The sequence below is a fragment of the Chelonus insularis genome, unplaced genomic scaffold (genome assembly GCF_013357705.1).
Source record: "Chelonus insularis isolate UGA/USDA-ARS -01 unplaced genomic scaffold, ASM1335770v1 contig_60_pilon, whole genome shotgun sequence".
Lineage (NCBI taxonomy): Eukaryota > Metazoa > Arthropoda > Insecta > Hymenoptera > Braconidae > Chelonus > Chelonus insularis.
In genome coordinates, this window is record NW_023276666.1 from 36,165 (window position 1) to 180,343 (window position 144,179).

General features: G+C 32.0%; 5 protein-coding genes across 5 annotated transcripts; 2 read left to right on the forward strand and 3 right to left on the reverse strand.

The window, feature by feature from the left end:
- Nucleotides 1-15,791: 15,791 nt before the first annotated feature.
- LOC118070468 (putative nuclease HARBI1) lies at nt 15,792-16,918 on the forward strand. Its single transcript, XM_035089069.1, has 3 exons — nt 15,792-15,838; nt 15,952-16,205; nt 16,527-16,918. The coding sequence occupies exons 1-3, from the start codon at nt 15,792-15,794 to the stop codon at nt 16,916-16,918; spliced, it is 693 nt and encodes a 230-aa protein (XP_034944960.1).
- Nucleotides 16,466-101,731, forward strand: LOC118070465 (uncharacterized). The gene is made up of 4 exons (XM_035089066.1): nt 16,466-16,914; nt 20,453-20,585; nt 33,611-33,864; nt 100,998-101,731. The coding sequence occupies exons 2-4, from the start codon at nt 20,492-20,494 to the stop codon at nt 101,307-101,309; spliced, it is 660 nt and encodes a 219-aa protein (XP_034944957.1). The 5' UTR covers nt 16,466-16,914; nt 20,453-20,491; the 3' UTR covers nt 101,310-101,731.
- A 189-nt stretch (nt 101,732-101,920) lies between these two features.
- Nucleotides 101,921-106,527, reverse strand: LOC118070464 (uncharacterized). The gene is made up of 3 exons (XM_035089065.1): nt 106,414-106,527; nt 106,155-106,334; nt 101,921-104,257 (listed from the first exon to the last, which is right to left on the reverse strand). The coding sequence occupies exons 1-3, from the start codon at nt 106,432-106,434 to the stop codon at nt 102,074-102,076; spliced, it is 2,385 nt and encodes a 794-aa protein (XP_034944956.1). The 5' UTR covers nt 106,435-106,527; the 3' UTR covers nt 101,921-102,073.
- Nucleotides 106,528-108,912: 2,385 nt separating this feature from the next.
- LOC118070466 (uncharacterized) lies at nt 108,913-112,376 on the reverse strand. Its single transcript, XM_035089067.1, has 2 exons — nt 112,053-112,376; nt 108,913-110,795 (listed from the first exon to the last, which is right to left on the reverse strand). Exons 1-2 carry the CDS (start codon nt 112,068-112,070, stop codon nt 109,080-109,082), a joined length of 1,734 nt encoding a protein of 577 aa, XP_034944958.1. The 5' UTR covers nt 112,071-112,376; the 3' UTR covers nt 108,913-109,079.
- An 883-nt stretch (nt 112,377-113,259) lies between these two features.
- On the reverse strand, nt 113,260-116,377 carry LOC118070467 (uncharacterized). Its single transcript, XM_035089068.1, has 2 exons — nt 116,205-116,377; nt 113,260-114,074 (listed from the first exon to the last, which is right to left on the reverse strand). The coding sequence occupies exons 1-2, from the start codon at nt 116,223-116,225 to the stop codon at nt 113,304-113,306; spliced, it is 792 nt and encodes a 263-aa protein (XP_034944959.1). The 5' UTR covers nt 116,226-116,377; the 3' UTR covers nt 113,260-113,303.
- Nucleotides 116,378-144,179: the final 27,802 nt, after the last annotated feature.

Genomic DNA, 144,179 nt, shown 5'->3' on the forward strand with positions numbered 1-144,179 from the left:
ATATATCTTGGTAGTAAAAAGGATCAAAATTTTGTGTAAAGATAGTAGAGTTAGGTAAAAAGGGAGAGAATAGGAGATAAGAGATGTTTTATGTTAAGTAGTACAGGAGAGCAAGCGGATTGCCCGCGAAAACCAACTCTGAAGTTAACATTATCTCATTTTTTATTCTCTTTTTATTTCAGTCAACGCATGGAAAATCACAATTGCATCAATTTTGGTGGGATAAGTACCCTAATAAATCTAATACATCTCAAGGAGACAATCAATCTTCGACGTTCCATGCCGTACATACTCCTCATAAAAATTATTCGAGTCCACCAACACCTCTATCCGCGTCTAGCAATGTAGTTATTTCCAGCCCTAATGATTGCGTAGAACCTACTCAACTTTTTCTTTCACCAATACTGAAATTTCGATGCTGTCTTGTTGGGTGAAGAGCTTTTATACTATCGATGGAGTGCAATTCATGAATCTGACTTATACGAAATACATTAAAAACGATAATCTTCTTTTAGATCCAAGAGAAGATCATTTTAAGCAAATTATGGTCATTGATAATAATAGCGTATCATATAAAGTGAATAACTTATCACTTACAAACGTTACTAACTATAATCTTGATGAAAAAATTACCACTGTGGAAGATATTGTCATGTGTGTTACTCTCTTTGATAAATTAAAAATTTGCCCTGGCGCTAATTTGTCTGAAGACTCAGCATCTATTAGTACTAAACGTACATTTGATGACATTTATAAAACTTCAATACAATGTATTTGTCAGTGAAGACGACAAAAATGTTGTGATAGAAATTAAAAAAAAAAAAAATATGCAACTGCTATCGAGGATTGGTGGACTGAAAATTTAATATGTGCCTATGACTACAGTTTGCCGGACAGAATAGATTGTATGATTTATCACTGTACAGAGGCTGTATCAAAAATAGTTTTGAAGAACAATAAATGTTCCATATGTATCGATGCAATAATAAATTCCAAAACGACATCGTTAGTTCCAGCAGCATTTGTTGCGCTAAATGATCCAGAAGATAATTTTCAACATCCAAATATAGGTTTTTACGAATTAATGAAAAAAAAAAAAAAACACCTTTAATGGAATAAATTTTTTGTGGGAAGATATAGTGGAAAAACTATTAACAAAAAACATTTTACAATTTCCATAAAAAACATACTCAGAATATGTTAACATCAATATTATACAATTTCCTGAAAAAGAAAATGAATAACAAAGCTATAACATTTAATAGGTCCATTGTAAAAGAAAATCAAGCTAAAAAAAAATTATCAAAATTTTGTATAACCTAAAAGGGCCTTATTAGTTATATACACCAATTTTATTATAAAATTCTTATAATACCAATGTAATAAAAAACTTATGTATAAATAAATTAATTACTATCACTTGGAGTAAAAATGTTCCAGTAAAGTAAACAAAAGTAAAAAACCAATAGGTTTGAATAGAAATGTTTGAACAATATAATTCACGGAAAATGACTGTACTGTAAATCATAATCACTGATTGCTATCTGTAATAAACCAACCATCAATTGGAACAGTTTTATTATAATGATTGTGTGCTATAATTTTATCGATATTACTTTGTATTCTAGCTCTATACTACACATATACTTTACTTTCTTACAAAAACTAAACTTACAGAAAATTAACAGAAATATTTTTTGCATTTCGTAGAACATGGATGCAGATTTCTGTCATTCCAGATTGACCGGGAGCAGCCCTCTGAAATTTTTATCTGATTAAAAATGGACTTTTTTTATTTTTAGTCATATAAAAATTCAAAATAATGATGAGATTAGAATAATAATTTTTTTTATTTTACAACTTCTTCTCTTTTGATTGTCAGATAATTATTTATTTTGAGCGGTGTTTTTTACCTTTTTTTTTTTTCGCGTTTCGTTTACGACATTTACACATTGTCCATACTAATTGTCTAATTACCGAATTTTTTTTTCGTTCATATTGTAACGAATAGAATTTCCCTGCGGTGAATCCTCAAGAAAATTTCCGCCTTAATTTTAAATTACTGAATTTTATGGATCAGGATTCTATGGCGGATATGTTTCAAAGTGATTTCTTTAAACACAAATTAAAATCCAATTCCAACTTTATTATGTAATCAATTTACAACACATATTTATTCTATTCGAGGTTTCCAATTGTCCAGTTTACAAATGAACTTTATCTTGAAGTACCTTTTTTCACGATATTCAAAGAAAAAAGATATTTTTTTATAAACATAATTTTTAGAGCTTTTTGTGAGAATAATAATGAAGTCAGTCTGAACTCTCTACAACTGATGGGTTTTCTACTATAAAATATAAGTTTCGCAGTAATGTAAATCATCGAATATGTGTTTGTTTTCGATAACGAAAATGAATTGAATTCCAGTGGTGAAATTAATTTTGGAGTTCGTCGATAAGTTTATGTGTATCTGCATACTCTATTGACTGGCAGATACCGATGCTTTGAGTCATACCAATTTTCAAATTCATAAAATTATTTCACGTTTAGTACTTTTGACATAAGTTCGCCACTTAAAAAGTAGCTTCGAACTCGTGCAGCAGTAGGAGTCAGATGTCTCTGAAAAATGTCCATTCTTCAACTTTTATTAAAGATAATGAAGCCACTGATAAACTGATATGGAAATATACGAGCTCGCCTTAATAAACATGTGACATGGATGTTTCTAGAAAATTCTATGTGATCTTAGTAAGTATCAGAATAGATGGCAGATTCATACTTTGACAACCTAATATCATTGAGTGAATTAATAGATGAAACTTCATCTTTTTTAATAATATTTGTATTTTCCTCTAAAAAGTTTTTAAGTTAAAAGTGCTGTAGAACTACACATAAGAATGAAAAGCCTTTAAATATTGCGCATAATCAGAACTAACCGAAGATTGTTTAACAGTGCCTGAACCAGATGTTTCAGTTTCAATAAGACTATTCTCAATAACAGTACCTTCTGAATATTTACCAACACAATTTGATCTAATATTTGATATATGAAACGATATAATAGTGAAGAATGCTGTCACACGAGCATGTAATATTGGAAAATGACCAGATCTTTGTGTTGGACGTGGATGATAAGTTAATAAACTCTTGAATACCAGTAGAATCTCTGAAAATGAGGCAACCTTAAGTGGAACTGGAACGATCCTTAAGGTTGATACCAAGGCCATCAATTCCAAACAGTCAGGAATCTTTATTACTGCTACAGGCAATCCCAAAAGGCAGAGGTCAGAATAGGGTCTCTACTGATGCCACGATCAAGCTCGTTTTCATGCGACATCTAGAGCAGACGAAAGATGACCACCCTGGTAAAAAGAAATGCAACTGTAGGAGAGACCTCTTCCCACGAGCAAGCGGAAACGGATAAGGCAAGCCTAGAGGACCTGATGCGAGAATCTGGAAACACTAGATGTGGCTGAGATCTGCAAGCTGCTTGCTCCGATCAGAAATGTGGCTTGGAGGCTTGGAATCCTTAACGATAAAAAAGAGCTATTGTATTAGTCAATATAATTTATCAAACGTGGCTCCTCCTTGCTCTGCACTATCCCTTATCTAGCCTCAATAAATTTATTCGGTATTGAAATGTATCCTAGCACAAATAATTTATTTCTGAAGATGTCTACTAATTTAGTTCCGGCTTAAGTGGTAACAACAAGTAAGACAGAGTGCCCACCTAGGCTCATAAGAGCTAATTAGGAGATCGAAAGGCGAGTAGTTCCATACGACCTGGTCAAACGGGAAGTTGGCACGTTTGATCGCTATGATAGTCTAAGTATAGACAGGATTCATCCGGTCTTGTTGCAGATTAGTGGTGAGCGACTATAGTACAGACGACATGATAGGTCTAGAGCCTATTCGCTAATAGAATTTAGCGCTCACGGTCTCAGAAGATAATGTGGGAAGGCTTTCTTTCAGGATGCAAATAATCAATTCAAATCAAAACGATTTAAGAATTATTTTTATTGTATATCAAACCTCAAGAGAATCTCGCATTACTTTATGGGTTTAACTCTTCTATCAGCTAGTAGGAAATAAATAAATCTCAATAAGAAAATACGACTAAGAAATTATTTTTATTGTCTATCAAGTTTTAATGGGATACTTCATCATCTAATTGGTTGAACTCCTCTAACATCCAGTAGCTAATACTCTTTGTTTTGTTCTAAGCATGTTGTCAATTGAATAGCAAAATTCTAATGAGGAGTATCGCGATAAAAAAATATTCATTTAGCCACATTTCTCTTTTTAATTTATTTATTTTTCTGTAGAAACTTGGAGCAAACATCCGTGTCAAAAAATATTAAGTTCTATTGAGGAATATTGTCACTAGAAAATACAAATTTTTTTTTTTCTAATTTATCCACAACAAATTGACGGTTAACATATAACAAGCAATTTTTATGAAATTAATAATACTCTACTTGATATATTAAGTAAATACAGTTAGATTCTTCTAGTTTTTGAAGCTTGGGGAACAAAATTCTCGAAACTGAAAATTTAGTCACAGTATCGCTTTGTGCTAAGCAATGCAAGTGGGCGGTAAAGTCTGCCCATTGACGATGGAGGGTCAGGAAATTAGAAGAAACTGACTGTACCCTTCTCTTTGTTTTCATTGTATTAATTGGAGAATAATATCCTAATAGGGAATACTGTAATAAGAAAATATCTTCGAAGATGCATTTTTATTTCCAATTAGTTTATCTCTCTTAGAAGCTTATACCACATTATGAACTTCTAAACAACTCTCAAATTCTGCAAGGTATGCAAAAAATCGACGTTAATTTTGACATCATCGTAATCTAGGAAGGAACCAAAGTTCTTTTACAAAAAGTTTGCCTAATAATAAGGTGTAAGTTACCGGCAACAAAAAGCCAAGTGCGTTACGAATGATAACGATGATCTCCTTCCAATCATTCATTTACCCAAATAAATGCACTCGATTGAATAAAAATAAACACAGCTGTTGTCAAAATGAAAGAGTGAAGAAATTATTCATTTTTAAAATCATTAAAGCTGATTTGAAAGTGGAAAGATCAGGGTATTCCCTCATATTCTCATACTTTCTCTCTGATGCTACTCTCATCGATTCTCTTAGTGGCACGAATTGTTGTCCGTGGACAAAATATCCGCAAAAAAATATCCTGATGACAAAATATCCTATTGATGAAATATCTGGCTACAAAAAATAATGAATGTTGTTAGTTTGAAATCAATATCTTGTACTTGCACGGGGTGGGGGCGGTGGGATCTAAGGCAAAGCTCGAGAATGTACTTGCATGGTTTTTATGAATTGATAATTACCTTCTTGCAGGATTGGTTTTTCTTCCGGGGGCGAGGGGCAAAGCCCTCGCTGTAGAGGGGAGCACCCCCAGTATGTATGCAAGTAAATATATGTGTTACGTGGTACAATGGTACAATATGTATTCATCATTATAATTTGAAATAAAGTATTTTTATGACTTGGTTGAAAATCTGAAGGTTGCAAATCTAAAAGTTTATTCCATTATTAGATATTTTGTCTGCGTATATTTTTACTTTAGGTCCCATAGACTAAGTTGTGACCAGTGTTACCGACAAACTCAACTGAAAATCCGATCTTCTCCTTTATAACTTCTTTACGTTCTAAATTTGCTGTGTTTTGGCTATGGTTATGGAAGCTATGAATAGAGTAAACGTGTCCATTTTTAAGTTGGGGGCGACACAGGCTGACCATGGTGCAGTTATTAGCAAGCTGCCTGATTTTATGACCAAAATGGACACTAGCTGTAAGGATGTAAAGGATCTTGAGCTCGAAAATACTGAACTAAGGTTTCAATATTAATTTGTTGTGTGCGCGATATTATATAGGCTTTTCATTCGTATGTGCAGTTCTACAGCGCTTTTAACTTAAAACCTTTTTAGGGGAAAACACGAATAATATTAAAAAAGATGAAGTTTCATCTATTAATTCACTCAATGGTATTAGGTTGTCAAAGTATGAATCCGCCATCTATTCTGATAATAGCTAATAAAAAAATTTTTTTCGATAAAAACAGAGTTTGGAAGCTGTGTTCTAACAGTGATGATAACGTATTATTGGCGTAGATTCAAGACGTTGAGTTTATAAGTCAGTAAAGCAAATTTTATATTTTATCCATTCAATTGGTTTATGTAAATCTAGAGTAGTGGTAAAGACTCGGCGCCACGCACACTAGCGCACTATGTCTTTCACGTTTGCCGAGACTACTGACCACTCTATATATGAAAAATATTGTGTGACGTCATTACCGAATCTTTATCAAATATTTCTGTCCTAACTGTATATAATGTTTATCTGTATGTGTCGTTTATCACTTTCTTTTACGTTAGGTCCCGAGCAAAACGAGTTCAGATCTGATTGGTTCTGGATTTCTTTTAAATTTTCAGATATAAACAGTCTCATCACACTAATCTGATCGGGCTTGGAATCAGAATTTATTTTTCTGATTACTACACACCACTATGCTAATACAGAAAACTTGAGGTGCTGTTTTGAAATTATTTGTATAATCATAAATCTATCAATCATCTATCATTTATATAGCTGTGGCTATTTGATCTTATTATATTCTTTACAAAAATGATTAATTTTTTTCAGATCTGATTGAATCTGATTTTTTTTTTAAGAAAATTATGTATTTTTTTCCAAATCTAAAACTAATTATAGCATAATAAAATTGTCGTCAATAATAAGAAATTTGTTACCTGCATGTTTCTTATCAATTTTTATAGATTTCACCCAGCATTATTGATAAAATATTGTTCTCGATGACAGAAAGATTAATTGTTGACTAATTTTAGTGATATAAATGTTTATGAATAATATCACAATAGTTTCTGATATTATTAATGAAGCAATGTTTTTGATGACCAAAATGGATAAATCATCATTAAAAACATGTATGTTTCTAATGTGGCCCCGATTTTTCGAAGCATATATTGTTCACAACAATTTTCTGCATGACACCTCGTGGTTTCTATGAACTGAAAAAACCAGTTAAATTCCGGTTAAATAATCGAATCAAAATTCAACCGTTTTTGAAAAATTATTGACGTTTTTCCATTTTTTATAACAATTACAGGCTGTTATGAACAAATTATAGTGACGAGAGTAGATATAAAATCAATTATTTACTGAAAAATATTTTTTTTATTAAACTAATATTTAACTTGTTTTTACAAATAGTTTTTCGCAGTTAAGTACGCGAGATCTATTTTTATTATTAACTTCCCAGTGGGAAGTTATAGTAATGGGTCCGATTTTGCGAATCGCTAATTTTGACATATCTCCACGTTTTAAGGTCCCGCGAATCCAATACGACCGTTTTCCAGTGGACGTCTGTGTGTGTATGTACGTATGTGCGTATGTGCATATGTGCGTACGTACGTTCGGAATTATTTTTCGCCTCGATTATCTTGAGAACAAAAAATGATATCGATGTGGGACCAATTGCATTCGACGCGTAATTACGTATCGACGTGGATACAATCGTGACAACATACTAGTATATTAGTATTTACATCCATTCTACATGGTTAGTAACTTTTTTGTTATAGGTTCGTAGCTGCCTGTTGCCAGAACACGATAGAAAATGTAATAGTATCTTTATATTTTTTTATGCTTCTATCAACCTTAAACTTCGAATTGAAGTATATCTATTTGCTTTTGCAAAAATTTGATTACTTTAAGCAGAAAACACCACCATGAAGTAATATTATAAAGGACAATACACGAATGTGTGAGCATATTTATATACTTCATAGCGTGCATGAATAACAAGTGGGAAATATAAAAAAAAATTTTTTACGAACAAATCCAGACTATTCAATGATGATTAATAATGAATATTTTACAAGTGATTTTAGAAATGCAAATCTAATAGCAACCCTGCTTAAACAATTCTATTAGAAGAAGGAATTTCAATAGGAAAATTGCATCGGAACTTTTATATTGAATCTGTTGAGAAAATCTCAACTTGTGAATTAACCTAATCGTTTAAGGATAGGGATGATTGTGCCGGAACAGAGCAAACGGAAGTCAGGTTTTATAAAAAATAAAGTATCTTTATTTTAAGCACTAACAGGTACACTAAGTATACTGACAAACTTGTGTTGTTAACTAGGAAGACTGAATGTCGCTCAAATATCACTGAATGTCTATTTTTAATTATTGAATCTGAATTGAATGTCCAAAAAACTACTCAACTTGGTGTGTTCGGTATTATTGACCTCCCACACGAGCTCAGCACGCTTCTCAAGTTGAGCAAGAATGTGATTGTACACGTGGCGTTAGCCTATCAATGCAATGCAAAATGAATCTTAATGAAATGTCTCGAATTACAATCAAAGGCTTGAAATATTACTTGATTCTAGTTTTAGAATGAAGCTCGAATGGCTCTGATAATTTACAATAGCACTAGTACTGATGATTGACTCAAACTTGTAAGATTTGTTAAGAATGAATAAGAATGGCGTGTACACGTGAACGAGAACAGTGAAAGAATGGCGACAGGAACTTCATTAGTCAAAAGGGAGAATTAATTAATTCTCAACAGAATCCTATTAAAGGGTTTTTTTCCTATAGAAATTGCTTGAATCCTATTCAGTTATCCTATTGAAGAATGCTAAATTCTATTTAGTCATTACATTGAGGTATGCTGAATTCTATTCAGTTTCCCAATAGGATTTGATAGAATTCAATAGGAATATTGCTGTCTCAGAATTTCCTATAAAATCCTCAAGAATCCTATTCGATTCTTCAATATCTATCAATAGCAGCTACTAACTTGTTAATTAACTTTAAATCAATCTCACTAGACATATTTGATGAAATGTATACTTCTGCCGTGTATACCGACGGAAGAAAGGATGTTTTTATTCACATTATCGTTAACCCTGATGGCAAAAATAGACTCCAATCCTCACCATCCACACAGCCAGAACGGCTTTAGGAAAGGGAAGTCGTGCTATGACATCCTAGCCAACCTGATACTCACAATTGATCTTGCTTCCTGGGATGAAGAAGATGTGCGAACTGTTTATCTTAATGTTCGCAGAAACCTTTGTTAATGTAGAAAAAATATGCATTATGGCAATTCTATCGAATTTGCATGTTTTTTTTTTTTTTATCTTAAAAAGTAATGACAGTTAATCAATGCAAAATTCGTTTACATATTTGGCATGAATGTAGCTTTCGGTTAGAGAAAAAACTTTGAAAAGTTTATTTGTTGATGAGCTATGATCAATTGTGTAAAAATAGTGGTACTTTTGACATTAGCAATTTAATATCTTAAGAACCATTAGTCGTAGAGAGTTGAGACTGGTCTCATTATTTTTCTCGTCGAAATCTCGAAGAATTAGACGCATTATGTGTTGATCTTCGATGAGTTTTTTTAAGATATTTAATATAAAAAAAGCTATTTTTTTATAAACAAAAAAGTACATTCTGTCATATGATCACAAATTCATATCGATATATGTCGTTACTAAAAAACAACCTAATGAACAAAATCCGTTAATGTTCAACGGACTTTCATTTTAAAAAGCAGATTGACCGGACTATATTAACGAAATTGTTAGTAAAAGTAGCAGAGCTCTCAATGTTATAAAATGTCTTTATGGTACTTGGTCAGATTATTGATTAATTATGGCAGCTTGATTTACTTGCTGACGCAATAAGTTATGAGCTAGAAAAAAATTAGTTTTCTACAATTAGAAGTGTCACGGGATACAAAATTTCTACTCCGAAACATCTACTACTTGCTGAGTCTAAGCTCGTGTTCGTGCAGAAAAAAGTTAGACTCCTCTGTAATATGTTTCTTAATAAAGTGTAATCAAACTCGTCTTCTCCCTTCACCACTATAATTCTTGAATTCAAAAAAATAAGAACAAAAAAATGTTGATCCTTAGACAACGCATAGGAGCATTTTTTGACGCTGAATCCAGCTTAACACACATTCATCTAATATTTACTCATTTAAATACAGAATTACTTCTACTTTGATTCCTTTCAATAAGAGCCTTGGACATGTAATTTATGATTCAAATGGCATATTCTCCTGATCGATAGTGTTAATACTCAGAGTGAAGCTCTCTTAATCTACACTGATGGTAGTAAAATACCTGGCAATTCTTTTATAGGATCTGCTTGCTTTTACCCAGAGCTTAACATTACTAGAACAAGGTCACTTAATTCACAAGCCTCAATATTTATAGCCAAGTACATCGCCGTGCTTGACGATATTGATTATACCTTACAAAAGAAAGTTAAAAAATTCCATATTTTCTTTGACTCATTAATTATATTGCAAAGTCTCTGAAGTACTAAAACAACCATCAAAATCAACTTACCTATCATAGAATTTAAAAACAAATACTCCGAGCCTATTTTACATCATGATGACTTCAACTCTAACCCTTTTAAAATCTACTGAGTGCCAGCTCATGTCAATGTCTTAGGGAATGAGACAGCGGACTCTCTTGCAAAAGAAGCAACGGTGTACTTTCCGGAAGATGATATATAATAGAATTAGAGTCAACCACTACAATTGAGCAGAATCTCTCAAGCGCAAAGAACTAGTTGACAATGTTCGTTGCAAGTGTAATAAAATTACTGAAAGTTTCAACCATATTCTGTGGCACCGCGAATTGAACAAGAGTGAGCAAAATATTTTGTTAAATGTCTTGAAAAAACTGAACCTGGTCAGGCCAATTAATCTCCAGTTATTATTAAAAACTTCCAACACTGCGTGCAGGTATTTAGTTAAGTTTCTTTCTAACTGTAAACTTTCTGTATGGCCGAGTACCACGAGTAAAGTTTAACCCTTCAGACATATCGCCTTCGAGCCACGGTCTTTCCTATCGCGATGAGAAAATCTCTCACAACTTGTGCGCATGCGTCGCCATTACTGCGCATGCGTGTTGGCATACGCGCGATAATTTAGAATAAAATATAAAAACCTAGTATTTAATGTTTTAAACAAATGTAAAATGTATTTTTTATTCATTTTGATTGAAAAGAAAGTAAATCACCATTGTTTATTTTTTTTATTCTGAGAAAATTCTCAACACAAAATTCAGAAATTGCAATAATACAAGTGATTAAACATTTTTTAAATCAACATAACTTAGATTATGAACTTTTCAGTGGGATTTTTTTTTAAAAAAAATATAAACACTTAATGATATTAAGTTTTGGCAACCTAGTTATAGTTCCAGTCATATTATTAATAATTAAATCACATTTTTTTTTAACAAAAATAAAACGCTTTAACATTTTTTTAATTAAGAAACTTAGTTTTTTAAACTCCGTTTAATATAATGATATTTTTATAATTAATATATAAAAATATAATTAATAAATATAATTAACGATAAAGTGATACGTTTATTTATAAAAATATTAATACTTAAACAATTTTTTCATTCAAAAACGTACTTTTTTTTTTAAAACATCAACACAGAAGCATGTTATAATCTATTAACACAGTTTTCCAATTTAAGTTTCATCATTGACATTACATTTATGTTTCGTTTAGTAAAATTTTAACGCTTAGATATGTATTAATCTGATAACACAGCAAATATATTTCCCGTCATTTGAACAACAATATAATAATATTAATAGTAATTGAGCAACTCATATAATTTTTTTTTTCTCAATTATATGGACTAGTTTATCTAAGATATTCATAAATACCTAATACATTTTTTTAACTGAATTTGGTAAAGAATACATCATATTCGAATAATTAGTGTAAATGTTTATTGCCTGGTTGACAATTCGAACAATAAAAAACTGTATATTTCGGACATATACAAACAGAGCACTGGGAACAACTTTTTTTCGTTTTTATGTTTTTTCTTCGTAGACAGTAGTCACATAATCCATCACTTGTTCGTTCATGTGTCACTATAGGTATTCCTCCGACCTTTGAAATGATGCGACGCTAATCCAAGCTTAAGTTTGACATTTGCATCCGTGTTTGTAGATGAGGTTGAAACAATTGTGATGAAAGTTTTTTGATGAAATCTCTTTTAGCCTTCTCTACTTCAGTGTTGGCTTTCCAAATCACGTGGCTATTGATAACAGCAATATTTAAAAAAGAGTATAAAATGACCATGGGCCACCTGTGTGTCTCGCGAGTAACAGTATAGTTTAATTTCATTTCATTCACTGTATCAACAGCTCCTTCGGTTATATTATAAAATGATAAAATTTTAGGTTTCTTTTTATCACTTGTACTTTTATCAATCACAGCATCATTATGTAGAGTTGAAATCAAAAGAACATTTTTTTATTTTTTTGGTACGTATGACATTAACGTACTACAATCTGAAAACAAAAATCTACAGCTACAAATTTCTTGATTTTTAACACATAGAAAATCTTGTGGAATTTCCCTGTTATTTGATGTTATGGTTCCAACAGCTGTTGTCCTATGATTCTTTAATAAATCTAATGTCAGAGGAACTGATGTAACATAATTATCAAATGTTAAATTTCTTCCTCTATTCAGTATTGGTGCAGTAATTCTTTTGACAATATCAAATGCCGAATTAGAGACATCATATTTTCCAGGTGGTTGTTTGCCTGCATAAATTTCCATTTTCACAGTATAAAATGTTCTTGAATCAACAAGAGAATATATTTTAATTCCGTACTTAGTAGGTTTGTTTCGTATATACTGGCGAATTTTGCATCTTCCCCGAAGCTTTCTAACACTTCATCTACAGTTACACACGATCCTGGCACATAATTTTCTCCACATTTAGTATTAAATTTTTCATAAAACTCGCGAACTGCTGCAAGATTATCGATTTTCTTTCTTTCATCCTGATCATTCATGTCGTCTAATTTAAGTGATGATAATAATGTACAAAATCGACCATAACTCATGACTGCTCTATAAAGATCTGGTGCTGTGCCATCAGTTGCCCAGAGTTCTTTTAAGTTCAAGTGTGCAGCTTTTCTCATACCACGAAAAGAAAGCAAGCCGAAGAAAGCACGAATTTCAATGACATTTGTTGGTGTTGAATCTCTTTGACCACGATACAGTGATGCAATTTCTTGCAAATAAATATTTGTATAATTAACTATTTTTTCAATCATGGAATCATCGAAAAACAATTCCCAACACTCTAAAATAGTTTTTGTCTCTTTAGCAACACCTTTCGGTCCAGGTACACGAATAACGAGGTTATGTTTTTTGGCTCTTACTTTGTGGTTAGGTGAGTATTATCCTGAGTATAATTATTTGAGGTATCTTTATTATTGTCTCCAACTCCTTGATCATCTTCGCCTGCTTCACCAGATTCTTCAGACTGCTCAGTGTCAGTATCATGTTCACTATGACGTGATTCAGCATCAGAGAATTGTTCATTGTCCTCGAATTCCATATGAAAATAATCATTTTCCTCTTCTTCTAACCAACTTAGATTCTGCTCCAAATTGTTGTTGATAGGTCTATTATAAAAAATAACTGATAAGTAAACTGTCATCAACTTGAAATTATGTTTTTATAAATAATGATAACTGTTACGCACAGAAAGTACTATAAATAATATTTATCAACTCACCTCATAATAGCAATAACTTTTTACTTCTTATTCGATTAATGAAATATTTAACTTCCCAGTGGGAAGATATAGTAATGGGTCCGATTTTGCGAATCCCGAATTTTGACATATCTCCGCGTTTTAAAGTCGGCAAAGTCGAATACGATCGTTTTCCAGTGGACGTCTGTGTGTGTATGTGCGTTCGGAATTATTTTACGCCTCGATTATCTCGAGAACGAACAATGATATCGATGTGGGACCAATTGCATACGACACGTAATTATGTAACTTAGAACTGATTAGATTTTCAGCAAAATCGGTCCGGCCATTTTCTATGCAGAATCAAAAAACTGGAAAAAAGGAAATTACCTGAATTTGGCGATTTATAAATTATACCATTTTTTAGACAAAATTTCAAGATCATTGCAGAAATATGAATATTAAATGATTGGAATACTTGTATGGATATATAATGACAATATTTTATCGAAAAAAAAAAATTTAAAAAACAATATCAGCAATGAAAGAATTTTAAACTCGTGTCAGGGGATTGAGTAAACAGCATTAAAGACGCTATAATAGTCAATAATATGGAATTGTGTTCATAACAATTGAACATTGTTACTAACAAGTGATTATTGATCATAGTAATATTTAAATAATAAGTTTTAAATTGTTATAAACAATAAAAATAGGGACCCTTTCTATGTATGAGAGTACTTTTAACGCATAATTTTTTCGTTTACTGAAAAAATGTTACCAACCGTATGCCATAAATGAAAACATACTTTTTTCGTGTATAACAATGAAATTCGTTGTAAATAATGAAAAAAAGGATCTATAAGGTACATTCCAATTCTTCTAACGCACAATTTTTTCTTTTACCGAAATAAAGTAACTAATCATATCGAATGAATAAAAACAGACTTATTTCGTTTATAACAATTCCATTTGTTATAAAAAATGGAAACGGGTTCTATTCGATTTGTTTTTTCATTTTTCCCACTGGGAAGTTAGTTGTGTGGACCTTTCGGGTCGCACTCAGACCACTGCAGAGCACTGATATTTTTCTTTCATAATTAAAATAAATTTACATACATTGCACTTTGTTTACTTCTCTAATAAAAAAAAACAATATGGATGATCTCAAACGACATGGACGATCACCAAATGAGCATGAGACGAAGATTACCGACGTATTACGGAAACAGCCGAACAGCTGCAAAACGCCACTATTTTTGTTATCGCATTGAGAAAAAATCTCACACCTTTTGAAAAACTCATTTTTTAAATATTTTAAGAGAGTGAAAAAAAAATTTTTTTAACATTATATGAAAAAAAATCGAATTCTAGGAGGGTACTGAAAATTTCAAACCATCGTGCTATTTGAAAAAATAGAAAAAATTAACTTTCATTCAAGTGTGAGAGGAAATCTCATAGCGATATGTCTGAAGGGTTAACCGGCCGTTTAACCGATAGTGAAACGCGTAGTTTAGACTGACCTTAAACGGAGAATCACTGCCGCCATCTTGTCATTTTCGGAGTAATGAAATAATATTTTCGAATATAGGCTAAATAAGAATACTAGCGTAAAACCACTTATTTTGTTCAGTGAAAATATTATTATAAATAAATTTGTTATGAGTGATTATTATCACAATTGAAAAAGAAAAAAAAAAAACAATTTTTTTTATGTTTATTATTAAAAATAGAGCATAAGTGGGAAAAGGTGTAAAAATTTTGAGCCTAAAGAAAAAGGAGAACTGGTCTACTTTGTTTACCGGTACTTGCACATAATTAAAAATAAAGATTTTAGTGCTAATTTTTTTTAATATCCTCGAAGTGGAAAAATTAATAATCATTTTTTTGTGAAGCTCTGATTCAAAATTATGAACTTTGTTTATTTTTTATAGCTGGTAAATATTAATATCTTCAAGCACTTGTATTAATATAGTTCTGATCCCGTAAACTTTTTACTCTTTTATATTTTTTTGTTGCAATTAGTAGACCACAATGGATAATTCGACGGATTCATAAAGTTATGATGATGACAGTGACAGTGACCAAGATCCAATTTCTCGAGGTCCTGACCAGCGCTGGATGTTTTGTCCAACAAACGATTTTTCAAACGATTCAGGTTGGATAAATTGAATGTTCAAATGTTATTGAATGAAATTAAACATTTGTTAGAACCTCAAACTCAAAGGTAGGCATGCATAATGATAATGGTGATGAAGTTGACTCATGAATTTTCAAAAAATAATAATTTAAGAGCTTGGAATTACTATTATAAGAGTAACAGATTTTCTTTGTTTGCAGGAATACAGCTATTTCCTCAATGATCCAATTGTTATTAGCATTAAGATTTTATGCAACTGGATCGTTTTTAATTACAATGGGCGATTTTGTAGGCGTTAGTCCGATGTCTGCTTTTTGCATGGTTCATCGAGCATCAGAAGCAATTGCCAGCCTTTGTTCGGAATTTATAAAGCTTCCAACAACTCCTCAAATTGAAGCTGAATTGTTTAATATCTCTATACACAGTCTTACGGTGAGGAAAAATTTACTTTACTGTGGCTTTTTTTTTTTATATAAATTGTGCAACTGTAATCGCACTATTCACACTAACTAGTGTATCGAGTACTACTGAATATACTATTACTTAACTGAGTTCTTTATGTTTGTGCTTTACTAATTGTTACGACTACTTTTTTTTTCATTATTTGTGGGTGGAGATGATGCTGAAGTGTACCGGAACAGAAAATCATTCTTCTCAATCAATGTGCAAGCAGTCGTGAATACTAGACTGAAATTTATTGATATTGTTGCTCGCTGACCTGGTTCAGCTCGCGATGTAACAATATTCAATAATTCCAGGATTAAATATTTTTTAGATAATGGTGCCTTTGGGAATGTATTCATATTGGGTGATAGTGCGTATCCTAATGGACCATATTTGATGACACCTCTTACAGCGCCAGTAACACCTGTACAACACTTATTTAATGAAGCGTTTATTAGAACGCGCAATATTGTAGAGCATACATTTGGAGTCTGGTCGCGAAAATTTGCTGTTCTACATATAGGCTCGCGATTTCACAAAGTGGGAAGAACTTTACATATGATAATAGCAACGGCAGTGCTTCACAACATAGCTCGAAAGGTGCAGCCAGCTCCTCAGATTAATCCAAATATTTACAATGCCATTCCACAACTCCAAAACTTTCGACCTCCAGTTGGAGCAGATGTCAGGCAATATCTAATAGATACTTATCTTCAAAGGTAAATAAGTTAAATAAATATGTTTTTTATTATTCATTACTTCTTATAATTATTTCATTTTCATTCAATTTGCAGTCTATTATAATATAATTATCATCTGAACTTCGTAATTTTAACATGTAAACATCGGATTTCTGAGAAGAAATTAAGTTGTCAAGAGAACGTTGTAGACTTTTTTATGAGTATCAAGAAGAGAAGAGATCAAGAAATAGATATCCTGAAGTGCTTTAAGAATCTGTAACAAATCGAATATGTTCAGGATAATGTTAAATTCAAGAAGTTCCTATTTTTATACTCAATCGGTTATTTAAACTTTTATATAGTGAACTGTATGTATGGTGTCAGACTTTTTTGAAGACATGCAAAATTGAAAAGTCCATATATTCATATTTGATCATTTTTGACTGTGTTTTTATATATGTTATTGTCAAATTGAGAATTTAATGTAATACGAATTTATCATAATGGTTACAATAATATACGCTGATATTTATATAGAGCATATACTTACTCTGTTTTGTAATTCAATTAAATTTAGATCATTGAAGAGATGAAACTTTTAATAAAACATTAAAAAATTTGCAGCTGTTTACATTATTTTTTTGCGTATGACTTACAATTGTAAGCCATAAAAATTTGATTGAAATCAAATTTTTATACATAAATAATTCAGTAAGAAACGTTATTATATTAACAAATTCCTGACACATGAAATTACTTAAGTATAGAATGTTTTATTTACTTCTGCTATGAACAATGGAGGGAATTAATAGACAGAAGATCATATTTTCTTTTACTTTTGGGTGAAGCCAATTTTTTTATTGTTAACTTATCACAGAAATAATGATGAAATTATCTGGAAATTTACATTTTTTAATATTTTTAAAAGGAATACAATGTGCAAAATAAGTATGCGTATTTTCATGAAGATTTCCGTCTTAAATGAACCCTTTCAAAGCGAAAATCAGTGTAAGTAATTATTTTAATAAACTTCTCATATCAATTTAAAATATTGAGTAACGTTAACATATTCCAGTACTTGAATAGCTTATCAATCCAATAAATCTATTTATCGATAAAACGAGTAAATAATAATATTGAAGTGATAAACATGAAATTAATATTTACATTGCACTACGTGAACGTTTAAATGGATATACACTTTGAATATTAATTTTACGGAGTTCTTGCTGTAAAAGTTGTATGTGTAATTCTTTTTCAAGAATACTTAACTCCTCCTTTGTCAGTTTCTTTTTCAAAATTTCTATTTCTAAGTTGTATTTTTCATTACCATTTTTTACCTTCGTGTCTGCAGCTTTTCTTGCACTTTTTTTGGATTTTAATTTAATATGTTTTATTACATGATTTCCTTCTTCTCGTAATTCGTTAAAAATTGCGTCAGTATCTTCTTCATCTGATCGGTCAAGATTAATAACACTATCATTCTCTACGCAATAATCGGGCTCGATGTTTCCACAAGACGTCATTGGGGTGTGAGTTCCTTTTATTGCGTTGAACAATGGAGTGCTGACAAGAGACTTTAAGTTTTTTTTTGAGACTTTCATCTAATTGGAGATCATGTCTTTTTCCTGTAAATACTGCAAAATAACGTAATATTTCAGAATAAGCATTAAAAGCACATAAAAATAAAAACACCAATCGAACAATTACACTATATCTTCATTATTGTTAAAGATAATAATTGAAACAATTGTTAGAAACACTAATTTATTACTTTAATTACTACCAATCATGATACTTAATAATTTTATAATAATATCTCATACCGAAGATACTTCATAATTTGGATCTGCATTTTCAGTATCATTGTCAATGACGGTTTCTTTGTCTAAACCTAAAATAGTTTCTATTGTTATCTTTGTAATATAATAAATAATCGAAGTTAACTTTCAATCAAATAGAAATAAAAAAAATTATTACTCTCTTCAGCTACAAAATCGGAGTCGTATTTATTATTTAAACCACTGATGGATGAGTCGGCAATCATGCTGCTGATTCTTTCAAAAAGAGGATCCACCTCTCTCATGATGACTCCACCACCTGTTAATGTAAAATGATCATAAATTACGTTAATTGATAATAAAAAATTAATTTTATTGATAATGAACAAATAAGAGTTATTGGATTATTTTGTGAAATAAATTACCTGTAGCATAGGCTTCTTGACGCCTTTGAGCATTGCACTGCCTAGTCAATTTTTTCAAATTATCCCACTGAGTTTTTAGATTATCAACAGGACGTTGATATTCTAGTTTAGCATTGTACGCTTCACAAATTGTTCGCCATGTAGCATCTTTCAATCGATTATTAACTGTATTTGTTTTAATAATAAACATAAAAAAAATTGTTTTTTTTTTTCTTTTTCAATTGTGATAATAATCACTCATAACAAATTTATTTATAATAATATTTTCACTGAACAAAATAAGTGGTTTTACGCTAGTATTCTTATTTAGCCTATATTCGAAAATATTATTTCATTACTCCGAAAATGACAAGATGGCGGCAGTGATTCTCCGTTTAAGGCCAGTCTAAACTACGCGTTTCACTATGGGTTAAACGGCCGGTGAAACTTTACTCGTGGTACTCGGCCTATGATTCTGAACGTACTAATGTCTTAGCTTACACTTTCATGTGCTAGTTGAGAGAAAAAAAAAGATTGTTTGTAACTTCTAACTATGAAATTATAATTATAATTTATATGCGTTGTTCTAACGTATAATTATATAGTACATTGTTAAAGCTGGTATCAATGTATCAACTCTGTATAGCCAAAATGAATTTTGTCAGGTTCGAGGTGCTTAATGAAAAATAAAAAAAAATATCAGTGCTCTGCAGTGGTCTGGGTGCGACCCGAAAGGTCCACACAACTAACTTCCCAGTGGGAAAAATGAAAAAACAAATCGAATAGAACCCGTTTCCATTCTTCATAACAAATGGAATTGTTATAAACGAAATGAGTCTGTTTTTATTCATTTGATACGGTTAGTTACTTTATTTCAGTAAAAGAAAAAATTGTGCGTTAGAAGAATTCGAATATACCTCATAGATCCTTTTTACACGCACATACGTACATATACACACACAGACGTCCACTGTAAAACGATCGTCTTCGACTCTGGGGACCTTAAAACGTGGAGATATGTCAAAATTCGGGATTCGCAAAATCGGACCCATTACTATATCTTCCCACTGGGAAGTTAAAAAATAAATTTTTTGATTTAGTGTTTAATACATAAAAGTAGAAGAAAAATTGTTCATAACAAATTATCGAACAGTCATAAAAAAAAATTTTTTTTTTTTGAAGTTTAGGATCCTTTCTACTCAATAATGACTTAGTAGTTCACGCTATAGTTTTAGTATATATTTTACTGAGTACAGATTACACGCGGAATCTCAGTTCGATGTGAATATCCCACCGCCTTGCTGTGAATGAAAGATTATTAGAACACATAAACCTACTCTGATCTGTTTTTTTATGTGACAACAATAATTACCGTGCTTTTATCTATTACAGGATGCAGTGCTAACAACATTACCGCATATCGGTCACTTCATGGCAGCATTAACATGCGGATTATTAGTTGATCATGTTCGAGAGTCTGGAATTGTTTCTACTACTACAGCACGAAAACTGGTGGTTTATACAGGTAACAGGACAAGATGATATTCTTTAATGAGAAGAAAATTTAATTAGAGTTTTATTCAAACGGTTGATTCTATTCCTCTGAATTGGTCGTTGTTTTTCAAAGTGACTCAACTGCTCGTAAATGGATACAATGTATTATCAAAGAATTTAGTTTGTTTTTGTTTTTTTTTCATTTAAACATTTTGAGTAAAAAGCTTATAAGATTTTCTTTATCATATCGAAATAAAGATAACTCATTTCATTTACGTAAAAACATGAAAAAAAATTTTTCGTCATACCTGCGCGAGAAGTTTACTTTTCATTAGACAGGAGTTTAACTTCTCACACAGGTATGATAAAAAATCATATTTAGCCCTGAGGAGTACAGTTAGACTAGCTTAAACCACGTATTTACCACCCTTGCTCTCGGCTCGGGTCGTAATTTGACACCTCGTTTAAGCTAGACTACTTTTTCTTCCTAGGTGTGGAATATACTATATTTACAAGTTAGTACAGTGGGTGCTGATACACTGCATGCTTCAGTTCACTGTCTCGCCTCAAGTCCCTATCTGCCCTTCCACGCTAGTAGTGTACAAACGAGCTTGCCATTTGACATTTACATTTAAATGAGTAAATACTTTTAAAAATTAAAAAAGCAAACTGACACGGTGGTCTAGTAAGTACAGCGTCAGTCTGGCACTCAAGGCCTTTTAATCGAAGGTGTAAGCTATCATGCTGATGACTGAATAGTACAAAAAAGTATTGTATACAGTCTTAACTGAGCAAGAGGCTCTGCACACGTGGACCTCAAAATCTCTCACACTCTCTCTCTCTCGTTATTTTAAATTGATGCTGAGGAAACCAGGGACCCCTGAAGTAACCAGTGGAATCTCTAAAGGTAGGACAATTTCTTGTAGAACTGGGACGACAACTAGGGTTGACCCTAATCCTATAGATCTTGCCTACCTAATGCTGAGGAAACTGGAGGGCCACGGAACTGGTGAAATCTCCGGAGGCAAAAAGATAACATTCAATTTGAATCAGCATGAAAAGCAATTTAGAAACGTGGGAACTGAAGCCTAAAATATGAGACGACTGCCTTTACTATGCAAACAGATCCAGCACAATGGCCTCGAGGCTCAGCGCTGGGGAAGGCGGGACATTTTAAAAAGACACCTCCTTCCATAAAAAAAAACTTACATGATTATCAATTATGGATTAGCATGGAGAATAACGATGTAGGAAATTAAATAACCTGTGATACTTTTCTTGCTTTTACTCGTACTTATATACATACGTACGTGTTCAAACCTTCCAATATGCTTTCAAATGTTCCCTATTAAATCTGAATCTAAAGTTCACTTGGACCATTCACCCTTCAAAATCTGAGTAAATGATAAATAAGCGATAAATAAAATACAAGTTTGAAATCTGAAGTGTTAAAAATTCTAAAATCTGTGAAAAATAGTATATATATATTCAAAGTAGAGAACTATTTTCATGGAAAAAAAATTGTGAAATTCCTTTCTCTCCGTTTTGTTTATAAAATCTTCAAACAAAGTTACGTACAATTCATCTTCTATAAATACTTTCTTTCGTTGAACAAATTGAATATCTACTTCACCAGTTATAATAAGGTGCGGAAAAATACAACAACTAAATACTACAACTAAATTATCGTCAAAGAAATACCATTTATCTAACAAACAATAGGTAGGGAAAAAAATCGTTGAAAGACACAGAATAAGCTAATTTTTTAAGAAAAAGTCGATAATATTGAAGGAATTAGATGGTTATATATTTGAATATCTGACATAATTCTTAGAAAAGACGCATCAATAATCAACTATGGCAAGATCCACATTTTAAAGCAAGTAGTGTTTTGAAAATTGGAACGCTCGGAAAGACATTACATCATTAAGGATTACAGTAGAGAAGATGTCAACAACCTTTACAGCTGCAAATGATTATTTTCATCATCTAGCCAATATTGTATCGTCTCCTTATTCACGCTAAAGTGTTGAATTTTGATAAGACGAGTTGAATCATAATATCACTACTTACAATAACATTGAATGGATTTAAACATTTTAATTGAATGGTGTAAAACTATTTGCAATTCAAATACTTATACCAGGTATTATCAGACATACTCTCTTATTATCTTATCTGTTACTGTTAATTTAGTGGTTAATAAATAGTTATTTGTTAAATAGTGTTAGTTGATTCATTTACATCCATTTAACGGTCCTAACTGTTGTAGCATCCTCCTAACAAATGGAGTTTACGTAATTTTAATTACCGTCAGTACAATAACAAATTAATTAGTATGAATTCTTGATGCAGTAACAGTAAAGGTGGATAATTTGGAATATGAAGAAGATTTTATAGTACAGCAAATGATATCAACACTAATACAACTTAAGAACTACGAAAATGCTCACCAAACATGTATCTAGAGCAGCAGTAGATACTCAGCGCTAAGTGACCCGTACATTTTTCCCCTCACCTAACTATTGCTCCATGTCTAACTAGCGCGCTCTTGCAGCGTCATTTACAGTGCCAAGAGACACGCAACCCTATACTGAAAAGTTCGTGCGTGACGTCACAGCGCAATGTTTAATTGTAAATATCTCGATAACTAATCAACAATACAGGATGACTTTCTGTAAAGAAATGGCGCCACACCACTGTTGTTTGAAAATCCGATATTTTTAAATTGTTCTACATGCAAAAAATGTTTGAAATCATAAAATTGCGCCAAGTTCAACTTGCTATAATCGCAAAACCATCAAATTGTTTCTATCAATTGTTTAATAACAAAAACGAAGTGTGCGTAAGAAATTGTAGTTCGAATGATTGGAATATTGATAAGCATTAGCTAGCATAAATCTGATCCAGAGTTTTTTTTAAGAGTTTGTTGTATCCCACCAAAACTGCCATCATCGGATGAAAGTAAAACTTTTCGCCGTGTACACGTCCCAAATGACTCATCATCTATAAAATCATGTCTTCTTTTTCTTTTATTTTGATGAATTGCGTAAGATAATACTTTTTCAAATTTTCTTCAAATAATTTTGTAGATAAAAATTTACGATAAATTTTTTTTGCAATCAATTTTCACTTAATTTGAAAATGCAGCTAGATAAAAAAAATTTTATAAGACGTGGCCTAATTAACAAGAGTTATGTCCGAACAGTTTCTATCAATAAGGAACATAACAAAAATTTAATAAGTCACTGAATCAGCAACCGGGGCTACGGGATATATTTTAAATATTTACTTTTTTCCAATAACTCTCTATATCAGATTTAATAATATTGATTAAAAACAAATAATAAAAACCTATGATATCGTGAAATTGCCGTGGTAACTTTATACGAAAGATCAATAAATAACAAAAAAAGTTTCTTTTAAATTTATTTTCTTCCGTCAGTATCCTTCATTTAATCAAAGCTCGCATTTACGATAAAACAACTTAAATTTTTTGTTATTATCTCGAGTTCGATTATTTATTTTGAATTCTATTAGTATTAAGTATAGAAGTTTTTCCATTCTATTAAAACTTATGAAATTTTCCCGGGGAATCGTAGGACTATGGAAATGGTTCCCTATGGCACATAACAACAACAAAATCATCAATTAAGTTGGAGATTCTATAAGAATGTCCAATAAATAAATTAGACGAAAAAAAATCGTTTTTTCTAAAAGAAAACTTACTTTTTTTTTACAAAAAAATTTAAATTGACCAATTAGAACAGTGTCATCATTTTATTTTACAGAGGGAATGATTTTTGAGGACTTTTTTTCAACAGTATTCAATAAACTTCTATTTGGTATAGTTTCTTGCCAGATTCATAATTTTGTGGTTTTTAAGACGTTTTTAGGACTGTTTTTGGATAATATGATGATTATCTACAAGTCGTTAACCATCATTTTATTACACGCAGAGAAATGTATAGTAAAAATTACCCGGAATTTTATAGTAATTTGGTGACACTGCAGGGTGAGGGTAAAAATTACTATACACATTATAAAAATGACTGTGCACATTGTAAAAATTACTAAACTGCATAAAAAAGCCAAATATGATATGCTAAAACTGAACTGTAACCGAAACAAATAAGTTGTTGTAACTGTAACAAATGAGTTGTTAAATTTTTAACTTGGAACACGAACAAAACTGATTTAAATTCTGAAAAAATGATCAATAAGAGTATCAGCTCTAAATTATTATTATTAATACTTTAACAGTATCTACGATTGTATTTTTTTTTAATTAGTTATGAGCTAGGAGATTCCCGCGACTTTGTTTACGCAATGTGTAGAATTGCGTTTGATAGTGATAAATTGATCGAATTTTTTCTGCATAGTAATCTCCTAAATAAAATGAAACGATTAAGATGCACATTGCAACGTGATATATAGCATAGATTTCGTTTTTCTTTATTTATAACAAATTAAATCGTTATAAACGGAAGAAGTAGGTTTCTATGCATTTTTCTGGTTTGTAACGTTATTTTAGTAAAAGAAAAAATTACGCGTTAGATGAACTTCAATGTATAGCATGGATTTCGTTTCATGAATGAAAATATATTTTTTTTATTTATAACAATTGAATTTGTTGCAACCATTAATTAAAAAACGTTATCTATGCAACAAATTCAAGCTCATTTAACGAGAAATTTCTTGTATTATTGTTGATAGGAAATTACAACTTATATAGAATAAATGTAATCGAATATTTTATTTATTACAATTGCTTTTCTTCTAAATGAGCGTATATTGAATTTAATATAGAATTCGACTTAATACTGGTTTTGATTAATACACACAAATTTATTCTTTCTCTTTTTTGTTTTATATCAGAGTATTATGTATTTGAAACTGGCTCATTTAAATGATGAAATTATTATTTAAAACTTCACTCAATCAATTGATTTTTACATTACGTAATTTTAGCAAAATTATAACAGTTAGGACTGTTAAACGGATGTAAATTAATCAACTAACACTATTCAACAAATAACTATTTATTAACTATTAAATTAACAGTAACAGATAAGATAATGAGAGAGTATGTCTAATAATGCCTGGTATGAGTCTTTAAATTGTCTGTGTATAGTCTTGAGTTCACTGGGGTTTCATGTATAGAGTTACTAAAATTTCTGAAGATGAGTTTACTGATAAGTTAGAAGATCATTAGAAAGTTGTAAGTTTTCCAGAACTTGTCTCTGAACCAGGAATAGTCTGATTTGTTCTGTGTTGGCGTCAGTCACAGAGCCACAAGGGAGTTCTTTGTGTGTGGATCTTGTGTGTATGTCTGTCCATGAGGCCGTGAAGCGTCTTAGCAAACATCATTCACGCATATGTTGCATTGATCTCGTCTTTAATTGATTGTAACATATTCAATTATTGTAACTTATTTACATAAGAAAAAAGTAGCCTATAACCTTCTCTAGAATTCCCTCTCTATGTATGGCAAGTTTGGCTGCAATTGGATTTTTACTTAAGATCAATTTAAGCTATCAATAAGACTACTACAATTAAAATTTAAACTTGTTGTTACGAATGCATTTTATTCTTCCCTTTTTATTCTAATTTTTGGAATATTTTCTATATTTTGAGTCGATGGAACGGAAGGTGGTGGAACAACCCTGGTTAAACATTCAGATAAAATCTTTTAAAAAAAAATTTATAAGAATAAATCAGAAAATTGCATCAAAAATATTACACTCTTTATCAGTGTTATGTAATTTTGCTCTTTAAAGGTGTCAATATGTAAACCATATGCTTAACCTTAGAGACTTTAAGTTCCTCTTTTTAGTCCTAGCCTTTCGACCAATAGACAGGGATGAGGGGATCTTCGATAGAGAAAGTAAAAATGTGTGATTTATATAAAAAACAATAACAAAATTTTATTAAATGAAAATTATTGAAAAATTATAACAACAATTTAAACGTTACCAACAGATGATTTCTTTTACTCTGGTCGAGATGAATTACAATTAATTGGTCCTCAGTCGATGTTCCAGTCAGCGCAATTATTCACTTTTTCTCGCGAATTAATTTAAATATCAATTTCAAAATAATTTGACAATCAAATAAACTTTATACAAAAATTCACAAACTGAAATATTATCAATATAATGTTCAAGACAAAACAAGACTAACGATTTCAAGAGATGTTCCACGACGATCTGATCTCGATCTTACTTTTTCGACAACTGACTGATGCATCAAACCTTACGTATTTATTTAGTCGAATGTGACATAATTAGAAGTCCCTTGCTTCAGGCGCGCACAAGTCCCTTCGCATGGTCTTTTCCCTTTTTGGAAAAGCTTAACGCTCTTCTTATGTCACGTACTCTTTTTTAGAGTTTTATTGCTTTTCGCCACGTGGGTTTTCCAAAAGCAATAAAATATCTAAAAAATGACTTCCTCAACTATTCTTCGAAATCCTTTCTATTTTAACGAAATCTTAGGAAAACTCAAAAAAATAACTTGAGTAATAATCGTTAACCTCAATCCTTAAGTTTATCGCTATTCATTTTTAGCTTTTCTTAAAATATATTTTAAATAATTATATGAAATAATTAAAAATACATTTAGACATTACATCAGTATCTATAAGACATTTTCTTATAAATTCTTATAAAACAAGTGATATTTCTGATGCAATTTTCCAATTTATTGTTAAAACATAATAAGAATCTTATAATACATAAGAAATTATTGAGAATGTTCTAATCGCTTTGTATAAGAATCTATAAGCACGTTTTGTATTGTTTTCTATCAGAATTTGTAAGAAATTTTTTAGAATATTCTGATCGTTCTGTATGAGAATCTATAAGCATGTGTTGTATCGTTTTTTATCGGAATTTATCTTCTTACCACAAAAAAAATCAGTTTGAACGAAGGAAATTTTAATTCGTTCTGGACGTTTCTTATTTATACGGATTTGTTGTTCAATATACACCTGAAATGAAATCGTTGGATTTTCCATCTGAATGTATATGATTTTATAAAATAAAATATTATCAGATTGGATAAGAACTTGTTGGTAAATAATTATTATCTATAAATCAACTTTTTTTACAAGAAACTCTGGGACTGTATCCCATACGATCTATTTTTAACCAGTAAAATTTTACTATTTCCTATTGCGTCACTGAGCAATTCTACAAATAGTAAATATTAACTAAGAATTACTTTCTTTGCTTAAACATTTCTATTGGAAAAGGTTGAATCCTATAGGCTTTTTCCTATAGCAAAATTCTAATAGAGAATGTCGTAACGAGAAAAAATTTCTAAGTCACATTTTCATGCTTGATGAATTCATAAATGTTCTTCTGAGAAACGGTCTTGCAGTTTCTTATAGAAATAGTTGATATGTTGATGGAAATTATTTACCAATAAGTCTTCATTCAGTCTAATAATATTTTATCTTATAGAATCCTATATATTCGGATGGGAAATCAAACTGCGTCACTTATTTATAAATTCTTATAGGATCTTATTTAGAACGATCTAATAGTTTCTTATAAAAATAGTTGATATGTTGATGGAAATTATTTACTAATAAGTCTTGCAACTTGCAACTACTTATGCCATTGATTGTTCTGAATATTGAAAATAATTTTTTATGTTATAGTTGTGATTGCCGTAAGGTATAATTCATTCTTCCAAAGGATTAATTCTACTATCCCAATATGTTCATTTGCAATTCAGCATGTGAATTTATTCATTCTTAGTAGTACATTTTTTTATCATCATCATTTTCATTTTCTCTTAGTAAAAGCATGCAACTCGAGTTAGTCTATAGTTTCATCCAATAATATTAACTATTGCAAAAACCAGTCAATTACTTATTGTTGAGAATTAAGTAATTTTCAAGTTTGAATTGCCAGCTGACAGAAACTTCGGCAGCCATCTTGGGAGTAGGTTGATAACCAATCGACCAACTAATCGATAATTCTAATTCTAGTCACTCATTTGACTAATTTTCAGTGTCCATTTTGACTACTGAAGTTCCTGTCGCCATTCTTTTTTTGTTCTCATTCACGTGTACACACAATTCTAATTCTTTCCTAAAAAATCTATTCTTTCTAAGTCAATCGTTAGTGCCAGTACAATTCTGAATCAACAAAAACATTCACCAGTTCGTTCTATAAGTAAATCAAAAACTATTTAAAGACAAGTCACAGTAAATTCAAGTAATTAATTCACATTAAGTTTGCATTACATTGATAGGCTTACGCCATGTGCACAATCATTATTCTACTAAACTTGTGAAGCGTGTTGAGCTCGTGGACTACGTCAATAATATCGAAAATACTAAATTTAGTTGACGGGAGACATTCAATCATTATTGAGTTAATATTTCATTAAGATTCTGTGCTTACAATGGACATTCATTGAGTTCTAAAGACATTCATTCATTTTTTTAGTGAAGAAAAATCTTGTACAGTGTATAGTGTAGTTGTTAGTGCTACTTAATAAAGAATTTTATATTTTTTATAACACCTGACTTCTCCATCAGCTCTGTTCCGGCACACTCATCCCTATCCTTAAACAGTTAGGTTATTCACAAGTTGACATTTTGTCAACACATACCATTTAAATTAGGAATAAGGGATCTATTAGATAAATTTAAGTTCTTTCAACGTGACAAACTAAAAATCATGAATTGAATCAAAGCGTGGAAAGTGGTCTTCCAACTAGTAGTTCTTCTAGTTCATTATCGAAACAAGTGACAAAAATGTCACAAAAATCAAAAAAGAATTCTGACACTATTCCATATCCAGTTCAATTGCCAAAAATACCTCTTTATTGACAAAAAAAATTAGATACGGATGGAAAAGTTGAAATCTTAAAATCTGTTACAGTCCAGTCAAGTTAGACCTGAAATGGCAATTTTTTACCCTTGGTCAAACTTGGTTGAAATATTTCTGAGCATGCTAATTTTAACTAGGGATAGTTTTAAGGGGATTGTAAACCCAGTTTCAAGACTAAAAAGGGGTAAGATTGCTCCGAAAGCCGTTTTTTCACATTTTTCGCGTAAACTATTATAGAGAGACAGCATATCGAACGCACTCTTCGTACTCATAGCGAGTTTTTAAGCACAATAAACGTACTTAGAGGAATCGTAAAATAAAAAACCCCATATAATAGAAAGAGAGGGTTATGTTTATACAATAAGAATGAAAGGAAGAGAAGCTGACGTCCGGACAGTTAAGTGCATCAATCAGACATTGCCGTGCTTATTTTAAGAGGAAAGCAAATGACAAAAATCGAAACGTTCTGCTAAAAACGCAACTATAACATCAGTTTCTACTTTACGAGATGTGTAAGAAAGTTTTGGAACTTTTCACTCTTCTGATAATAAGATGAACCATTGTTAATTGTATATTTTTTCATGTAATTGTAGATGTCAAACTCAAACTGATATAAATAGTGCTTTGGCAGAGTTACAGAAAAGTAGTAATATCACTAATAATGAAAATGTACAAAGATTATTAAGGGAAGCATTGTCTACTCGATGAATATAGATTGAAAACGATACTAAGGGTATCGAAGAAGTGACTGAACTATTCATAGATGGTGTTTGAATTAGAAATATTAAAATAGGAATCCTTACAATCTCTTCTAGAAAATATTGATATGAAGTTTATAAAATTGAGGCCACTATTTAAAATTAACAATTTAACAGACGAAGAAAAATGTACTATTTTAATTAAAATAAGCGATCCACTGTTTACTACTCAAAAAGTAAGTGAAAATAACTTTTGCAGAAAATCGTTGGCTTAGTGTAATTTAAATTTTTAATTGGCTTATGAATTTAATTAATTGATTAGGCTTTAGCATCCACCGAATATCTTTTGATGTCAGACAAAAAATCTCCATGAGTTGTATTGTATACAGCGTAGGGATCCATTGATACTTTTTTTATTGTTACTGATACCTTGAGAATTCAAATTCCAGAACCAACAGTCAATAGAATTGTTCTCGCTTTATTAGCTGCTTACTATGTGTGGGATACATAGTATGTGTTATATGCTATGAATATGCTCAATTATCGAACTTTTAGGTGTATCAGAAACTAATGGAAGACTCAGACTTTATGTGTTTACGCCACTTATTTCAGGTTAGGTTAGGTAAAGGATCTTATATTACCACGGATTCGACATGGTGTCTCTAACTTTGAAAATATACTATGACCTTGAAATAGATATAAGACTGCAGAAGTGAGTGCGTGTATTCTCACTTACCTTTATGTAGACTTGATAATACTGCTTGGTGACGATGATATAGACGAAGCAGAATGCAAGATATAAACGAAGCAAATCAACTGAGAGAGAATTCCTGGACCACCGACGTGCCAAAGCAAGGACGAGATTATACGAATTTGATGTGGATCTTTCGTCCGTCTAAAGGCAAGAGACAAATTTCTCTGAGACTTCTCCAATCCCTGTAAAGCATGCAAATGAAAATACGCGTAGAGTACACCGAGATAATTTCTTCCACACGTAAAACGAGATAGAAAAACTTTATTACAAAGACAATTCCAATTTACACGGCGGAATATCTCCGCGCGTCCTGAAGCAAGCTATAACGTATCTTATTATGCCTACAAAGATAGAGTTATTTGTGACAGAGAAGAATTGACCCGGGTACAGGACGGCAAAGTTACATTTATAATTTTCTCTTTGTAATACTCAAGGTCAACAATTAATATAATGACTCGAATTACAAAGACATTTTCCAAATAATATTCAAAATATTATCTCGTTCGGAAAAATCCATTATATATAAGAATATATCATTTATTTAATACTTTGTTCCGTATAATTTATGCTTGATTTCCAATAAATTCATAGTTTGCTTGTTGTTCTGACTTTGAGTCGGCTGAGTGAGAAGTCGGGACTTTGTGGACTGTATTTTTTTAGGATGTTTGGATGCTAGAACAGTCGGGACTTTTGAACGGTGTAAATGAGTTGGCTGACACTATTTAACAGTAACAGTTAACGATTTATTAAACACTAAAATCACAGTAACAGAAAAATAACAATAGAAGAGTCTTTGAATTGTCTGTACAGTCTTGAGTTCACGGAAATTTCACACAGAGTTCACTGATGAGTTGACTGATGAGTAGAGGATCACAGGAAAGTTGTAAGTTTTCCTGTACTGGTCTCTGCACCAGGAGTAGCCTGATTTTTTTGAGTAGTCTGAGTTTCATTGTGTTGGCGTCAGCCACACAGACACAAGCGAGTTGTTGGTGTATGGATCTTGTGTGTGTGTCTGTCCATGAGGCCGTGAGGCGTCGAAGCCGACATCATTCGCGCCTTTTGTAAGAAGGTGCTGATGCGGACCAACATGAGCTTCCTGAGGATGTCTTCTAAGAGGTAGACTGCCTGATGAGTTCATAATCATCACTATAGATGATTAACTGGTGAGTTAGTCCATGTCTGAGGAGTTGTCTGGGTTTTCACTAGAGAGTTCGACTGCGTGAGCTCTCTGCTAGTACACACGTACCTAATTGGCGAAAATGAGTTGGCAGGAGAGACCTTGAGTCATCTAATTATTCGGTGGGGAGAAAAATGTTAGGCCGTCGATAGAGTACCTTAGACCAAGTCAGAACACTTGTACTACGGTTAACTTTCCTTTATTACTTGTAAAATAAAACCCTTTTTACTCTATTGGCTGAATAAATATTTCGCTTGATCTATTTGAATTCCCCGTCGAACTCTGGGACATTAATCTGTTGCTGACCTTCATCATTAGACTCTGGAACCGGCGAGCTGAAGCAGAGGGGAACATAACCAACAGCGCTGGGTTGTTGTTGTCTCATTGGGTTGGATGGCATTCGACAGCACGTTACAATCGTCTGAGAAGTGTCAAGGTCAGCTTTACCTAAACAAAGTATTGAATGAAGCATTAAAGCATTTTACTATTGATTATTTTTTTTTTTTTCGTGATGAAACTATTCTGATCAGATAAACTGAGTTGTTAATTATTAGAGTAACTTACCATTCGAGATAATTATCTTTATAATAATTTTGAGCTCAAAAAATACTTTCAACTAAGAAAAAAAAATTAGTTTATTACAAGTTATTAACTATAAAGTTCTAGAACATAGAAAATTAACCAGAGCGTACTAGATTATCGTAAATAACAACAATTAGAACTTAAATTTTACTTGAGTCTTCATTTGCACTAACTTATACAATAATAGTTGAATATCTCACAAAATACTGCAGGTTGATTGAAATGTCTTGAAGGTATGAGTACCACTAGTGTCTTGAATGTCTTGATAGTCTGAGTGTATGGGCTTCCAGGTAGCACACAATGCACTGTTCACAATTAATGACGGCTTGAAGGTACTTGAGGTGTCCTGTCTGACTGTGTGAGAGGTTGTAAGTCTCTCACAATGCAGCAATGATGAGGATGAAGATCAGTGATGAGTGAAAGATACTATTTTCACTCAAGCAGTGTTCACCGACACTGATTTCGATGCCTGATGCACGTACTCGCAACGGCAACAGGCTGAGAGTTATTACACAAATGTTTTTGGACAGCAGAGGATGATTGGCTGACCACAGTAGTGCATAACACTTTCTTGAGTGTCTGAGATACTTGCAGAGTCACAACCAAATGTGAAAGAAAAATGGCGCCTGAGTTTTTTGGTTCATGAAATACCGGTAGCGTTGAGTTTCTGGCAGCCCAGGAACTGTTGCCATCTGAACGGACGGCGCAGACATGAATAAATTTCTGAGTTTTTAACATTAACATTGAATTTTAAATAGTTACTCTTTGTATACGTCACCATTATAACAAAGTTTAGACTTTCTAAATGTACTATTTAACGTATGTAAAACTAAAATAAAGAAATTTTATTTACGAATTTTTTTAATTATCTATAAGATTAATTTGTTAAAGTATTTTAATTCTTTTCTTTAATTTGATCAAAGTGGGACATTTCGTGAACTTATGTAATAAAATTGTGAGTAGCATTGTAAATTTATGTAAGTAAACTTTTATCAACAGCACACTTTATACCCGCGGCTCTATTATTTGTTGCGGGGTATGCAGGCTGTCAAGCATTAGGCGCTGCATGGTTAGGAATCGCCGCTCTTCTTGTATCTGGCACGGCTCCTGCGGGAGCATTAGCAGCAGTGGCTGATCTTGCGCCAGCTGAATCTCCTGCGTGTGCAGCGGCTGCCTGTGCCCTTTGTTCAACACTTGGTGCTGCGGGATTACTAGCAGCCAATTATTTCGTTATACAAGCAATTCATGGATCTGTGAGTACTATTTTAAATAAATACAATTTTTTTAGAGAAAAATAAATTATAGTTACGTAAAAAATTAGTTATTTTTATCTTTTTTGAAGTTATTAAATTTTGAAAATAAATTGAAAAAAATTCAAATCTCTCAAAGACTATTAATTCATCGGTTCAATTATTTGTTCATTAGTTACATTTTTATTCAATAGTATCAACATTACTGTTCGTGATTAACAATAAAATTGGTTATGAAATAGGCAAAATCCTTAAGTTCAATATTCCTATCAGACTATGAAGTATTGAGATGTGCGGTACAATATAATAACTGTGAAATCGAAATAATTTTATTCTGCATATCTTAGTTCTTATTCATGAATAAATTCATTGACTGTATTTAATTGTTGATGGCTAGTTACATCAATTTCGTATCCCTGCTAAAACAATCCTATTAAGAGAAGGGAGTTCAATGGAAAAATTGCATCGGAAATTCCCTATTGAATCCTATTGAAGTTTTTTTTTCCCATAGAAATCGCTTGAATCCTATTCAGATGCCCCCCTGAGGTACGCTGAATCCTATTCAACTTCCCAATAGAATTTGATACTATTCAATTGGAATATTGTTGTCTCAGAATTGCCTACAGAATAATGCAAAATCCTATTAGATTCTTCAATAGGATTCTAGTGAATTTAATAGGACTTGTGATATTACAATTTCCTCACTGAAACGAGGCGATTCTTATTCGATGCTTTAATAGAATTTGATATAATTCAATGGCAATATTGTTGTCGCAGAATTCCCTATAAAATTAAAGTTAAACCTATTGAACGATCCAATAGGATCTTATTACTACAAAAAAAAATTCTTTTAAACGAAAGGAAATTTTAATTCTCTCTAGAGGTTCTTTGTTTATACGAATTTGTTGTTTGAATATACACCTGGAATGAAATTTGTTAGAAACTTTGTCCGAAAAAATCCTGATAACGGTGAGATTCGATCGTGGCATCCTCGGGTCAATAGTCCGGTACGCTGCCGACTGCGCTATTCTAAAACATGACTTTCGCCTAATCTATTTGGGTTAAAAATTTGAAATAATTTGAATGTTAATTAAGTTTGCATCCTAGCAAGTATTTTAAAGCAGAAAAAGAGTAATTGTCATTTGTAAAGATATGACAGGAATGCAACTCAGAAATTATATATTCATCTCAATGTCCCATGATAGGATTTTATATTATTTAAAAGAAGAACATTAAAACAATTTCTATAAAAAATCAATGAATTCGAAAGGGAAACACGACTTAGAAATTTTTTAAATTATCTGTTAAACGTTCATTATAAATGTTAAATTTTCATTATATATTAAACGTCAAACCTATTGAATAATGTAAAATCCTATTGACTTTGGAGTTGATTTTTTTTTGCATAAAAAACACTTTCAAATACACTTATAAATAAAAAAAACTTATATTTTTAAAGGGGTCAATTCCAAAAACGTATTTTGTGATACTATTTCAAGGATTATAATATTTTCGTGGGTATTGATGATAGACGGAAAAGATTTCGAATTCCATCGCAAAATTCAAATTTTGCTTGTTGACAACGATTTGATGGTTATAAACTAATAAAGTCCGTTTTCATTTCTATAACACAGTTGATAACATTTTTTCAGTAAAATAAGAAATTACACGTTAATAGAATACAAATATGTTGCATAGAACGAATGGAATTGTTATAAACGGAATGAGTGTGTTTTTATCCATTTGATATGATTAGTTACTTCATTTCAGTAAAAGAAAAAATTGTGCGTTAGAAGAATTCAAATATATCTCATAGATCTTTTTTTTCATTATTTATAACAAACTTCATTGTTATAAACGGAAAAAGTATGTTTTCATCTATGTCATACGGTTGGCAACATTTTTTTAGTAAAAGAAAAAATTATGCGTTAAAAGTACTCATATATATAGCATGGATCCCTATTCTTATTGTTTATAACGATTTAAAACTTTTTATTTAAATATTACCACGATCAATAATCATTTGTTAGTAGCAATGTTCAATTGTTATGGACACAATTCCATATTATTAACAATTATTAATGACTATTGTAGCGTCTTTAATGCTGTTTACTCAATCCCCTGACACGAGTTTAAAATTCTTTCATTGCTGATTTTGTTTTTTAAATTTTTTTTTTTCGATGAAATATTGTCATTATATATCCATACAAATATTCCAATCATTTAATATTCATATTTTTTACAAGATTTTGATTATGATTTTTAATCATGAGTTTCAAAGTATTTGAAGTATCAGTAACAGATTTTAACATCATAAATGGTAGTGATATACCCGATAGCTTACCATCGCTGAGCATCCACAAAAGTTAGAAAAGGAACCCCAAATATCAATTTGGAGTCCATATAAATACAATCAAAGTATTTGTCTGTTTATTCAAAATAATTATCTAATCGGCTGAATCAATTCCAACTTCACAAACACATAAATAAAAATGTTGAAAATGACATAGGCTACTCTTGAAACTGTTATAAACATGCATATTGATTTTTAGTACCGTGTGTTATTTGTAATAATTACATCGTTTAACAACTGAAAAATTCACTTTCTATTAAGAAGATTGAACGGATCATTTACCTTGATCATGTCGGAATGTTTATTCGCAATTTCACGATTATTGTTTTCGGCAAAAATGAAACATGACTATGATGAAAAATATGCACTACTAATAATAAATAAATTCACATGCTAAATCGCAAACAAATAATACATCGGGATAGTAGCTGTTCTGACTTCGAGTCGGCCGGACGAGCAAACAAAAAAACTAGTGGACTGTATGAATTAAGAGCAGAATAAGAACAAAAGGTTGGATGCTAGAAGGTTCAAAAATATAGTTTATTAACACAGACTGCTTGAGTTTTATAGTTTTTATTCCACAATAACACTTAACTTAAAACAATAGAAATTCTTAATCACTAAGTTTGGGTGAATTGACTGTACATTAATTGTTCATACACTTCTGAGTTGTCTGATGGTTATTTTGTCACCAAATAACAGAGTCTCAAAAAACAGTGAATAGCAACATTCACAGTATACACCAGAGTTATTCGGGGGAGCGATGTATAGGTGAATGTCCGTGAGGCACTATGGCGTCGACGCCAGTTCAGCTTCGCGCCCAAAGACACTACGAACTGAATATACTGGACCAATTGCACTGATGAGAGTACTTTGATGATTCACGTTTCTTCGTGAGAGCTGTCTGAGTCTATTCGACCGTACGTTATTGTACAACGAGTGAGCTGACTGCAAAAAACTACGATTTGACTGCGAATACTTGTACAGAGCTGACCGCGTGATTTGCCTGGAGCTAACTGACTTTGTAATTTTCTACAGAGTTAACCGCGTGATTTGCCTGGAGCTAACTGACGCCACAAGTGCTCGACCGCGTGCTTGTTGGCGTCACTAGGGCCGTAGAGTTGCCTGCTGGGCCATGAGGGAAATACTTCCCGATGATTGGTCCAGTGAGTTGACTGACGCGCCGGTGGACAAGTCCGGCATTAACAATTTTTTAATATTTCTGACTAACTGACTTGGGCCCCTCCAAGTCAGAACATTGTCCCACCATCAGCAACGCCTTTGCTGATCTTCTGCTGGTGGAGTGTATGGTAAGATGACTAGTTTGGTGAGTGGTCTGATGAGCTCTGCTGTTGCTGTCCTGAGTTTGACTGTTCTGATGAGTCCGTCTGATCCTGGGAACACCTCAATCACTCTGGCGAGAGGCCACTTCGTTGGTGGGAACCTCTCGTCAGTGAGTAGTACAAGTGAGCCGACTGTGATGTTGTGAGCGGGGTGTTTCCACTTGGAAATGGCAAGTTGCTGCTGAAGGTATTGTGTTGACCACGTTGACCAAAACGATTGGAGTCGCTGCTGAATAAATTGCCACCTGGACAAGCGTGGCATTGGCACATCTTCCAGTGGAGGCTCTGGTAATGTTACTAGAGGTTCACCAACCAAGAAGTGTGCTGGAGTCAACGCTGAGATGTCTGTAGAGTCGGCTGAGAGAGGCTCGAGTGGTCTGGAGTTAAGGACTGCTTCTATCTGGACAAGCAGTGTGGAAAGCTCTTCATATGTAAAGAGTGAGTCGCCTATCGTTCTGTTAAGATGGAACTTTACTGATTTGACTGCAGCTTCCCACTTTCCTCCCATGTGTGGTGCAGCTGGTGGATTAAACTTCCAATCAGTTCCATCTTTTGCAATTACAGCTGCGAGTTGACTGAACTGTTGAGTCCCCTGCTTGAAGAGTTGTCTGATGAGCGTGTCTGCGCCTTGAAACGTGGTGCCACAATCACTGTGGAGAGTTCTGCAGACACCTCGACGTCCAGTGAACCTTCTGAACGCTGCAATAAATGAGTCTGCTGAATAATCTGTTACAATTTCTACATGAAGCGCAGAAGTAACGAAGCACACAAAAATGCACATCCAACCCTTAGATGTTTTGGCGCCTCTGCCTTTCCAAGTCTTTAGCGTGATGGGACCAGCGTAATCCACACCACAGACGGCAAATGGTCGGGCTGGAGTGATTCTTGATAACGGCAATTGACCCCATTAACTGCTTCGCTCGTTCGCCACGTAAACGAGCACATTTCATACAATGATAAATATAGGATCGTACTGGGAGTCGTCCGCCAATGATCCAGTACGATGATCGTATGAGGTTCAGAGTTGCCTGCGTCCCACCGTGCAATGTTCTTTCATGAGCATCTGCAATGATTAGTCTGGAAAGATGAGTTTTCTGTGGTAGGATTGCAGGATGCTTTGCTTCTTGGTCCAAGCTAGCATTTGCTAACCTCCCTCCAACACGTATGACCCCTTGAGTGTCAATAAATGCTGTCAATCGTGCGAGGGGGTGTGAGACGGGCAGTGAATTTGAGTTGATCTGCTTGATTTCCTGTGAGAAGTACGATTCTTGAGTTGCCTTTATCCAAAAAATCCTTGCTCTCTCTAATTCTTGTGGCGTGAGAGGGAAGGTGAGAGATGACTGCGGTACTCGTCTGAGGAGTTGGCTAAATCTGAAGCAAATTGCAGTCACTCTGAGCAATTTGATTAGCCGAGAATGTCTGTATATCATATCCCAATGATAATCATGTTGAATTGTCTGAGTAAGTAAAGTGAGCCCGGGCCGCTCTTCCTGCTGAGCTTTTGAATCGTACACTGATGATTGCGTTGGCCATAATGATTCGTCTGCTGTTAACCACTGTGGTCCTGTCCACCACAGGGGGTGCTTCCGAAGCTGGGATATGCTGATACCTCGAGAAGCACAATCCGCTGGATTTTGTTTGCCAGGTACAAACCTCCAAACGCCGATTGGAGTGAGATCTTGAATTGCTGACACTCTGTTTCTTACAAACTCCTTCCAACGGGATGAGTGAGACTAAATCCAGGTCAAAGTCACTGAGGAGTCTGTCCAACATACGAGTTGAGTTGGCTGAATGTCTAAGTTGTTCCTTACATAAGTGATTAGTCTGGCAAGCAGCAATGCTGCGGTGAGTTCTAGTCTAGGAATAGACATCTTCGTCAATGGAGCAACCTTAGACTTTGAGCAGACTATAGTTGAACAAGTTCCATGATCTGGATGAGTAGTCCGTATGTAAACAACAGCTGCCATAGCTGCTTGTGAGGCGTCTGAAAAACCATGAAGTTCCACGGTCGATTTCTGAGTAATCCGTAACCATCGTGGAATTGAGAGGTCTGAAACATGTGAGAGTTCTGATCTGAAGCTATTCCACTTGGTGATGATGTGATCTGGGGCTTGGTCATCCCAGGAAAGTTTATCTAGCCAGATTTCTTGTAGCAACATCTTTGCTCTGACAATGAAGGGTGCTAGAAATCCAAGTGGATCGTAGAGTTGTGCTGTTTCTGATAAAATTATTCTCTTTGAGAGCTTGGACTTCTCACGAGGAGGTTTTGAGTTGAACTTAAATGAGTCGTTCGCTGGAATCCACGAGAGCCCAAGTAATTTCGTTTTGCTGCTCTCAAATGAGTGGATCTGTAAGTGATTGAAGGAATTGAAGTGAGTTGCTGTGCCATTTCGCTAACGGGAAGCCACCTGCCATGCAGAGTTGTCTGACTTGGGTTGAGATGTCTATCAATTGACTCACGGTGTCAGCACCTCCAAAAATATCGTCCACATATCTTCCTTTTAGTAGTGGATCAACAGCTAGAGGGAACTTATGACCCTCATCCTTCACTAGCTGGATCATTGTGCGAACAGCCAGAAATGGAGCTGATCTGGTACCATACGTGACTGTTGTGAGTTGATATGGGATGATCTTGGAGTGCTCGTCCACCCACAGGATTCTCTGGAGATCCCAATCATCTTGGTGGACTTTGATTTGTCTGTACATCTTGGTGATGTCTGATGTGAACACAAATTTATGCTGCCTGATCCAAATGAGTACGTCTGCAATGTCTTTCTGGACTTTGGCACCAGTATGTTGAATATCGTTCACTGATAGACCACTAGAAGATGGACTAGAGCCATTAAATACTACCCTAAGCTTTGTAGTAACACTGTCTTCTCTTAAGACACCATGATGAGGCAAATAATACACTGGAGAGTTGACTGGACTTGCCTTGGCTCGTGTCATGTGGTTCAGTGACTCGTATTCTTGCATAAAGTTGTGATAGAGTTGTGCATATGAGTCATTCTTGGTGAGTCGTCTGATCATGTGTAGTAAACACTGATGAGCTCTCGCTGATGAGTTGCCTAGAAGAGATGGTGATGCTTTTAGTGGTATTCTCACAATATATCTCCCATCTTGATCTCTTGAATGAGTCGCAACATAATGATCTTCACAAGATTGATCATCTGGGCTGAGTTGGCTGGCTGAAGTCTCTGGAACTTCTTCTTGAACCCAGAATTTTGTCAAGAGATCAGACACTTGCTGGTATGAGTTGACCCTTGCTGCGTGATGAGTTCTCTGACTTGAGCATCTTGTCGGGTGTGGACTTCCAATGAGCATCCATCCAAAAATTAAATCTTGGGCTATTAGCGATGACTCAGGAAATTGTTTTATGCTTGCCTTCACAATTAGACCATAACAATCTGCTCCTATTAAGATGTCAATGGGTCTTGGAGTTGAGTAGTCTGGATCAGCAAGTTGCAGAGAGTTGAGAGCTGACCAGTTGAGTTCTTTGAGTTGTCTGGTTGGTAAAGTACCAGTGACACATTTGAGGATATGAGCATTAATTGTAACTTGCTCCTGTGTGTGAGTTGATCTAAGTGTCACTGTTGTCACTCCTCTAGTTTGTACAGCTGGTTCGTTACCAATTCCCAGCACTGATATTACTGATGGACGACGTTGGAGATGACAAGTCTTTACCACACTTGATGAGATGAACGTCAGCTCAGACCCTGAGTCTATCAGGAGTCTTACTGGAAGCTGAGAGTAGTCTGAGAGTAATACTGCATTGGCTGTGGCGAGTAAGACTGCTGAGCTGTCTGATTGAACTGGAGACTCAGTCGTGCATGGATCTTCTGCTGCCCTGAGTGCTGAAGCGAGTCTTCCATGGATATCTGAGTTGTCTGTATTGTTCTTGGTGATTGTTGAATCATGTGAGTCGTCTGAGATTTGACTAGTGTGAGTTTGACTCTTTTCTTCAGCTGTAGGAGATCGAACGAGACCTTCTGACTCTTCTTCCAGGACCCTCAACCCTCCTGAGGCCGAAACCTCATGTGCTAAGGTCATCCTTTCCGTCGAGTCATCAGAGAAGCATTCTTTACTCCTGTCAGCACATGTAGATTGACATGATTCATCACCATTAATCGTTGAGTTGTCTGCATGTTGAGTGATCACACCACCACTTGGAGAATTGACTGAAACATAATTAGAGTTGACTGCAGCGAGTTGACTATGATGATGAGTTACCTGGTGAGAAGTCTGCTTAGATGAATGGGTGTGATCTGGAGTCGGCTGAGGAAATGGCACTTCGTCATCTCACTGGGAGGTTGACGGGTGGTGGCTGCTATGAGTCGGCTGCGGTTCTTGGCCTGGGCCATACCCTCTAGTGAGTCGCTGTCATCAGCTACATGTACGTAGTCCGACTTGGCAGGAGAAATTACACGTTTGTCTGCCATTGTTCAGTTGAGTGAGTTGTCTAATATCACTAACTACACTTATCACTAAGAAAATTCAAAAAAATGTTGCTAGAGTTGTCTGTTGTCACCTTGATGCCAATGGTGGGCTTTCAAAAAAGTCTCAACACCAAAAGAATCACACAATTAATTAACTGAGTCTACGAGCTCTTAATAATAATTTTAGGTGACTGAACTTACACTAAGGACACTACAATAATTACCGAACTATGTTTATATACACGTGAGTTGACTGCGTCAAGGTTCTCTTGACTCTCACACAACCAAACTGCGGGCCAAGCGTCTCAAGAAATTGTTTAAGTTGTGAGATGAGCAGCACTGTCTCACAATAATACAGATGAGTGTCACTGGGCACTGGAATGCGTAAACACCTTTTGTCTGTAAGGTTGTTTACACACTGACACTGAAAGTTATTTGAGTCTATCTAAATTCCAAGCACTTTATACAGAGCATTTCACAAAATATTCACAAAAATTATGAAGCCCTAGAACCTTCTAGAGTTGTTCAATATGCATCCAAGCCGTTCTCATCCGGCTCGAAGGACCAAATGTTCTGACTTCGAGTCGGCCGGACGAGCAAACAAAAAAACTAGTGGACTGTATGAATTAAGAGCAGAATAAGAACAAAAGGTTGGATGCTAGAAGGTTCAAAAATATAGTTTATTAACACAGACTGCTTGAGTTTTATAGTTTTTATTCCACAATAACACTTAACTTAAAACAATAGAAATTCTTAATCACTAAGTTTGGGTGAATTGACTGTACATTAATTGTTCATACACTTCTGAGTTGTCTGATGGTTATTTTGTCACCAAATAACAGAGTCTCAAAAAACAGTGAATAGCAACATTCACAGTATACACCAGAGTTATTCGGGGGAGCGATGTATAGGTGAATGTCCGTGAGGCACTATGGCGTCGACGCCAGTTCAGCTTCGCGCCCAAAGACACTACGAACTGAATATACTGGACCAATTGCACTGATGAGAGTACTTTGATGATTCACGTTTCTTCGTGAGAGCTGTCTGAGTCTATTCGACCGTACGTTATTGTACAACGAGTGAGCTGACTGCAAAAAACTACGATTTGACTGCGAATACTTGTACAGAGCTGACCGCGTGATTTGCCTGGAGCTAACTGACTTTGTAATTTTCTACAGAGTTGACCGCTTGATTTGCCTGGAGCTAACTGACTTTTTAATTTTCTACAGAGTTGACCGCGTGATTTGCCTGGAGCTAACTGACGCCACAAGTGCTCGACCGCGTGCTTGTTGGCGTCACTAGGGCCGTAGAGTTGCCTGCTGGGCCATGAGGGAAATACTTCCCGATGATTGGTCCAGTGAGTTGACTGACGCGCCGGTGGACAAGTCCGGCATTAACAATTTTTTAATATTTCTGACTAACTGACTTGGGCCCCTCCAAGTCAGAACAGTAGCATTAAATCTTACATATTCAAAATTCGTTCTTATCTGATATATTGATGATGTAAAGTGAATCTTTTTGATCTTATTATAAATTTGTTAACCATAATCGACGTTTTTTTTTATTCTTTTACTTTTCATCAACAATTTGGTATAAATATGTAGCTGAATACACTTTCATCCATTCTAAAAGTTCAGTGAGTGGCATCGAATATTTATCCTGATACTATCATTGACTTCTCGATGGACTTTGTAATAAAATTAATTAATCTTTTTTATACATGAACGCTGTTTGTTCCTTTCTTGTGAAAATTTATAAATAAATTATTGATGACCTGATTTGGCTTTCTTTCTTTTACTAATTTACAAAAAAGACGAAAATTATACTAAGTAAACTGATAACAACTACTGAAAGTAGTGCGTTACCTATAAAACATGTTAATGTGAACATTCCGCTGATGATCGTACAGAAATTATGCCATTACAATGTAAAAAATGATTAAACTTTCCTTGCAGATTTGCAGTATTACATATTATTCTCTATTATGATGTGAATGTTATTAGAAATTCACTTTACTCATCGAAAATGCATAATTGAATGAAAATGAAATCGTTTAAAAAAGTATTTCGTCATGTTTCAGCTTTTCTCGATTGTAAATAACCTTTAATGATATTTTTCCTTCGTAGAAGAAGTAATGTTGCGAGAATACTACTCTATTTTTTTCCCCTTCAAACACTCACGAATTTTTGCGGAAAAAAAAAATCGTCAAAATGCGAATATACACTTCAACATGATCGATGTAAATGATCTGTTCAATCTTCTTATTATATTATACGGTGGTAACCGTATATTTAACATTCATCGTGTTTTTTTGTAATTTTTCTTTTTCTTATAGATTTTATAATTATTTTGGACGTTCGGTGACAATCACCGAGTTTTTGTAAAAGACCTTCTTTCTGCAACAAATTTGTACATTTCCTCAGTTATTCCGCTTCCCCCAGATTCTTGGAGAACAGAACTTCTAATATTATATGGTGTTTAACCGTATATCTGACATTTATTGTGTTTTTCTGTGATCTTTCTTTTTTTATAAAAACATTGATCGCTTTTCATTTGACATTGTACGTAACTTTTTGATACCAGAAAAAATTTTATGGTGAAAAAACTCGAATTCGTTGCCTAGAATCCGTTTTTAATCCTTTATAACAAATTAAATTGTTATAAACAAAGTGAGTTCGTTTCCATTCATGTAGTGTAGTCAGTAACTTTTTGTTCAATTAAAGGAAAAGTTTTTCGCTAGAAGAACTCAAATAAATTGCATTGACCCCATTTGCATTTGTTCATAACAAATTCAATTGTTGTAAACAAGAAGAGATCATTCTCATTTATGTAACATAATTAGCTACTTTGTTCTGGTGAAATAAAAAAATTTTCGGTGAAGAAACTCGAATGTATTGCATAAATCCCGTTTTCAATTGTTCATAACAAATTCAATTGTTATAAACATTTCACATAAACAAAAAGTAGTCTATGTCACTCCTGACCTTTTTTTGTTTATGTCTGCAATGTTTTATCGAAATCGGTTTAGCCGTTGCCGAGATTACCCCGGACAGACCGGCACACACTCTAATCTTATTTCTATCGAAGATATAAAAAAAAATCATCTTGATAGAATAAAGTAATTCAATAAATTGTAAATAGTACAAAAATTGATCATTTATTCGATTTGCGTAACAGATATTCCTCCTCATTAATTGTATCTACATCATTTTCGGATTTGAAAGTTTCTTTTATCAATGGATATCAATGATTCTTTATTTGTGCATACTTTCAAAGTGTCCTCGACATTTGGTGACAGTCACCAAACTTCCGTATGAGTACTGATCATGATTTCAAGAGAATACTTTTCTTGCATCAGATTTAACATATAAAAGAAGTCACCAAACTTCCGCTTTTACGTATATATATATATATATATAATATACATATTTCTTTTACATTCAACTATTGATTACAACTCTATTTTTCATATTTTTTTTTTACATGACACATTTTGGTTTACAACATACGTTCCACACTAAACACTCATTATAAATAGATTGTCACACTTGTGCTGGTGCTCTTAAATATTTTCACACAAACTACTCTTGTCACGTACTTGATTCACTTATTGCTGCTGTCCTGTGAAGCTCTTTCTTTAAACTCCCTGGGTATACTCATGAGGCGATTTATTATATTCTCCTTCTTCTTGTGGGTCACCACTACTTAGTAGTGCAACCGATCTTCCGCCGCTTGGACTGCCTGCAGCATGGCCTCGTTCCTGCTCCGGTGCGTCCCCACTTGATACCTGTGGCCAATCCACGGTTCCACAGTGTACTCCTCGACTCTACAACGTATAATTTGGGCTGCTCTCTTAACGTCCTTATCGCTCTTAGCTTGAGAACCTCGACCTGTATTGCTTGCAACAGGGGTTCTCCTCGTTACACATTTCTTGTCTCTTTTTGTCTTCTTAGGGTAGTTGAAGTAAATCCCTAGTCTCTTCGTTGTCTCAGCTTAGTCTCCTCCAATTTCTGAGACGAGATTTTTTTTGCCTCTTCTTCTATTGTAGCTGGTTCAATGGTTCCTCTTGTGTTGCTCTGGTGCTTGCTAGGTCGAGCCTTTGCAGTAATGCGTTAATGCCTCTGTACGCTGCTTTGGCTTCAGAAGTGCCGAGACTTAGTACGTTCAGTTCGTCTCGTCCTTCGATTTTTATACGGCACTCGTGGGTAAAAATCCCCTCCCATAGATAGCTCATGACTATTTTGGGTACTCCGTAATTCCTTATTTTACTGTCTCTGATCGTCCTTACTTCGTTGTAATGTATTATATTACAGGAACTCAACTTCTGCTTCAATCATTTTATCAATTCTGTTTTCCTTTTCTTCTTTTCTTGCGATAATTTATCTGATAACGTTTCTACTAAAGCTGCTTGGTTTGGTGGTCCTGGTTGAGGTTCTTATGTAGCCACCTGCCTTTTCTTTAGAGCTCCTTGACTAGCCTGTTCCCCTGTATCCTGTCTCTTCTTTTGCAATATGTTCCTTTTCATTTCTGCTCTCTGCAATCTTCCTAACAGCTTCTTTGCGGACCGCTGAGCTGCTCTATGCACATCAGTAGACCTTTCTTTACTCATAGTCTTACTTTTACTCACTAATTTGTTTCACAGCTTCGTTTAGCAGGTAGCTAGGTAGCAGAAGGCTGTCTACGAGTGGAAAGCTGCAGTTGCTTGGCCTGGTTGACGCGTTGATTGGAGATTCTCTGCTCTCGGTACTCGTGATATGACAATCGGCGCCGGCAAGATGACTTTATGACTTTTTATGGCTGCCTTTGTTATAGGGTTGTCGTTGCCTCGTTGGAATTTTTGGTCAAAACCTTCTACTTTTCTTTCTTCTTGCACTCGCGAGTTTTCTTCTAAATGATACTTGTTAAGAATTTAAGAAAAATGAATTTAAATATGCTATTTATATGAGAGAAAATCCACTGAGGATATTTTTAATCTCTAATGTCTCATTTGCGAGTCAAATAATTTTTTTATGAAGTTTTCATTCTTCAATCCTAAGCTTAGATTGATTTAATTACTTAGGCCTAGCCTAAATTTCCTTCAATCATCCACGTATCTTCACCCTAGTTCTGTTTATCTAGTCTTGGGCGCATCTTTTGGCTCTAGAATTCTCCCACATAGAATTCACCTGTGCTTATTTAACATGCGCCTCGGAGCTCTATGTCCCTCACATGGTGTCTACCTGAGCTGGCATTGCGTAGACCGGTTTCCTTAGTTTTTTTCTTATTATTGATTTTTTTTGTTTCTGTTACCTGCTTATAACGCTTATTGTTTCAGAAAATGCAAATTTGGTTTATAACAGTGAGGATTTCAACCTGCATACAAGAAGCAGAATAGTAATAGCAAAAGCTAAATGGTGAAATTTCCGTAGGAGAAGATTATGATATCTATCATGCTATGAGAAGAGTAGCGGATGTTTTAATTTGGAAGTTACCGATAATTAAGAAAGGGTTGCACAGAATACAAGGCAAGGTAATCCAGCAAAAACAGGAAAAACATGCTGGAACAGATCTACCTATGAGCCGCCACCCAGTGTAAAAGGATGTGTGTTCTTAAAAGAGAATTGCAATGTTACTAGATTAACAGAATGGTGTCGACAGAAGACCAAGAATATTACACCTAAATATTATGTGCGTCTAAAATACATTTTGCGAGGTCTCCATGATAAGTAGAGGAAGATTGGGTCTTGACACGAAAAAGAGACTGTATTGTTGCTGAGACGTAACACTCACTGTACTGTATCTTAGACTTAAAGAGTTTGTTAGCCTCCTTGCTTAATAAGGTTATGGGACAGTTATCATCATTACACATAAAGCATCGCCGGCCATTTGTGGCTTCAAAAGTATACCTAGAGTTCACCAAGACAAAAAAAAATTCCAATACAATCGACTACTAGACACAAATCATCAAACAGCAAATATAAAGCGTGAACCACACCACCAATGATTATAAAATTTAATTTATAAGCACTACTTCTTTCTATATATATATTTATTAAAAGAGTGCAAATCATGTGTGTCAAAGGAAAAATTTTTTCTTATTAGACTGTTGATAGTTCAACATATTCTGTTCTTGTTTCTTCTAGCAACTGATTTTCTTCTTAGAATAAGAATTGCACCACTCTCTAAGGTACCGTTGAAACATCATAGTTAGACGTTGGCTCAGTTCCTGTGCCTACAGTCTTTCTTATCGTGTATGATGGCATCCTACGGCAGCAAGAGATAATTAACATTGTAATGACAGAAAATGCCAACGTTATAAATAGTGATATCGTGGTTAATTCATTTTTATATAATCTAGCTTCTATATTGTCAATTAATTTGGCCGTCTCATAATTTTTCTGTAATAGTATTTCCATCTGCTCTCTCATTTCCTGATATATAACATTTGCTATCTCCATATCTTTATTTGGTACTTCTGTTGTTGTGGTCCTCGTCGTGGTTTTTGTTGTCGGTGTTTTCTGTCTTCCAACTACAAAGGTCAACCTCCTTCAAATAGCTTTCATTTTTGTAATGTTCTTGGAAGCTTCTTCATATCCTAAACTGTCTATTGAGCTGATTTGATGAGCCTTATCTACACTCAAGATCTTTGTGCCAGTAATGAGCACAGTCTTTATTTGCTCTGAGTAATCACTGATGTTCACACTCCTTCTGTACATGGTTGAATATATCCATCTTCTGCTTGAGGTCAACGCCTGCCATTGTATTCCATTACCTGACTTGCTTATAGTTTTACAATCTGCTGGCAACCCTTCAAAATAACTGTGAAGCAAAAGAGCTTGGCCTCACACCCCGCTAAAGGCTCTAGCTTGTAAGAAGGATATAAGGGTATATATACTGTAAACTTTCCTGCTTTGACACAGTTACTTAGCTAATCTCCATCTACTAGCGTTTGCCGGACTCTGTTGTCAGCCACCATCAAATACTGAGCTCTTGGTTGAATGGTAATGGCCTCTTTTACTCTATTTCTTGAGTATAAATATGGAATTCCATACATTCTGTATAGATAATATAATCGTCTGAAATTAATTAAGTAAATAATTCTATTTCCTCTAGGGTCAATGATTCTCCTGCAGAACGGCCATCTAACAGCTCCTTTATTCTCCACTGCATTTCTCTTCCTTGGTTCACCGTGAAATTAGTTAAATCATCTATTTCATCCTGCAACTTAGACTTGAAACCAAAAACGTCTTCTCCCAGATCACCAGTCCTTCTTCCATTCTCTAGATACATTTTTCCAAGAGCTAGACTAATCGTTTGAAGCTTCTGCTTCTCTTCGTCCTTTACTATCGGAACGGTGTTGTACGAGTCAAGCCAGAAAAAGAAACTTGAGTTTCATCTCTCTCTAACTCTCTATACTGACACAAGTCTAGATGATGTTCTTTCTCAAATTGTGCAGTATTATTGCACAACCCTTTGAATCGCGTGATCACATTCTATTGGCTGGGGTCTTAAATCAATCATATACTTAGGTTCCAAAGCAGTAGCAAATTTCCTCTGCCGATTTGCAAATAGTACTCTTGCTCTGGTTCAAAATAGATCCTCGTAGATAGTTCCAATTTTGTGATTTTCAACGCTCTAGTTATCACTATGAGCCAATCTACTAAAATTATTTCCTTCATCTTCCTGTAACACAAATATTATTTATAATGAAAAATCGTGCTCAAAGTCTCCTTTCATAAAGTACAAATCAAACAAATATCTGTGCCAAAAAACGTATGTTTATATATATTTCATGATATTTTTTTTGTTTCATTTTTTCAGTGTTCCTTCTTTTCTCCTCACATTATTACATCAATCATGGTTTCATCCTCGCTCAGTCGAATGTCCAAGCGTTCACTCGCTTCTCGATCATCTTAATAGTTCCCTTTAAGCTTTGGACTTTAGATCTATATTTCTGCTGGTCTCGTAATGTTCTCTTGGGTAGTTCCATCTTTCCTCTGCTATAGGTAAATTAGGCGTGATACGCAGATTTATTACGTCCCTTCTAGTATAATATAATATCACTTCTTCTACTTCAGCTCCTATCACATAAATGTCGCAAGCTTCATTCAAGATTTTTGACAATTTCTTTGCTCCTTGATCAGTTAAGATTACTTTAGGAGCTCCATACATACATATGAGCTCTGTTACTAATCCTTTGGCTATTTCCTCAGAGGTTGTTTTACATAAAGGTATAGCTATTGTGAGTTTTGTTAATAAATCTTGGACTGTTAAAACATGTGTATGCCCTTCTCCAGTCCTTGGCAGTGGTCCTACTGTGTCTAATGCAATCTTATCAAACGTTACTTCAGCTGTATTAGTAATTTGCATTGGTTGCTTCGTTTTTACTCTCTTTAATTTTTTTACTTGACACGATACACAACTTCTTATATAATCTTGCATATCTTTCTTCATTTCTTTCCAGTAATGTCTTAACCTGATTCTACGATAAGTCTTCGTGACTCCTCTATGACCACCTATTGGCGTTGCATGTGCATCTTCTATGACCATTGTACGTTCATTCATTGGAACATACCTGACCTTCCTCAGACACACTAGCGCTATCGTATTAGTTTCTTCTAAATTTTCTTCATTGTACTTAAACACCCTTTTTCATGCTACTCCATTCATCTTTTTACTAAAAGCTATTGCTATTGCCTTTAGTTTAAGTTTCCTCAACAATACAAACAGTGAATCTTTTATCCATTTACAATCTTCTTGATAATTTCTCCCTATTGTAATCGCAATGTGAGTTTTTCTACCAATCTTCATTGTTTGTATCGTCCTCTTCGTAAGATTTTCAAACCTAGATAGTAAAGATCTCTCCTTCAGTCTTCTCGATCCTTTAACTCGTAGTTCTTTTCTTTCATCGAGGAAATATAGATAATTTACCTTGCACATGTAAATCTGATCTATCGTTTCTATGACGTATCGTCCTTTTCCGGATCGCATTGGTTTATTATCGATGCCTTCTTCCTCTTTACTTTTAATATCTTCTCTTCAAGTTCTTCATAGAGATCTTTGACCTCTGAATCTTCTAAATCAGCATCAATGCTTATTTCCTCCCAAACACCTGGCATCGCCCAGCGTGGTGTATTCTCTCTATTTCTACTTCCACGCTCTCCATCTTTTTCTGAGCTCTTCATCCGAGCTCTCTTTTCCTGAGTCTTCTTCCTCCTCTTCTTCTTCTTCAGAATCCTCTTTATCAGATTTTTCTAATATTAGCCAGCTTTTGGCTCCTTTTCTAGATCCTCTAATGATTTCTCTTTTCTATTTTTCTCCTTCTCATCCTCTTCTGAGCTTAAAATAACTTCAGCCATTTTTCTTGGTCTACCTCGTTTTCGAGGTACTTCTTCTATTTTACTTCTAAAGTTTGACTTCTTCGCTGCGATTTTACTGGCAATCAGCCCTTTAGTGCTGCTTCTGCTACCTCTTTCATTCTTCTCTTACCCACTTAATGCTTGCTCCGCTTTCCTTGCTTGGAATCGCGTTGCATAACGAGGTACTTTCTCCATTTCCTCGGAGCCATGAGCTTCAGATTTCTTTTTCAGGTCCAGATTACCACTGAGAGGCTGTGTCCCTCTATCACGTCTTGTCGCTCTTTCCTTAGAAATCTTTCGTCTTCCACCTCCTACCATATCCTTAGAGTTTCGCCTACTTGATCTGTTGTTTTTGTTTTTAATTCTGCTGCAGCTTTAGATCTTGTTAACACCATAACTTGCTTTTCCAGGCTACTATCAACATTCTCCTCGGTTTGAGGTGGATTCCTAGAAAGTGCATCTGCGTTGACATTAGTTTTGGCAGCCTTATGAACTACAGTGAATTCATATTCTTCAAGTTTTAATCTCTACCTAGTTAATCGTGAAGTTGGATCTTTGGCTATTTGCATCCACACCAAAGGCTTAGAGCCTGTAACCAAAGTAAATGTTTCTTCCATGTAAATACGGCCTAAACTGCTGTACTAAATCCAAGATGGCTAGAGCCTCTTTCTCATAAGTACTATATTTCTTCTCATTTTCATTCAATATCCTCGAGGTGTATGCAACAGGTCTATCTTTGCCTGAAGGTCCTTGGCTCAGTATACCTGCTATGGCAAAGCCTGACGCATCTGTTGTCACCATGAATGACATGGACATATCTGGATACTGTAGCGCTGGTTCCTTACACAACTCATCTCTCAACCTCTCAAATGCTTCCTGTTGCTCTTGCTTCCATTCAAAGAGTAAATTCTTCTTTAACAAATTTGTTAGTGATAGTGTTAGATACTATCTCTCCTTTTGTATCTACATGACTTGATAAAATCCCTCTTAGTTTCAAAATTTTACTTCGATCAATATATGCACCATCTTTCATAAGTCCTTATTTCATTAAATTAATTTCGCATCCCGTATCAATCATAACTTCTAACGGGCGAATAAATTCTTCACTATTTATTATTATTGTAGGCGCCATATAATCACAGTTTCATTCAACTGTGGCCACAGAGCATAATCTTCTTGAAAATCTTGGGCTGGTGTCTCAGTCTCTCCTGTCTCCTAAATATGCAGAACTGGGCGCGCAACTCGCCTTGTGCCCCGCGTCGCGCCGTATCGCTGGAGGGTTTGGCCGTTTCCCTGATTCTGGGGACCATTTCCTCCTCTATTGAAATTTTGGCCACTCTCTCGGCCTCAATTCCTTTTAAAATTATTTTTATTAAAGTTCTGTGGACCTTGTGGTGCATTTCTAAAATTCTGAGGACTTCCTTGTCCTCCTTTTCGACAATACTTAGTTGTATGACCGGTTATTTTACAATTTTCACAATAAAAGTTTTGCCTTCTGTAATTATTTGCCTCTGTGGTCTTTCCATCAGTAGCTTTGCCCCTGGACGGGCCCTGTCCCTTGTTTAAACTGTAACATCTCGATGCTTTATATCCTCTTTTGTTACATAACTGGCAAACTACCGGCTTTGATCCAACAATATTCACTCTATTAAATTGTTTTCTGTAGTCTCTTCTATCTTTCCCGCTATTTTCTCCTCAAATATTCTCCCGTAGACTCTCTATAGCTCTCAACTTTTTCTCAGTAGCCATAGCTGAATCTATCGTTTATACGGTTGTTTCAATCCTTTAATAAAACACTTAACAAATTCTCTTTGCAAATTATCAATCGTCGCTCTGTCTATTTCCTGATTTGGATTATTTGCGTGATATATTTCTTCTATCTTACTACTCAACTCTTTCACCTTGTTCGCATATGTCAATACTCCCTCCCAATTGAAATAATGTTTTCGTCTGCATAAACATTTTTTTCAAATACTCATCTACATTTGCAAAATCAACTCCTTGAATACACCGTCGCACTTGTCCTCTAAGTTTATTTCTTAGTACCTGCACTAACTGACGTTCGTTTGCTGGAGGTATCATCCTTTTTGCTTCTTGACATCCTTCAATAAGGTGGCTAACAGGTGAACCCTTCCCATCAAATATAGGTACTACCTCAAGGGCATATTTGATTGATTATAATTTCCTATATCCCGTATATCGTTAACTTCTCTTCCCAACTCTTTTTCTACTATTACTCTCTTCCTTTTTCGTTCTTCTTGCATTTCTGACTCAATACATCGGAAAATTATTATCATTAATTTTAGTTATAGCATTATTTTTATATTTAACATCATCGATGATATTTAACGTAAATTTTTTTAAAATCTACTCGGAGTATTGATCGTTTATTTCAATATCACCGTAAAGTCATGCAGCGATTTCTAATGCATTGTGAAAAAATAATGGACAAGCGATATTTATGTAAATGTTGTTATTACTGACGGAATATGATTCATTTTCCATAAATCCAATATTATTGGCTTATGTATGTACCCCAGTACTTTGACTTCTTAATATTAATCCTGTATGTCTGAATTTTTCTAATTATAGATGCTTCTTCTTATAATGATTACAGAGATAATTAGAATTGCTAAAGTTTCTACTGCATAAATCTACAAGGCAACTGTAATATAATAACTTTGTATCGTAAATAAATAAAAAATGTTTTTTGTGAAATCTGAATTACTGATTAAAATACGATTAAGACTAATGATAATTATTTCGAAGGAGCTTATAGGTCTAATATAATGTAAATGAGCATTCTAACTTAGATGAATGAATCTAAAATTCGAAAAATTTCGATAAATTCAGTACAAATAAAATCAACGCAAAAAATAATATTTTCAAGAATAAGTAGTAAAATCTCACTAAGTTTTTTAATGAAAAGACGGCACCTTTAATTATTACTGAATCTTTATAAATATCGAGAAAAAACGCAAAACATTCATATTCAACCATATGATAATTATGAAAATCACATTAAGTGGTTTTTTTATGAAAGGTAGGAACCTTCACTCATCATTGAATCTCCACAAAATGTTTCACATGTTAAGCGAACGTCAGCTACAAAATGGTATGGCACTTGTGAGGTCATTGCATTCAAATTATTTAGAAGGCCAACAGCAACAATTAGTGGTTGAAGAAATAAATTTCAGTCGTTTATTAGATACAAGATCAGTAAATACCTAAAAAAATTTTGATAGATTTAATAAGAATCCAGAAACTGAAAAAAATAAGCATAAAAATTTGATACTTTACTTTATTTGGGAGAGAAAATGCATCACTATGTGCTTTAATCGTTGATTTTGAAAACAAATATAATCAATATTGATGTAAAAACCTTTTGTAAGTGACAACTACTCTTTTTTGATTAATTATTCTTTATTGGTTTCATTTTTACTGCTTTCATTGTCGTTACTATCATCCGGTTCTGTATCACTCAGTAGATGATGTCGGTCTTCAAAGGATAATTGTGAACAAGATACGTACCTGTAGCCACTAAAATCTTATGAGAGACGTTTTGATGGTTTCTCATAAATCAATTTAGGAATTAAGAAATATTATTTGCTTATTGCTTCTTATAAAGTCTTATAATATTCGTTCTTGCAAAATCTTACAATACTGGATAAGGAAAAATTATCACCTTCACCTTCACTTCAATTATAGACCAGAAAGATTTTGTGTCACAACGATCTTCGAATTTGTGGTTATAGTCGGATCGGACAACGATTGTTTCTTCCGTTCGACAATATACGTCTTTAAGTTAATGAGAAAAGGACATAGAAAACAATACGTTCTTACTGATAAACAGTCAATTAACAAATCTGATAATTAGTTATTGTCAAAGTTCTATAAAGCATTAAAATAGAAGTCTTTTAAGATTAAATTCTCGACTATTTTGTAATAATCTGACATCGGTATTCTTAATGTTCAAATCTGAAAGGAATTAAATGTTTATACATTTTATTACTAATAATAAACATCTAACTACATATAATTTATTTGAAATATAAATTTTTGTTAAATTTGGTGAATTCATGAGAATAAAGAATGCAAATTTATCTTACTTCTGAGTTGTTTATATGTATTGTATAGTTAAAGGTATCGTTGACTATCATATTTTAGATTTCGTTCTCATCAACATGTTGTGGTAGGTTAAAAAGCGTTGAAATAGCGGTTGTTGGACAAACTTTTTATTATTACTGTACTCTGCTCAAATCGTTGCTCTGACGGTTTCATAGCTTTAGTAGTAAAATTATCACTTTCATCAATTAAATTATGATATTAATGAATCAAATGTTAAGTAAAAAAGAAGCGTAACAGCATTAAATAATGAACGTACGTTCATCAACATAACACGATTATGATCGGTTTCAAGTATAAAATACCAATACTTGTGTTGAAATACCATGTATATTACACTTCATAATGTTTAGCAACTTATAATTATGAATAAAAAATATATAACTCTCAGATACATTCTTTTTGTCACAATAACGATAATGATAAAATTGAGGAACAACCGCAGTGTCGTACCAGCTAGCAAATGGGTTATAAACTTTTACCCCCATGGAAACAAATTATACTAAGGTATATTCGAAAATATATTATAAAATAGATTCAAAAATATGTATTAGATATTTCTAGAATTTATGAAGAATATACGAATAAGTATCTTCAGAATTTGTTCAATTTTACCCACTTGAATATACATCAAAATATATCCATAAATAAATTTTGAAATATATTGTCGAGTATAAACCAAAAACTAGAAATGAACTACTATAATACATTTGAAGTCATACACAATAATTTATTCTCAGATATATACAAAGATGTATAATAAAACGTTAAATAGAGGTTAATATAATTTGAGAAATATAGATATTTATTGAAATTTTTTTTAAGTTAATCATCATATCATTGTAATTATTATTCTTCAATATAATGAATAATATTATAAATAATTATTAAGTTTTTGAAACTTGAGTAACGATTGATAACAATAATTATCGAAATTTATGCTTGGATCAATGTATAAGATACTTTTTCTTCATATTGTAAAATAAAATTTTGTATAAATAACTATAAATTATTTACAAAAATTTTTATAGCAAATTACTATATCGTCTGGAAGAGAAGCTCTTTTATCATTATTTATTGGTGTATGAGGTGGTCGAGAAGATTCTTTGTATAATCCACACTGAGAAAAAATTTACTTCATACCAAAAATACTTTATTCGATCATTAACATCGAAATTTCAAATAGTCGCAATAAAATATTTCTTTAAAATTATGAATATTTGATTGAAATCATTTTATTCACTCAAATGAATAAAATGTCATTTGTTTTCATTCTTGTCGTAATCTTGAAAATTTGTTTTTAAACTTGTTGCAACATTGAAACAAATGACAAAATGTGTCTCTGATAACACTACTATTAGTCTGAATAAAATATTAATTTGAGAATACTCCAAGTTTCTTCTATTGATTGAATAAAGAATTCTTTCATTTAACGAAATGTTTTTCTCAGTGCAGAAGTCAGATTTTGTAATGTCTCAGATGAAACTATGCATCAAAATAGTAATAAGAATAGTGATAATGAAATCAAATCATTTTTCAACAAAAATAATTAATAGTAGGATATTTAATACTTGATTTCAAACTTCCTTCTGTGACATATTTATTGTTTTTTTTTTGTTTCATTCATTTTCATTTTTTTTACAGGTTCTTTTTCAGATATGACATTGTTATTATTGAATTTTACAAAGGATGTGAAAGGAGAAAAAGGATCTTTTTTAATATCTTTTGTGGAAGATGTTGATAAAGGTTCTTTTTCGTTAATGAGCTATACAAAATTTTGTTACGTTGAAATTTACCAGTTATAAAAATTTGAACACTATTACCTACAAAATTATAATTTTACCATATCCTCATCCAAAGTCTCTAGAGTTCGTTTGAGTATTGCAAAAGAAGCTAGAAGTAATTTAAACATCAATTTACGTACATAATATATTCATAAATATATATTTTGTAAAGAAAATTTGCCTCATAAATAGAAAATTTGCAGAGATTTACTTATGAAATATTTTTGTTGTTTTAATCTTGTGATTATGCTTTATTTAATTATGTTATCAACTTGAGACGGAAATTACTTTTCCATTATAACAAATCTAACAACCTAAAAGTGGTTTTCTTGTGTCATGCCATCCGATCACATAGATTTTATTGGGATCTTTCCGATCTGACGTGAATTTATCATAATTAAAGTTTTTTATATGTTCAATATTTATTCCTTTGGTATAAGTTTTGTTAAAGTCTTCACCTATCCATTTAACTAGTGCATATATTCTTTTAAACGGTCTAAATGGTAAAAAATTACATATATCAACAATAATTTATAATCTTCTTACTATTTATAATAGCTCTATGCAAGCTACCGAATGAAACAAATTCAACTCCTTTTTTTTATAAATAAAAAATAATCAGTAAAATTATTGGTTATATTAAGAAAAAGATGTATTTACTCAAATAAATATTAAACATTGGTATTATAATGATGCTATAGTAAATAGTAGGCTTACCCCATTATTTAAGTAATTATAGATTAATCAAATCAAGTAAATAATTAAGAACAAATAAGTTAGACGGTTACGATAACGCTTATTGATTAGAGGTTGGCTTCGTGTTGTTTTTTTTTTTATGTTAAGTTTATTATATAAAAAAACGACTGCACAATAAATTGAGTAGATAGGTAGAGGGAGTTCTGGATCACTCTATTATTACCGACATTGTCGGTAGTTTACCACCAGAGCCGGCAACTTACCGATGTAGGGCGTAGTTGCCGATTTTCCCGTTAGATGACGTTGTGCCGATCTGCAGTCGATAATTGTTACCAATCTAGGTGGCGCTGCTATTGTAGTGAGTAAAAAATTTAAATTTAGGTTATTGGCCGGTTATTGTTATCGATCTTAAGCGGTAACTATCACTAATATCTTTTACTAGATGGCGCTACTGTGGTGGTCAAAAAATTTAAATTTCAAAAACTTTCATCGGTAACTGTTACTAAGCTTTTTACTCAATGGCGTTGTTATTTTTATGATATTAATAAAGTTCTTAAAAATTCACGCCTAATTATTACTAATATTTTCCATTATGTGACGCTGCTGTTGTGGTAGGTGCAAGATTTGAATTTTCATCCTTTAATGACACTTGTAAGACCAACATTTTTATTGCGATCAATCCCAATGCCATTCAATTTATGTTACTTTAAATAAGTGACATAATGCCATGTTTACAAATTTCGTTGTAGCTGCTACAGCAGTGTCAATAGGTTTGGTAAATTTTCTCGTAATATGAAGAGAACTCGGGTGATAAGCACAAATCTTGTTGTTGAACAGCAATCCGGATTTCATCGTTGTTGTTGAGTGAAGCTGATGCATAAGGTTGATGAGCATGTAATTCACAATGTGATAATAGACTCATCAAAAACAACCCCTCTGTTGATAGCTAATGTCTTCTCTCCCGCAGCCATAGCAATAAACATGCAAAACAGCACACTTTTACTTTGACTTTTTTTGTATGCGTGGCTTCAGGCCTAAGCTCTTTAAAAACGAAATATTCTGACGACTTAGTCGTTTGAGATTTCCTCGTTGACTGACAAAATTTCCGCACGGTAAGTCGGTTTTATAGCTTCTTCCAACAATTGTTTCATAAACAATACCCACTCTTTAACAGATTTCACATGCAAACGAATTGTTATTATTTCTCCACGAAAATCAACCAATTCTCCGTCTTGATCGATAATTTTTAATTGCATATGATGTATTGCTTGCACGGCGATTGGCAGATAAATGACGTTAGATAGCACTTCAATGATTTTATATCCTGGTGGAATTGATGGGAATAATTTATAAATTGTATGCACTAATTTATTATTTATGTATGCTCCTGTAGTAATATTGCACTCGATTCTCAATGCATTTATTTTCAAGATAGAAACTGGTGAGTCCGACGTCTGTGTTGATTTTAGCGAGATCAGTCTTGGGCCGAAACCCAATAGACGACCAATAGAATCATCTGGCTTGAAATTTATTGTAGCGTTATCACTGTAGAGCTCACTGTCTAATTCAATGTTGTTAGGTTTAATGGAAATTGACAATTTAGGATCAACTTTCTTCAAATAATTTTCAATATCTTCAATTTCATAGCTTCCTGTTGGTACTTCAATAATTTTATCTCGTTTATTTATATTATAATAAAATTTATTATTACCATTATCAATATTTAGGATAGAGTTGAATGTGAATAATTCGACAAGACCCAGTACATAATTTTTTGTCCTTGTTAATTCGAAAGGGGGATAATAATATGCCTCTAATATGGAGGACTGCTCAGACAGCATTATCGTGAACAAATCATCCATGACTAAAGTACTTTTACTCATCTTCACTTCTTATATAGCTATTGAGATTAAATTCCATACCAAGTCTCCAGATGTCTTTAACTTTTTCGCTGAAAAACTTTAAACATAAATGTCTACAATTTGTTGTTGAATAATCTTGTTGCTTTGTATAATTATATAGTATGCTACCAACATCGAGATATTTTTGAAGTTCAGGCGGAGGTGTTAAATTACCGAAACTATCAACGTATATTGCTTTACTTCCTCGTTTATAATATGCCATCCAATGAGTTCCAGGTCCATTTTTATCATTAAGGTTAACAATAGCTGACTCATTTTTCCATGGTTTAGATTTCGGTAAATCATTTCTCATGAAAACTCCACGAAAGTATGGAATTTTCATAATTTTAGCATTCCTCAAATATAGACCGTATCCTCGTTTTCGACGTTTGAAACGTAGACTTTTACCCAAGGTTATGGCCTTCATTTTCTGATTGTGACGTTTTGTTTCATCCAATTAACGATGAGCAGCTTTAGCATCATTAACTGCCTTTGCAATACCTGCAGCTCCACCAGCTAAAGCTCCAATTTCACTTAGACCAGCAAATATCGGTATAAGTGATAAAACACCGCTAACTTTAGTGAGTACAGGTAATACTCGAGGAACTCGAACATTCATATTTCCACCAATCGTTTTTACTGCCTTTCGCGTAGCTCCTCTACAACAATGAGTGGATAAGACACCGATGAGAACAGAAAAATTTGATGTAAAAAAAGAAGAGCTAATCAAAAAAGATTCTATAGAAAGAGCTACAAGCTTTCAAACAACACATGATGATACTGTTGATTATGATGTGGATAATGAATGATCAATCTTTTACTACCGCTCCTCATCAAAGTACGCCGATAAAAGAGTTACCTGCAGTATCATATTCGAGAAAATTCGATTCAAAACGTCAAGTAAAGGAATTAAATACAAAGTTCGGTGTAAGAAAATTGAAAAATAAACTGATGATTGATAACTCCGAGGCAAGATTTGATGATAAATTTGTTTACATTGGTAATAAAAAATATGAAAGTACTCCTGGGCTCTTAGAATTGCTTTTTATGAAATCGCCTGATCAAAATATAACAACAGAAAGTGACGAGAAAACTTATGGACAAATTTTGAAAAGCACTCACGCCTATCATAAACATTATCACCCTGACAGAAGTCTAAGAGAGAATAAGTATTCAAAAAAGTATCAAAATATTATTAGCAAATATTTACCGAAAAGTGGTAAAAGTTTGCCGAAATATATGATAAATCATAATCGACCACTGGATTATGTTTATTGGGACGATCCCAATAAACTTGTTGATCGATTGCGTCTACTTGTTTCATCACGTGCTGCTGGTAATTTTAGCCGTAACAATAAAATAATGTCAATTATTGAAAAACTGCGTGAAGCTGAAATCATATATTAATCAGATGGTTAATGTGGTTACTTATTGGTCAATTGTCTCTTGAAGAGAGAGGATGTAAGTAAACATTTTTGGACGTCAGTTGGACAATGATTCACAAAAAAGTGCTGCCCGTAGTCCACCTAGTAATGGTTTTAAATTAACAATCGATAAACAATATGATATGAATAACAAAAGATTGTGCAACCTTGCTGATCTAGTAGATCTAAATGATGCTGTATCATTAAAAGTTGTTAAATCTAATATCAGTGATACGATAGCATCTTCAACAAAAGAGATACAAAATCTCCAAGCGAAAATTGAAAATACAGTAAACAAGTAAAACAGCAATTGGAATCACCACAAACAGCACAACAAAATTTGAAGGCTGAATTGGATAAAATAAATGAATTTTATTAATTAGACAATTTCATAGACCAGTGAGAAGAGATTATTAACGACGACATGTGGATATACGTCGTCTCGATGAGACTTGGCAAGCTGATCTAGTTGATATGACTGCATATAAATTTTACAATAAAGGATATCAATATTTATTGACAGTTATTGATATTTTCTCCAAATATGCTTGGGATATATCAATTAAGACTAGAAATGGTAAAGATATCACTGCTGCAATGATGATAATTGTAAAAAAAGAATAAAATCAACATGTATTCGACATTAAGCAACCTCAAAGCATCAATTTGTGAAAGATTTAATCGAACCTTAACCATTAACAAATGTATACATTTTTTAAGACGAAATTTACTCAAGTATAATGGAGCTATTTTATCGTTACTATTTAACCCATAGATATTGATTGAAGTTTTTTTTTCTTTATTAATTAATTAAAATTTTGGTATATCATGCAGAGTTGTTGGACAATTAATACCTTCATACTGGAGAACAGTTGAGTAATGTGGATATGATGAGGTTCTAGTAGAATTTATTTCAGCTGGATGTAGAGCTGCAGTAACTGTCCAAAGAAAGTAGCATTGGTCATTATTCTGGATGTTTAGCACGGCTTTTTTATTTTGTATGAATTTCGGTAGAGGGATGAAAGTTGATGCTCCTGCTGCTAATGGATCATACCTATTAATATTTACTTGAAGATGAATTATTTCCACCATGGACCATCCTGAATCGCTTTCTTCAAAGTCTTTAACTTTTGTTGATAAAGCATCAATGATTTTCTCCACTATAATTCCTTCTATGTCACTCGATGGCATAAATAGTTTATTTGGCGTTTTAAAATATTTTATTTCTTCAATTAATTCAACATCGTTAACGTTATTGAACTGGCACGCCGAAGAAAAGTTCACTTTTATGCTGTCATTATTGTCAATTATTTGTTTAAATTTTTCACAAAGAATTATTTTTGCATCATTAAAAAAATCTCTTAAATTCACGTGTTTTAAATTAACAATTGATCCAGTAGAAATTCGAAGTTCAAAGACATTTTGAACTCTCTCTCCAAACCACTGATGGCTGTTGATCATCACTTCGAAGGTCACCCTCTTGCACATAACTCTGCTCGGAGATAAATCTTTCACCAAGTGTTTTGAAAATGAAAATTGTTGATTGAATTTTCATCTTTTCGCCAGCTGATAAGCTACCTCGCAATTGTTGATTTAATGATGCAATGTTTCTATCTCCTATCTCCAACCATTTGTTTACAGCTTCATCTTTATTTGGCTCACTCAATAATGAAAGAAGCACATACGCTTCTTCCATAATTTTGATTAATTCTTTATAATAATTACTCATTTTCACTTGTTAGATTTCAATTGATATTATTCATCAGTTTCTTCAAATTGATATGCACACTTTTACTGGGTCACTTTCAAGAAAATGCCAAGAAAGTACCTCTAGTTATTTATTGTTAAATAAAAACTAATCTTAAACACTAATTAATTTTTGTAGTGAGTTGTAAATAATGTCTCTTTCTAAAAATATCTTTATCTTGTTGATTTTTTTTTATTCACTAGTATATTAAAATTCACATCTTCACGTGGTGACTTTCAATATAAAAATGTACAAACAGTGCCACCAGTTATTTATATAAAATACTACCTTTATACGTAATTCAAATTTATAGTTATTTTTTAAGTGGCGTCACTTCCAAGAAACTATTTTATAGTTTTAAAACGTCACCACACATGATAAAAACCACCCCTCAACGCTATCTGATGAACTGTTTTTATGTGACGTCATTTTCTAAGAAATATTTTTCTCGTTCGATTATAAACATCAATAACATTAAAAGAGAAACTACGTATAAGTGACAAGTTCTGAAGTGATTTATGAAATAAAATAATCAATCCATTCTCTTGTAAAAACACGTAGTAAAATATTATTTAAGTAAAATTAGATTTAGAATTTTATAAGAATTTAAATAAAAGAATGGAAAAAAAAATTTTGTACATCATCGATATGGATGGATTTATGGTGAACGGTAAATTTATGTGTAAAGAGCTAGGATAGATCAATGCTTCTACTGACGAAGTTTAATTCAATTTTTATAAACTTGAAATAAAAGAAGAAGAATTATCATCCAAAGATAGAAAAACAGCGAGATTCCGTTATTATAATGTTCACGGAATGGAATTCAGTGATAAAAAAGAAGATAAAGATCAATTAAATATTGATGAATTTTTATTGAAAATTTCTGGAGAAGCTCAAAAGAAAGGATTGATGATTGCTTATAAAGGTAGTAACTGCGAAGAATCTAAGTTGGAAAAATGTGGAATTAAAAATTGTATTAATCTATTTAGAAGCATTGAATTGTCCTGAATTTGAAATTATTATACAATATATCAAGCAAGAAGATCATAAAACTTATAATTATGTGGAAACTTTATCATGTGGGAAACATTGTCGATTAACTGGAATAGATAAAGTGGCACATTGTCCAAAACAAAAGGTGTTTTATTAACTTCCCAGTGGGAAGTTATAGTAATGGGTCCGATTTTGCGAATCGCTAATTTTGACATATCTCCACGTTTTAAGGTCCCCAGAGTTGAATACGATAGTTTTTACGTGGACGTCTGTGTGTGTGTATGTACGTATGTGCATATGTGCGTATGTGCGTATGTTCGTACGTGCGTTCGGAATTATTTTTCGCCTCGATTACCTCGAGAACAAAAAATGATATCGATGTGGGACCAACTGCATTCGACGCGTAATTACGTAACTTAGAACTGATTAGATTTTCAGCAAAATCGGCCCGGCCATTTTCTATGCAGAATCAAAAAACTGGAAAAAAAGGAAATTACCTGAATTTGGCGATTTATAAATTATACCATTTTTTAGACAAAATTTCAAGATCATTGCAGAAATATGAATATTAAATGATTGGAATACTTGTATGGATATATAATGACAATATTTTATCGAAAAAAAAAAATTTTAAAAACAATATCAGCAATGAAAGAATTTTAAACTCGTGTCAGAATTGAGAAAACAGCATTAAAGACGCTATAATAGTCAATAATAATTGTCAATAATATGGAATTGTGTTCACAACAATTGAACATTGTTACTAACAAGTGATTATTGATCATAGTAATATTTAAATAATAAGTTTTAAATTGTTATAAACAATAAAAATAGGGACCCTTTCTATGTATGAGAGTACTTTTAACGCATAATTTTTTCGTTTACTAAAAAAATGTTACCAACCGTATGCCATAAATGAAAACATACTTTTTTCGTGTATAACAATGAAATTCGTTGTAAATAATGAAAAAAAGGATCTATAAGGTACATTCCAAGTCTTCTAACACACAATTTTTTCTTTTACCGAAATAAAGTAACTAATCATATCAAATGAATAAAAACAGACTTATTTCGTTTATAACAATTCTATTTGTTATAAAAAATGGAAACGGGTTCTATTCAAATTGTTTTTTTATTTTTTCCACTGGGAAGTTGGTCGTGTGGACCTTTCGGGTCGCACCCAGACCACTGCAGAGCACTGATATTTTCAAATATTTTTTGGATAAAATTTATTCATAAAGAAGAATTATCTTATGACAGTAAATCACTTTTAACAAAACAGTGTATAGAATTTTAGTGATGTTAATAATAACATGCAGGTCAATAAATCAAGAAAAATCACTTTAATTAATGTAAAGCTCTGTAAAAATAAATGTGAATAAAATGTATTTGTAATTAGCCTTTTTCAAAAATTTTACCTTTCTAAAAGCTAAAAAAGCGATTTATTATCTGTGAATCACAACTTTTATAAGAAACACACTTATTCGTGTATATAAGATAACATAAATCAAACTTATAAAAATTAAACCAAACTATTGAAATAATGATAAAGTAATTTTCAAAATAAATTATATTTTTTTATTAGAAACACATCTTTTTGAATACATAGGTAACATAGAAAATTAAACTTATAAGAAATCAAATTTACGAAAATGATACCAAACTATAGAAATAATATTTAAAGTAATTATAATAGTATGTATATTATATCATTCAATTAAAAACACACTCTTCAGAATATATAAGATAACATTAAAAAATTAAATGGTTCATCGAATACTTAAATTCACCCGAGCTTTCGGTGGTTTAAAGTAAATTTGAATCTAAGATAAGTTTTCTATTCAGATATTATTGGTTAATTATTGAATAACCGCAGAAAAAATTACATACATAGAGTTAATCCAATTGAATACATTTATTAAAAAATCAGACATGATACATGTAATATTTGTAGTAAAATGCATGTACGTAAAAATTAGATTATGAATGATTCAATTTGTTTTTCATCTTTTTATTTTTCAATTTTCATATCTTCAATTTCTTTTTCGAAATATATAAGAAACTTTTCTGGTAACATATGAATCTCATCCAACGATAAGCAATCAAAATTCATATTTGTGTGAAGCTTTCTTAGCACTGGTTGCAATCTGTTGATTGAGTTGGATTCAAACCACATCTTTATTTTCAGTACATTTTTTAATACACAATTTGTGAAATCATGTTTCCATCTTGAAAAATCTAGAATAATGTGTAATGATGGGCATTGCAAATCTTCCAAGTTGATTACAGTTTGTCGGTTATTCACAAATTGATGCATCCACTCTTTCTTCTCGAGATCTTTCACATATATAAAATTAGCGTTGCCTATCACTTCAATAATTGACATATCACCAGAATCCCGCCGAAGTCCATGGTAATTGCGAGTATATCATTGATTGATTAATTGAAATTTTTGCGGTAATTATTGCTAATTGAATGATTCTTTGAAAAACAAACACATGTGATTTCGTAATATTCCCTTAATAAAAATTACCGCAAATTCTTTCACTACAAATTGATTTGGGGGAGCTTTGAATCCCTGGATATCAACAAAGATATCCACTATGTAGGTTTAATGTTACCAGTTCAAGGGTTCCAAACTGATTAATAAAACTTTAAAAATGTACGTTATTTAATTTTTAAATCGCAATAAATTTCTGACGCTACATCTTTTTTAAGAAACTCTCAATCTGTTAATATTGTAATAAACAAAAGAAAGAAACTTCTATGACATCATTTGTTTCGAAAAAGTTAACAAAGAGGTAGAACATCAGATTAAAAGTACATTTATGAATAATATTCTTCTGGAAATTGAAATATGACGTACTTTTCTTCCAAAAAAGTAACAAAGGAAATTGCGTTGTTATAAATCGATTTTAAAAATCGACCGCTAGAGTAAGGGCTATATAAACAGAACAGATTTCCAACAAGTCAGTTCAGCTACAGAAATCATTGAATACAAATCTAAGTGTACACAATCGAGGGGAACTGGAGAGAACATTAAGTAAAAAATAGTTGAGTGACGTAAATATGGATAAAATCACCAGTATTGCAAATGATATTCAAAAACCCATGAAAGAAATTACAAAATTAGACACGTCAAAAAAATACAAAGTGACCAAGTTGACGACAGTAAGAGTAAACTATTGGTGTGAAATCATTCTAACTTTGGATGATGAATTCAATGTTTCTCTGCCACCATGGCTTTCTGAAGATGATACTTTATCTGACTTTATACTGGAGTATATAATAAAAGATATATTGGGGCTGCGATACTTCGGTAAGGACTGTAATGATTTCAAATTCTTCTTCATCAAAAAACGTGAAAATATCATCTTTGCGGATTCCACCAAGCAAGACGATTAATTCAACAAAAAGTACACATTAATGCATTCGAAATAATGTAAGCAAATTCATGTTAATACTTCTAAAATAAATTTTTTTTTTAATTTAAATGTTTTTGACATTTACTTGTAGCACCCTTCAACACACGACCAGTTGATTGCTAAATTTTTTCTGAAATTCACATCTTGCACCTGCCACAACAGCAGCGTCACATAATGGAAAATATTTGTAAAAATTAGACGTGAATTTTAAAGAACTTAATTGAAATTATCCAAATAACAACGGTATTGGGCAAAAAAAGCTAGTCACAGTTACCGATAAAAGTTTTTTAATATTTAATTCGAATTTTTTACCTACCATAGCAGCTTCATCCAGTAAAAATAATCAGTAATAGTTACCGCTTAAGATCGATAACAATTACCAGCGAATAATTTTCAAAAAATTCAGATTTGAATTATTCACCCGCTACAACAGCAGCGATACCTAAACGGTAACAATTACTGACTGCAGATCGGCACAGCACCATCTAGCGGGAAAATCGGCAACTACGCACACCATCGGTAAGTTGCCGGCTCTTCTGGTAAAACACCGACAATGTCGGTAATAGTAGAGTGATCCAGAACCCCACTTCCTACCTATCTACTAACCTGTGAATTCAATTATATATGAAAAATCATTTTTTATCGATAGGTTATTAAAAGTAATCGACGATTCGTAAAATTATTATCAATAGTGACAATGGAAACTACCAAGAAACGTGAAATATATCGAAAGTATTTAGAATATGGAAGCAAAGAAAAAATACCGAAAAAAACACTTAATTATTGGAAACGTAAAAAGAAACAGAAATTGGAAGCTACATTTAGTAGTAACCCTACATCTGCCGAACGATTTTAATTTTTTTATTTATATGATGAAGTAAAGGCAATATAAATATTGTTTTAATTCTATTTCTTTTGTTGAAATGATTTTAGTAGGCCGTCAATTGATACTAAAGTATTTCATTGAGTCAATTGCACGTTAGTTACATGTTTTAACGATATCAAAATACATACAATTCATCATACATTTTTATCTACTTCATAATTACATAAGTATATATATGTATATTTATGTACGCATAATGACAATTTTTTTCATTACAAATTTTTTAGATTTTAAATAAAAGCTATCCAATTGAAGTACCTCTTTCTCCTATTAATGATTATAAAGAATCTGATCTTGAATTTCAATTAGAAAATTCTACTGATGACAATAAGGTAAAAAATACGATGATTCTATGATCATCTTTTAAAAAATGGTCCAATACTTATGCTTTAATGAATAAATCATAAGTTATTACAGTGATTTTTCAAGTAGTAAAAAAATCCTAAAATCATCAAACACCAAGTATCTAAATGTAAGAATTTACAATATTTAAAATAAATTATTTTCATAGGTTATTTGAAATAAAAAAATCAAAAAAAGTACTATGACACGTCCGAAGATACGAGTACTTGAGTAGTGTCTTGAGCGTCAATGAAAAATAAATAACCCATAGCTTACGAGCAGGGAAAGCTGCAATTTGAATTATGATTTACAGTAGATAAGTGAGTAGAGTTTCCCTACACAACAAAACAGATCGAGGTTTGTGTCTGTGCTACTTTGATTCAAGTCCGTGGTAAATTACTATCTGAGGACAGCTCTGTTTTACTGACCGAACTTACCACCTAAGTCGACCGTAGGTTCAGTTGCCGATGTTTCCGCTAGATGGTACTGCCCCTATCAGCAGTCGGTAATTATTAGTGACCTAGGAAGCGCTGCTGTTCTAGCGGGTAAAAAATTAAAATTTGAATTTTTAAAACTTTTTTATTCGAATTTTAACAAATTTTGTTGTAAGTGTTACCAATCTAGTGTCGGTGATTGTTAGCGATCTGTCTCACCAGGTTGCGCTGCTGTGATGACGCGTGAAATGTAAATTTTAAAAAACTTCAAAAATTTTTAAAGGAAAGGTTGAGTTGCAAAAATTAGATTTATAAGTGCAAATAAACAATTTCATTCAATAATCGACAAAAGCATATAATATAATGAATTTTTACATTTTAGAAGTATACTTTACTTAATATATATACTTTATTTTATTATACAATTATTCTTGATACTTTGTTTCGCAAGAACAAAGATACTGCCTCAATGCTTGATACTCTTTTACCCTTGTTAGCCGACAAGGGAAAATGAAAGTAATATAAACAATCTCGGATTATTGGTCCACATAATTTAAATGAAATTAGAAACTCATTCTCGTGTTTATGTCTTTCTTAGATATATTATCTGGTGTAAGTTGACAAATTAGATCAATGTGTAGAAAAAATGCTCATACAGTCGTTATTCGTCAGTGATCCTTGACAATGCTCCAAAATTATCATAGTTTTTGAACATTGATTGTGTCGCTTTAAAATATGTATCCCGATAACGGAGATAATTTGTAGGCTAAACAAACCTGTAGAGACATTCAAGATTTCGTAACATTGATTGTGGCATCAGAGAAATCGTTCCGCAGTCCTAGATTGTTAAAAAGTTGTGCTATATGCCGTCAAATCTAAACGGACCACTCGCTACATGTTAATGAAGATCTACCACTACAATAAATAAAAATTTCATATGTCCCATTCTACCATTAAAACATTTACCGAAGTAATTAAACTAAAAGAGAATGTTTTGCTACGTATAGAGAAACGGAATACGGCGCTGATACCGCTTGAAAATGAACCAATAGGTTATTGGTTAAATATAGAGCTCTTGAGAAATGTGAGTGTGTTACAGAAAAGTATAAGCCAGGATTCTCTGATTACTAAATCTAAAACTTCAGGCTTTGAGAAAATACCAGGAATTAACACCTTCATGTACTACATTGCTAAAAAGGGCTCTTCCAACGAAATGATAGTGAATTAGCCAGCATTAACTTTGTATGCAATTATTATCAACCATCAACAACCGCACTATCTACATTATCCGATCTACCTGCCAAAATATGGCTCATTGTCCCACATAAAAGTCAATGATTAAAGGTGTTGCGTTCAATAGATGACTACATTTTGTCAGTGCATTATAAACAAACTTATATTACCAGTGATTTTTTGGATCAGCACAAGATTTATTATTTCTTTATCCTCAATTTGCAGGTCAAATTTTTTATTTACGGTCATTAATTTTCCATCAGGTTATAAATTTACAGCCTAATGTGGTTGAAGCCATCAATTTTGGTTCGTTGCAGTGAAATGATGTTGCTAACACAACTTTTAACTTTCCATAGCCAGTGACTACCCAGTAAACACTATTATATTGTAGTTATATATTCTTGACATAGTTTTTGTTACATATTTTATAAAAGTTATGTACCATAGAAGTAACATAGATGTTACTATTTCCGCCTTAATTATATATCATTATTTTATAACTTTGTTATATCACAGTAATATTATGGTTACATAACATTTTTATCAACATTGATATTGTTTAAATTGGAAAAAAAATTGTCAGCAATGTATTTTTATTGCTTTTGTTCCCAAATTGAAAATAAGCCCATATAAACATATATTTTAGTTACATGTATAATTATATGAAAAAATGAGAATAATTGTGTGAATTATAGTTCATTTTAGTTATTTTGTAATAATTATTATATATAATGTCTTCTTTTTATTTTTAATTAAGATTTATTCATTTCCGAGATTACAAAACATTTTGTAAATGTCTTAGGTTAAACAAATTAATGAAAAAATCCTTATTTTCTGAGTATTGAATACACATAGCCAATAATAAAGTGAACGAGAAACAATTACCCTGATCTGCTATCAATCTCAGTTTATCTACACATTAAAAAGAAAAGCAACTATAACCAGAATTTTGTAATGTTACAACTGTTGAATATGCCGTCAATACAAAAAACGTATATAACATCGATGTGGCGATGCTATATTACAAGAACATTGCGCGTATACAACGAATGTTACCTAAAATTAGTAAAATTATGTTATGTAACATTTAAATAACAGTTGCATAACAAATGTAATGTAACATAGAGATTACAGTGTTATATCATAGAAACATAACATTAAATAACAAAAAATATCTACTACTAGGATTACAGTTTTATATAACATGGATACAACATGCATGTAACGCTAATTATATTGCCATTAGATAACTACGTTATATAGCTACAACGTCAGATGGGTGTGACATCTGCAATATAAACTTGTTACTTTGACAATATATTACAGTTATATAACATATATGTAACTTTTCGTTACATAACTTGTTACATATTATTACTTTAGTGTTATATTGCTGTGATATTCAGTGTTTACTGGGTAAGAACTCAACAATTGACTGTAGTAAAAAAGTGTTGGTTTCTCGCCGTAGTAAGAACACAACTAATTAGTTTTATTTTTGCTCTGAAGACGATTGTGATCTAAGTTTCTGCAATTATTTGATTTTAAAGAAACACCTACGGGAATATCATGGCATAACTGATCTTTTCCAATGTTTGTCATGTGGTCGCGCATGGAAATCATACAGTTCTTCTAACGGGCACAAATGTACCTTATCAATGGAGCCTGCAGAAGTCAGGAAATCTTGTATAAATACAAATCTATCAACGACCTGTATTATTTGCAATGAAAAAAACATCAGTTACATGTCTCGCCATTTGAAAACGCTGGAGCATAAACAAAACTTAGAACTCAACAATCAAAGCACGATAGTTTCCGGCATATCAGCAGCTGATAATCATCCACCACCATCATCATCAAAAGAAGATGCTGTATGTTTACAATCGAGAGTATGCTTCAATTGTAAATGTAGTTGTATGTAAGTTCCGTTTTTCTGATATTCTGAGTATTGATTTACGTCATTCTGTAATGTCCTGTACGTTTATTTCTTATATTAGTTTTCATTATAAATCTAAGAAACATCTGCTTCCGATACTATGACGCTATATATTAAAAAAAACTAACGAATTTATCGAACTTATCAACTCAAACATGCAATTTTACTTTCATATTTTGTAGAGTATAGTACATTAGAATAGGCACTAGCTCTTTGCATCATACAATAAAACACTGCAACCTAAGAGCTGATTTATGTATCTCAAATATCTGTACGACACCGATAACGTACTTGTATGAACACAATATCGACCAACTATCATTACTCTAGTAGCTATAAAATATATAATAATTCAGCATGTTTTTATTGCAAGCTGACAATATTCCTGAGGAACAACCTTTGAATAGTTATTCAAATGATGTTGAAAGGGTCGTTTTTATTTATCATATATCCAATAACACTTTTAAAGCTATTGATTCCAAGTGTCTTTATTGATATCTTTATCGAACCATAATATGTTTCTTAGAAATGACGTCACTTTGAACCGTCATTCAGATGGTATAGAAGGGTAGTTTTTATTCATCATATGTCTGGTAATACTGCTAAAGCTATTGAATAGTTCTTGAGAAGTGACATCACATAATAGAAACAATGATTCAATTTAGTGACGTTGAGGGGATAGTTTATCACATGTAAATAAATGTTTTTAGATGTTGCAATTTTCGACGAATACTTCCTAAAACGGGGGGGATTAATTACGCAGTTGATGAGTTTATAAGCGAGAAACTTTGGTATCAGGTCATCATTCGAAAATTTAACTCTTAAGTGAACAAAGTGGTGAATAGGGAGAAAGAAAAGTAGTGATAACAATATACTGCTCAAAATGGATGTACATGAATATTGTAATCTAATTGCTACAATTAAAGAAGCATATGAGGAACTTTTAAAACTCGATGCTGCAAGTGATGATGTGATTCAGCGGTGGTGCAATATATGCACAGACAATATTACATATTTGAATTCAGTGATAATAAATCCTCAGATAAATGTTCATGAAAAACAATTGCTGTAAACAAACATCCAAACATTTTTGAGTGATGCAAAAGTTTTGGTGATTGAGACAATTAAAGAAATATTTCGTCGAAAGGGTAACTTAAAAGTGAGTGTTGTGCAAATTTGAAAATGTGAAAAAAGACCAGACAATTGTGGAAGTGAAATTTTCCAAACCAAAAATGTCAAGATTTTACCGAGTACAGAGCTCGATGGCTGGTTCAATGATAAGGTAATTAAACCATTGTTCAGAAAACTCGAAGACTTTAATTATAAAGATAGTGGATAAAATTTCAATGTAATTACAAACCTAACGATCAAAATTTTTTGGTATGCACCACTGAAAAGAGGTTTATTAACATATGTCAAATTACTGCTGGATATTCAAATTAAACTTGGGGTTCTTAATATTGAAAACTTTGATGAATACTGTTTTTTGTAGTGCATTAGTGCAGCTCTACATCCCGACGAAGTAGCTCATTCCGAAAGAACAACTTTAGACAAGTTCATCGATAAAGAATTAAAGTATGATAATTTCCTATTGTATTAAAAGACATTCCACATTTCGAAGCTATAAATAATTTAGCTATCAACGTGTACGGCATTGAGTCTGATTTTACCAATCAAGATTTTAAAACGAGTGTAATAATATCTGTGTAATTTTCCACTTTGCTCTAATCAGAAATCTTTCGCGCCTAGTCGGATTGCAGATAAAATCTAGTGACTATAAATTATTTCTGTGTGATCGATGTTTAAACCACTTTAGATTGCAAAAGTTATATGAAAATTACAAACTTGATTGTTTCGAAATGAATAAGGTTCGAATGGTGTTTCCTGAAAAAAAGATCAGATTATTAGTTTCAGAAATTTTAAATGTAAAGAGTCTGTAGCATTTGCAGTATATGCCGATCTTGAGTGTACTCTGTAGCTACAAGTAGATGAGGCACGAAAGCATGTCCCACACAGTGTAGCTTTTTACCTCCATTGTTTATATAATAAAAAGTCACGATTTAAATTAAATGTATCGTGTACATGCATTCAATGGTTCATAGAATAGTTAAAAAATATTTCCAATGGTAGTAGATGGCTATTTAAAACGTCCTTTTCCAATGGCACCACTGAATAATGACAAAGAAAGCGTCATCCACCAAATATATGTCACATATGCGGAAAAAAAATTCATTCACTCAATGATGAATGCTACGATTACCGTGATTTCACCGGCAAATACTGAGGCCCAGCCCATAATCATTGCAACTTAAATTATCAGCAATCTTACATAATTCCAGTCGTTTTTCATAGATTATCCGGTTACGATTCTCACTATTATTAAATCTCTAACTTCATCATTCAAAGGAACAATAACTCTATTACCCATCAACAAAGTACGATACATTTCATTCACAAAATCAGTTTATAATACAAAAGTTTCTCTCAGATTTATCAATTCATTTAGATTCATGACTTCTAGTATTGACAAATTAGCTTCATTTTTCGGCAACAATAGTAAACAAATCATAAAATCCTATTATCTTGATCCCGAACAATTTGAATTTGTTATAAGAAAAGGTGTATTTCCATATGAATATATTAATTCAATGGAAAAATTTAATGAGAACTACTTACCAGCAAAAGAAAAATTTTATTCCAAACTTAATGATCGAAAAGTGTCTAATAAAGACTATAAACATGCTTTGGAGGTTTGAAATAAATTTGCAATTAAAACACTCGGTGAAAACTCTGATTTATACCATAAAGCAGATGTCTACTTGCCGACATTTTTTAAAATTTCCGGCATAGCTGTCAAAAAACATACGACATGGATCCTCTCCATTACTACACTTCTCCGGGGCTTGCTTTTGACACAATGTTAAAACTTACGAATGTTAAGCTTGAGCTTTTGATGGACCCAGAAATGGTCTTATTCATTGAGAAAGGTATCCGAGGTGGCGTATCACAATGCTCAAATCGTTATGCTGCAGCTAATAATCAATACTTATGATCAGAGCAAAGTAGAATCATGTTTGATTTATTTTGATGTAAACACGGCGCTACAACGAGCATGCCATTACCCGAGAGTTCCCTTGCATGGGTGCAAGAGCAAATCACTGTTGAAGATCTTTTTGGTGGTGATGATGATATCGGATATATTGTTGAAGTTGACTTGGAGTATCCAAAAGAATTTCATGATCTTCACAAAGATTTGCCCTTGTGTCCGGAGCATTTCATCCCACCGAACCGCAAACAACCCAAATTAGCAACAACTCTTTATCCGAAAAACTAGATATGTGATTCATTATCAAAATCTCAAACAGTATTCAGAGTTAGGTTTAAAATGTACAAAAATCCATTGAGTATTAGAATTTGTACAGTCTGAATGGCTCAAACCGTATATAGATAAAAACACAGAATGTCGTTAAAATGCAAAAAATGATTTCGAGAAAAATTTTTATAAAGTCATGAACAACGCTGCATTTGGTAAAACTATAGAAAACGTAAGAAAGTACAAAGATGTCAAACTAGTTACTAAATGGAATGGCCAATATGGCGTTACAGCTATCATTTCGAAACCAGATGTCCATAGTGTTATCATTTTTGACAAAGATATGATCATAATAGAAATGAGACGTCTTGAATTTTATTTTAATAAGCCAATTTACGTAGGTTTTGTAGTTTTAGATTCATCAAAAACATTTTTGTATGATTTTCATTATAATTATGTCAAGAAAAATTTTGCAAACGATGCTTCCAAACTTTTGTATACCGACACAGATAGTCTTATATATCATTTCACAGTACCTGATGTCTATGAAATAATCAAACGTGATATTCGCAAATTTAACACATCCTACTATCCACCTAACATCATCTATGGAATTCCTTCAATAAATAAAAAAATTCTCGGTCTCATAAAAGACGAGAACAATGGAAAAATCATGACAAATTTTGTTGGGCTTCGCGCCAAGCTATATTCGTTTAAGCTTTTAGATAATAAGAAAGAAGAGAAAAAAAAAGAAGAAGAAGACAAGAAAAAGAAGAAAAAAGCTGGAGAAATAAAAAAGTCAACATTGCAAACTATCACGTTTGATGATTTTGAACGATGTTTAAATGATCATGTTGATGTTGTTAAAAAGCAATATTCAATAAAAAAAACAATTTATTTATGAATTTTGTTTAATAAATGTTACAATAATTTTTTATTTTATAAATTAATTTTTGTATTCTTTTTTATGTTGCAATTCTTCATTTCTTCCGTATCTTTTTTAGCATTCGGTTATTGTTTTCATCGAGATAATCAATTACTTCCTTTTCTATATCAATTTGTTGTCGTTCTTTGTCCGATAATGGCATCCATTTGACATTCGCAGGTTCATCTTCCATATAGCAGGGTAATTTTTTTTAGCATTAAAGTACATTTTCTTCACCATTTGTTCTACATATTCGAATTTTTCAGCCATTTTTTCCATCAAACTTTTGCATTGGCCATTATAAATCTGACATCTACATAGATTTGATTGCGACGTTTTTAAAATATTTTTTCCACCAAATATACATCAGGATATTGAGCTCGAGTTAATTCATTCTCATAAAAACTGCCTCCTATTGATGGATTTTAATAATCATTTAATTTATAAGTTACTGGATAAGTATTTTTAACTTTGCTAACTGTAAAAATGTCAGTGGTCCAGTTGAAAGTGTAGCCTTTGTAAAACTTTTGTGAGGAAAAAGTCTATTATTTATTGAGGGAGACTTCCCTGTGGTAAGTTTTGTTGAATGGATGACTCTAAGGGTCATCAGCTATCCTAACAGTTTATAAAAATCGAAGCCAATATGTGAGTACACGTCGGGTGGCACCCCGATGACGAGAAGTAATAATGACTCTGCAATCAATCGGGAGATTTGTAGAAAACAAATCAAAACTATGGGATAACGGGAAAGAGGTTACTCCCGATGTGGCAACTATTTATATTGAAGATTACTTTTATTTAAACGATTTTCAAGCAACAGATATAAATAGGAAAACTCCTTGATGTACTCTTGACTTACAAAAATAGATATAATTTAATTTTAAGTACGCTAAAGACTCTATATAATGCAATGATTATTATGAGTTTTACAAACGCGAATACAAGTTTGTCAGGACTCCAGGCCCCCTTAAAGCAATATCGACTAAGTGACTTTAATAATGCTTAATTATGACTTCAACATAGAAGAGAGAACATTGCAACTACTTCGATAGTCATACTAGCTAGTCAGTCTCACACGTAAGGTAATTAGTTTCTGGACTTACATGACTTTCTTCCTCGTCAGGATTTCGAAGACTGCTTTCTAGGATAATCTCGTTCGTTGTCTCAGGAGATCTCAGCGACTGGATGCCTGCTTCCTACTGACTTCGGGTAATCTTCACCAGACTTATACTTCTTCTACCAATAGGTGTAAAGAACTAACTATTCGACTAGTACTATTGACTATCTGTCTGACTTGGTACATATGTACTTATTTATGCGTTTTTCGTACAAAGTACGGAAGCCGTAATTAGCAATATCTCTTGCTGCTGCCTGGAACTGCTGTTGCTTACGGCGCCTTCCGGTTGAGAGTGGCGTCTTGCACGCCGGCTGGTTCCCTCGTGGTGGCTGTGCCCCCTTTCACGGCTCTGCTTCTCCCGCCCATTTTGTGTTCAGCTCTACAGGTGGTGAGATGCTGAAACTCATAGATGAATATGAGTACGGGTTAGAAAAGTGGAGAAGAGCCGGAGACATATCGTCGGTCGATGACTGTTCGTTGGTCGAGCCCAACACGTCACACCTTTCACGGATACATGTTTATATTTACTAATTCTGACTTTGGTGCCAACTTTAAAATTATTTTTATTCTTAATTTTTACATCTTTAAGCTTTTTGTACACAGTATCAAATGATTGCTTCTTATTGGCTGAAGTTAAATTTACAGGTTTCATCTCGATTGTACGATGTTTAGTATCATTATAAAATAGTAATAATTTGGGTAAAATTTCTATCCACTTGTAATTTTCATGTTAAGTAAAATTTTCCCACATTTTTTTTTTTAACGTTCGGTTAAATCGCTCACAAATTGATGCTTTTAGATTACTAAATGTCGAATACATGTTGATTTTATTCTTTTTTTACAATTATCATTGCAGCAGTGATATCTTTACCATTTCTAGTCTTAATTGATATATCCCAAGCATATTTGGAGAAAATATCAATAACTGTCAATAAATATTGATATCCTTTATTGTAAAATTTATATGCAGTCATATCAACTAGATCAGCTTGCCAAGTCTCATCGAGACGACGTATATCCACATGTCGTCGTTAATAATCTCTTCTCACTGGTCTATGAAATTGTCTAATTAATAAAATTCATTTATTTTATCCAATTCAGCCTTCAAATTTTGTTGTGCTGTTTGTGGTGATTCCAATTGCTGTTTTACTTGTTTACTGTATTTTCAATTTTCGCTTGGAGATTTTGTATCTCTTTTGTTGAAGATGCTATCGTATCACTGATATTAGATTTAACAACTTTTAATGATACAGCATCATTTAGATCTACTAGATCAGCAAGGTTGCACAATCTTTTGTTATTCATATCATATTGTTTATCGATTGTTAATTTAAAACCATTACTAGGTGGACTACGGGCAGCACTTTTTTGTGAATCATTGTCCAACTGACGTCCAAAAATGTTTACTTACATCCTCTCTCTTCAAGAGACAATTGACCAATAAGAACCACATTAACCATCTGATTAATATATGATTTCAGCTTCACGCAGTTTTTCAATAATTGACATTATTTTATTGTTACGGCTAAAATTACCAGCAGCACGTGATGAAACAAGTAGACGCAATCGATCAACAAGTTTATTGGGATCGTCCCAATAAACATAATCCAGTGGTCGATTATGATTTATCATATATTTCGGCAAACTTTTACCACTTTTCGGCAAATATTTGCTGATAATATTTTAATATTTCTTTGAATATTTATTCTCGCTGAGATTTCTGTCAGGGTGATAATGTTTATGATATGCTTAGTTCCTTTTTAAATTTCTTCATAAGTTTTCTCGTCACTTTCTGTTGTTACATTTTGATCAGGTGATTCCATAAAAAGCAATTCTAAATGACCAGAAGTACCTTTATATTTTTTATTACCGATATAAACAAAATTTTTATCAAATCTTGCCTCAGAGTTACCAATCATTAACAAACATCGATATTTTGAAGTATGCAAAAATTATGAAAATTTCATATTTTCGGGGAGTTTTTATGAAAAATGATTTACCGAAATCTGAACCATAGAAGAATGAGTTAGCTATTATTAACCTTGATGATAAAAATGGACCTGGAACTCGCTAGATGGCGTATAAAAAATGAGGAAAAAGAGATGCCGGTAACATCTATGTTTAAAGTTTCTCAGAGAAAAAGTTGAAGAAATCTGGGGACCTTAATTTCTAATAGCTATAAAAGAAGTGATGATGAATGAAAGTACTTTAGTCATGGATGATTTGTTCACGATGATGCTGTCTGGACATTCCACCATATTAGAGGCATATTATTTTTCACCTATCGAATTAACAAGGACAAAAAATTATGTACTGGATCTTGTTGAGTCATTAACGAGATAAAATCATTGAAATACCAACAGGAAGCTATGAAATTAAAGATATTGCAAATTTTTTGAAGGAAGCTGATCTTAAATTGTCAATTTCTATTAAACTTAACGACATGAAATGAGACAATAAGATTTACAGTGATAACGCTACAATAAATTTCGAGCCAGATAACGCTATAGGTCGTCTATTGGGTTTCGGTCCGTGACTTATCTCGCCAAAATCAACACAGAAATCGGACTTACCATTTCCCATCTTGAATGATAAATTAGTGCATACAATTCATAAATTCTTCCCATCAATTCCACCAGGATATAAAATCATTGAAGTGCTATCTAACGTCATTTATCTGCCAATCGTCGTGCAAGCAATACATCATATACAATTAAAAATTGTCGATCAAGACGGAGATTTGGTTGATTTTCGTGGAGAAATAATAACAATTCATTTGCATGTGAAATCTGTCAAAGAATGCAACAACGAGATTTGTGAACATGGCATTATGTTACTTATTCGAAGAAATACAATATGAATCAAATGGCATTGAGATTGATCGCAATAAAAATGTTGGTCTTACAAGGGTCATTAAAGGAAGTGTTTTGCTGACGATTCAATGTCGAAATGGAGTATCAAGTTTTGCCTGAGCGAGTCCTCTTGACGAAACATTGATCCTGTTGCAAAACATTAAAGTTTTCCACTCTTGATTTTTGTTGCTCTCCCTCTAGTTTCTTGACCTAGCTGACAACGCTGCAGTTTTGATTCTTCGGGACCTAGATACCAGTCTCGAGTTGTGAAACGAATATTTTACAACTTGACTTTTGCAACTCGAGGTGCAAACGATGCACCATCGTTCTGGTTCTCTAAGACACCCTGGCGACGTGGATCACGTTCAGGCCTTATTTAAAGAAGTAGGAGCTTCTATCAGGGCTTTTCGTCCATGACACGTCAAGACGGCCCGCGTACCGAGCCCCAAAGAGCAGAAAACGTGGAAAATCGTAATGTCGAAATTAATTAATAATTAAATATCAATAATAAATTCCTTATCGAGCCCAAGTGCAAAGTGTCACATTGTAAACTCAATAAAATAAAAATAAGTAAAGTGAATTGTTTACTCAGGTTCCTGCGAACCATTAAATTAATAACTGTAATAATTTTATAATAATCAGAATTCGAAATTTAGATGAAAAACACAATTCATAAATCAAGTAAAAAGAATATCTTACATAAAAATAAATAAGTGTATTCAAATCTAACCATCAGTGTCTCTTGATATTTGTCTACAATATTTCTGACCTTTCTGGCCCTTATTGAGAACCATCAAGGAAGGAGCGTAAGCATGATAGTTTCTTTATTTTGTCCCCTTTTCCTGGTAAGTATAATGTTTCTGTATTGAAGTCAGATCTTAATTATTTCCTTTTTTTCTTCTTCCATACTCAACTCCTCGCACGATAAACTGCGCAGAACCGCCACTTCCGGTTAAGATCACAACGAATCCCTAAATCAAAATTAAATAACGAGAACGACTTTCGTACCCTAAAACCTACTCTTAGTTCGAGCACCCCTTCACGAAAGCGTGCTACCCTTCATCCCTAATTTTGGCTTTTAAATAATGATCAATTTGAATTAAATTAAATAACCTCGGACATTACACATTATTGTCAATGCTAAGCATGAACTTGTTTTAACACGTTCAAACACCGATCTAAACACAATAGTACAAACTACAGCAAATACAGATGAAAAAATTACATTGACGAAAATTGAATGGATGATTCCTTACATCACAGTGTCAGATACAAGAAAAATGCAATTATTAAATAATATTGCCAAGGATCCGCCAAAAACAGTGAGCTTTCGATCATGGGGAACTTATGAATATCCATTGTTACCGAGAACAACGAAAAACGTCTGGATGGTGAAAACTTCAACACAATAGGAGAAACCAATATATGTTATACTGGCATTTTAAACAGCACAAAAAAGTGATGCAACAAAAGATTCCAGCTAATTCGATCATTGTAATTTGAGGAACGTAAAACTTTTTCTCAATTCACAATGTTATCCATATGGCAACTTGAATCCTGATATAGCTCACAATTAATATGCATTATTATATGATACGTACAAAAATTTCCAAGAATCATAGTATGGTAAAGATTCATAACCTCTTCTCACAAAAGAACAATTTATTAGCAAAGTACTTGTAATTTTCATCGATTGTTCAAAACAAAATGAATCATTAAAATCTGGACCTGTGGGTGTGCGAATTAAATGTGAATCTACCAAACCGATATCCGATAACATATCAGCATACTGTTTAATCATTCATGATCGAATTCTTAAATACAAACCTTTGAGTGGACAATAAAAAAAATTATTGTAATGGAACGAAAATCTGTTCATTTTGCATGTATGAACTCATGCTTACAGAGCAGTCTGACAATGATGTTGGAAAGAAGCAGCTCGAGATAGAGAAAGATTTAGATTAAGAATAGAAAACTATAATATTATTATTAATCCTGTATTATTGAGAAAAATTGATTGTATGAATAAAATGAACTTAATTATGTAAAAAAAATTGTTTTTACTTTTTTTTATAACACATTTTACCAAAAATTTCATTCTTTATTACACATTTTGCAATCCTTAACAAATGGAACAGGGCCATCATTTTGGTCGTCTTTTGGTGGATGATGCTCGTAACATCGTCGATACATTTTAAAATCTTCATCTGATTTCCATTCATTAGTAAATTCTTGGTTACTAAGTAAATTTTCATTGGTCTGATATTATCATCAAGAATCGAAATATTCTGAAGAACTTATTGGTTTAGTTTTTTCCACATTTATAAGTGTACATTCAAATCGAGGGTGGTATAGATATGGAAGTCCTATATTTATTCCTTTTTTCATAATTTCTCCGTAGTGTTGGTCGTGATGTGGACACTTGATTTTGATGAAATCATCATAAATTGTAAAATCTTCTGTTTCCAAGTTAATAATTGGAATATCTGTCTCTATCAATGACTCCAGGAAATATTATACTTCATCGTCTCGTACAAAAATATAGCAGACGTTGTTCAATGTCTCTTTGAAATACTTGTCCAGTGTTTCATATGGTGTATCACCAATTCCTATGAAAGTCCATGTTAATATTTTTTACCAACCGCAACGTCCTATACTTCATTAATAGATAATTCACTGTAATCACATGGTGAATGAAATAAGAAATGATATTCACAAATTTTTTTAATTCTAACCATTTACACGAAGCTAACTTTTTCACAATTACTTTTCTGTTAGAAAAATGATAGCCTTATATATCCATAACGAGATCCATGGTGATCACTCGCTCTTTTTGCGAAACTAATTTTGAACTGAGAAGAGAATTTCTCAGTTGCTTTGATGCTTTTGAGCTTTTAACTACTGTTTTTTACTCCTTTTACTACGAAAAATGGGAGAAAAATTGATGACGTCATTTCCATGTGTTGAGAAAATCTCAACTTTTGAATTAACCTAATCGTTTGAGGATAGGGATGATTGTACCGGAACAGAGCAAACGGAAGTCAGGTTTTATAAAAAATATATAATCTTAATTTCGAGCACTAACAGGTACACAATATACACTGAATGACCGTTTGTCACTGAATACAAGAAATGAATGTCTTTAGAAATCACTGAATGTCAAATGTAATTACTGAATTTGAATTGAATGTCTAAAAAATACTCAACTTGGTGTGTTCGGTATTATTGACCTCCCACACGAGCTCAGCACGCTTCTCAAGTTGAGCAAGAATATGATTGTGCACGTGGCGTTAGCCTATCAATGCAATGCAAAATGAATTTAATGTAATTTCGTAAATTTACTATGAAATGTCTCGAAATGTTACTTGATTTTGATTGTAGAATGAAAATTGAATATTTCTGGTGATTCAGAAGAGCACTAGCACTAATGATTGACTCAAAACTTTAAGATTGTCTGAAAAAAATGTGAATGGCGTGTACACGTGAACGAGAACAGTGAAAGAATGGCGACAGGAACTTCATTAGACAAAAGGGACACTGAAAATTAATCAAATGAGTGACTAGATTAAGAATTATTGATTATTCGGTCGATTGGTTATCGACCCAGTCCCAAGATGGCCGCCGAAGTTCCTGTCAGCTGGTGAATTAGAACTGAGAATTAATAAATTCTCAACACCATGAAAACAATTGTCTCAAAAATTCAATAGATTTTTCTATCTTTTGTTTTTACTTGATTATTAATTAATTGATGAATTATCTTTTTTTTCTTCTGTCTTCTGATCAACTTCTTTCCTTCGAGGTTCAAATTTGCAGCTCCATTCGCCTCTGAAGAATATAAGTTCCAAATTATCTTCTTTGACGTAATCAAGTAATTTGTTGAAAGTAATATTATCCACCCTCAGAGAATTTGACAATTTTGATGGTAAATAAACAAAGAACTTGTCGTCGATTGTTGCAGTTAGTGTGTCACCATGTTTTGTATTAACTATTTTCAGCCCAGTCACTCTGTATCTATGCTCTACCTCTAAGTCAGCTATTTCCTTTGTAGGTTCTAAGTTATATTTACAATGCTATCAATGTAATCGATTTTTTGTTTCTTTTTTCCCTGCACAATATTAAAATTGATGTGGATACTTCGTTTATTATATTGAAAATGAAACGTAATATATGACGTAGAAAAGTTTTTATGACGTCATTCACATGAAAGTGTACGTCATACGAAAAATATACGACGTCATTGACATAGACGCCATTCTAATGACGTGGACAATGGAAATTCTAAGAACTAAGTATAACGGTTAAATTTTCTAAGAACCGTTAAGTAAAATATATTTCTAAAATATTAAAATTAAACATTAGCGTTATAAACTTTTAAAAATTCCTTTTTCATGCGTCATTACAGCAGCGCAACCTGGTGAGAAAGATCGCTAACAATCACCGACACTAGATTGGTAACACTTACAACAAAATTTGTTGAAATTTGAATAAAAAAGTTTTAAAAATTCAATCAAAGTAGCACAGACACAAACCTCGATCTGTTTTATCGTGAAGGGAAACTCTACTTACTTATCTACTATTTACAATTCATTTTTGATATGAACTTCAAGTACAATCCGTAGCACAGCAGAAACATGCATGACTATAAAGCCAACGGTCACGAGTTCAAAACTCACATGAAACTTTTTTTTTTCTTTTTTACTTATTCACATTAGAAATTAATGTTTGAAAAAAATTAGTAATATCAATTTTTGAACGAAATAAGCTTAATCATAAATCGTAATCTAAAATTTATTTTATAAAATAATAATTTTAAATGGAATCCATAGCTTAGCAGAAGATGTATGACTATTAAGCCAGCATCCGCGAGTTCGAAACTTTTAGAAAACTTTCTTTTTCTTCAAATGGAATTATTTCAATGGAATATTACTTATTGTTTGTTTCTTGTAAAAAAAATCTTACTTTTTATGTGAGCACATATATATTACACTTGTTAAGTGTACCAATAACTAAAAATGTGTGCTACACATCTCCATTTCACTCACACTCACACGAAGAAGCAGCACTATTAAAAAGGAGTGCGACTAAGACAGCACACTTCTTCAGAAAAGAGAAAGTACAATAATAAAGTGAAGGGGTCGAAAAGCCCCTATAGGCAAGAGAAAAAGGTCGAATAATAAAAACAACAATAGGCAGTCATAAAAATTGTTATAAGAATAGAAATAAGGAGAAGAGGCTTCTTTGCCCAAATAATCCTATTTTCACCCCGGTAAAAATTCAGGTAGTTTTTATTTTTTAAGTTCCGCTGAACTCAACATTACTAGATGCTAAAAAATTTTGTTATCACAACATAATGGGGTGTAAAGTAATGACTGTTTATTCAGTATAAATAAATAATTATTACGTTATTACGAAATTGTGCAAGAATTTCAAGAATCTTAAAAATTGGGATATAAGTAAATCTAGATTTTCCAATATGTAACGACGCTTAAAATCTTTTTTTTATGCCATTTTTTGCGTATGAAAATTCGCGAAAACGCAAAGAACAAGTTTTGTTTAATTGATAGAGAATTGAATTCTCTATCGATCTGTATATATATAAACCCGTGCTGAATTCTGCCATATTTGTGTCTTAAAACCATGTGTCACGGGACTTAAAAAATGTTTTAAGAGTATACACGCGCGCTCGGGGATTCAATTTTTAACGCAGTTTCACCGCATTAGTTATGGGTAAAATCGATAAAAATCAGTGCATGAAGTACCATGTTTAAGTTTTCCAATTATCTATTTTTCATTTTGTCGTATTAATAGTAGTAGGATTGAGAATAGGCATTTCAATACCAGTGCTAATAATTGTTTCTATCATAATATTAATGTAATTGAATAAATTAATACTCTACTTTGATTTGTCTATGCTTAGCTAGTACCAGATAAAAATTTTGCAATGACATGATTTACATCTTATTGCAATATATTCTTTTTAGAACTGATCGAATTTTTTATCTGATGCTACTCGGCGAATACCGTGAATTCCCGATTCATCCACTTTAAATTTTCGAATATAAATGTTTGATCGACTATAAAATCGCAATGTTCTTCACACGGTTTTGTCCAACAGTTTCTATCAATGTCTTCGACCCTAGAACGAATTTTTTGCTCAAGAATATTCGCGATATTTTCTTAATGAATTATTTTTGGAAATTCGATTGTAAATATATTGTATGCTTCCTGAATGATTTTATGAAACCTTTCAGAAGATACAATTGAATGCCCGAAGTTTTTACCATTTAATGTATTATATGCTTTCAAAAAAATTAACAATTCTAAAAAGCACGATGGTAAATCACACTGATTATCTGCATATTCCCACGTATTAATCCATTCTAATGATTCATAAATAAAATTTTGTACTTGAAGAGACAGAAATGAAATTCCGCGTCGTAATGGATGTCTATCTTTAACGGACTTTGCATTGAGGCAGTCGAATATATCATTCATGAAACTGAAAATTTGCGTTGCTAGTGAAACGTACATTTTATTGCAATCGTTAAGGATAACGTGTCTTTCACTTAACTTCGGAACCGCACGGCACACGTTTCCCATTTCGTGTTTGAACAAGTCAATGATTACGTTCCACGATACTCCAGAACCTGCCACGAGAATATCGTTTTCAATCCGGCGATTATAGATTAATTTATATAGATGAAAAATATCCCAATTAAAACAAATTTTTTTATCTTTCCACAAAATGAACGGGTTTTCTCCGGTAATCCTGAGTAACTTCACGGCTTTCTGATTATTTGACCGTTGATCACGAACCATTGATCTAATATTGATACCGGCACTAGTACATTTCGAAATACACAATTTGATAAGAATAATTGAATTTTCGCCCTCCACATGGGTGTGTGAATGAAAATATGCGACAGGTTGCTTCCACGAGAATGTCAATCCGCGAGTCATAAAAACGAGATATTTTTTCGCGCGCTCATTCGATCGACCCAGCTTCCCAAGATCTTCAAATCCTTCTACAATATCCCACTTTGAGTTATATTTTAAAAGCTTTTTAATCGACATTTCGTCCCACATTAAAACCGCGTCGCGTTCCCGCACTGCCATTGTGTCGACTTTCACGCGTAGCCTATTGAATAGTTCGTCATCAAAACCGGTAAAAATATCGAGATTATTCACCCATCTTCGAATTGTACTAAGACAAGGCAATGCGATTTTTATTGTATCGCGGAGAAAAACATATGCTTTAGGGGAAACGTAGTACAGTGATACTGCAAAACGTCTTTCAGCTGACGTCCACTCTGTATTTGTAGAAACGGAACGCTTCAACTGCATTTCTAATATGATAAACTGATCAGAATCTAGATAATCAGAAGCGTCATTGATGATACTATCGAGCGTTGGACGATTAGTTTTCCGTAATCTTTTTAAATATGTAATTGTTTGTTTTGGGTTATTATATTTCAATTCCAGTTTAGCGATTTTTCGTAATAAAATTTATTCGCGATGAGTAGGAATATGATCTTCTAAATTTAAATGCTGGTTTAAAGATGACTGAGGATTCGTTACTCGACGGCCATCGTGATCAGCTCCCGATTCATCGTTAGTAATCAACACACTATTCGGAGACTCTATATCCAGTGATTGGAAATCCTTATCTACTATAATATTTTCAAACGGCGTCGAAATACCTCGCGGAATTCTAGAATTATGCGTGCTTTCAGATTAATTTGAATTATCCGTACATACCAAATTGAGTAGAGTCATTTTTAGTAGTGCATTCCAAATTAATCGTCGTCCTTGACCGTTCGACTTACCTCCATGGAAAGCGCTCTCATAAAAATGTTCTGAACACGAACGTTTGTTTTTTAACTGTTCAAATGTATATTCCATCCAATCATCATTGTCGCTCCAAACAATCCAATCAGTAGCACTGCAAATAATTGTAATTTTCATTTAGATTTCCTCGACTTTTTAAAATAATATGGAGAATTCGACATCAATATTGAGAAGTAAAGTCAGTAAATAACAATAGTAACGTTGATTTGAAAAAATCAAACATAGAAGTTACTAATAAGAAGATTATGATTGATATTGCCTAGATACTTTAACTGAATCCTGGATTAAAAATGTTTGACAATCTATTTATTGCGAAAGCATTTTTAGCCACAAAAATATGAAGATTTATCTTTGAATCAATTCTAGGGCTAGCTAAAAATTCTTGAGAGATTTTTTTTGCATTTGTTCCTCAAGCATTCTTAGCAATAAGGAAATGTATATTTATCTATGAATCAATTTTAGGACTTTTTTAAAAGATAAATAATGATATTAATGCTATAATAGATAATAAACAATCGTAGGTTTATTAGCAAGTAATTACTTCGTAGTTACTTTGTTATTTATGAGTTTAAAATTCTCTAAATTTCATTTATACACGAATCTTTATATTTTTGTAGCTAAAAATGCTACACGCATCCAACGCGACTCAAACTTTTTGTTAGTCCTATTAAAAAATAAAAATTCTAGTTTACTATATTTCAACAAAAAACGTATCAGGGTCACGTAAGTCTATAAAAAGACACTGCTTATTAGACTACGTGAACAATTTTATTGTCCTAAAGAAGATCGTCAATGCTTAGACTGTCCTTTTGAAAAAAAGTGTAGACGGTGCAAAAAGCAGCAGATATAATAATTTTTTTTTTATTCTTTTTCTTTATGCTTACTCCGGTTTTCGTTGCTTCAGATTTTGAATTTACTGTTTATTACGTGTATACTGTACTATTTTGTGTTTTACTGATCTCATTTTAAGATAAAGATATTGCTCTAGACAACTTTTTCCGATGAATCATTGGAACTACCTAGACCATTAAGAGTTTCGATGTACTATTTGAATTTTTATCGTTGTTTCGTATACTCTCCAAAAACACAATTCGCGCCATCTTCTCAATAAAGGAATAAAGTAGTACACATTATCGAAAAATGAAATTCTCATCGATTTATATGTCATAGGTATCATTAAAGTACATTTTAATGAATCGAGTATATTTACTTACTCTCAATACTAACGGTTTCAAATAACTGACGTCGTGGCCTAAGTAGTAACGTGCCAGCCTGGCGCACTATGGGTCGCGGGTTCGATTTCCGGCCGAGACAAGACCCATTGATAATATAGTCTTTTCTCTGACCACGATGAGCGAGAGGCCTCTCAGAGGGCAGTCGAAGGCGTAAGCTATCGTGCTGATGACTGAATAGTACAAAAAGTACGATTGCCGCTACGATGCCCTTAGGGAACCAGGCGACACCCTATTGTAGTACAGCCTTGCTGATGCTGAGTCTGAAATCAGGACCCTTGAGGTAGCCGATAGAATCTCCGAACGTAAGACGATTTCTTGTGGAACTGGGATGACCTCTTAAGGTTGACACCATCAGGCCTTATAGATCTTGCCTACCTGAGGCTGAGGGAACCGGGAGACCTATGGAGCTCAGCGGAATCTCCGAAGACAAAAATAACGCTCAGTGTAGAGGAAGGCGGGACATTCTAAGACACCTTCTTCGAAAAAAAAAAGGTTTTAAATCTTCATTGTGAGTTTAATAAATAATAATTTATCTACAATAAAATATTATGGGCAATTATTATTAAATAAGACTAGTTTTATTTACGATACTTACTTTTTCTCTGGAAATCGATGGAACGTAAGATGCGGTTTCTTCGCATACGAATTCTTGCAGCCGCAATAAGCACAAACAGCATGCGAAGATATCGCAATTATAGAAAAGGCTCATCTAAGTTTTGAACTCGCGACCGTTGCCTTATAGTCATGCATGTTTCCGCTGAGCTATGGATCGAAGTTGAAGTTCATATCGAAAATGAATTCTAAATCATGATTCAAATTACAGATTTTTCCGCTCAAAAGCTATAATTTATTTATTTTATATTCTGTTAAATATTGGTTTTTAATATAAATGAATAAACTTTCAAATATATCATTCATATATGTGAAGAAATTAGAAAAAAAAATTAAGTAGTATGGATAGAGAATTAAATTGCGAAAAAAAAGTACCTCAAGCATTCTTAGCAATAAGGAAATGTATATTTATCTATGAATCAATTTTAGGACTTTTTTAAAAGATAAATAATGATATTTTAATGCTATAATGGATAATAAACAATCGTAGGTTTATTAGCAAGTAATTACTTTGTAGTTACTTTGTTATTTATGAGTTTAAAATTCTCTAAATTTCATTTATACACGAATCTTTATATTTTTGTAGCTAAAAATGCTGAAGAAATTATTTGTTGCATTTTTTTTGCATTAACAAATTAAACTCAACTTTCGTTTTCTTTTTCGCAAATTTTTTATTGCAAAAAAAATGCCAAAAAAAAGCTTTCAAGCATTTTTAGCTACAACAATATGAAGATTCATGTATAAATGAAATTTAGGGATTTTTCAAATATTGAATAATCCTTCGACGCTATAATAGTATGTAATAGTATAAAAGTACCCCAAAAAATAAAAATCTTCTCGAGATCTTTAACCTTAGCGTTTTATGTTTGTAATTCTTGAATGTCTAATTCTACATTTGTAGCATAACCTCCAACATCGGTTCTACCCCCACAAAGAAGCAGGAGGTGTGGTTGAATGAACGTCATCTGATGATCTGTTCACAGAACTAAAGCCGTGACGTCAGAATGTAAACCAAAGAATTGTTCAACAAAAATTCAGCAGGCGACTCTTCTACTTACATCTCTATTCTCTGCCACCGTGACTCTATTCTGCTTGAATCACATTCTGTTGAGGTTATGCACTTTAAAATTGCAATTTCTTTATTATAATGACTTAAACATGCTATAAAAACTTCGGAAAACCTCATTAATTTACTTCAGGAATAGAGATGTCATTGTCTTTCGATATTAATTATTTTAAATAATTAATAATTAGCCACGCCTCCATATACAAGATTTAAGAAAATACAGATTTACTCCTTTTGAATATACGATTTTTTTATAAAGTTGGTACCACTGTAAGGTTGCTATAATATAGTAAATAAATTAAGTTGACAAACAAAATGTACAGATTATGGAAACGCTAATTATAAAATAAATTTATTATCAAGATGTTATAATACTGAGAATGATAGATGATAGTATTTCCTTATGAAGATCAATTGATTAAAAAAAAATAAAGAGGACATTATGATCGAGATAATGGTACAGTTGAAATTAATGATTCATTACTCGATAACATGATAAATACATGAAAATAACATCAGTCTTTGGTTATTTATATATCATTAATGGCTTTTTTATTAACAAATACTCATATCTTGCAAACGGTAAGCGATAGAGCAAGAATAATAAAATTTTAGGGCAGTTTCGAAAAGGGAATCGTACTTTTAACTTTTAATCCTATGGTACTTCTATATTTGCAAAGCTCCCTTGCGGATTCTATGAACTGAAAAAAACCAATTAAATTCCGGTTAAATAATCGAACCGAAATTCAACCGTGTTTTCTCGATTAAAAACAGTTAAAAAGCAGTGAAATAACTCGCGTATTTAACTGAATATTGACGGTTAAATCTTGGTTGAATCCCGGTTGAATATTAGGTATTTAACTGAATAAAACAAGTTAAATATAACTTGAAAACTAGTTAAATAACTAAAAGATATTTTATATATCCCGAAGTATATAACGGTTGAATATTAATTGAAAACCGGCTAAGTATTGGTTAAATACTGGAATAGATCTCGCGTATTCAACTGCAAAAGAATATTTGTAAAAACAAATTAAATATCAGTTGAAAAAAAAAATTTTTCGGTAAATAATTAATTTTTTATCTACTTTCGCCACTATACTTTGCTTATAACAGCCTGTAATGGTTATAAAAAAAAAGAAACGTCAATAATTGTTGGATTTGAGTTTTTCCGGCAAAATATGTTTGATATCGACTAGATGAGGTCACTGATGACTCTATATGTACTCTCGCGGATCTAATTTGTTTATAGCAGTTTGGGTGGAATTGAATTGATTGTTTTAATGATATTGAATCATTTATTTGAAAGTCGGATTTTTATTCAAAAAAAGGATGCGAAGTCGGAATTTATTTGGAGAATTGACTCCATGAAATGTGACCATTCAACCTAATTATTAATTGAACATTGAATGTATGATTTAAAATGAATTTTTTTTCTGAACTTTGATTCTGTGAGGAACTTTTATTTTGTTAAGTTCCATGACCTTCCAGTTCTTGGCATTTCCTACTCTTTGGGTTCTTTCGGTTCTTCCCAGTGGTTCTTCCTGATGAAAAAGAAGGATGGAGAGGGAATTGAAGATGGAAATTTTAATTTTCAATCTTTAATTTGACTAACGAACGTATAAAATAAAAAAAACTCATTGGTATATTCCTCCGAAATTCATCTAATAGATAATAATCAATTTAAATTAAATAGTATTTACTTTTTCGTTACTCATCAAAAATAACAAATAAGACTTATAACTCTTGAAATCACACTGTCATTAGAGGTTGAACACAGTCGTTACATAAATATTATAATTGCAGTACATTGGCTATGTTTTTTAAATATTGTACTTTTTTATTTTTATCATAAGCAGTCACAATATTTTTTATTCGTGCATTATAGTCACAATATTTGCGTCGACGTTTCGGCAGGGGTACACCGTTCTCTTTTTGAGTCAATTTTAGCTCTACGATTGTTTGCTGATCCCGCAATTTACTTATGAATTTACTTAAATTCGCATGATGAACGCGAACCAATGCGTTAAACGAACGGTGCCATCCCTCAATTCCATTGTTCGATCTAATTTCATCAGTCATCACACTTTCATAGCAATTCCACTCTTCAATAGCAAATAACGGAGCTGAACGATCATCTTTATTACGTTTTAGGACCCCAATCCACGTAGATTCATAGTAATCCAATAATCCACTCATACTTCCTTCATTTTTAACATAAAATGGACTTTTAAGCAAATCTTCGTAGGCCATAATAACATGATTTGGAGGTACGAAAACAATTCTGTACAGCATTTTTATGTTCTGAGCAACACGTATACTATTGTTGTACCAGCTCTGTAAACCCTCAGACTGTATATGACGCCATACACACTGTGTAAAATGGAAATAACATCCACTGACTTCAACGTTTCTAAACACAGTTTTAAATGCTTTAATACATGCTATTTCAAAATCGGTTAACATCCGGCGTACATTAATGATATTAGGCAACAACTCCTTTATTTTAGATAAAATCTGTAAATAAATGGACTGCGATTTACGTGGTGATAGTACGTACACTAATGATAATGTGTGTCCGTCAATCACTCCATGAAATGAATATGATTGCTTGAATATTGCCGGAACGGATTGAAAAGTTCCGTCACCACACCAAACTTCACATGTAGCCAATTTATTTAAATTAGAAGCTGTGGAAAAAATCAAGAACTGATTCTTATCCCCTCCACTATCATACTGCAAGAATAATTGATTCTTTGCAGTCATTTTCACATCATCTCGTATTACAAAATCCGAAATATGTGTGCCTTCAACTTGAGGGATTACTTGTCGACGAGCACGTTGAACTACTCGCTGCATTGAAGTCATTTTACCCAACCGGGCAACAACTGAAGAATCGGCATTTTTGAGATTATCTGCAATAATTCCTACTGGATTTGCTTCACTACGAACTGCATGACGCTTTAACTTCGATCGAATTGCTCTGGCCTCTATATCAGCTACGTCCGCAATATGTTCATGTTTTGGAGCTTCACCAATAACGGATCCTTTAAACAATAATAATCTTACATAAATTGATACGAATACAACTTAATAAGCAACAGCAGTTATCACAAAATATTAATATTAAAATAATGCTACCATTTTCCTCGTCAGACGTGGTGTGGATTATAACTGAACAAGCCTTTGAGCGGTTATGTTCGACACATCGCCACGTGATGCTACTTTTATTATTTGTTTTCCGTAAATAACAATAACCATTATGAACTAACAGCTTCTTTCCTTTTTGCGACATGATAAATTTTATAGGCATCTTCAAACACACTTATTTTCCGACGTATAATGAAAAATTTATAACGAATGTAGCACACTTGTAAGATCGTTCGCATATCATATCATTCCTGTCATTCGCAGCTTCAGGCGACAACTGACGGACGGGACAACCAATCGATAATCTATCGATAACTTGATAAATTTCGCTAATGAAAGAATACCGACATATGATAAGAAATTTATAATAATGATTACCATCGATCACAGGTATTCTGTCGCGGGTATTTTGATTTACGGTTATTGAAAACCCGTGACAAAATACCCTCGTGACAAAATACCCTCGTGACAAAATATCTAATAATGGTATAAACTTTTAGATTTTCAACCAAGTTATAAAACTATTATACATATTATATATATATTGCATATATACTGGGGGCTATGCCCCCAGACCCCGGAAAAGAAACCAACCCTGCAAGAGGATAATTATCAATTTATAAAAACCGTGCAAGTACATTCTGGGGCTTTGCCCCTGGACCCCACCGCCCCTGCCCCGTGCAAGTACAAAAAAAAATCCTGCAAGTACAAGTTATTAATTTGAAACTAATAACATTTATTTTTTTCTGTAGCCGAATATTTTGTCACCAGGATATTTTTTTGCGGATATTCCGTCACGGGTATTTTGATTTACGGTTATTATGTCTCGGGTGTTTTAACACGGGTATTTTGACTCGCGGATATTTTGTCGCGGATGTTCTGTCGTCGAGTGAAGTGTCGTGCTACCATTGGAATCTAGGCGGAATGATTATTAATTTGATTTTCATAATTTCGAATTAGGAATTAAATTTCGGATTTTTTATGTTATTTATTTCAGCCTAATCCAATATTTTTACCCAACTAGCAGGAATTGCCAGGTGGCAATTTTTAGAAGATCGGGAGAAGTGTAAAATATTTGTATGTCGCCATCCAATGACTATCAGACTAACGACAGTTTGTTTATCTCCAGTTTTTGATCAAGACTTGAGTTGACCGCACGGATTCTTTCTCTCTATTAATTGCTGTCAATCTTTAATAAACATTTTTCTTTATTTATTAATTTTCCGAAGTTGTTATTTGGTCTTATTTTACAATATGTTTAATATCGACTAGACGAGGTCTCTGATGACTCTGTTTCCACTTTCGTAAATTTTATTTGTTTATAACGGCCTGTAATTGTTATAAAAAATGAAAAAAAGTCTATAATCGTTGGATTTTAGTTTTTCCAGCAGAATTCGTTTAATATCGAGATGATGAGGTTTAGAGTCATCAGAGGCCTCATCTAGTCGATATTAATCATACTTCGCCGAAAAAATTCAAATCCAATATAACAGCCTGTAATTGTCATAAAAAAATAAACAAAAGTCAATAATTGTTGGATTTAAGTTTTTCCGGCGAAATTTGTTTAATATCGACTAGATAAGGGCTCTGATGACTCTATATCTACTTTTGCGAATTTAATTTCATTATAACAGCCTGTAAAACTCAAATCCAATAATTATTGACGTTTTTTTTATTGTTGATAACGATTACAGGCTGCTATAAACAAATTAGATCCGCGAGAGTACATATAGAGTCATCAGTGACCTCATCTAGTCGATATCAAACATATTTTGCCGGAAAAACTCAAATTCAACAATTATTGACGTTTCTTTTTTTTTATAACCATTACAGGCTGTTATAAGCAAAGTATAGTGGCGAAAGTAGATAAAAAATTAATTATTTACCGAAAAATTTTTTTTTTCAACTGATATTTAATTTGTTTTTACAAATATTCTTTTGCAGTTGAATACGCGAGATCTATTCCAGTATTTAACCAATACTTAGCCGGTTTTCAATTAATATTCAACCGTTATATACTTCGGGATATATAAAATATCTTTTAGTTATTTAACTAGTTTTCAAGTTATATTTAACTTGTTTTATTCAGTTAAATACCTAATATTCAACCGGGATTCAACCAAGATTTAACCGTCAATATTCAGTTAAATACGCGAGTTATTTCACTGCTTTTTAACTGTTTTTAATCGAGAAAACACGGTTGAATTTCGGTTCGATTATTTAACTTTTTTATAACCATTTTTTTACCGTAGAATTGCAATTCCTAGAAACCGCGAGGGAGCTGTCATCAATTATTAATTCAATAAGCAATTTACTTCTAACAGTGATCAATAAGGGTTTCATCGTTTTGTTTACAATTAATTTAGCATTCTTATTTCAGTCTGTGATATGAAGAGTCCATAAGATCATTCTTTTACGGTTTATTCGTAAAAAAGACAATATTTTTATAAACAAACGTGATATGTCAAGAACGGTGAGAGACAAAACGAAAATAACAATACTACTTTAAGAGTATATCTACAAGGTAGTTGTACTTTTCACCTATTAGGATGAGAAAACTCAAAAGGAGAGTAATGCTTGTGAGAATAATCAAAATGCAATCGTTCCAGCATTCAAAAAAGGACATAATTGAAATCATCGGCGTACAACCGAAAGACGCCGAAAATAAGTAGGAGTTGTCATCTCAAATTACTTTAAGGTGGAAAGTATAGTTAAAAACAAAGATGGTTAAAGAGGAAAAGGATAAACTCCTAAAGAAATATTCTCGGGCATTAGGGTCAGTTATAGAACCTCTAATGTTGAAACAGAGTCTAGATCTTAATGAAGTGTTCGAAAGATTATGGCAGGCATCCCAGCTCATAGCTAAATAGCATCGTGGTCATACATACGCTCGTAGAGCATGTATTACATCGGGTTTAGATGAAACATACTCTGATTTGTTGGAGAAAAGCTGCGGTTGATACTTTCTTGTTTCGAGAAAAATTGGGAGACAAAATTAAAGAACTTAAAATTGTTAATAAACTGGGTTAGGAGATGAAAATACAACCGCCGGTTAAAAAACCTAGTATTATATCGAACCAGGTATACTACAAGGGCCCGGTTGTATCGAAAACATCAATACAGCCGGGCAACAAACCCAAGTATTTAGAGAAAACGTCTTACCAGTGATCCAACACAATCTCAGAATTAGTATCAATCACGAAGTCGTCGGGGCAGGAACTAGAGATGGTAGAAGAGGAAGAAGTAAATCAGAGTGCAGGAAGGCTAAGACAGTTTGTGAAACGATGGAGCACAATAACTTTAGATGATTACATTTTAAAATGTATACAAGGGTACAAAATACCATTCACATCAATAGTATATCAGAAGGCTCCGCCATCTATGTACAATTGGTCATTACATGAATCATTAGCTATACGAAAAAAACTTGATTGGATCTTAGAGTTGGGAGCAATCGAAGCTTGTGAACCGACAGAAGATCAATTCATTTCTAGTTTTTTTCTGGTACCACAAATGGATGGCAAGAGTAGATTTATTTTTAATCTAGGCGAGGTTTAGGCTAGAATTGCCTTTAAAGAAATGAGAACTCCTCATTATACTAGTTGAAGGGTTCAGGAAACGAAGAAGGTATAAAACCAGAGATTTTGCACAGTTAATTGGGTCTCCGGTCGCAGCATGTCCAGTTGTTGAGTATGGGGCACTTGATTACAAGACATTAGAAATGGTAAAAACTAGAGTATTGTTAAAGAATAGCAATAATTTTGTCGGAAGAATGCAGCTTCCTGCAGATATTTTGGATAATTTAAGATGGTGGTGGCGTCAGTTGCCTGTAACGTGGTTCTGTGAAGGTGAAGCAGCGTATGGTTTTCGAAAAAAAGATGAAAAGCTGTTACATATAAATGCCTTAGAACTGGAGGCAGCGTTTATAGTATTAAAATACTTTGCTACGAAGTTATATGATTGCCAAATCCTCTTGAGGGTAGATAACTCTACTGCAAAAGCGTATATTAATAAAATGGGAAAAACGCAGTCTCTCCAGCTACATGAGTTAGCCCGAGAAATATAGAATTGCCGTGAGCAAAGACGAATTTGGGTTCATGCAGCTTACATTGCATCCAGGAAATATTAATGCTCTGCAGTGGTCTGGATGTGACCCGAAAGGTCCACAACCAACAATATAACAGATTTATTTGTTATAAACAAAAAGAGTGAGTTTCTATATGTTATAGGGTTGGTAGCTTTCTTTTAGTAAAAGAAAAAATTTCGCGTCGGAAGAATTCAAATATATCGCATAGATCTATGTTTCATTATTTATAACAAAAATTTAATTGTTATGAACAAAGAAGCATGTTTTCATTTATGTCATACAGTTAGTAACTTTTTTTCAGTAAAATAAATAATCACACGTTAAAAGAACACAAATATGTTGCATAGATCTTGTCTTTCATTCTTTATAACAAATGGAATTGTTCATTTATGTCATACAGTTGGTAACATTTTTTTAGTAAAAGAAAAAATTATGCGTTAAAAGTACTCATATATATATAGCATGGATCCCTATTTTTATTGTTTATAACGATTTAAAACTTTTTATTTAAATATTACCATGATCAATAATTATTTGTTAGTAACAATGTTCAATTGTTATGGACACAATTCCATTTTTTTAACGATTATTATTGACTATTATGACGTCTTTAATGCTATTTCCTCAATCCTGACACGAGTTTAAAATTCTTCCATTGCTGATTTTGTTTTTTAAAATTTTTTTTTTCGATGAAATATTGTCAGTATATTTTTATACAAGTATTCTAATCATTTTATATTCATATTTATTAAAAGATTTTGAAATTTTGTCTAAAAAATGGTATTTTTTTATTTATAATTTATAAATTGCAAAATTCAGGTGGTTTTCCATTTTTGCCAGTTTTTTGGTTCTGCAAAAAAAAATAATAACTGGACCGATTTCGTTGAAAATCTAATCAGTAATAAGTTACATAATTACGCGTCGAATGCAAAATCGGGGATTCGCAAAATCGGACTCATCACTATAACTTCCCACTGGAAAGTTAAAAGCGGACAATTGCTTCATAAATAAACTTTTATTTTACTCAATTTTTGCGCAACGAAATTAAAAAATTTTGTGTATTATGAATGAAAAAGTTATGATATTTCATAGTACTCTTAATCGAAAGTCAACAATTGCTTTCCGCGCAAATTCTCAATTTCAGCCCATCTTTATGTTATAATAAGAAAGACATTATTATTTTAAAAATTACAACCTGTAAAAATAATCTTATAACTTGTATAGAGACACGATAGCGTTTCGTCGTGACGTAAGGGCAAGACGGCAGCGATTTATGCTTGGCGCACGAGACTCTATCGTATCTCTTGATCTTTGAAAATCTAGTGTAGTTTCAATAACCAATATTTAAATATATTAGAAATATAACGCGTGCTCTCTGAGCGTGCTGTGTCAAGTCAACAATGTAAAAAATTATTTAATTAACTTTCCATTAGGAAGTTTCTCCACGTTTCATAGTATTTGTAAGCATACTGACCAATTTGTAGAATGATGTGTGTGTGTGTACGTACGCACGTATGTATGTATATACGGATGTCAGCATTTTTATCATTTTTGATTTCTCAAGAACGGATCGAGATATCGACTTCAACCAAAATTAATTCGAAATATATTATCATAAAGAAGATCTGAGTGAAATTTGAACAAATTCGGTCGAGCCGGTTTTCTTTTTATAGAAAAATAACTCATAAAAAAATGAAAAAATTAGCTATTTAAAATACTTTTAAGTCAAACAATAACATTTCCATTTAAAAATTGAATCGATACTGACTGGACATTACTGTTCACAACTAAATATAACTTTTATTAAACATGCATTGTTTATAACAATACGAATTTGTTGTAAACAATTGAAAATTGTGTTCATCGATTACCTAATGCGTATATCCCATGGATTTGGATGCTTTCAAAAAAATAATTTTATTAATGATGGGTTGTGACTCTTAATAATCACGCATTGTTTATCACAATATGAATTTGTTATAAACAGTTAAAAATTGTATTTATTGAATAAGTAATGTGTATATCACATGTATTTGGATGTTTTCAATAAACATTGATTATAACTATTTAAATTTGTTATAAACAATTACTAATGGGAATTTCGTCGTGTTAGCACAGACAAAGTGTGCTCAGACCTATTTTCTTAATTTTTATTCATTCCGAAAATTTAAAAATAAAATTGATCAATCAACGCACGAATAAAATGGTTACGCTTTTCTGATTAGTCGATTTAATTTTGTATTCTTTAGTTATTGTTATTCGTATTTCTTATGGTAATTTAAAACATTTTATTTGTAATTATCATTATTGAATTGTAATCTCTATGATTTTATAAAAAAAAAATATTATAAATATTTAATTATATTCACACGAACGGTTTTTGTAATTGTATCTCTTTGTCTGACAGTAAGTCATGAGTTTTAATAGATAGGAGGATCAAACACTGAAATATTACTTTCGTTGATTAATTATTAGATTATCATTTTCACGTTTGACAATCATTTAACTAAGTTTAATGTTTTTAATTTTATTTTGCAGATTGCCGGCTCCTGGCGGTTAGTTTTTGGAGTAGCATCACTTGTCCTTCTCATAACTGCTGCAGTATTTCTGGCATTAGGAAAAGGTGTTCCTCAGCCTTGGATACCTTCAGTTGCTCGACCTCGGAGTCATGATGTAATTTATGAACAAAATGATCTTGAGCTTGATTATGAAGATGCTGCGGTACAGACTGAACCATTAAATTCTTTTTCAACTGTAAGCTTTGAAGAAACGGAAAATGCTACCAAAGTGCAAAAAAATGCATCTATTTATCCTGAACGTTCTACAGTGGCTTCTGTTTATACTCATTGATTAAATAACTATAATTTTTACAAATAAGAGTTAAATATTAATAAAAGCAGTTGAAAACAAGTAACAATAGTATATTGCACTCCTGATTTTCTTACATAATGAATGAAATTTTTACAATGTTTCTATAAGTAATATGTGAGAATAAAAGCCAGAAGTAATACAAACGAATCTTCTGTCAAGAGCTCAAACAATACTATGTAGTTACGTCCACATTTGTATTTATCTCTTTGATCTAATTTTTAATGTGAATAGACTATTGTTAGTATGAGAACTAAAGAATGAATGTGAAATAAGAAATTGCCATCATAATATACTACTGTTTTGTGTGTAATATCGAAAGTTAATTTTATAAAATCAAATGAACACTTTCAATATGTATTAGTGTTACAGACATTCATAAACTATGATTGTTTCTAGCAGAATGTATAAAGTGTAATAATTTTACCCTATGAAATCTGTAGTGGTGCAATAAATATGGTATTTTTTTTGAACACATCTGTTTAGGAAAAAAATAGATTGGTAATACAATAAATGATTTACAGTCATATTGAAAGTACATAGATTCATTTAATTTCACTTATAAATATCAATTATGATGTTTAAAAACTAATTATAAAAATAAGTTCACAATTTTACTGTCTGAAGAAGTTCATGAAAGAGAAAACAAATTTTCAATACTGAATTGTAATATTACATGTAAGGTGTTAAATTTATTATTTTTCCTTTTCTTGGAGTATGTACTTTTCATTTAACACTAGAATCACTTATGTACTACTGTTATCATTATCGTGTACATCTGATTCATCATTCGAAATAATTTGAACACTACGAATAGGTCCAGTTTTGCGATAAACTGGTACTGCTGTCACTTTCGATAGTAGTGTACTTAACATATTTGTATCACGATTATTTAAAATAGGTATTTTATATAATATTTGTCGTTGTTGTTGTTTACTGTCCATAGCTATTTGAAGTAATTTCAATAGGAGAGCCTCTCGGATAGGCGGTGGAAGAATTGAATCGTAATCGGTATTTATTGTTTCAAACTTATCAATGAAATTACTGTTATCGTAGTATTTACTTTTACTTATTTTTTGAAAAGGTGAATTCAATAAGTTAGTCATTTTTGATATATTAGATTCTGATGCAGCTATTTTTTGATTATATTTTCTCGGTATGATAACTGGCATGTTTCCAGTAGAATGTTGATCATGCACTGATGAATAATGTGGAGCCAGATTATGATAAAAGTTTGCATTATTTTTATTTAATGCATCATTCAAAACTATTGTTGGATGGTCATAAGCATAAACTTCATGTTGATTTGCTAATAATCTTCTTAAAATAAATTGAAAATCTCGTCGACTAAGTGGTAAAGTAATCGGGGTTTGATGTTCTGAAGGAAATACGATATTCTTATAAAAGTAATTTTCAAAATAATCATTGCCACGCATAGATTGCTGCTGTAGATACTGATTTTGCTGTTGTTGCAAATGCTGATAAAGTTGTTGGATAAGTTGTAAATTTATTGAAGATGATACGTCCGATTCTGAACGTGGTGTTGTGAATTCATTTACTCGTTGTTCAATTACGTAGTTAGTATTTGTTGTAGCAGGGACACCAGGGATCGATGCAATTGGTAATTCAACAGAATGACTCGTTAAAAAGTCTATATTTTCTTTGTTTTCTAAAGGTTGATGATTGACATGTTTCATTGGTATTCGAGTTTTTAACGGAATTCGCCTACTTATTAGAACTTCACTATTACTTTCTTGTGATTCAATTGCTGTTGAACTTGGAATATTTGTTAAAATTATACCTAGAGGTAAACGTTTATAATTTTTTTCAGCATATTGATGACGGCTAAAAACTGGTTGTGTTGGATGTTTAGCTATGTAGTCTGCAACTTCATCTTTTTCGTTAGACAAAGAGTCATAATAATTATGATTCGATATAATTTCCGGTGATTCATCAGATAACTTTTCTGTTTCAACATTGTAAAATTTAGCTGGACCTAAATTTTTCTCATTCAACGGTAATACATCAAGTTTCGGTACTTGATGAAATCGGTATGTTTCTGGTCTATTTCGTTGAATAACTTTTGATCTGCCAGTGCTAGGTGATATAGCCGTTGTAGTAGTAAAAAGCGGTCTCGTAGTAGAAAGTAATCGTCCATTGTAAACATCAAAATTTTCATTACTAGAATTTTCCTCAGTAGATTCTTGAACTTTAATTGCTGGCTTTTGATCTATTTGACGTCTAAAATTATTATTATCTATGTTAACCTCAGATCTACGGTTGTAATCTTCAACCTTATTAATTGGATGTAATATATCTTCGAGTGAAATTCTAGCATAGAGATTATCTTTTTCTGTATCTGCTTTTACATCACTATTTGAATCAGATATTTGTGACCTTTGTAGATCATTTTTATGATGGTTTATGACTTTTATTTCTTCACTTGGAGTTGACAACTGTTTAGGTTGATGATCATTGACAGATTGGCGTGATCGATTACTGAAATTTCTAAAGTATTGACCGAAAATAGCTCTGGTGAATTTTTCCGTGTTTCTAACTGTTGAATTAAGTATTGGCGTTGTTTTGATTAAAGATTTTCTAGTAGGAATAGACTGTATTACATTTGATTTTGTGCTTGATGGTGATGGTGTTGTGGTTGATGTCGTTAGCAACGATGATGATAGTGATGACGATGACTCAGATGTTGAAAAATACATTGAATTTTGTTTCTTTTGACTTGCAACAAAACTATGATTACTCTTTAGTGGAATACTCTGGATAACAGAAGTTCGTTCCTGTAACGGTGATAGAGTTGTAGCTTTAAATCCAGTACCATTTGATGATGAATATGTTACTCGTTTTATTTCACCATTTGCATCGATAAAACCAAATGTACCTTTTACATTGCCAAGTACATCTCGAGTTTCAACCTAATAGATATTTTTAACTTTGAGAATATTTTTTAAATACTCAAAATTGAAAATGAATTATGAAAAATTCAATACAGAGCTTTTATTTCAATCGTTACGTCCTGAAATGTGTATAAATTTGGGATTTTCATATTGTCAATTAGTTTTGAATTATTTAAATTTATACACCAACTTTTTTACAGTGATAAATTGATCGACTTAGAAATAGGAATAAAAATTATTGACGAATCTTAATGTATGATAATTTTAAATAATAATTGTGATTACTCATAATTAGTTGTGTATATTGATCAAAAACAATTTTTTATTTATATTTTATTTCAAATTAACTTTAAATAAATTGTCATTATATGTCTAAAGCCTATGCTGATTAAATTATTATAGCATTCAAAAAATTTTCAAAAATCACTTGTGCTTTATCACTTTTTTCATCATTTTTATTATTTTATTTGAAAAGATCAAAATGTATATTGAAATTCAGATAAGTTCATATAAAATATATGTCAAGGTGGAAACTTATTGAACGCAAATTTCTGTAAAAAGTAATTTATACTTAAAAAAAATACTAAAATAAAAAACATAATAGAATAGGACCGATAAAATAATTCCTTTACTGTTAAAGTTATATATTTAAAAAATATCAATTCCAATAAATTCCATAAACCATTCACATCGTTGAATAATCGTTTAAAAAATAGAATGGATTTTTTAAATATTTGTTATTTCTCAAAAAAACTCCAACTATATAACGAATTATGGTAAACATTTTTATCATTTCTGTAACAACAAGACATTGGTCGAAACAATTGATAGATCATCGCGAAACATTACACACGTTCTCTTTCTTTCTTGAGCTCCATGGGTACACATAAATAGAATGCAATTAAATCATTGAGAAATCTTGGATTTCATTCGTGGTCGAAATATTATGTATGATTCCAAAAAGATCAGTTGTTTCAACAATTATCTTTGTTTTCGCAGAATCTTCAATTAAAACAGAGATATGTAAAAGAAGTTTTTTAAAAAATATATCCTCCAACTCACTGTGAAAAGCTATTAGATAAGATTGTTAGTCAAGTGATGAGAGGAGTATCGAAAATTTTATATTAGTACGGAAGAAAATAATTATGAGTACGTTTATTAAAATCATAAAGTTTTATAAAACAGATATCATAAATCGGTAGAAAATTTGTTTACACTTCTAATAATAAAATGTAACGTATTTCAGAAGCTTGATAAAAATCACACACCTGCGGAAATTGTCGAAATACATTTATCAAATTTTAATGTAGATATATGATATCATCATTTCTTTCTGTAATAATATAAATTACTTTTCGTAAGTACCAAATAAAAATAAATAAACAAGTGAACATGAAAAATTAAATAATAATCGTTTGTACTTTAACAAATGGATTACTTATAGAATCATTTTGATATTTCTTTATCATACACAGAGAAAATTTTTTCTTAATAAAAGAATTACATAGGATAACTCAAAAATTACTTACAACCCAACATTCACTGATGAACAGAAATATTTTTACTTCTGAATTTCAAAACGTATTCTTGTCATTTTTGCACTTACATTTAGCGAAAAAATTCTTCCCACGTACATATTTTTCTGAAAGACTATGGTACGTGAATAATTCAAAAATTTAATTTTTTCAATTATATTGTTGGTTGTGAAAGTTGATATTCTTTACCTATTTATGTAAATAAGTTAATCATATGGACTTAGAAATTGCGTATATAATATTGCTAATTCTTGTGTAATTATTTTATTAATATTAGAATTAACAATGTTGATCATTGCTTTTTTGAAGTATATTTCAGGACGTAACGTTAACATACTTTTCCATATATGCTATACAAATAAATTATTTAAATATATTACCTTGAAAGATCCATCACCAGCTTCATAACCAAACGTATATGATCCATCATCGTTCAATTTTCTTATTTGTTTAAGGATTGCAACTTGATCATGATGGCTTGATTCGGATGTTTGTTGATCCGTTATATTCAAAGAACCAGCTGTCACTAGACCAAATATTATCACTAGCCAAGGTATCATCTTAAATCAAAACAAAGATAAACTATTCTGTTATCATCATGTATTATGTGATAAGTAGAAAATATTCTACTATAAATACCTCACAACTAAAAGTGATCATATTGTTTGTGCGACGAGTTTTACATTAAGTACGAGCACATCAGTCTCTTCTGTTATATATAGTGTAGTGACACAATAAGAAACTTCCCTGACACTTCCCCTTCTCTTTGATATTTATCTATGTTGTATGTGAGGTCTTTAAATGAAAACTTGACTAGTTTCAACATATGAGAATTAAGAAGAATAAAGTATTCGTTCCATACATTTTTATGTTCGAGAATCTGTAGAATATATATTAATTGATTAGTGTGAAATTATTTTCGCCTTTCGGTTCGTCAAAGGTGTCTGGCCAGGGCTCCCAGGGCTCCGACCCTCCTGGGGCCTAACCAGACGGGATGATAATGATGATGATGATGATGATGATGATGATGATGATGATGATGATGATGATGATGATGATGATTATTTTATTATTATTATTTTATTATTATTATTATTATTATTATTATTATTATTATTATTATTATTATTATTATTATGTTTGAAAATTTTTCAAAATACTGTTTACTGATGTTTTTTCTACAAGTATTGAATATTCTGTGAGTATTTTTTACGTATTAATAGTTCGAAGACAAAAAAAAATTTGCATCTACCGGAAGATAAATGCTTTATAGAAATCATTTCCAGAGACTATTTAGTGAAAGTCATGTGGGAGCCGCATGAAACAGTTGTATACCACAGTATCGGAGATATCCATTGACAATAGTTCTCAGGATATAATACAATGCTTTCAATTAATTCGCAAATTACTGCACCTGCAAATAAATTCATTTTTTTATCAATACCGTTTCTATTTCTAATCATGATTTTACTCAAATGTAACTAAAATTAAGTGAAGGCTTCATATCATATTAAAACTAAATTCCAACAAATGTATTAAAAGAATAGAAACTCGACCACTCTGGTTATTAATCATATAAAAAAGTTTACCGTTATGAATTGAATTCTTTTCATTTTTTCTTAATTTATAAAATTAAAAAAAAATATCAAGTTTCTTTCCTTATATGAATATTAGAATGTTACTGAATTGGAGAAAGAAATGGAACACAATTTTGTTTTATTATTTATTGCTTCATACACACTAAAAATGCAAATTCAAAAACTTTGATACAGTTAAAAATGATTATTAAAATTATTTTATATCTCTCAAATAATCTGTATTAACCGCAATAAAGTACGTGTAGATAAGCATAATTTAATAATGGAATGTATCTTTGTACTTTATTGTCATCAATTTGTATCTTGGTTTTAACTTTCTTTTCAATCATCATTCTTTTATTTTTTTTATACTCAGACAATTGAAAAAGGATTCTTCTTTCGTCTTGATGATGTATAATCGTAAAGAAATATATTTTATTTAGGTATAAAAAATAAAAAGTGTACATTTTATTTTGAAAATATTTTTCTGTGACAAATTATTTAAGAATATTAAGATATTTACAACAGATATTAAGAAACTGATAGGCTCAAATGCTATATTAACAAACTGTCGTCATTTTCATCATCAAAATTCATAAACATATCTTTTCAAGTAAAAAATATAATTTTAATTACGATATAATTTTCAGTAGGAATAATCTTTTTTTTGTTCATAGCTAACCCGAGTAGAATTTATTTTACACATGCCTAAATACTTATCAGCCCCTTATTGGGATTTAAATGAGTTAGCGTAAATTAGGCTCTCCCAGCCTATGTCTGATCAATTTATTTTTAGGATGCAATAAAGTTTGCTCAATTTCGCACTACCTAATAACTTCTCAATAACAATCTTAGAAACTTAACTGAAACGATATCTTAGTTCGTCATTAATTAGAAATGTTTATCAGGTCCGCATTAGGCTAACAAAAATTACATCTCAATTAGGCACTTATTACAATATAAAACATTTACATTAAATTAATTATATTCTTTAAATTTAATAAAGTATTTTAATAACATACATAATTTCAGATACTCTTTTTCTTTAAATAATGGTTAATTGTTTTTATTAAACTTCAACTAAATTATATAGACTGGAAATATATTGTAGTTTCAGAAAAAAATAAAATTTAAAGGTATGGAAATATTTTAGTGCTCGCAGGTTCAAATCCCCTGAGGAACAAATTTTAACATGTGTATTTTTGTGGGAATTTAATTTAAATACGTTAAATAATTTAGTATTTCAACAATATAAAATGAAAAAAAATTATTTCTATTGTGGTATCCCACTGGGCGCCTAACTCTTTTTCAAAAATGATTTCTACTCGGGAAGTTTTTTATACATTAATGTTGTTACTTTGATTAATATAAATACTATCAATGGATGTGAACTATATGATTTTTAGTGTAAACAACTTGCTTGCAAAAAATTTACAGTATGAATCTATTACATTTTGCAATTATGCAAGTGATACATAAATTATTATTGTAAATTCAGTAAAGGTTATGAATGAAATTTGACGGTTTAAATATTGATTTATTGATTAACGTGCGTATTAAATTATCGTTTCAATTTTTAAAATTATATTTATTGATAGATGTTTTGTTTAGAATAGTCATATGCACCTCGATCCTTTGAAGTTTAAAACTTATCAGTCAATGCCTATTTATTGTTAATTATCATTCATTGTTATTTCATATTTATTTATAAAAATTTAATAATCACTATTAAAATGTAGATGTTCTACCACGTAAAAATTGATCAATTTGCTCAAGTGAAATACTAGATGTAGGACTTGGTACAGATGTCGGTGTTACAGCATAATAGTATGTTTGAGGATCTTTTTGAGCAGCAAGATATTGATATTTTGGAATTGCTGCAGATTGTAACTTATGTTGTTGATGGCGTTGTTGCTGTGCAAATAATTGTTGTGATTGAAGAAGTTGTTCCGTTTGTTGTTGTTGATAAATTTTCTCTTGTGGTTGCGATTGACGAGATGCTGCCGATGTACGTCCTGTTAATGAAGCTTGTACTTGATGTAGTTCAATTTGAGACGATGGCTGGTTTAAGATCTGTTGAGCTACTAATGGTTGAAGTTGATGCTGAGGTAAAGTTTGATATAATTGAGTTTTATAGTGTCCACTGGAAGGATTGTAAACTAATTGAGATTGATATACAGGTTTAGAAGATTTAACATTCAGTGATTTTGGAGAAGTGCTGGATAATACATTTTTTATCACTGAATCTGTATTCACATAATCTTCGAGTTCAGGTGCGAAATTAAACTTGACATTCTCGTTAAGAGTAGAAGATAGCACAGAACTAGCTAAAGCATGTGGCTTGGAATACATTACTTTTGGTCTTTCATTGTTATTGCTACTGGGATTTCTATAGTTACCATTATTACTTGCTGGAGATAGATATTCAGTTGCAACTTGGATAGAATGTGGTCGAGGAGTGATAGCAATTGTAGCAGCAGTCGATTCTAGTTGTGGTGAACGACTTGATGCAGATTCTAATTTTGCATATGAAGGAGTTGTATACTGTTGAAGATACTGAATTGAACTAGGGCTACCATGAGTATTATATTTTGATGATGAAGTAGTTGATCGATGTAATGTTGTAGGTACAGTGATTTGAGTAGAAGATGCTACTTTTGGATGAGGAGTTGTGGAATATGAAGAATCTGCTTGAACAGGTGCGACTGAATAATAATTTTGTCGAGATTGAGTTCGATAATTGGGCTTTATTAATACAGCTGAGGCTGGTTCATCATTAATTTTGTATTCTTGATTATTGATATTCCTATTTAATAATTCAGAAACTTCGCGATGGAGAATTGTAGATGGAGTAGTGGCCGTTTGTTTTTTTGGATAATTTGGTTTGACTGATAATAATGGTCGAACAGAAGGGTAATTAGCAGAATCTTCAAATTCTTCATTATCGTTTTTTTGTTTTTTTGATAATAATTCCTCTTCATCATCAATATCACTGTTTGGATCACAAGGATTACCAGATACATATGTGAATTCTCTCTTATTACCGTCTGGATCAATGTAACCGTACTTTCCACGAACTACACAATCTGCTCCACGGGTTTCTTCTTTAAATGAACCATCTGCTGCTTCATAACCAAAAGTAAAAGATCCATCATCATTGACTTTGTTATAATTTCGGATTGTTTGGACAGGTTGAATTTTTGAAAGATGTGACAGAACATTTTTGGAATTACTAGTACGAGAAACTGCTCGTAGTTGATGAACACTTGGTCGGTTTGCTAAAGAATACTCAGATATTTCTTTCAAATTTCGATCTTCTTCTTCATGTATTTCAGATATTTGAGAATTACTATCTCCATAGTAACTTTGAGAATCAGTTGCATGAGGTTGAATGCGTAAAACTTGTCGTGCAGATGAAAAAGTTAAGCCGAGAAGTAGCAAAATCTGTAAATATGTATATTCATATATTGAGTTGAATAATGCGATCATAGAAATTCAAATCATAAATGTCATAATTATACAATTTCCATAAATAATTATTCTAAAATTTTCATTTCAAATTGTATTTTAAAAAATCTGTTACATTGTTATTAAAATAAATAAATGCAGAAAATTACAAAATTTCGAACCTTAAATCTATTGTAAATAAAAATCTAGTATACAAATTGAGTAAAAGAATAATAAATATTTTTTTGACAGGCATGTAACCACGAATGATCTTTTATCTTTTTTATTTCACTGTTATATATGTTTATACATATAATGACCTAAATTCAGCTCAAGACGTGAGGAACCTACAATGACCTAGCGTGAGATTCAGTAATTGTAATTCAGCATCAATGTATATAAGTTCGTAATTGTGAGCACTCACTTTCCTTGAACCGTAGCATGAATGTAACGTACAGCCACGCCTTATGTTGAGTCTAGTTGATACACGAATATTCTAGTCGCTATAATTTTTTTTTAATACTTTATTCCAAATTTAAATTTGAAGTATAAAAAACAAAAAAAAACAAATTTCACATTCAAGTTCACGTTATATGCATTATAATATATATAATTGATGTAGCTAAAGATAGTAGTACTTTAATGTACACAAAATATCACTGTATTCCAATTCGAAGGTAATTCCAAACGTGTTTCCTACAGTGAAAGTAGTGAAAGTAAATATTAGATTTTAATAATCAAATCGATAAATTAATCAATATATAAAAAAATCAACAACAGAGATAGTCATAAAAAACATAAATTATTATGTGTTAATATCATAGAAGAAATGATATCATCTACTACATTTTACTTTATTTTCACGTAAACTAAAATATACCTATAATATTACTCGTATTTTCATGGTTTTAAAAACATCTTCTATTCTTAAATATACAATATCATAAAATATAGAATTGTTATCAATATCATTAATAGGAATTTTATTACTTATAATTTCTATAAAGCTACATTACTTTACTCTCTAAAAAGAAACAGTACAAATTACTGCGAAACAGTATATGATCACGGAATAATTTGTTGAGAATAGATTATGAATTTTCTTATTTAATTGTCAAGTAATTTTCTATTTTTAATTTATATGTACAAAAATTTTTTGGAATCAAGACAATGACATAGCCAATAGTTCAAAAGTTCTAATGAAAAAAATTGATAATAAGTATTCAAAAATATTAAATAATTAATATGGCATACCAAAAACGAAGATTCCATGACGCACAAACTTTTCACTTATTCAAAATTATATGAAAAATTTACAAAATAATGTATTAAAAAAAGTACGTAATAATCCGCGTGAATTTCACTGAGAAAGTGAAGTAAGATAATAACTCGAACGATGCTTTATAAACTGTTCACCGTACTTCAGCCGGCAATAAAGGGGAACTCCGTAAGGGAGAGGGAATCTTTTCTTTAGAGAATAGACTTCCTATAGAAAATACGTAAGCAGTACAAGCACAAAACAATCCAAACGCAATGGAATGGAATTTTATAGTAATCGAAAGTTAATATATTATTCAGTACAATACTGACCTTGATTTTAGTGAATGACATCATGACTGTTGTTAGATTAAAACAAATGGGTTTTCTTTAACTTATTGCTATATTCATATTGTTGAGATCAGATTTGACCGTGATAAGACAATTTCATTTAAGATACTTTCATTTATCTATTACTAGCAGATTTATTTAAATTGAAAATATTATTGATCGAACATCCTCTTATGATTCCAACAAAGATTCTAAAATAGAAATGTCAACGAATTTGTTTTATTTCATTCACTTTCGATTGTGTCTCATTAATAATATCAATTTATTAAAAAGAAACTTGACCTTCAGTATAGTGTTCGTTATTTAAAATTAAAAAATAACCAAAGGTCATTTTATTGATTGATGATATTTTTATTTTATGTAACAAATTTGATAACTTCATAGTATGTTTAGACATTTCTATATACTGTATGGAAATAGAAAAATTATTTGAAATAAATGAACAACTACATCAAAAATAAGAAGTATCAATAATAGATAGTAATTTCGTGAATCTTGAAATAAATTCAAGACATTACTCAAAGCGTAAATTTATTCTTCTTAATTAATTTTGGCTTTAAAATTTTAGTATATTGTGAATCTATGTATATACATATAATGTACGTTACAGATATTTATATTGAAGTTTAAAATCATAATAAATAAGTATTGTTTTTTGTTAATGATGAATAATGAATTACTTTAATAAATCATACAATTTTTATTTTCATTTGTATTTAGAAATGTATTATTTTGTGAATATATATATGGAATAAATTTAATTAAATTCACGGAGAAAAAACATCAGATTATACTTATTAGTCAGAATAAATTTATGCTTATGTCGTACATCTAATGAAAAATGAAGACAATATTCGAATAAATTATGTATATTTAATCATGTACATTTTGAGAGTTTCAATAGTATCCAAAACTAATGTCATGTAAAGGTGGTGCAGCATTTTTTGGTAGTGCGTAATCTCGAGCTAGCTGATCTAAAACTCCAACTTTTCCATTGTATTCGTCTGAAGCACCGACAGCTCTTGAAGGAGAAGGTGCAACAATGCCACTTGAACCATGATTCAACGGAGGATTAAATTGAACGGGACCTTGATTGTAGACTTGTGAAGCGGGTGGTCGTTGTTCATAATCAAATTGCTGTGACAATTCTGAATTAGCTGCAGGAGTAAAAACAGAAGATTTTGATAGTTGAGAACGCGATGGTAATTGTGATTGCACTGATGAATCCTTTTGTGGTGAATTCATGGGATCATAATTTTGATTTTGAGAAACTTCGTTAGATCCATATTGTATGCCGTTTGTTGTTTCATCGACTAAAGTAGGAGGTGCAACAGTTATACCTTCTCCAGCTGGTTGAAAACCATGTTGATTTGCCCCATATTCAACCACTCTAACTTTACCAGAATCATCAACGAATCCATATTTACCCCTAACTTCTCCACTTGCGGATTTTGTTTCTATTTTAAATGAACCATCAGCACCTTCAAATCCATATGTATATGATCCATCTTCATTATGACGATTAATTTGTTTTAATATTGCTACTGGAGCATTTGGTTTCTTATTATTTCCATAATTTGAATTTTGATAGTTGTCATCTTTAATTTTTGGAGATTGTTCATACTGCCCGAAAGTACACGATATACTCAATATTAATCCGAATAAAATCTGAAAAATAAAAAAATTTAGATAGAAAATAAGAAATATTTACAAAATGATTTTTACTCTTTTACTATAAAAACAAATGAATTGTAGTTAAAACTTTTTTTTTTGTCTATGCATTTAAGGTAATTATACACTTTCACAATTACCTGGTATTTTGAGCATAAAAAATCGAAAAATAGATGAATTCTTTTCATGTTGGTTTCAAAAAGGTTGATTTTTCGATTTTTTATGCTCAAAAAACCAGATAATCGTGAAAGTGTATAATTACCTTTTTTTAAGTTTGTAACAATATTTCATTATTGTTAACTATAGATTACTCGTTTTTGAGATGCATTGTATTCATAAGTTCATCTTATTCTTTATACGACATATAATAAATTTGTATATATTAATTTATATTTATTCACATTTATATTTACTATAAGTTCAAACATTCGTTTGTTCATTCGTTTCAGATATTTTTACGCTTTGAATTTTCTTATACAGTTTTTTTATACAAAAACAAAACTAATAAAAAATTGTAAGATCAAAAATGGTTAATCTTATTGATATTATCATGAACCTACTATTAACATTTAAAAAAAAATTTTGACTGAATTTTCTTTAGTGAATCTTAAAAAAATTATGCATTAAATCACTAATTTCAACATCAAAATTTAGCCAATCTAGATTCAATTGTTATACACAAATATCAGTCTGGTGATCTGAGTATGACCCGAAAGGTCCACACGACCAATTTTCCAGTTGATTTTGCACAAAACTGGTTGAACCGATTTTTCTGAAAACCCAATCAGTCTTGATTTGCGTGATTATGCGTTGAATGCAATTGGTTTTACGTCATTGTACAACTTTCTAACAATAAATCAGTGAATGTTTACTGTTTTGCAGTCATTTTTACTGTTACATTTTTAGAAAAAATGTAGTCATTGAATATAAGTATTTTATTTCACCCCAATTTTCATTAAGGCCATAAGTGAAACAACCAGAATATTATTAATAATAACTGAATGTCTTTATTAGTCATTAAACATCGAGAGAAAATGCTGAAATTTATTTTAGTAAAATATGGTAATAAGTACATAAATAAAAATTATTGATTTAAATTCGAGCAGTCATTTTTTAAACATTTTTGTAATAAAATGCTACATTGTTTTTGAGCACAAATAACGTCCGTACTGGTTTATTGAGAAACAGCTATATTTTTTTGTACAAGTGTAAGTGAAAAAGACTTGTACAAAGAGAAAAATATACTTTTTTTTCAATTTTTCATATGCAATACTTTCACTTTAACTCATGAAAGTTATAGACATAATTTATCTGAACATAAAAATATGATAATAAGTGTATCAATAGAATAATTTATTATTCGCACAATAATTTATTTCCCGAAAATTACATTAAGTTTATATGAAATTTTTTGTTAAAATAGAAAATATCGGTGAGTTGTATCATTCATAGAGACAATTTTTTTGATTATTTTTGAAGCATATGTTATAGATTTTTTATGTTATTATTGTTAGCTTGAATAAGTAAAACCTACTTAGATTGAGTTGTTACTGAAAGAACTAACATTATAATTAATAAAAATAACTATTCCCAGGGAAAGTATTTCACGTATCTCTGTTAGCCCTTTAATCCAATATATATGTATATTGACGTAGCATCATACATGAGTAGAAATGAAAAGTAAAAACTATCCTAACGGACCTATAAAACTGTGAGCTATAAATGAATAATTTATTATTCGAGCACGTTAATTTAATGATGTGATTTGAACTGTAATCGATGAGGCTATTTTTCTTTAAAATAAAACGAATGAAGAAAAAATATTTTCGCAGAAATTTTTTTGTCAGACCTTTTTTATATCTATCGATTAACCGGCCTTTCGTTTCTGTTTCCCTTATTCTGCATCACCAGTGAAGTTGGATTTTTCTAATACAAATGTCTCGATTATTGAAAGTATGTTATTTTAATCTGCTAAAGCAGGTAAATATGACGTTTTCCATGTGATTAACATTATCTGCAATATTAATTGAATGGATGACGTCGTAACATTTTTCGTTGCATTAAAGTTACACAGTTGAAGGAGGAAGTTCTACATGTTTATATTATTATTACTCTTTTTATACTTACTGTGTACGTGGAAGTATCCATATTAATTTAATGAGATTTTAGTTCTTCTAATTATTGAAAAATTCTGTTTTGTTATTTAGTTATTAAAAATATTCGTTAAAAATTGTATTATTGATATGAGTTTCAGAATGCCAAATCAGTGTATGAATTTCAAACTTAAACTGAGACATTCATATACGGCGACTCTAGTGTAAAACCTCATGCCCCTCCATTATGTTGCTTGTCTTATTTCTAAGTAATGTCTTATAACACAAACTTTCACTATCCACATACTTGTATCTAGAACTGATGGTTGCACGCACATACTCAACGAATCTATATTGGTCTACTTATGTATACAGATTCAAATACAATTATGTTTCCGCATTGACTTATGTAATTTTCGTCCAATCTCAATACAAATACATTTTTATTTGTTCTGATTTTTTTACCTCTACAAATTACCTCTTTTCGAACGTATGTACAAATATATAAACATATATTTTTATAAAATCTGGAGACTATGCGGTAGATTTTCGTTGGTAATTTTTTCTTCATTGTACATAAAATAGATATTATTCCCAAATAGTAAATACTATCTATAGTAATAAAAATTACATCTCAATGTCAGCAAAAAATAAAAAATAAATTTACTATCAAAAAAGTATTTCTTACTGATTTAGAAAATAAAATAAACTGAAATTAAATGTGACTTCTAAATATATTTACCTGTTTTCAGCAGTAGATGTTACTTCTGAAACATATAGCTCAGAAACTAATAACTAGCTGTTCTTGCTTCAGCACGAATATACAAATAATTGAGGTATCTTCGGAATAATTTCATATTTTTTCGACATTCCTTTTCTCTTGATATGTATAAAAAATCTCGAAATCTAATCAAAAACAGCTCCTTTTTTCTAGGCCATTCAAAAATGTGCGTCAAGTATTATTTCGAAGAGATATCGAGAAATATATTGCAATTCATTAGAATATTATTAATGATCATAACTACGCAACGAGCTGATACTCTAAAAATGTTCTGTAAGCTTATCATACTGTTATTATTGACTAAAGAAGCATTAATGTGACATTAAAATAGTATGACATTCCTCATAAAACATTGCATCGTTATGTGGCCAAATTTAAAAAAAAATTAGCCAAAAGTTTTAGATAGTTGCTGAAAGAAGGCAGTTGACATTTATTATGGAGTAGCTGATTTCTGCGACTTCATCCGTGTAATGTGCAAAATTATGTTACATAACAATAGATAAATCAAAGATATTTTAAATAGTAAGTTTAAATGGTGAATAAGTCAATACCAGATACGTATTATTTTGTGATGGTATTAATACAAAAGTAATAAATTTGTAAATATTAATAATCGACTAAAAAACTTCGCATTTCATCTTGAGATTCATTTTCTGCTCCTTTAAGACGATTTATTATTATATATTTATGTCAAATAGTTTGTAACTTCTTTTCAGTAAGGAAAATAATTTCTTATCGGAAGAAAAATCGAATTAATAGCATAAATCGCGTTTTTAATCTTTTTTAACACATTCCATTATTATTAACAAAAAAAGATTGTTTCTATACATGTTAAATGATTAATCACTCTTTTTAAGTAAGCAAAAAAAACTTCCATTGGTAAAACTCCCATTGATAAAAAGATCCCGCTTAGATTTGTTGATATTAACAACAAATTTAATTGTTGCAAACGGAAAAATTTCTGTTCCGAAAGCGGGCTAGCTCTAATTCACCTGAAAATCGTACGCACATACGTACATACATACACGGACGTCCACTGGAAAACGGTCGTAATCGACTTTAGGGACCTGAAAACGTGGAGATATATCAAAATTCGGCATTCGCAAAATCGGACCCATTACTATAACTTCCCATTGGGAAGTTAAAAATTAAATCAGTCGATAGATAATTATTTAATAATTCCAAGAATTCCCCCGCAGTTTTTAGGGACTGTAATTCTACGGTTAAATTCGGTTAAATTCAAGTTAAATCTTAGTTATTTTCTGGTTACAAAATGGTTAAAAACGAGTTAAACAATTAAATCGAAATTCCATCGTTTTTTCCGGTTAAAAGCCGGTTTAAAAGCAGAAAAATAACTCTAGTATTTAACTGAATATTCGCGATTAAACCCCTGCTGGATACGAGAAAAATATTAAGTATATAATGAAATAAGAACGGTTAAATACGAGTTAAAAACCAGTTCACAACTAGTAAAATAATTTTTATACATCCTAACAAATATAACGGTTAAATATTGCTTAAAAACAAGTTGGAATTCAGTTACAAAAGAATAAAAATGAATTTTTTCAGTTAATAATTAACTTTATAATTATTCTCAAGACTATTTTTTATTTATCACAGCAAGTTATTGTTATAAATAATCAAAAAACATCAATAATAGTTGGATTTAAGATTCTTCAGTTGAATTTGTCCAATATCGACTAAATGAGATATCTGATGGTTCTGTACCTACTCTTGCGACAACACACAGAATTATCTCTGTCATCAACTATTACTCCACATTATGTTGGTGATCCCAGTAGTTTACAAAGAATTGATTGTTGTTTAGAATCAATAAAACTTTCCTCTCAACAATCGCGAACGTCAAGATCCGTTACCATGTATAGAAATTGTAAAGCTTCAGAATGGCAAAATTGCTTAGATTACGCATCAGTATGTTCAAACAATGTACTCTCAAGTAGATCTATTCAACATCTTTACGAATTATCTGAAGTAATACATTTCTTCAATTCTGATTTAATACCACACAATATATTCAATAGCGCTGAAACTTTTTTGAAAACATACGTCGATACTTTAAACGATACTTTGGTCACGAGGACATGAGTTTTCATGTACATCTTTTGACCTATTTATAAAAAAACAGTAAAAGATTGGGGTCCTACTTGGTGTCACTCAGCTTCTGTATTTAAAGCCTGCACGGAGAAAATTCTTTTTCGTCATGCCTGCGCGGAAAGTTCACTTTTCCATTGGAGAGGGGTTGAACTTTCCACTCAGGTATGACGAAAAATTATATTCAGCCCTAAGAAGGACAATTAGACAAGCTTAAACCACGTGTTTACCCCCCTCGCCTTCGGCTCGGGTTGTAATTTTACACGTGGTTTGAGCTAGTCTACTTTTCCTCCCTAGGTGTGAAATATACTATTACTGCTCGGTAGTAAATACAATGGAAAGTACACGATTTGACGTTTAGGAGTAAAAATATGTGTATCCAGAAATGAATTCTACTTACAGTAAGTAAAAATTTACTTCTGTATGCACACATTTTATTTTTAAACGTCGAATTGTGCACTTCTCGTTGTTTTTCTTCTGAGCAATGAAAAATTCTCTCCGTGTAAAAGAAAAAAATTATTGAATTTGTTATGAGTTCTCATGGGTGTGAAAATCAAATACTAACACGTTTTCTCATTGAAAATTTTATAATATTCACGAATTATGATCCATCATGTTTATAATTCTTAAAAGACCCCAGATCAACCTTGGTGACTCAAAATTCTTGAGTAGGTGCTATAGAAAATCTCTGCAAGCCCCTTTTCTTCTCGCAAAACCTTTTCCTCTGATCAGAGATCGAGTCACCAGCTAGTGACTCACTGAGATAAGAGTTAACGACTAATGAGAATTTGGGAGATCTAAGTGCCATCCTTCTTCTTCGTTGACAACTAGTAGAGTCTAGATTCTTGTAGTGTTAAGGCTGGGCTGAAGTCAGAAAGTTTCCCGGAGTTGCCTTTACGCCCTCATGTTGTGCGGCAAAAGGCCGAAGCTCGATATCAATTGAAATTGAGTAGGTAACAGGGAAATCGTTCGAAAAATGATAATTTTCAAGGATGCACTACAAAAAGGGAGCCTCAAGGCATCAAGAAATTTACAAATTTTAAAATAATCTGTTCCGAGCAAGACAGAGCACAGAATATATCTATCTATCTCCGTCTTATTTTTCAGAGAAGACTGCGAGTTCGAACAGTTGACGAGCAAGCACATCCTCCACCCTCTGTTACCAAGCCTGAAGCTTATGATATCTAAACGTAAACAAAGCAAATGAAAATATGTTGGCTCTGTAGTCAGAAGATTCGACATTTATTTTACCGAACGGTGTTCGATTCCAATTGCGGAAAATAATTCAAATTGCATGTAATTGCAATTTTATCATGCCAAAAATGAGTTTTAAATTTCAATTTTTATGTAAAATTATTTTTCAATTAATTGACGACAAATGAGACAATATTTGAACAGGGCCATTAACCTTTTTTTATACAAATACATTGATAATAGCCTTTTTTAACAACTTATTAACAATAAAAAATAGTTTAAACAATCCGCGGCGAGTTCCGACACTTCGCCGGCAAGCTCTACCCCCACTTTCTGTGCCCAAGCCTGCAGCTTATAATTTTCAAGCATCTTTAATGTTATTGGAACCATAATAGCTCAGTGGTTAGAGCACCAATCGTTTATTTTGCTGGGCAGGGTTCGATCCCAGTCATAGGCAATTGTTTTTTCTTTTTTTGCTTAAGTGACTTTAAATACTCATAAATTAATTCATATATTTGATTAAATTATTCTTCCAATTAATTACGGAAAACAACTTGTTTTTCTGAAAATAAGCTGAGGGTGAGGAACGAGTTACTATGAATTCTCTTTTTCGAAAGTGTTGTCTTTAAAAGACAATAGGAATTGATTTTGAACTTATATAAACAACCAATTATTGTATTTATATAAAATTTAAACGAAAAAAAAAGGGAAAAAAAAATTGACTGGGATCGAACCCTAATCGGTAAAATGAAAGCTTGGTGTTCTACTCACAGAGCTAACACATCATCTCTGACACTACGTTTATGTTTATAAATTGTATAATGCAGGCTTGGGTACGAAGGGTAGGGATAGAGTTTGCTGGCGAAGTGCCGGAAATCCCCATGGATTATTTCAACTACTTCTAAATATTTCTAAATTGCTTAAAAGAAAGCTACGTTCATATAGCTATAGTAAAAAAAGTGTTTATAACCCTGTTCATATGTTTTCCGACTCGGCATCGATAAATTACATAAATAATTGAGAAAAAAAAATCAAATCGTTGTAAACAATTACTTTTGGCATGTTAATATTATAATTACATGCAAATCTAACAAATAAAAGAGAAAAAAAAAACTTTATCATGACTGGAATCGAACCCTGCCTAGCAAAATAAAAGACCGATGCTGTAACCACTGATCTATTATGGTTCCAATACGCTTATATATGCTTAAAAATCATAAGCTGCAGGCTTGGGCACAGAGAGTGGGGGTAGAGCTTGCCGGGAAACTCGCCACAGATTGTTTAAACTACTTTCCAATGTTAATAATAATATGATTAACTTGTTAATAACATGTTAATAACATAACATTGTTAATACATGTAAAGATGTATAAGTTGTTAAACACAGGCTATTATCAATGTATTTATACAAAAAAAAAGTTTATGGCTCTGTTTAAATATTTTCCGACTTAGCGTCAATAAATTCAATGAGTAAAGAGAAAAAAAAATCAAATCGTTATAAAGGATTAATTATGGCATGTCAATATTATAATTACATGCTAATCTAACGAATAAAGTAGAAAAAAAAGTGATTATGACTGGGATCGAACCCTGCCCGGCAAAATAGAACTCTGACGCCCTAACCACATGGCGGAAGCGTGACATCCGTCCCCAATAAGATGTCAGTCAAAGGCATTTTTACAATCTTTTAAATTTAAATCTTTAAATGTATAATCTTACTGATTGTTAATCAAATTCTATGATGCCCAGATTTTTTATCTAATGATCATTTTAAAAATAAGCTTTATTCTTTTAATCTTTTAAAATTGGTTTTTTTTATTTTCAATCATTTAATATTCAATCAAATGATAAAAATTCTTCTTTTTTTAATGTTTATCATTTCGTTGAACAGTCAACTTAAGAAATTAGGACTGGTAAATTATCTTGCGTCGGTTATAGTAGAAAAAAAATTCAAAATGCTTATACAGAGAAAAGTCTTCTTTCTGGCTCATGTAATGTCATGTATTCCTACTACATAAATAAGTATATTTAGGCTTATAATCTAATGCTAATAACATTTTTATCTCAATGTTAACGTAATAACGTAATTCAAGTGAAAAAAATTTGAAAACTGAATTATTAAAAAGTTGAAAAACTTCAAAAATAATGTCTGTAAGTATTATTCTCTTCTTTCATAAACATAAACAATTTTCGTGCAACGAAAAAAAAAAGTTTTATTACTTAAGTTTTTATAAAAATAAATCAGTATTTGTAATGAATACCTTAATTTACCTGAATTTAAATATCAATATAATATGAATATAAATTTATTAATAAATTTTAATATAAATCACTAGTCAGCTTTGAGTAAATAAAATGTGACCATTAATGTTGGTAGTAAATGAGTACATCCTTCCTGTTGGATGATATTATTTTTTATGGAAAATTGTATATATGAGTTATATCTTATTTTATCTTACCATTGAAATACGATATCAACGATAATAAATACTGAATTTTTGTACTTAAGTGAGACAGAAATAAACATATTACTTCTAGACATAATTGGTGATGAAGTTTGAACTCTATTGAGTTTGATACAATCATTGGATATCCAAAAATAAAATTATAAATGAATTTCCACTCTTCCTACGTTAATGATAAGAATAATAATGAATACTTTATCAATATTATTTTTTAACAAGCTTTCTTGTACAATTTATAACTTACTTCTAAATTTAATGTATCCAAACCAATGTTATCTATGCTTCATAATGCAGAATATTTTCCACTTATGCATTCTTTGTTAAATTTATCTAATATAGATAATATTTTTGTTTGATTACATAAAAAAAATGCTCCTTCTTTATTACTGATAACTTTTTTATCAGCTTCGGGATTTTCTGCTATAATAACTGGATGACTTGGTTTCTTTTATGTAATTTCACGTATAATCTTCATTGAAATTACATGGCTATTTTAAATTATCATTTATTATTATCATTAGATTATAAGCCTAAATATACTTATTTATGTAGTAGGAATTACATGACATTACATGAGCCAGAAAGAAGACTTTTCTCTGTATAAGCATTTTGAATTTTTTTTCTACTATACCGACGCAAGATAATTTACCAGTCCTAATTTCTTAAGTTGACTGTTCAACGAAATGATAAACATTAAAAAAAGAAGAATTTTTATCATTTGATTGAATATTAAATGATTGAAAATAAAAAAAACCAATTTTAAAAGATTAAAAGAATAAAGCTTATTTTTAAAATGATCATTAGATAAAAAATCTGGGCATCATAGAATTTGATTAACAATCAGTAAGATTATACATTTAAAGATTTAAATTTAAAAGATTGTAAAAATGCCTTTGACTGACATCTTATTGGGGACGGATGTCACGCTCCCCACATGGCCAGCATAATCTCGATACTGAGTTTATGTGTATTTGTTTTTACACTACATGTTTGGATACGCCGACTTGGAATTGAGCTTCCTTATTAACATTTATACCTAATAAAAATGATAATAATGGATGAATATATGTATTTGAAGTTATTTGCAGGTATTATATTAATTAATGTTAAATGAGTATCATCATTTTCATTTATTCTAACTGCAATAGTCATCAAAGTATAAGGCATTGTAAAGCGATACACTATGTTTACATCACATACATATATTACCCGTACACACTCATACACAAATTACTCACCAAAATGCAGGGCACCATCAGTTCTGGATACGGATTGAGCATTTTTTCAATATGGATGACTGAGGTCATCTGCGAGCATAATGCTGTCACCTATCAGAATTTTTTCAAACTAATTTTCCGGAGAATATCATCTGGAATACAATATTTCTAATTATTTCTAAATTATTCAATTTTATACTATGAATTGATTTTTTTGACATTCAGACAGGTGGCAAGGACTGACGCAAACACGAATTTTGGGCGAAAAACGTATAAAAATAGAATAATTAGTGATTTTTCATCTGAATGATGTAGCCGCCATCTTAGAATTTAAGCGCGGCAAGTCAGTTCATAATTTTTTCATTATTCTTTCTAATTTTTTTAATAAAAATATTCACTATATACAAAAAATTGTTGTTTACGTCAGTCCGGCATTAATTCCTCTGTAATTTGGTACCTAATTTTATAGAAATAATAGTAAATTGGCGAAGAAATTAGAAATATCCCGATCCCATGTATTTGGATAGGGGGAATCAGTCGCCTCTCTGACTTCAGCCCAGCCTTAAGGCGAGGTAGAATTATCTGAGTTGTATTTTCAATTTATTGTCTTATCATTACTTGACTTTTACAATTATAGAGTGTATGAGGTTGGAGTTTTACCGAGATAATTCTGAGAGTTTTGCAGTGTCGTTAACGAGTTTTTTTTAGAGATTACAATGGATTTTCTTTTCTGAGGTCAACTAGCATAAGTGTGAGAGATGACCATCTTGTGTGAGAACACGTGCGATCGAGTTAGAGAGAGACAATATTCTCCGAGTGAACAATAAATCAGCAGTTTTGACAATTCTAGTCTTAAATATGGTAGAGTAATTTTTCTGTGATAAAATGAAATATAGTAATATATTTGAATTTTTGTGTGATTCAATTTCCATTCCTCCTCATCAGAATTCCGGCACCCCGAGTTTTAAGTTTCATCCGAGTCTTCACGTCACAAAGAGATAGCAAGAATATACTTAGTATGAAAATATATGAGTGCATTTATTTCGATGTATTTTAAAAATCAACCACATTTTAGTCAAACCTATACTAACTCCCAAAAGATTAGTGATTGTCAGAATTGAAATGCGCTCCTAAAACATTTTTAAAAAAACAGTCTCTATTCTTGAGACCTTTCACAGAAACCAAGAAGGAAATATGGAATTTAATAGATCAAGGAGAAACATTTGGTTCTAATTGGAGGAAAAAGTCGATACGTAATAAAAAAGTTATATTTGTAATTGAAAAAACAGAAAATTATAGTCTACAAAACGCCAGTTCTTTTTCATTATTTCACCGATCACGTATATTAATAAAGATAGGATGAACCCTATGGTAGATACTGAAAAATATACAGCATGCTGAAATATAAAAATTACATATACAAAAAATAAAATCATATTACCAGAAAAGAATTAAAGGTGAATTAACGTTTTTAAATTGTTTACGATAATTAAAGACTATTATAAACAAAACATAGTAGTGAAAAGAGTAAAAAACGCATCTGAAAAGTCATTTTGTCCATATTCGGAGTATTCCATCTCAAAGAAGAATTCCACGCTAATTAACGTTTTTTGAATGTTACTAACAATCGAATATTGTTGTAAACATCAAAAAGTTGTAGAAGCCCCTATGAAATTACTAGATACTTTCTTTTGCTACCATTACACAAATTCAACTAAGAAATCTTAAATCCAACAATAATTGACGTCTTTTAATTATTTATAAAAAGGCTGTTAAAACTAATAAAAGTCGCAAGAATAGTTAATAAAGTTAATTATTAACCGGAAAAATTAATTTTTCTTTTCAATTTAAATTTAACTTTTTTTTGACTAACACTGAACCGTTGTTTTCCAGTTGATTTTTTACTCAGTATAAGATTAACAAAATCTGAAAAAAATTTCAAATGAAAGTCTTTAATTGACAATAAATAATTTAAGACATATGAAAAAAAGAAAAACGATTAAATTTTTCGATATTATGCTAAGAAATTGTTTTGAGATCGATTGGATAGAATTCTGTAATACCGACAAATTGGCATGATGACTGCAAAATAGTTAGCACGATCTTTTTCATTTTTTGAAATCGAATATCTCTAAAAATAGGCAAAAAAATAGTAAAGTGAGGTTACAGAAATCTTCGTTAGACGGTAAAGAACAAAAAATGTCCTATTAAGTATCGTCGATTTCTGCATAACTGCAAAGTTATTAATGAAAATGTGACGGCGCGAGCAGGCAAATATTGTTTATAACAAAAAAACTCAATGACGCGTACATTTTTTTTGCCTGCGAATAGTTTTTCAGAAAATGAAAATTAAAAAAAAAATTTTGTCTACATCACTATGTGATTGAAATATCGATTTATTAATAAATGATGCCCAATTGACCGCGAAAATACAGTCCATTTAGTATCAAAGAAATATGTTCTTTCAATTTTGAATAATTTCAAGATGATAATCTTAAAAAATATTTTAAGCAAGTTTTCATTAGCCATAAAATATAAGATAGAATTATGTTCGAATTTGTTAAGCTTTGCTTTTGTTTAATCTTCAGGTACGCATATTTATCTGGAGGATAATATAACCGGAGTAACAATAGTAAGTGTTTCCCGACCTTGTCCTAAGTGTCGACAATAATTGTTCCATTATAATTCCTAGATCCTGTCAACATTTTGTTAGAATAATATTTATTGCTATTCTCCCTGACTAAATTTCCTTCACAGCGTGTACACGTGATTTTAAGGAGTATGATCAGCTATACCTGTATATCGGTTTGTCATGGTCAATATAATTTAGTTTACTACTGTCTTTTAGTTAGTACAGAAGTGCTATTTGTGTAGCTTGACGAAATTCTTAACATCGAGCCTTCAATTTTCCATTTGCTCCAATAGTATATTCCATTCTGCGTGATTGATAATTCAATTGTGATACGTGAAGTTATTTTTTTAATATTTCAATAATATCCGTTAATACTCGCATTAATTATTCAAAGCAATGGCGGATGAATCTCCAGAACCAATAAAATATTTGTTTTCTTTTAAACATGTTTAAAAGATGTTACTAATAAAAGACAATATCGAATTAAATTATTACGATGAGAAGCTAAATTACCAACAAGAGGTATTTTATTTAAGTTTAAATAAGAATGTACTAGTACATCTTAATAATATCATTAAACGTAAGAATATTCAATTGTCAATAGTGAATTTTAATTTATTGTTTACTTGTGCATTTGTTTTCATGGATGATGATTATGTTACTTATCTACTACAGTTTTGTAAGGAGAATGTAAACAATCCCCAATATGGTATAGGTAAATAGATTTTTCATTTGATTATAGATAAATTAAATATTTTTCAAGGTTCAATTACAAAATTTTTCTAGAATGTAGTTTTATGAAGCCAAGTTGTAACCAGACACGAAGCGCTGACATTTCACAACCAACAAGTATTCATAATGAGGAGAAGGTGGAGAACAGTGATGATAAATCGGAATTGGTATCATCACAAAATTTATGTCAGCAAAAGAATGGTAAGGAGTACAATTTTTTCTTCATTAAAGCATTATCCAAGATCTACAATAAATATACCTTTGATAATTTTTTTTTCAGAAGATTTCAAATGGTCACAAACTGCAACAATCACTCTAATAAAACTCTGTACAGAATTTTTGTTTTTTTTTAAAAGGTTATAAATGGTCGTTCACGGCTATAAGAACCTTCATACAGGTTTATGCTGAACAATTAAAGAAAAATGGTGATTCTGGCAATAAAATACTGAGTCTGGGATTTTGGTTGAAAGTTTTAGAAGAACTAAAAAAACACAACATCGTAGTCACAAGTCAACAATGTCGATCAAAGTGAACAAGCCTCAAACGGGAATACAAAAGCGTTAAAGATCACAGTAATCAATCAGGAAACGATCCAAAAGAATGGCCGTATTTGGATGTAAGTGAAAAAATTATCTTTATAAGATCTTTAGTTTTAGTTTTAGTTTTATTATCTTTACTTACGTCTATTTTATTTCGTTACATATTGTGCTCAACTTACATATTATTTCCATTCCAGTTAATGAATGAGATTGAAGGCGAAAGACCGTACATAAACCCGGTAGCAACTGCATCATCAGTTGATGTAGAGGCGTTCCTATCAACTTCATCTGCGGGTTCATCAAGTGAGTATATTTTGATACTTGAAAACACTCTCCGAGACGTGATATTGTTCATGAATGATTGAGTATACTGATTGTTTTAGGACAAAAAAAATCATCAGATTTAGTACTCCTTTTAGAACAACTTGAGAAGAATCACGCCGAGTCAACGGAAATGATGAAGGAAGAAAATAGAAAAATGGATGAAGCAAATCAGCTCTTTCGAGAATATCTTGAATTTTTAAAAAACCAGCGTCAATAACGTTTATAAAATTTCTCTTTTAATTCATTATACACTCACAATATCTTTCCGATGAAATTAAGTAAGTAAAATTGATTTACTCGGCCGAATCATGTAATAAAAAGCGTTTATATATTTGTCATCATGAAGAAAAAAAAGTTATCTAAAATATTCATCATAATATTACAATAAAATATATAAGCTAGATTCAATTTATTTAAATTATTTATTAATTGGGAAAAAAAATTCGACTCGTACGCTGCGAGGAAAGTTGACTGTACTTGCATTTTCCTCACTGTTTAAAAAATTATTTTCCTTTTTTCTTCTTTATATTCGTTCTTTGCGTATCATCAATATTTGCGTTCAAACAATACAAAATTTTACGTTTTATCTATTATTACATTCATTTATAGAGTATCTAAAAATTTCTCGAAAAAATATTTTTTTTTTTTAGAAAGTACTTGAAGTATACTATAATATGTATGGGTTTTTCCAGGCCTACTTTTTGTACTTATTATTTATACAAATTTTTGTGTCACCATAATAATTTTCCTTAAGCTAGTTTTTTAAGCTTATGGCAATGATAATCTATGGTAATAAAATGTAGCACCAAGCCATGTCTGTTATATGAAGATGTTATTTTCCCTTTTTTAAGATAACGATTCAAACAAAACTACCTGATGAAAATCTGTATCCTTAACCCCTATTTGCTTAGTTTTTTACATGATGCAAATAAGTGGGAAAAAATGATGATGAGTTTCATACTTGCAAGCACAAACAATAGATTGTACTGGTTGTCATTTTTAAAAACAGTTCACTCGTGATCACTACTATCTAGAAGAATCAATGCTAGTAAACAAGTGAAGAAATGGATCCCGTGATTTTGTTGATAAATAATGTGAGATTCGGGTTAGATGACAATACAGCAGAACTTGCTGCTACTGAACAACTGCGTTTGGTTCTTGCGTTTTTATTCAGAGGACAACAACGAAGACGTAGGCCAAGATTGACAGGTTTTGTAGGTTTCGCTCGGAGGCTTATTGATACAGAATTCCATAGACATTGTCGTAAAGTATTGAAATATAATTTGATAATTATTAAACATTATTAATAAGTAAAAAGTGCCTCTACTTTAAATTATATGGGCTTTCAATATCGTCCAGCAGACTTAAAAAGTATATAAAGCTATTATTTTGAATATCTGAAGGAATGAATGATTTTTAACTTCCCAGTGGGAAGTTATAGTAATGGGTTCGATTTTGCGAATCCCGAACTTTGACATATTTCCACGTTTTAAGGTCCCCAGAGTCGAATACGATCGTTTTCCAGTGGATGTCTGTGTGTGTATGTACGTATGTGCGTTCGGAATTATTTTTCGCCTCAATTATCTCGAGAACAAAAAATGATGTCGACGTGAAACCAACTGCATTCGACACGTAATTGCGCAACTGAGAACTGATTCGGTTTTCAACAAAATCGGTCCAGCCATTTTTTTTGCAGAACCGAGAAACTAGCAAAAATGGAAAATGACCTGAATTGCTCAATTTATGAATTATACCATTTTTTAGACAAAATTTCAAAATCTTTTAAAAAATATGCATATTAAATGATTACAGTACTTGTATGAAAATATGATGACAATATTTCATCGAAAAAAAAAATTTAAAAAAACAAAATCAGCAATGAAAGAATTTTAAACTCGTGTCAATAATATGGAAATGTGTCCATAACAATTGAACATTGTTACTAACAAGTGATTATTGATCATAGTAATATTTAAATAATAAGTTTTAAATTGTTATAAACAATAAAAATAGGGACCCTTTCTATATATATGAGTACTTTTATAGCATAGTTTTTTCTTTCACTAAAAAAGTATTACCAACCGTATCAGATAAATGAAAACATACTTTTTTCGTGTATAACAATGAAATTTGTTGTGAATAATGAAAAAAAGGATCTATGAGGTATATTTGAATTTTTCTAACGCACAATTTTTTCTTTTACTGAAATGAAGTAACCACCATATCAAATGAATAAAAACAGACTCATTTCGTTTATAACAATATCATTTGGTATAAACAATTGAAAACGGGTTCTATTTGAGGTGTTTTTTAATTTTTTCCACTGGAAAGTTGGTCGTGGGGACCTTTCGGGTCGTACCCAGACCACTGCAGAATACTGATATTCTTCTATATAAATACAGATATTTTCATACATCAAGAATCGATTTATTGAAATTTACAAAAATTCTGAAATGTCTTTACTACTCAACGCTTAATATCTTACTGAAGTTAAATAAAAAAGGGACCTTGCAGGAAGACTGCAGTTATTGGTGCGATAGATGGTACGCACATCCGTATCACAAAACCGTCTCAAAATGCGACGAGCTACATAAACCGCAAGAGATTTTACTCTATTGCCATGCAAGTAAGATATCAAATAATCGTAATTTATTCAGAAATATCAATAAAATAGGAAAAAAGGTTTACAAATTTCTTTATTTTTAGGCAGTCTGTGATCATCGCAGGAAATTTATACATTGTTATGTTGGCGAAACTGAATCCGTCCATGATGCACGAATCATGCGAAAATCAAAATTGTCACGATTTTTTCATGACCAATATTTTCCAGGAAACAGCCATCTTCTTGGAGATCACCATGCTTCCCTCGTCCAAAGGACGGAAATTGAGTACCTTGCCTCTTTAGGCATAACTCTGGGAAATTATAACTCTACTCTCTTCGCGATGACATTTTCCGGGACGCGTATACCTGCACCTAGAACAGGCACAGGGATACACGTAACAAGCCCGAGGCCTTACATCATATCACTACGAGTATGACCTCAATTGGCCAGTTGTACCTAGGCCTACATGTCATATTTTGATTTTGCAGCCCCAGGCACAGGGCTTGCAATTTGGCTTCCCGTAGTACCAACTTTATCCACTTTGGTCGGCGGTCGCTAACGCGTCTCGCGCTCGGCGTGTTCAACGTGCTCACATTCAGACTACCATATAGGGCAGTACGAAAGTGGGGCACGACGGATTATGATCAATAATCTTCAATCTGCCCCCGTTGTTACGCGACATATCTTAAGGACAGAAACATCTATGCAACCCCGGGGAGCCATCTTCTTGGAGATAAAGCCTACGCTTTATCCAAATATTTATTGACACCATATAAACGAGCTGGACGATTGAGTCGAGTGGAAATAAATTACAACTATTGCCACCTATTAACGAGGATGATGATCGAACGGACGTTTGGGCTATCAAAAATTAAGGAAAAAAGGATATTAGAAAAATTGCCGATGTTCAGAACAGACATAATTCCTCGATTCATTTTGGCGTTATGTATCATTCATAATCTGAATATTGAAGAGGACGATTTGCCCAATCTTCCGCGGTCAATACCACTTCATGCGAGGCAGCCACTTGGTGATGATTGGCGAATAAAATAATATCAAAAAAGGGAATTCATTAAGGCTACACTACTATGAAAATAGTAACGTATAAATAAGAAATGAATAAGAATTTTCGATAGTTTATTAAGGGATCGTTATGTTTTGAAATAACGTCTTTATACTTTACTAATAATAGTGTATTACGACCCAAGGCCAGAAAGTTGGTGATATGATGGCCGAGGCGAAGCCGAGGCCCTTATATCACACCCACTGGAGCATTTAACTTCTTCGGCCGTGTGTCGTAGATCATTTTTCTTGATCCCGCCGAAAGTAAGTTCGATAATCACTTGATAAGCTAAACGAGTGTATGGAGGATGCCCGCCCGACTTTTGCAAAGCCGAGGCGGAGGCGAGGTTTTTGCTGGTCAGGGGCGGGCATCAGCGAAAAAGTTTAAAGTCAGGAATTGGATTAAAATTATTTATACATAAATAACAGTAACACTCATTACGGGAAACTCAAATGTTAACCAACAATAATACTATTATACTATTTTTACAGTCTTGATATAAAATTATTCTACATATTTAATAAAAAGAAATTAAAATTAACAGTAAAATTGAAAGTACAATCGTTAAATGTACAATTTTCAAATTTAATAGAAGATTAAATGCATCTTTTGTCCTTCATTTATTTGTTATGTTTTATTACTTTGTAAACATATGTAGAATATTCTACGAGTTATCGAAATATTCAACTTTTTTTTTCTTGCTCATCTAGTTAAAATAAACATAATATTCATGTGGACAACTTCCTTAAGCCATTCGTCAATAGATTAGTTTATGTCTCCGAGCCACAAAAATCTTTCAGTTAATCGAAGTACGCATTAAGACGAGTGGGCCACAAAAGTCGTTGTTTGGGTAGCGAAATGCGGCCAGGAAGGCTATACTTTCGGCCAGGGGATCAAGAAAAATTATTTATCTTAAAAATATGCCTATTTTTGAAAAGAGTGAGAAGGATGCAAGTAGAGTCAATGTCCTCACTGCGTATAAATTTCATAATTTTTTCCTCGATTAATAAGTAATTCAGGAAGATTACAGAGATTTAGGATGTTTACCGAACATTTACTTCAAAAATTGTGTATCAGGTTAAATTCAAGTAGAGTATTTTAAAAAGCATTTGTGACTATAATTTCACATCAAGTTGGTAGGTAATCCTTTGCAGTGTTCATAATTCTATTTAAAGAACTAGTAAAAAAAAGCATTCATCTTAATTTTTTGTACCTATTCTTTTTACTTTTTCATATAACTGCAATCACACTGCGATGCAATTGATTACAGCAATGGGAAATGAATCTTGTATCATCTTCACAATGAAATCAATTTATATAGATTTCTAAAATACATCGATGATATTATAGCTATATTAAAAATTAAATTATTATGGTATTAAATATCTATTCAAATTTTAAAATATTCAGACAATCATAAGGATTTTATCGGAAAGATATTGTGAGTATATAATGAATTAAAAGAGAAATTTTATAAACGTTATTGACGCTGGTTTTTTAAAAATTCAAGATATTCTAGAAAGAGCTGGTTTGCTTCATCCATTTTTCTATTTTTTTCCCTCATAATCTCCGTTGACTCGGCGTGATTTTTCTCAAGTTGTTCTGAAAGGAGTACTAAATCTTATGATGTGGTTTCGCCTATAACAAATTTAATTTTAAAGTTTTTTGAAACATTTCCAAGCATGAAAAAATTCTATTAAATATTAAAAAATCTATAACTTACTCTCTAAATCTGTAGAGGAAGTTGATGTAAACGCTTCAGTGTTGATCGGAATAACATTCGCATTTGATCGTGTATATAATTTTTCGCCTTCGATTTCATCTATCAACTGAAATAAACGAAACAGGTAGGTTCGAAAAAATACAATTTGTAATGCAATGAAATTAAATTACAAAAAACAACACTTCCATTTTTTTTTTTTCTACTCACATCGAAATCCGGCCATTCTTTTGGATTATTTTGAGTTTGACTGTTATGGTATTTAACATATCGATATTTTTTTTTTCAATCTACACCATATCGATCAGCATTGTTGCGATGTTACCATGAATTAATAGTTATTCATCTCTTTAGATAGTTTGGTCCAAAATCCCGGACTCAGTATTTTGTTGCCAGAATCACCATTTTTCTTTAATTGTTCAGCATAAACCTGTATGAAGGTTCTTATAACCGTGAACGACCATTTATAACCTTTTAAAAAAAAACAAAAATTCTTTTAAAAAAAACAAAATGCCAAAGTCGTCGTAATTCGGCAATAATTTTGTATAGAGTTTTATTAGAGTGATTGTTGCAGTTTGTGACCATTTGAAATCTGAAAAAAAAAAAAATTATCAAAGGTATATTTATTGTAAATCTTGGATAATGCTTTAATGAAGAAAAAATTGTACTCCTTACCATTCTTTTGCTGACATAAATTTTGTGATGATACCAATTCCGATTTATCATCACTGTTCTCCACCTTCTCCTCATTATGAATACTTGTTGGTTGTGAAATGTCAGCGCTTCGTGTCTGGTTACAACTTGGCTCCATAAAACTACATTCTAGAAAAATTTTGTAATTGAACCTTGAAAAATATTTAATTAATCCATAATCAAATGAAAAACCTATTTACCTATACCATATTCAGAATTTTTCACATTTTCTTTACAGAACTGCAGTAAAGATGCCGCGTATTCTTTATCTGTGAAAAAAATGTATTAGCAAATTTTATAATTTATTATTTATTCTAGATAATAGAATATTATAACGTTCGATAATCATATTCAAATATAATCATTCATACCTTTTTTCGCTAATTCTGATGCCGTTTTTTGCAGTTTGATTCGATATTTTTTGTTGTTTATAACATCTTTGAAATCGACTTATTCCATTTGACTTTGAAATTGTTTCTCAATTTTTTTAAATAATTAATGAAAATATCCACGGTTGTTATTGTAATACTAAAAAATTGCTTTACTTTTCACAACTGGAGTATCTAGAGGGATGTAAAGCTGATCATACTCCTTAAAATCACGTGTACACGTTGTAACGTTAAAACAGAGTCAGGTATAAGAACAATAAAATATCACATTGACGAAATGTTTGCAGTATCTAGGGATTGCAACAAAGCATATTTGTAAACACTCAGGATGAAGCTGCACAAAACCTTACTTAACATTACTGTTTTTTCTTATTTTTAATAGCCATATATTTCTCAACAAGTCTTAAAATATGTGCGGAGTTTATTAAATTATCTATCTAAAGTCTATTTTAGATTTGATGTGTTGCGGAGTTTTTCGACTTCGGAAAATTCCGTTAATACTTGACACAGCCACAGTACAATTCACGCGGAGCTGCCACAGTCTATTTCGGAACCAACTGTAGCTGTAGCTGTATCGCTGATTTTGGAACGTAATCGATAAGTGTATATTAGTCGGTAATACATTGCATGGTATTTCACCAGTTATTATATTAGTCAGATACAGCAAATCGGATAAGAAAAAGATCCTAATACCTTGTTCGAATACAATTTAAGCATTACAATAAAAATAAAGGGAGTATTGATGTAAGCAATTGTATCGTTTCCCATCTCTGAATTTTTCATAAAACTGAGAAATGATGTATAAGCATATTTTATTACCTCATTAATTTATGTTCAACAAACGCATGGGTGTTTTATGAAAAATACATAATGACATTTCAGTTTCAAAACAATTTCGAATTTATGTCACACGAGCGTTAACCCCATTAGCTAAAGAAAAAAAAGCTCCTGAACGTCCTTTTACGTCTGGCGAAATTCCTGTCATCCGAAAACCACGTAGACCTCGCCACATGGTAAATGTGTGATTACCCAGTAAACACTGTTATATTGTAGTTAAATATCCTTAACATAGTTTTTGTTACATATTTTATTACAGTTACCTACCATAGAAGTAACATAGATGTTACTATTTCCGCCTTAATTATATAACATTGTTTTATAACTTTGTTACATTACAGTAATATTATGGTTACATAACATTTTTATCAACATTGATATTGTTTAAATGAAAAAAAAAATTGTCAGCAATGTATTTTTATTGGATTTCATTGCTTTTGTTTACTATTCTATTATTTTTAAGTGTAATTTGATTTCTTTAGTGAAATGAATTTTTCCTATTTGGGGGGATTCGAACCTACGACCGCCTGCTCGCACGCGACTTAAACCTACGTTTTTACCCACTAGGCTATTATAGTTGAAAGTCTTAAAAGAGTAACGTTACTATAAAGAAAAGTCCTACGATGAATGTTATTAAAAATATTTTCTGGAATTTTTATACGATCGTCTTTTTCTGCTAAAGTCTGTGTCAATCTTCGTCACCGATAATTTTTTAAACAATTATCGAATCATTCCTTTAGAATTAGTTACATAATAATTTTTAAACATTCAATAAAAACTAGGTTAACAATTTTCTTATAAGTTTCTAAGAGTGTAATCTGTGAAAATAATGTTTATTTGGTTGTTAGTTTATAATATAATTTACTGTTTTATTTTTATATTGACAATGTTACTTACATTTAATTTTCTTAGTAATGATATGTGAAAGAGGTTTTTCTATATTATTCTTCTACTCTACACTATCATCGCTGTCAATTCAACCTGGTATTTGCAATTTATTAATACGCGCTTTCTTAAGCCACAGGCCCCTGTCACTTATGAGCCTTCAAGTGCAGAAAGAGTCGAAATCTACTGGACCGGAATATATGGACGCGCTAGTGCGCTAGATGTAGACACTCCAGCCCTTCAACTTTGCAGAGAATTCTAGGGCGAACATCTATCATAAATTCCTGAAGAGTTCCAACGAGTCAGCATGGATGAGATCAGGAATGCTCTAAGGGGCACAAAGAACTGGGCTGCTCCTGGGCCAGATGCAATCCCCACCTTCTGGTGGAAGAAATTGACATCATCTCACCAGCATCTGGCTGGTATTTTCTCAGAATATCTAAAAGGAGATACGCCCATTCCTGGATGGCTCGTTGAAGGGCATACTGTGCTGATCCACAAAAGTGGTGATCTGTCTAACCCCAAAAACTACAGGCCTATTGCATGTCTGAGCACTCTCTACAAGTTGTTCACTAGGATCATGAACGAAAGGATTTTGACTGCAATAGAACCTGTATGAAGACAGATAAACAAACAGCGTAGCAGCAAGCGTACCTTGACAGGTTGCAAGGAGAACTTGTTAGTAGACCGATGCGTCACAATAGACGCATACTACTACAAGCGCAACTTGTCAATGGCCTGAGTGGATCACCAAAGGCATTTAATACAAAATCTCACGAGTTTCTCCTCTACTTGCTCGAATGCCTTTCAGTACCCCCACAAATAGTGAGATGCATCGAACATTTAATGCCGCTCTGAAGGACACGTTTCACCGTAACATCTGATGAAACGAGAGTGTCTACCAGAGCAGTGCCATTTAGGAGAGGTGTATACCAGGGAAATACCCTGAGTCCTCTTGTATTTCGCATCTCACTGCTGCCATTATCTGTCACTCTACGACGAACTGGAGTGATAATGTCGAGCTTACAGACGGGAGCATCATAAAATATCTGGATGCTGGAGAGTCATACCAATATCTCGGACAGGCACAATCTCCCTTACAGGACGTGTCTGCCATCAAAGATACTACGCAGTGAGTACAAGTGGCGACTGTCCCAGTCTTGCTATACTCATTCAGAGTTCTTAAATGGCTCCGAAAAGAGCTTACAGATCTGGACATTATCACGAGAAAAGTGATAACATTTCATCGAAGTCATCACCCGCGATCTTCTGTCCAACACCTATACTTTCCCCGTGATCTGGGAGGGCGTGGACTACTAAGTTTGGAGTGTCTACATGACAGGTTAGTAATAGGCCTGGTTTATGACATCTACGAGAGCTCTGATCCTCTTCTCAAGTTCGTGAACAGCTTTAAACTATTGAGAAGGGATGCGTTCCTACATAGAGCAGCATATCAGGCAGCGCAGAACCTCGGCTCAGTTTTCGACCCTAGCAGCCCAGACGGTCTAAGGCTTTTGCAATTGACCAGAGGGCAGCGAAAGGTCGATATGAAAACAACTGTGCAGTTAAAACTGCTCGACGAGCATGTGGCAAAGTCCTTACATGGTGTGTTTTACCGTCATCTCGAAACACTGGACTTGTCACACCAGCTGACTTCCCAATACCTTAAGTCAGCTGGCTTGTTCTCTGAGACCGAAGAATTCATTATGGCCTGCCAAGATGGTGTATTTTCCACCCTCGCCTATCAGCGTGATGTTATGCACAAACAACTCGAGGACATAAAATGTCGAGTTTGCCACGGTGATGTAGATGAGACGCTATTTCGGGTATTATCGGCTTGTCCGATATTAGCGCGCTCAGCCTACATTCACTGGCATAACACCGCCCTGAGAGTGCTGTATTACCACCTTCGGCACTCTTATGAAATGGACGAAACACCAGTGCTGTCTTATGTGCCCTTATGAGAACGGGAGAGCAAAAATTCTTTGGAATTACCCGCTCTCTACGCCTCAACGCATTAAACACAATAAGCCGGATATTACTCTTCTCGACCATACCACTAAGCACGTATATTATATTGAGTTCTCAGCCCCGGCTGAGACAAATATACGTGCAAAAGAAGAGAGTAAACAGGAACGCTACAGAGAGCTCATGGAGGTCGTGAGAAATGTCTATCACGAATACACAGCGCACGTAATAGTCCTGGTGATTGGCGCCCTCGGAGGGATGAGGGACCGCTTTCTGACAGAGTTTCGAACAATACCAGTCTGCCGTATTGAGGCTGAGATTCTCGCGGCTCATATGCAGAAAACGGTCATCCTCAGGTCTCTCCGGATCGTGAGACGTCTACAATGATGACTGAATAACTGCAGACCTGGTTCACCCTCAAACCTGAGGGAGCCGCATGTAAATTTTATGGTTCTCAGACGTGGGAATCTTATTTCCACGTCTGAGAACCATTGCATATGTGGACAAATGAGGTAAAAGGATCGATTTTAGTGTCCTTTTTAAAGGACAAAGCTTAAGTTATTTTAGAAAACTCGAGTTTAGAAGATTTAGGGAATTTTGAAAAATTGAAGAAAATTTTGGAAGATCGTTTTGGTGAAGCTCAATTTTAGAGCTTATTTTAGGCTAGAAAACAGTCTGAAAATGAAAATTTAACAGACTTTTAAATGATTTAGATAGGCTTGTCAAATTTGCGTATCCTTCAGTCTCTTTCGGAGAGAGAGAAGAATTGCTGGTTTACAATTCGTTTCTGGGTTAAAACAATTAAAGTTGCAATTTTCTCTTTGTTCGGAGATAACTGAGTCTTTCCAATTAGTAACTCAGAGAGCTTTAGAGCTCGAGTTGATTGAAGATTTGACCTTCGGAGGTTAAAATAGAAATAGTTTTAACAATAATTTCAAAAAAAATCATTCCGATTCTGCTGAAGAAACTTTGCGGTCTTTTGATAATCAAAATTCATTTCATCGATTTAGATGTCGGGTTTGTGGAATAGACGGTTATTCTAAGGAGAATTGTAAAATTCTTCAGGCTGTTAAATCAAGTATAACAAGAAATGATTAGAATTGGTTTAAAATTCAAGCTAGGATAATCAAGGATGGTTGATCTTCCACCCTTGGTTTGCTCTCGTGATTTAGTCTAGTCAATAAGTTCAGTTCAGAATATTACAGTTAATTTAAGAAATATTGATGATTTTGCTTCGGGTTTTAGAGATAATTATAAGATGAAATCCGATTATATTTAGCTTTGAGCCATTTATTGAGATTGGATAATGTATGAAGTTTTGTAAAAATATTTGAGCACTAGAAGAAATTGTAGAATGTCCAGAACTTAGGTCGAAGACATTTGATTGTGAAATAGTTTCATTTGGTTAATGCAGCATGGCCATAGAAAGATTGATTTTGTTTAATAAAGTCATATTGACTCGATATTTGTTTGTTAATGGTTCTGTGTAACGGGGAACCTTCAACTCCATCGTGTTCCTGATTATTCGGGTAAATTCTATGGGGTACAACCGATAAATTTCCTTGCCGGCCCTGACCCCCCTCCACAACCCACATAATTGAGCTCTAGAAGATCCTTTGTCAGGACCTTTTTACCAGCAGCATCTTACTTAAGTTTAGTTTTAAGATTTTGTAATTAGTTTTGGGATTTTTGGAGATTTTGGATTTAGATTTTAGATTAGAAATTAGTTGTAAGTTTTGGTCTAGGTTTAAGGTTTTTGGGATTCAGATGTGAGTTTTGCCAATTTAGTTATTTTGACGATTAAAAATAACTTGGCGCCCGTCGTTTATACTTTTTATAAGCGAACCAGGGATGTTAGCTGGTAAAATAGTGTCCAGGAGGAAGGTGAATATTTAGAACACCTACTCTAGTGGAAAAATATCGTCACAATATACATGTATATATGTATATATATATAGCATAACAATGAAAGTGGCAAATGAAATCAAGATAACTCAAAGTTGACATTTACCTTTTTCTTTTCATTTTTTATAGCTTCAGGGTTTTTCTTCGCCATCAACTTCATTAAAAAATCAAATTGCATCTTGAAATATCTTACATGCTCTACAGTCACTAAAAAATATTGTAAAATAACATTATATTCAAAAAGTTTTAAGAATTTATGTTTTATAGTTACAAATCTAAAACTCACGTTGATTACTAAAATCTTTTCAAATACATGTTTTATAGTTATCATATGTTGAAGATAAAATTGCTTGATTCTTGGCGCCCGAAGCTGCAGTAATTTTAAATAAATCAGGCAGCTGGAAGATCTTATTATTTAATTGATCTATTTTTTTTTTTCCATAACTTTCTGCGTTTTTGTTTTTTCAGAATTTTTTTTTTTTCCACCATTATTGCCACAGGTAATGAGGGCTTTTGAATCCGTCCCAAACAATCAACTGTATGTGATTCTATGTACTGTTTATTACCTGTGTAAATAATATAGTCATTAGATGCATTTATTATATGGGTGTTTTTTCCTATAAAACCACAAAGTTACAAATAAAAAATATTTAATCAAAAAAAAATTACACTATTAACACTTTATATGAATATCGTTTCACTGTTAGCAATAACATTGTAATGTCTAAATGTATTTTTGTATGAAGTTTATTTGATCGTCAAATTATTTTTAAATTGATATTTAAATTAATTTGCGAGAAAAAGTGAATAATTGCGTAGAATGTCGCTTGAAGGTATAATAAAAATTTCACTGGATTCTGGCCAGAAAATCAACAACCACAATGTTTTTTGAAACTTTAACTATAGATTTAAGAATTTGCACCATTTTTTAAATAAAAAAACAATATTTTGAAGCGTACACTGTTCACAACCGGTACTTACGTACAATGTGTTCCAATAGGCTCTAACGTACTATGACTTTAGTACACTAACGGTGGCTTTGTTCAACACAGACACCTAGTATACAAAATTATACGAAAAAAGGTCTTCATGCATCTGAAATGTACTTAAAGGTGTTGTGTTTTGAATTTCAGAAAATCTTCAATGGTCGTTTTTAAGTGATTAGACTCGTTCTGTATGATGATAATGTATTATTTTTGACTCTTTCTGGATTCCTAATTTCTGTTAAATTCAGGATTTTTGTAACTTTCAGTCCGAGAACGTTGGCTCTCAGTGATCATCTGATTGTTGATTCAAATTCACTGTTTGTCCTGGAGCGTTCTCGGGGAGTTACTTTACGATATCCACGGTTAAAGTCATTGTACCGGAATCCCTTTCTTCATCTATTGGCCAGAGTGAAGCAAAGTGAGGTACTAGATGTCCATGGTATCCTGTATTTTTTGTTCGGATAGTATGCGTAACTGTGAGCCCAATTTTTAATAATTTAGTTTGCACAGTGAGCAAAAGCTATTGAACTTATTTTTGAAAATTCCTTGCGCAAGGTAAAATTAAATTAATTGTTTTAATGACATTGAATCATTCATTTGAGAATTTATTTAGAAATTGACTCCATGAAGTGTGACCATTCAACCTGATTATTAATGGAACATTGAATTTACGATAAAATAATGAAATTTTCGAAGAACTTTGATTCTGTAAGGAACTTTTATTTTGTTTAGTTCCATGACCTTCCAGTTCTTGGCATTTCCTACTCTTTGGTTTCTTATGGTTCTTCCCAGTGGTTCCTCCTAATAGGATAGAAGGGAGGAAAGGAAATTGAAGATGAAAATTTAGATTTTAAATTATTTTAATTGTTTATTTCATTTATTTCAAAGCAGACAGAGTTGAGAAGCGGCAGTATTGGAATCTAGGCTGAATTTCAGTTTTAGTTATTTTTAAAATAATATTGAATTTGAATTTTAAAACATTCAGTTTGAAATTTCATTTTATACTTTATTTAACTTTAGCCTAATCTAATACTTTATTTAACTAATAGGAATTGCCAGGTGGCAATTTTTAGAAGATCGGGAAAAGTGTAAAATATTCGTATGTCGCCATCTAATGACTATTAGACTAACGACAGTTTGTTAGTTAACGACGATTGCTTGACGATTAGATTGTTTATAGCAATGAGGGGAGAGTTTGTTTATCTCTATAGTAATGGATCCGATTTTTTTTACAATATTATTGTCTCAACCCTAACACGAGTTTAAAATTCTTACATTGCTGATTCTGTTTTTTAAAAAAATTTTTTTTCGATGAAATATTGTCATTATTTTTTCATACAAGTATTCTAATCATTTAAAATTCATATTTTCTAACAGATTTTGAAAATTTGTCGAAAAAATGGTATAATTTATGAATTGCAGAACTCAGTTCGTTTTCCATTTTTGCTAATTTTTTAGTTCCTCAAAAAAATGGCTGGACCGATTTTGCTCAAAATCTAATCAGTTTCAAGTTACATAATTATGCGTTGAATGCGATTGGTCCCACGTGGATATCATTTTTTTTTCTCGAGATAATCAACCAGGAATATTCCGAACGAACATATGTACACACACACAAACCTTGAAATGTGGAGATGTGTTAAAATTCAGGATTCGCAAAATCGGACCCATTACTATAACTTTTAACGAAAATCTAAAGAGTAAATAAGGTAAAAATGGAGAAAATTGAAAATTGTTCTAGAACGACTTTGTATCGTTTATTGTAGGATGATTTTTTCATATATTTGAATAATCTCTAAAAAAATAATTTAGTTCATGCAGCAATACATGATTAATGCAATGTAAATCGAATAATATAAATAAGTAGTAACTATTATCTTTCTAAAAATAACAATTTAAGTTCTTTAAAAAAAAATTCGAGCTATATTGATTATTAATTATAAGATTAATTCGTGGTTTACTATTATGTAGCGTGCTCAGTCATAATTATCATTTTTTTTCAGCTAATACCAATGACGCATTCTCTCTTTCTGACAATAGTAATGCTATCATAGATTGGAATAATGGTTTTATTGATAATGGTGACAATATCTTTGAATTTATTAATGGTACGCGTCATAATAAAGCTCAATGAATTCTATGATAGTCGAAGTTACAATATATTTACAATATTTCTATAGACGATGATCAAGAAGAAGTAACGGATGAAGATTCAAGCGAAGATGAAAACAAAGACGAACTGAATGTGTTCTGACTTGGAGGGGCCCAAGTCAGTGAGTCGGGAAATATTCAAAAATTGTTAATGCCGGACTTGTCCACCGGCGCGTCAGTCAACTCACTGGACCAATCATCGGGAAGTATTTCCTTCATGGCCCAGAAGGCAACTCTGCGGCCCTAGTGACGCCAACAAGCACGCGGTCGAGCACCTGTGGCGTCAGTTAGCTCCAGGCAAATCACGCAGTCATCTCTGTATAAATTTTCGCAGTCGAATCGCAGTTCTTTGGAGTCAGCTAACCCTTGATAATTAAAAATACGGTCAAATAGACTCAGACAACTCTCGTGAACATAATTGAAACATCATAATCAATCTCATCAGTGCCAGTGGTCCAGTAAAGTCAGTTGTAGTGTCTTTGGGCGCGGAGCTGAACTGGCGTCGACGCCATAGTGCCTCACGGACAGTCACACATACATCACACACTCGAACAACTCAGGTGTATAGTGTGCCTGTTGCTATTCACTGTTTGAGACTCTTTTTGGTGAAAAAACAACTATCAGACAATTCAAAAGTGTATGAACAATTAATGTACAGTCAACTCACATAAACGTAGTGATCATTGATTTCTATTGTTTAAGTTAAGTGTTATTGGTTAATAAAATCTATAAAACCCATACAATTTGGTGTTGATGAACTATTTTTTAAGGAACCTTCTAGCATCCAACCTGTTTCGTTCTTCTGCTCTTATT

What these genes read in the sequence shown, in the direction of transcription:
- LOC118070464 (XM_035089065.1), bottom strand. Translation starts at nt 106,434, where the DNA reads ATGATCACTTTTAGTTGTGAG. An exon ending in TGATCACTTTTAGTTGTGAG is followed by an intron (nt 106,335 to 106,413) that starts GTATTTATAGTA and finishes TTTTGATTTAAG; the next exon opens with ATGATACCTTGGCTAGTGAT. An exon ending in CTGGTGATGGATCTTTCAAG is followed by an intron (nt 104,258 to 106,154) that starts GTAATATATTTA and finishes AATATCTATTAG; the next exon opens with GTTGAAACTCGAGATGTACT.
- LOC118070467 (XM_035089068.1), bottom strand. Translation starts at nt 116,225, where the DNA reads ATGGATACTTCCACGTACACA. An exon ending in TGGATACTTCCACGTACACA is followed by an intron (nt 114,075 to 116,204) that starts GTAAGTATAAAA and finishes TTTATTTTTCAG; the next exon opens with ATTTTATTCGGATTAATATT.
- LOC118070465 (XM_035089066.1), top strand. Translation starts at nt 20,492, where the DNA reads ATGGCAGCATTAACATGCGGATTATTAGTTGATCATGTTCGAGAGTCT. An exon ending in AAAACTGGTGGTTTATACAG is followed by an intron (nt 20,586 to 33,610) that starts GTAACAGGACAA and finishes TTTTATCAACAG; the next exon opens with CACACTTTATACCCGCGGCT. An exon ending in TACAAGCAATTCATGGATCT is followed by an intron (nt 33,865 to 100,997) that starts GTGAGTACTATT and finishes TTTATTTTGCAG; the next exon opens with ATTGCCGGCTCCTGGCGGTT.
- LOC118070468 (XM_035089069.1), top strand. Translation starts at nt 15,792, where the DNA reads ATGTTATTGAATGAAATTAAACATTTGTTAGAACCTCAAACTCAAAG. An exon ending in TTAGAACCTCAAACTCAAAG is followed by an intron (nt 15,839 to 15,951) that starts GTAGGCATGCAT and finishes CTTTGTTTGCAG; the next exon opens with GAATACAGCTATTTCCTCAA. An exon ending in GAGGAAAAATTTACTTTACT is followed by an intron (nt 16,206 to 16,526) that starts GTGGCTTTTTTT and finishes AATATTTTTTAG; the next exon opens with ATAATGGTGCCTTTGGGAAT.